The sequence below is a fragment of the Saimiri boliviensis genome, chromosome 6, assembly GCF_048565385.1.
Source record: "Saimiri boliviensis isolate mSaiBol1 chromosome 6, mSaiBol1.pri, whole genome shotgun sequence".
NCBI classification, from domain to species: domain Eukaryota; kingdom Metazoa; phylum Chordata; class Mammalia; order Primates; family Cebidae; genus Saimiri; species Saimiri boliviensis.
In genome coordinates this window covers 75,472,934-75,617,112 of record NC_133454.1, presented here as the reverse complement: position 1 = coordinate 75,617,112, position 144,179 = coordinate 75,472,934, and the positions used below count along the sequence as shown (strand labels likewise).

The 144,179-nt window shown below is 39.6% G+C and overlaps 6 protein-coding genes and 2 pseudogenes across 9 annotated transcripts; 2 read left to right on the top strand and 6 right to left on the bottom strand.

Moving 5' to 3' along the window:
• Positions 1-1,086: 1,086 nt before the first annotated feature.
• On the bottom strand, positions 1,087-2,076 carry LOC101031118 (olfactory receptor 52P1). Its single transcript, XM_003923354.1, has one exon. It carries the CDS (start codon positions 2,074-2,076, stop codon positions 1,087-1,089), a length of 990 nt encoding a protein of 329 aa, XP_003923403.1.
• Positions 2,077-14,099: 12,023 nt separating this feature from the next.
• On the top strand, positions 14,100-20,955 carry LOC101042751 (olfactory receptor 52P1-like). The gene is made up of 2 exons (XM_003923818.2): positions 14,100-15,038; positions 20,326-20,955. The coding sequence occupies exons 1-2, from the start codon at positions 14,100-14,102 to the stop codon at positions 20,953-20,955; spliced, it is 1,569 nt and encodes a 522-aa protein (XP_003923867.2).
• Positions 20,956-24,412: 3,457 nt separating this feature from the next.
• Positions 24,413-29,848, bottom strand: LOC101043065 (olfactory receptor 52P1-like). The gene is made up of 4 exons (XM_074401926.1): positions 29,312-29,848; positions 27,509-27,623; positions 26,123-26,184; positions 24,413-25,414 (listed from the first exon to the last, which is right to left on the bottom strand). Exons 1-4 carry the CDS (start codon positions 29,846-29,848, stop codon positions 24,413-24,415), a joined length of 1,716 nt encoding a protein of 571 aa, XP_074258027.1.
• A 2,096-nt stretch (positions 29,849-31,944) lies between these two features.
• Positions 31,945-32,884, bottom strand: LOC120364550 (olfactory receptor 52H1-like; annotated as a pseudogene).
• Positions 32,885-47,060: 14,176 nt separating this feature from the next.
• On the bottom strand, positions 47,061-48,321 carry LOC101031423 (olfactory receptor 52H1-like; annotated as a pseudogene).
• An 11,829-nt stretch (positions 48,322-60,150) lies between these two features.
• TRIM22 (tripartite motif containing 22) lies at positions 60,151-76,983 on the bottom strand. 3 transcript variants are annotated; one of them, XM_010334224.2, is made up of 8 exons: positions 76,824-76,983; positions 70,259-70,744; positions 68,963-69,058; positions 68,118-68,348; positions 64,148-64,170; positions 62,567-62,667; positions 62,210-62,236; positions 60,151-61,977 (listed from the first exon to the last, which is right to left on the bottom strand). In XM_010334224.2, exons 2-8 carry the CDS (start codon positions 70,676-70,678, stop codon positions 61,382-61,384), a joined length of 1,494 nt encoding a protein of 497 aa, XP_010332526.1. In that variant the 5' UTR covers positions 70,679-70,744; positions 76,824-76,983; the 3' UTR covers positions 60,151-61,381. The 3 variants fall into 3 exon arrangements, with proteins under 3 accessions (XP_010332526.1, XP_074257125.1, XP_003923405.1); XM_074401024.1 differs by having other exon boundaries at positions 62,567-62,664; positions 76,833-76,982; XM_003923356.3 differs by having other exon boundaries at positions 76,833-76,981.
• A 4,785-nt stretch (positions 76,984-81,768) lies between these two features.
• Positions 81,769-106,540, top strand: TRIM5 (tripartite motif containing 5). 2 transcript variants are annotated; one of them, XM_010334225.3, is made up of 8 exons: positions 81,769-81,838; positions 90,005-90,485; positions 91,093-91,188; positions 91,835-92,065; positions 102,183-102,205; positions 104,138-104,238; positions 104,538-104,564; positions 104,784-106,540. In XM_010334225.3, the coding sequence occupies exons 2-8, from the start codon at positions 90,066-90,068 to the stop codon at positions 105,368-105,370; spliced, it is 1,485 nt and encodes a 494-aa protein (XP_010332527.1). In that variant the 5' UTR covers positions 81,769-81,838; positions 90,005-90,065; the 3' UTR covers positions 105,371-106,540. The 2 variants fall into 2 exon arrangements, with proteins under 2 accessions (XP_010332527.1, XP_074257124.1); XM_074401023.1 differs by lacking the exon at positions 81,769-81,838 and adding an exon at positions 81,850-81,985.
• An 11,506-nt stretch (positions 106,541-118,046) lies between these two features.
• On the bottom strand, positions 118,047-134,600 carry TRIM34 (tripartite motif containing 34). The gene is made up of 8 exons (XM_074401022.1): positions 134,513-134,600; positions 126,348-126,839; positions 125,620-125,715; positions 124,722-124,952; positions 122,311-122,333; positions 120,203-120,303; positions 119,867-119,893; positions 118,047-119,537 (listed from the first exon to the last, which is right to left on the bottom strand). Exons 2-8 carry the CDS (start codon positions 126,765-126,767, stop codon positions 118,972-118,974), a joined length of 1,464 nt encoding a protein of 487 aa, XP_074257123.1. The 5' UTR covers positions 126,768-126,839; positions 134,513-134,600; the 3' UTR covers positions 118,047-118,971.
• Between the last annotated feature and the right edge of the window lie 9,579 nt (positions 134,601-144,179).

Genomic DNA, 144,179 nt, shown 5'->3' with positions numbered 1-144,179 from the left:
CCTCTACCTAACAGGGTAGGATGGCATGCTGAACAGTTGACAAGCAAAAAACGTGTACCATTAGTGAACTCAAAATTGAAAGTGCTAATTTGTCAAGAGAATGTGTTTGATAAATTGTCTGAAGCTATTTGGTGGGATGGACAGGGCTGGAGAGTGGACAGAAAGCTCAGTATGTATAGTAACTGGTTTCATACATAATGAATAATAGATGAATTCATACATAATGAATAATTTAATTGTTAAGAATTCCCATTCTGAGTGGTTTGGGTAAGTGACCATTTCTTACAGGTTCAAGGGATAAGTCAATGACTTCTGAAAGGTCCTCCCATTGCGTGTATGTATGTATAAGAATATTTGGAAACTGCTTGTGAGGGATGATATCCAAGGTCATTCAGACTTAGGCTGGTTCTCAAGAGGCTGGAGACAGAAGTGTATCTGTGAGTTAGATAGAAGATGTCTAGAAATGAAGCGTTATTCCTAACCTCTCTTGTGCCCTCATTCATAGAAGCCCTATTGTTTTATACTAAAGGATGCCAGTTTTCAAGCACCTGTTCTGCCACTAAGTAATATTGTGGATATTGGTGGATCTTTTTTCTCCTCTTGGTTTGAAGCTCTAGTGGAGAAATACAGGGTTTATGCAAAAGCACAATAAAACTTTGGCAGCTCTAACTTCTTTAACTGTGACTATATTGTCTTGTCTTCTGATGCTTTCAGCTGGTAAGATAGCTGCTGTATCATAAGGCACAAAATTAGAAATCCATGCCTAGAATATTGGGAAAGTGTCAGGAAGTGAGAAGAGATCCTATGGCTATGCAGGGACTCTTCTAAACTGCAGCAGGGTAGAAACCCACCAGAACATAGTGGGTTGTTTTCAATATCTGCATGCTACCCAGGTTCCAAGAATCTTCCCTGAAACGAAAGAAAGAATGCCCTTCTCTGTGATTCATCATTCTTGGAAATGATCTAGAAGGTTCTGCAGAAGACATTATCCCCCTCTTAAAAGCTCTTTCTGGTCTCACGTACTGAGGATTCTTTATCTTGAAAAGTTTCTTTTATTTTGGATTAAGTCTCTTCTATACTCCAGGGTCACTCAGATGCCTTGATGCTGCTTCCCTGCCCACTTTGAAACACTCTGACAACTCTTTCACGGATCTCTTTGGTCTTAACTCCATATACCACAGGATTAAGAGCAGGTGGGAAAAGCAGATAAACATTTGCCAAAAGAATGTGAATATGGAGTGGAATGTGATGGCCAAAGCGGTGTGCAAAAAAGGAGAAGAGGGCTGGTGTGTAAGAGATGAGGATGACACAGACATGGGAACCACAGGTCCCTAGGGCCTTGGACCGAGCTTCATGGGATGAGAGGCGACAAACAGCTTGTGCAATGAGGGAATAGGAAAGACCAATGCAGAACAAGTCTACCCCAATGACCAACAGTGCAGCTGTCAGCCCATACACACGGTTAGGTCTGGTGTCTCCACAGGCCAGCTTCACCACAGCCATGTGCTCACAGTATGTGTGTGGGATCACATGGCTTTGGCAAAAGTTTAAACGTCCAATGAGAAAAGGACATGGGAGCATGAGCAGGGACCCTCGTGCCACAGCTACCACCCCTATGAGGGCAATGATGGTGTCAGTGAGGATTGTGGCATAGTGGAGTGGGTGGCAGATGGCCACGTAACGATCAAAGGCCATGGCCAGCAGCACAGTGGACTCCATCATGCAGAAGGCATGAATGAAGAACATCTGTGCCAGGCAGGCAGAGGCAGATATATGTCCGGCTCCACACCAGAGGATGGCCAGTAGCTTGGGAATGGTGGAGACGGAAGCAGCCAAATCTATGGTTGAGAGCATGCACAGAAAAAGGTACACAGGCTTGTGCAAGACTGGTTCAGTGGCAACAACAACTAGAATAGCTATGTTTCCCACAATTGTGGCTGTGCCTAAGCAGCACACAGGGAGTGAGAGCCACAGGTGAAATTGTTCCAGACCTGGGATGCCCAGGAGGAAGAAGACAGAAGGGTCGACGTCAGTGTGATTAGGAGATTCCATGTTGTGCCCAAAAGTATGGGGCATTCTCTATGGTCAGAAACCTCCACATAGTATCACATTACCTGGAGGAACAAGATAGAAGAGACATAGGAATGAGACTACAGTAACACCTACTAGCTATATCACGTTTAGAAAGCTTCATCTAAAATAGCAATACTAATCATGTCTATTCCCCACAGACAAGAGAATTATAAGGGAAAATATTTCCAAAGATTTCCAAAGACCTTTGAATATATATAATGATATATAATGCTTATTAAATACAATGAATGTGAGAAAGGGCTCAAATAAGCCTTTAGACAAACTAGAATTTTCTTCTAGCAAAGGCTATAGGAATATACCTGAATACATACTCTCTCTCTCTCTCTCTCTCTCTCTCTCTCTCTCTCTCTCTTTTATGGAGTATAAGAAGAGATTAGGTGTGACTATCTGTTTAGTGACACAAACAACAAACACAGTTCACCGGGTAATCTTGGACATTTTTTTTCCTTGTCCTTTAAGTTGGAATAGGTTCTAATTTGGGACCCTGTGCTTGGTAATTATTTTTGAACTTAATATTACTCTAGTTTTTTCCAGTCCTTTTACTAAGCTATGAATATATTTTCACATTTCACATATATCTGCTCAATCTTCATCTGAAATTTCATAAGATACTTCAGCTATCCTTTCCCCAAAATGTGGATGGTAACTCTTTTGGATTTCATTCTATTTCTGAAACTGAAAATTCCAAGCTTTTTCAGCCCACTTCTTGGTCAATCCTTTATTCACATTCCATCTGCAGTACCTGGTGATTTCTAAGAAAGAGCATAGTCAAATCCCTCTCAATGTTACCATTCCACAATAGCAAGAAGTGATTTTACAAGAGTACTTTGACTTTACCTGGCAGTGATTACTAATGTCTTTTTATGGAAAAACCAAAAAAAAAGTATGCTATTCTCTAACTTATCTGACCTTTCCAGTACCCCAGCCCCTACGGAGAAGCAATCCACAGCAAGTGGCACTTAAACTACAAGGAATTATGCAGAGTATGTATGTGGGTTCATGGTGATGGGAATAAACAGAGGAGCAATCATTGGGATAAAAGTTGAGAAATCATTTTAGCTAAAGGTTTTCAAGATGGATATGAGAACTTCACTGCCTGGAAGTTTATATCCATGTGTCCAACCACAAATATTTAACATTTGTCTCACATATAACTCACCTTATTTTTAAAGCTGGAGATGCTGTGATGATCAATACAAAGAAGCCAGGAAATGTGGGGAGTTAGAATATAGTTATCAAACAAGAATCAACTCTTTGCCATATCTTTCTCTCTCTGGGTGTGTACATGTTAGGTGGGAGGAATGTTAAACTCTTCTGTTTCTTAACAGATCAGCTACTCTGCATAGTTAGTCACTGAGAACATAAATTTGAAGAGGCCTCTCCATTTTTTAACCACACAGATGTTCCCATTTTGGAATGTAAATGGATTTAAAAGATTAAACCACAGCAGAAAGCCCAAGTATGTTGGTGAACAAGATCAACTATTGTTTTTTTCTTTTCAGAGACTTAGGAACTAACTGAAGAAGAGGAGCTCGGTGACGGTGTTAATCTGATCACAGCTCAGAGTCAGTGAATGCTACAAGTTCCAGGAAATAGAGGGATAAACTCCTCAAAATGGGGGTGTGCATGATGGGTCTTGTATACACTGCTCTGTGAACTTATTCCTAGAAAGGCAGAGGCAGCAAAGATATAAGGTTCCAATCAATTTCAGCTAGAGGCTTATCTTTGCCAAAGAGAAATACTTTAAGGGGAAACTCAGGATGTGATCAGATGTGTGACCGTTACTGCTACAGTTTGCACTGTCCAGATCTTCACCTAATATTTAGGTAAGAATGTATGCCAGATCACATGACTGCCTTCATGTATTCTTTGAAGAGGCAGGCTATTTCAGAGGTATAAAATCTTTGGGATTTTAAAGCAGCAAAGCGTAGTGGTTAAAATAAATGTAGGCATTGGAACCCACGAAACTGAGAACCAATCTTTGTGTTAACCCTGTATTGTCAGTGTTGCTTTGAATGAGTCAATTTTCCTCTAGAACCTTACAGTTTTCTAATAAGCAAAAAGGAAATAACACTTTACAAGCTGGTGAGAATTTAAGTAAAGGTACCTACTACAATGTGTGGCCAACAGAAGGTGCTGAACAAGTGTCATTTATTATCATTACTTTCATTTTAATAGGAAAAAATATCATATCCAATGCCAAATCTTCACTACGGTTTTCTTAACCAGCTAGAATCTTGTCTTAACATACATATTTATATGAGTAACTAGTTTACATTCAATCTCATTTGCTCCATTATAGGGAAACCTTGTTGATAAACTATAAACACAAGTTCTTCATAATTTTTTTCTGTGTGACTTCTAGGGCTATGTAACAATCATTTGGACAACAGCTTTTCTGATTGCTTTCAGCTAAATTGAATGCACTCAGCTATGGTTTATAAATTTGATTTACAAGTGAATGTGGTCTCTGCTCAACTGATAGCTCAACACAGATAATGGATGTGAACTCATAATACAGAAGTAGAGGGGCCCCGCTCACTGTATCACCCCAACTCTTTAGTTTATGCTAGTGCTCCTACAGTTTTCCGTCTTCCTACAAATTCACTTACTCACAGCCAGGAGGCTTAATTTGATTATTTTTTGAGGTTCCTTTTGCATTTTAGGTCTCTGGCTCTGTACTTTATGACTTTTTTCCCTTGAAGAAATTAAACTGAGCACAGATGACCACATATTACTTGATTAGATTCACTCCTCATTTAATTGATGAAAGTGAACATTACTGGCAGTTCCTCTTGGCTCCTCTAGTCTTTTCTTTTTTAGGAACCCCCGACCTTTGCACATACCAGTCCTTCACACAGTCATGTGCTCTTATCCGTTCCCTCACTCCGACACTATTCCATCCAACTTGCAGATCTGTGGCCTCACATCTTTCCTTATATGAAATATTCCGTGACATTGATAAACTTTTGTGACCATTCTCACACATACCTCAGTTTGAACTTGTCCTCTGACCTAATCACAAGCCTGATGTTTACTGTGACATTAAAGCCAATATCTTCAGTAAGATAAAAACTCTAACATCACAACTGGGGGAAGGCCTGGGGTTGGAAAAAGTTTTCCATACCCTGAAGCTGTACCGGAAACCAAAGGCTGTAAACCTGTCTGCACAAGAGCATAGCTACACTTGGGCTGCCTCTGCCTGATGTCAGAATACTAGAGGGGGAAAGCTCAAGGAAATCTAAGCTTCTGCTAATTCCCTCTGCCTAGTTTCATGCTGTTCATCTTTATAGGGTCCGTCCATCTCACTAGGCACACAAATTCCCCCTTCCCCGCTCCATGAGAAATTATTTCTCGTTAGTAATTTCAGGAATATTATAGCAAATGCCATAAACTTTCTTCACAATGCCTCAGACATCTGCCATCTGGTTAACGTATCACTTGCTTCTTCTTTTCCAGGCAGTTCCCCACTGTGCTCCCCTTTCCAACTACTCAGCCTAATGCCAAACTATAATTCCTGTTTCAGGATGCCTGCTAACTAAAATTCCAAATGAGACTCTACAGAGGTGTTACTCAGGAAAATTTTCGTTCCTGGTCTTTAAATCTTATTCTCCATACTTTCAAGCAAACTTTCCATGACCAGTTTGCACAGAAAAACTTCTCTTAAGGGCTAAGAAATGCCTTTTTTAGAGTCTTTTTCTAGCCAAACTCACATGATTCCAGGAAAGCAGAAAAGAGAAGGCACCACAGTGTGGAAGCATCCTCAGAAGACTGCAAGAACATTACAAGTCTCTGCTCACCCTCAACTATCTGAAATATATTTCACAGCCCCCTGGGAATGTGGTGGCTTGCACTGAGTTTAAGGTTAAAGCCACCTAGGGGGCCTCTATGTTCCCTAGGAAACTGCATTCATGCTCTGCTCCTCTGAATGCAGTCCAGATCAGAATGTGAAGATGAAGCTCGAGGCTTTTGTTAAAGATTCAGGAAGATGTATTTGTAGTCTGTTCCCTAGGAACTCTTTTCCTGTTGTTTTAGTTTGGTTTTAACTTCCCGCATACCAGTACTGGCATTATTTCCATAAGGGTGCCTAACATTTTAGAATCATTGAGGATAGAAATACTGTGGTTACTTGAAGGCAACTCCACCAACCAAAGGATGCCAAGACATGATATCTTTTTCTTCTACTCTTTTCTAGGATTATCTCTGGGACATTCTGCTATACTTACTTTTTCTGAAGACTCTAATGTTATAGAGAATTTACTGTACATGTTCCCAGACTTGCTGACCAGCTTTGTGAAATGCTCTGCTGATTTTTTCATATTACCTGTGAATGATGCAGCAAAATGGTAATGAAGCTCAATAGGACTGTACCCATATGTGATATCTAGGAGACGTGACTTCTTAAGGGCAATTTTCTACCATGTAAAGTAATTATCTTATGAACTGAGCACACCAGAGAAGACATGCATGAAGCATTACCAGACGTACATCTTCTGGTGGCCTTTGCTGAGAACCTGTCCATTGTACTGATTTCAGTAAACTGTATTGTTAGAGAGTTCCTTTCCATTAAACCTACAACTTAATTTTTCTATGGACTAACTTACTCTTGGTACCAGTACTCTAATATTCAAATAATTTATTTGGTACAGTCTGACCGCTACTGTAATTTACTCCACCATGCATCCCAGACCTTTTTCAAGTTACAAGTGAGTGTCTTAAACCTCTCAGAAAAGTAGCTCCTGCCGTTATCTGGATTCCACATTATGCAGGGAGAGTTTGGAGAATTGTCAATGTAGAACTGTAGTCTTTTTTTTCAGAGTAGGACTCCTAATCGTTTTTACTTAATTTGGTCTCCTTATCATCATTCCAAAAGCTCCCCTGATTATTTTGTCCTCCAGCCACACCATATCTAAAGGGATCTGTCCTTACCAGGAACAGTCCCCACACCTAGACTGGATCTGAATTCTGGTGTTCATACTTTGATCTTAGCTCCTGAGAGACTCTCGAAGCCAGCATTTTGACAATGTTCTAGTACTTTAAAATTATTTACTGCTCCTGTTAGACACAGATTGCTAGTCCACAACACCAGAGTTTCTAATTCTGTGTTTGGAGCAAGACCTCAAAATTTCCTTTACTAACAAGTTTCCAATTAAAGGGAATGCTGTTGGTCAAGGGATCATACTTTAAAGAAATGAGGAGGAAAATAAAATCAGAGACAGAATTAAAATAGAATAAGTAATAGTTATCATTAGGATTAGGTCACTAAGAAAAATCATAGTAAGCAAAACTAAGTAACCCCTCCCAGCTTAGCCCCAACTAACTGCAGCTGCAAATTTATCTCACAGCCCACGTTCCAGGTTAGTAACAAGACCTGTATTTAGAGAAAACAGAAGTAAAGCAGACCTAGTACAACCCCCTCTCTACTTAGATAAGAGCACCAGAGCATATTTTTAGGTCTGCCGCCTGCACATACTTCTGCAATTCCTGTTTTTCTGGTCTCCTTGGGTGTCTTCCTCAATGTTATAGCCTCCTACCTCAGCTGCAAGGTTATAAAGTCCAATAACCACTAAGCCGAAGATTGCAAAATTTGATTAACTGTCTTTGTCCGAAACTTGTTTCCTGCCTTGTTTTCCTGCCTCAAGCTGTATAAAAGCAATTATGTTCTCTCTGATCAGGCCTGGCGGCCATTACGGGCAGTGAGGCCACTGTCAGCTGGAGCTCCAATAAAGAGATTCTCTTGTGTCTCTCAGTCTCTCTGTTCTCAGCTTGAATTTCCACAACAGAACCACCATACTAAAAAAACAAATTTTTAAAAAAGTTTTTTGATTGGCTTTTTCTCTCCAAACTGCTATATGGTCTGCACTCTTTGAGAATTCTGCTAAACAATGTGGATAAATAAGTCCTCTTAAAATCTAGAACAGAACAGGCTTGCAGCAACTTTCCTTTCATAGAATCTTGCCCTGAAAATTTTATCTTTCTAGAGCAAAAGATGCCTTCTAGAAGATTTCAACCCACCCCAATCTAATTAATTTAAAAAGAAATGAAAATTAAAAGGAAGAAAAAAATCTTTGGGAATTTCTTTGTTCACCACACAAAACAAGTCTGCCTCTCAACAACTTCTGGGAAATTTTGTGGTCAATGCAGTCCATGGAGAATATAATAGCCCTGTAGGATGTCAACTTGCATAACTGTATTTCCTGGAATTCACCTTCTGCTATCTTTTCAGATAAGTGGGCCATTAGAAATAATCTCTTATGAGACTTAATTTGGAAGAGAAATAACAACCATTGTATTGCACACACACACTACTCTCAGTAATTTAAACACGAATACAGGTGTTGCTGCAAAGTTATTGCAGAGATGCACTAGAATACTCTAATCAGTTGGCTTTAATTAGGTGAATTATCTGGGGTGGGCCTGACTTAATCAGTTAGAAGGCCTTAAAAGGGGGGCTTACACCTTCCTTGGAAAAAAATAAAAAGACTCATGCCTCTCGAAACCAGCTTCATCCCATACCTAGGTAGATTCCAGCATGCTTGCAATCTTTACATTCTGACTGCCCACTCCCTGAACTTTGAACTTGCCTAGACAGTCTATACAATTATGTAAGCCAATCCTTTGAATGTGTATGTTCATATATATATGTCTCCCCTAATGGTTTTGTATTTGGCTAATAAAGAAACCAATGTGTGTTCTCAATTTATTTTATTATGTTGTTATTGTATTCTGCAAGGAATTTGGGGTGTTTGCAATAAGCACTAGAAAGATCTAAATCAGACACTGCAAAAACGAAAGCATAATGTGATGTTACTACAAAAGCCAAATAAAAATAGGTATGTAATCTTACACTAACTACATTACTTTTTAAGAAAATATGAGACACAAGTAGATGAGATATTGGTGAACTAAAAAATTAGAATGTATAATAAGTTGTAAAGAGTTAGAAGCATTTTCAACTGCTTCTAAAGTAAGAATAAAAAGGAGTACCCAATCCCCCTGCTTCTTCCATATTGACTATTGTACTAAAGGCCACAGCCATGCAATAAGAAGAAAAGATAATTTTAAAAAATAGGAAGCATGAGTGATATTACAATTTGCATAGAAATGATAAGATAATCTACAGAGAATTTGTTAGTCGATATAGATTTCAACGAGATTGATACAAGATCAAAATAAAGAGATAAGCAAAAATTATGAAAAAGTATGGAATATTTCATTAATATTAAATGCATAATTAAAGAGAATACTACATCATAAAGCTGGATAAAAGACTCAATACCGTGAAGATATCTAATCTTTTCAAATGAATCTATACATTAGATAGAACTCTAATTAAAATAGTAGGAGGAAATCTTTAGAACTCAACAAATAATAAAATTAATATGAAAAAATAAAACTCTAAAAATAACCAAGTCTGAAGCACAAGATGGGGAGACTTGCCCTATTATACTTACAAATTATTTTAAAATGTAGAAGTTTGTGTCAAACTTTTGCTAGAATAACACTGGGATAAAAAGAATGAAAAGCCCAGAAATAGATTCCTAATTTTTTAACATATATGACATTACTAATTAGAAAAGATAGAATGTACTAATCAGTATTTGAAGTTAGATATTAATATACTTAATTATGTAATGAAATACGACCATGTAATGAGCCATAAAAACATAAATTCCAGATGAATTGAAAATAAATTCTTAATTTTATATTTATGCTATATAAAAATCCTTATTTTGCAGTAATAGAGTATTGAACACAAGAAAAATTAAGACAAAATGTAGAAATCACAAATGAAGCAATTGATATACTTCTTTTTATAATTTATGTTGGTATAAAATGAAACGATAGCATTTGAGGTAAATAGGTTAAGAAGAAAATTAGTGGAATATATATGTGACAGGATATTTATAATACAAACATGCAATAAAAATAACCTCAAATCAATGTCTAAGAAGAGTAACAGTACATGAGGAAATTAGGCAAAAATACATGAAAAGAAAGTTCATTTAATTAGCTAATAAGGCTAGCAGAAAAATACAAGTGCACACAATAGTGAGATGCCTTTTCACATGTATCAAAAGTAAGCCATATGAATTGCTATCAAGAATGTGGGAAGTGGGGAATTTCATATAGTGTATGGGTGTGTAAAATGACAGTAATATTTTGAAAAGAAACATAAAAATATGTATTAAAGGCGAGAGTATATATAACCTCAAGTAAAGAAACTTTTATTTGTATACACTATATTGTAAGATATTTCATCATTGTAATATAAAGTTGACAAAGATTTTTTGCTTTAACAAACTTTAGAGCAAATGGAAAGAAGTCCCATAACATCATTATTATATCATTACATGAAAACGGAAAAGAACAAAATTTCTTCTTTTCCTCTGAGAACTGCCTTGGGGTCATGCTGCCCTTTGAGTAAGAGGTCCAATGGGATACTCCAGTGAACCACTTCTTTCATTGTTCCTCTATCCTTGATCTCTGGAGAATCATGGCTGTGCCCAGATTACTTGGAAAATAAAATCACAGACTTCAAAAATCTCCCTTATGTAGTATGAGATAGGCTTGGCCTACTGTAACAAGAAAGCTTGCATGCTGGATCTCAGGAAAGAAGCACAGAGAGCCAGGGAAGACAAGGAGCTCCTTCTTAGGGGCTTTTTATTCCCAGCTCAGCAAAGATAGCGTTCCATGTAACATGATATGGGCAGATTTAAGTTGAGACTTCCAAATGGCAATGCTCTGGTAATCAGAAGAAAAGAATATGGTCGAAAGAATATAGTGTTCTAGGTAAGTTCTGATTTAAATAATTAAATAAATTAATACTGCCTCTCGTTTTTAAAATCAGATCGTTTTCTCTAAATTCCTTCTGTCTGGAGCTGTAATTAATTCTATCTACCTGGCATTTATTTCCTACAGCAACCCTCTATCCCAGACACCTGAAAGTACTGCCTCCCTTCTGAAAGTTGAGCAAGTTTACCAAAGATTTAAGGGGTGAATGAGTGTAAGATTCAAGAATCTAGGTCTTTAAAATAATTCAAACACATTATCAAGCATGACAAGGTGGAGTTGGTTTACAAATTCTGGCTCACAGTGCATATTTAATACATACTAGTTAATGAGAAGAATCATTTAAAGAAAAGAAATTTAATGCTTAAGTGTTAGGCAGTGGAGCACAGATGTGGGCAAAGCCATGATATTGGCAAGAGGAGGAAGGTGAGGATAAGATTGAGCTGAATATGAGTTTGTTAAGGAAAGAGGAATGTGATGTGAAAACAATTCTAGGCAAAAGAAGCTGTCAATCGCAAGTTCACCTCTGATCTTGTTTCCAGGACTCCATGTAGTTGACAGCAGGGTCACACTGAATTCCTCACCATTCCTTAAATATACCTACATTTTCCGATGTTGCCTTTCCCCCACTTACTGTTTTCTCTATTCAGAGTTCTTTCTCCCCACCTCTCTATCTGACTAACTCTTGTAGTTTTTTCAGGCTGTGATAAATCACACTTTCTTAAAATTTTCTTTGTCTCCTCTTCAAGGAAGAGTTCCTTTAAACTCCATAAATTATTTTACATCTCAGTTATAACATTTATTGAGTTGAGTTGTGACTGTCTGTTCATATTAAGTTAACCTACTAGACAAAGAATAATGAAGGAAGATGAGAAGCAAAGGGCCAGAAAGAACAAAGAAAAAGAGAAGAACTGAGTTTTGAGCACCCTTGAATCTACAGTTTCTGACTCAGCTCTTGGGCTGATCATTCAAAACATGGTTATGCGTGGAAAGACCCCCGCAAGCTCTGAAAAGAGTTTGTTTCTAGGGTCCAGTTTCATACATTCAGATTCAGTCCTTGGCACCTACATATCAGTAAGTTTTAAACTCTTCAGGTGTTTCAAAGATGCTGTCAGGACTTTGAATTACTTTTTGATTCCATCAAGTATAAAGGCATTTGTTTTTTAAAAAGATTGTTTTAAAAGCTGAAATGTTGTTTAATGTGACTAAAAGAGAAGTTTAAGATGAAATAGTATCTTCATAGACCCACATCAAAATAGAATAAGTCATGGGAAGATTTGTGGGAAGACGAAATAGCAAGGACAGGTTATCTTGAGGCAGGGACAAACTTATGCATAAAGAGGAGAAAAATAACCAAAAATAAAGTGAGCAAGTGGGAGAGTATAGAAGATGAAGTTGAAGAGGTAAGCTGAATCCAGGACAATCCTCATACATCATGAGGATCATGAGTATTTATGATCAGAGTATGTCACAGTGCCTTGCACATCGTGGCACAGATTTTTTATTTTGTTCTTTATATAACAGGAAGCCATTATGATGATATGATGATAAGCCATTATGATATCATGCTACTTATATTTTTTAAGATGTTAAAAATAAAATGGATGCTTTATGAACAATAAGCAGTACGTGAGCAAGAGAGAAGCAGAACTATCAGTAAAGAGTTCTATCAGTTGTCCAAGTAAAAACTAAGAACGTCCTGGCTACAGTGAGGATTGAGTAAGAGATTATGATCTATAATTCTTCTGTCTCGGTAATGGTGCATCCAATCTCTCTATTTATATTATCATTCACATTCTGTCTTTATGTCTTGTTAGCTTCAGAATCGATAAGGAAATTAGTCAATACCTCATCAATTAATATCTTGTCTGAAGGCTTAGACTAAACCTAGTCCAGTTGCTCTGTGAATGAAAATGAGTTTTAAGTATGTGGAAGAATCTGGCACTGAAATTCTGTATAATCATTTGTGGCAACTTTAACAAATACATTAGTTTTATAGATATTGAATTTTATAATTATATTTTTGTATTTTTTTTTTTGTGAGTACATAGTAAGTATATATATTTATGGGTTACATGAGATATTTTGATGCAGGTATACAATGTGTAATAATTACATGATGTCAAATAGGTCATCCATCACCCAAAGTACTTATCCTTGGAGTTTCAAAGCAATCAAATTACACTGTTTTAGTTATTTTAAAACATACAATTAAATTGTTTTTTTACTATAGTCACCGTGTTGTGCAAGCAAGTTCTAGGTCTTATATATTCTTCCTATTTTTGTACCCATTAACTATACCTTTTCTTCCCAACTATGCTTCCCACCCTCAAGTAACCATACTTCTTCTTTCTAGCTCCAACAGTTCAATTGTTTTAATTTTTAGCTTCCACAGGTAAGTGGGAACATGCAATGCTAGTATTTCTCTGTCTGGCTTATTTCACTTAACATGATGACCTCCAGCTCCATATATATTGCTGCAAATGACTGGATCTCATTCTTTTTTAAAAATGGCTCAATAGTACTCCACTGTATATGCACCACATATTCTTTATCTGTTCATCTGCTTATAGACACTTGAGTTGCTTCCAGATCTTAGCTGTTGTGAATAGTGCTACAATAAACATGGGAATGCAGGTATCTTTCATATTTTGTCCCCTCAAATCCAGAAAGCCCCAAGGGGAGAGAAGGAATCACCACCTAAACATGGATCTCTAAAAGAGGGGCAAAACTTGAAATCAAAGGAACTCAGTTCTTCCAACAGCTCAGCACTCCTGGAACAAGGTGGGGGGAAGTATATTTCCTTCATTTTTATATACTTTGGAGGCTTCTCAAGGGGAAAATTATAGCCCTTCTAGCAAGTTTTTCCATCTTTCTATCAAAGGTAAAATTTTATCCTATTTAGTCAGACTTCTTAAAATGTGGAATTGCTGAACTGGAAAAGGTAAGAATAAATGTTCACTACAATATCCTTTATAAAGAAAAGAAGCCAAAGCCCCATAATGAAATTATTGTGAAAGCAATATAGGTGCTTAGACATAGACTTGAAAGGAGATTGTGGATTTCATGATCCCAAAGATGCATTCTGCCGTCTTTCTCTAGGCTCTGTCTCAGCAAGACTTTAGAACCCAAACTCAGTAAAAACAACGCACCAGCCATGTCTCATTGACAGGTGTTTAAACTTTTTTAACAACCGCCAACTATTTTCTACTATGCTAATCCTCAACCATTCCAGCTTCGTGACCTTCACGCTGATGGGCATACCTGGCTTAGAGTCACAGCACTTGTGGCTATCTGTTCCTTTCTTCTCCATGTTTTTGACTATCCTCATTGGCAATGGCTCTATCCTTTTCCTGGTGGCCACAGAGCCCACACTTCATTCACAAATGTACCTGCTTCTGGCCCTACTGATGGTGGCTGACCTCATATCCACTCTGGCTGTGGTGCCCAAGCTCCTCTGCCTCTTCTGGTTCAATGATGGGGACATAGCTGTCAATGCCTGTTTCACTCAGATGTTTTTCATCCATGGATCATCTGTGATACGATCGGCCCTCCTTGTTTCAATGGCTTTTGACCGCTTTGTTGCCATATGTGAGCCCTTACGCTACAACATAATTCTGAGCCATTCTTTAGTTGGACTCCTGGGACTGCTGGCTCTTGCCAAGGGTGTGATCCTTGTCTTGCCCATGCCTCTTCTACTTCAAAGATTAACCTTCTGCCACACGGCCATTCCTCATACCTACTGTGATCACATGGCTGTGGTGAAGATGGCCTGTAACCACACCAGGCCCAATTGTGTCTATGGGCTCTTCGTGATCTTGCTTGTGGTGGGACTTGATCTGCTGCTCATTGGCTTCTCTTATGCCCTTATCCTTCAGACTGTGGTACGCCTCAGCTCTCGAGATGCCACCTGCAAAGCCCTCAACACCTGCTCAGCACACCTCTTTGTCATCCTTGTCACCTATGTGCCTGCACTCTTTTCCTCTATCACCCACCGCATTGGTCACAATATCCCACCACATGCACATGTTCTCCTTGCCAATCTCTACCTTCTCCTGCCCTCAATGCTCAACCCCATCATCTATGGTATAAAAATGAAGGAAATAAGGGGCAAGATGACCAAATGCCTGTACAGAAGAATGGCACAGAATGTGAGTCCCAGCAATAAACCTGTGAGAAAATGAATAATAAGGTTAACTGAAAATGCTTTTGCTCAACCAACCAATACCCAGTTGCATCTCCGTATCGGCTGCGGAAAAAATAAACCATGAATAAGTGATTTTCTTTTTCTTTTTTTTGGGAGAGGGGGCTGGTGGAATTTACAAGAAGGACCAGTATATTTGTAATTTCATTGAGTTATGGAGTACAGAAAGGAATGTCTAAGCTATCTCTTCCTATGCGTGTTTACCAGGGACACTGATGGCATGGGTCTCCTGATGACATTCACATCTGCGTTCATGTTCATCAAGTACACACAATATTGCTCTTCAAAGATCCAAGGTCATGTTTTCTTGTCTTGATAGAGACTTTATATTTGCTTCAGTTTTCTTTCTATTTTCTATTTCTCAAACTATCTGTGTTTGTTTCTAACTAGTACCTTTTGCTGAAAGGAACGTGGTGTACTTATTATCTTAGTACACCACCTTAACATGTAATAACTCTTCAGGCAATTGATCTTTTCATCAAGAATATTTTAAATGAAATAACAATGTGGTATGTTCACAGTGCTGACCAGATGATAGTGATGATAGGGATGTGATGACAACGATGAAGGAATTTGAGGATGATCTATGTAGACTGAATTCAGAGACTGCTGAGATACATACTTCAAAAAGTTTTATTGCAAAGGAAAACATGTATTTTTATACCTGATTCAAAAGACTTCAGTAACTCGGAAATTCATCTTCAAATAACCGTTATGTGAACATGAAGTCGCCTGTTCTTAAAGTGACATTCCACAGTGACTCAAGTCATGCACAAAGACTAACATATTGTTTTGATGAAGCATTGCTTTGTTGATATGTTTTGAATCATTGTAATGAGTGAAATTTCTATCTAATCATTTAAATACATACTTATCATTGGATCAATTGTACAACATAGTAAGACAAATACAAGATTGGATATTTAATCAGATAAAAGTTAAAATTAATAAATGTTAAGTTGAAACTGTGGAATACAAGAACTACTGAGACATAGTATTATCACAGCTTTAGCACAATCTAAACATATGTGATTATTGAGTTTAGAATCAGGAAAAAGGACCGGGTATTTCTAAACTCCTTTTCAATCTAAATCACTGAGTTTGAGATTCTTCAAAAGATAGACATGGACAATAAGTGTCATATATACTCTTTATCCATAGCCATGACTTCTAACGAATTCTTATCCCCTCTCTACTGTGGTGAGCTAAGCAATCTATAAATTCTAAAAACATCTTTAATTCCTGTGATCTAGAACAGAGAGGGTGCTCTCTACTGATCACTCCTTTCTGTTGGGTTTCACCTAGTCTTGCCTAGGAAGATGAGTAGGATGATGCCTACAAGCAGGAAAACATCCTATTATCTATGTAAGAGAGTAACAAAAATGTAACCAGTCAGTCCTGTTGTCAATTCTCTTAGACAAGAAATGGCCCAGTCTATTCTTAACTATGAAAGTGTTTCTATGGAGACTGTGATGGGGAAAGGTTGTCATAGGAGAAGGAAAAGAGGTAAAGCCAGGATATGGTTGGGCTCTGTGTCCCCACTCAATTCTCACATCGAATTGTAATTCCCAGTATTGGGGGAGAGACCTGGTGGGAGGTGATCAGATCATTTCAGCAGATTTCCTCTTTGCTGTTCTTGTGATGGAGTTCTCACAAGATCTGGTTGTTTGAGAATGTGTAGCACTTCCCCCTTCACTCTCTCTCTCTCTCTCTGTCTCCTGCTCTGCCACGGTAAGACACGCTTGCTTTCCTTGCGCCTTCTGCTATGATTGCAAGTGTTCTGAGGCCTCCTAGTCATGCTTTCTGTACAGCCTGCAGAACCATGAGCCAATTAAACCTCCTTTCTTCATATATTACCCAGTCTCAGTGTGAGAATGGAATAATATAGTCAGATCATTGTTTTATGTTAGACTCTTTGTACCTTTTTGTTCTTCATAAGCCAGAACTCCCACTGAAGGTTGGAGACTGAGAGAGGATTTATGTCTAACACCTTCATGATTAGCATGGCAAAGTTCAGAGAAAACTAAAGAAATAAAGTGTTAAATAGTCTGCTCTCATTAAAATATAATCCCAATGATGGAGAAGAATTATAGCATTCAAATATTGGAAAGCAGGTGAAGATACTGGATGATAGGAAACTCTAAGAAAATTCAGGGTAACTGCTAAGGTTGGGGTATTTCTGTCCTGGAAAAGGAACAAATAAAGGGTTCCACATTATTTTCCTCACATTCTATTAATTCCAGCAAAAATACCATCTCTTTAGGTGGCTCCATAATAGTTACTCTAGGTATTTATAAATATAATATCTCATTGAATTATTTTAAATTTAACTCAAGTTATTATATAATAATACCCATTTTGCAGATTAAGTTACAAAGACTCAATTTCTTTATGTAAGTTACACTTACTGGTAGTGAGTAGTTAACCTGGACTCTAACCCTAATATATCTAATCATAAGACATCTTTCCATTCTATTATGCTTATATTGTCTTTTTAAAGACAATCAAGAATATAGAATAAAGAAGTTGTGGAGTGGCCGGGTGCTGTGGCTCATGCCTGTAATCCCAACACTTTGGGAGGCTGAGGTGGGTGGATCACAAGTTCAGGAGCTCAATATCACCCTGGCTAACACAGTGAAACCCCATCTCCACTAAAATTCCAAAGGATTATAAATCGTTCTACTATAAGGACACATGCACATGAATGTTCATTGCAGCACTGGTTACAATAGCAAAGACCTGGAACCAACCCAAATGCCCATTGATGATAGACTGGTCAGGGAAAATGTGGTACGTATACACCATGGAATATTATGCAGCCATCAAAAACGATGAGTTCATGTCCTTTGTAGGGACATGGATGAACCTGGAAACCATCATTCTCAGCAAAATGACACAAGAGCAGAAAATCAAACACCGCATGTTCTCACTTATAGGCGGGTGTTGAACAATGAGAACACATGGACACGGGGAGCGGAGCACTACACACTGGGGTCTGTTGGGGGGAAATGGGGGAGGGAGGGGGTGGTGGGGAGGTGGGGAGAGATAGCATGAGGAGAAATGCCAGATATAGGTGACAGGGAGGAAGGCAGCAAATCATACTGCCATGTGTGTACCTATGCAGCAATCTTGCATGTTCTTCACATGCATCCCAAAACCTAAAATGCAATAAAAATAAACAAACAAAAAAATACAAAACATTAGCCAGAATATATACCTACATGACTGTTAACTGGAGGCCTTAGTTTCTTAGCACATAAATCTCTCCATGAGGCTACTAGAGTATGCCCATGGAAGCTGATTTTCCCAAGAGTTAGTAATCCAGGAAGAGAGAAAAAGATTCAAAACCTTTTATGACCTAGCCTCTGATATAATCTACTGTCATATCTGCCATTTTCTATTGACCATGCAGAATAACCCTGATACAATGTGTAACAGGACTAAAAAAGGCCTTGTGTACCAGGAAGCATGAGTCACTGGGTGACGTCATGGAATCTGGTTACTAAAGTGTCCGTGTTCAAATGTTTTATCTCTTCCAAGGCTCAATAATACACTAAGAGCTGTTTATCAAAAGGCAAGCAAGCCTCTGCAGTTGGCATGGCCTTACTCCCAAATCCCATGATTCTTCATTGTGATACTCCTACTGGAACTTGACATTAGTTCCATCCTGCATCTTGTCCCACAACTGATACCCAATAACAGGTTTGCCAGATCATGTGGCCCAAGCAGCAGAGATGATTGCACAATGGCCTGAGCCTGCTGCTCCTGGCCTCCAGTTAAAGTTACAGCCTCCTACGTCACCGAGTATTTGAACTTAAGCAATATTTTTACATGTGGGATGTGTCACTCAGATTCTAAAGGGTATTATCAAGCTCTGTGTTTCTTTCCTCATGGAGTTGGAGGAGAGTATGCAAAATACATCAACTTTACTTTTGCTCTTTAGGGGATATCTTGGTATTTCCCTGATCTCTGCACACTGAAAAACTTTACTAAAGTGGCAAGTGCTTGCATCTTCATAAGATTAGTCTCTTACCTCTGTAGTGCTTGTATTTGAGAAAGTCCTATAATAATATTTAGGCAGTATCACTCATCTTGCCAATTATTCGACATGATGTTGTCAATGTTATGGATCAACGTGATATTTTGTGGGATGTCAAGCAGTCTAGATCTCTGTGGACTCTGTCATAACATAGGGTGGGAGAGTTAACATAGTCTTGAAACAGAACTGTAAATGAATATTGCTTGTCCCATGTGAACACTGTTTGTGATTCACTTTTCTAATTCAATTTTCTAACTCACCCTTCCACTATAGGTGATAAAAGCCTCTTCATATACTGCCATTACTTTATATACTACCATTACTGAGGCTGTCTGATTCTTACAATTAGCTATTATTAGGAAAAGTACATTATACAAGTCAATGACTACATCCTATGTACATCAGGCCTTAAGTATGCTGATCTATCTGTGATACCACATCTGGCACAATAGTTGCAATCAGAGTTTCTATGTAAGTGTAAAGTAGTCCATAGTTATTCTTCAGGATTCATCTACATTCTGCATGGACCAGAATTAAACAAATATGTGATAGGCACCACAACCTTGGCATCTTTTAAGTCTTTAATAGGGATGCTAATTTTTAACGTTCTATTTCTGAGAAGGTAAGTTAATTTTTGTTCATCTAGCCTTTATGTTCTAGCACTTTCAATCAAGCATCTTCAAAATCCAAAACCAAGGGTTGCCTTTGGCTCCTGCCAGTACATGCCAGCTAGTTCTTGTAATTCTTTAGATATATAGCTCTTTTATTCTCTGATGAGATCTAGAGTGTACCTAGCTGTGTTATGCAGTAATAAAGTCTTAGTTATAAGCCTGGCAGCCAGGAGAAGGGGAGGAAGCACGTTGTAAGTGTCTGTTGTCTTTTGGAGCATAAGTTTCTGTAGCAACATCTAGCACAGAAGTAATAACAGACTGCTGCAGAGATCTCTGCATGTCTAGAAGGTCCAGCAAACATTATTGAGTATCCACTCAATAATGAAGTGAGAATTTTGGGCAGAGAACTTGGACTTCCAGAAGAGTTAGTTTCCAGGCATCCATTTCCAGGTCCTGGCCTGGCAATCAGAGTAATATGTGCTGAAGAACCTTACATTTGTAAAGACTTTCCTGAAACCAACAATATTTTGAAAATAGTAGCTGATTTTTCTGCAAGTGTTAAAAAGCCACATACCCTATTACAGAGAGTCAAAGCCTGCACAACAGAAGAGGATCAGGAGAAGCTGATGCAAATTACAAGTCTGCATTCACGGAATGCCTTCTTGCTGCCAATTAAAACTGTAGGTGTGCAGGGTGACTGTCGTTCCTACAGTTACGTGTGTGGAATCTCCAGTAAAGATGAACCTGACTGGGAATCTCTTATTTTTCTGGCGAGGCTTATACCTCGCATGTGTCACAATGTTAACAGAGTTGTTTATATATTTGGCCCACCAGTTAAAGAACCTCCTACAGATGTTACTCCCACTTTCTTGACAACAGGTGTGCTCAGTACTTTACGCCAAGCTGATTTTGAGGCCCATAACATTCTCAGGGAGTCTGGGTATGCTGGGAAAATCAGCCAGATGCCGGTGATTTTGACACCATTACATTTTGATTGGGACCCACTTCAAAAGCAGCCTTCATGCCAGAGATCTGTAGTTATTCGAACCTTTATCACTAGTGATTTCATGACTGGTATACCTGCAACACCTGGCAATGAGATCCCTGTAGAGGTGGTGTTAAAGATGGTCACTGAGATTAAGAAGATTCCTGGTATTTCTCGAATTATGTATGACTTAACATCAAAGCCCCCAGGAACTACTGAGTGGGAGTAATAAACTTCTTGTTCTATTAAAAAAAAAATGCTTTCTTCAGAAGCACCCATCTGGATAATAATGATTCTGTCCCAGTTTTCAAAATTCTAGCTTTTCTTTACCAACATATTGACCTACACATAACAGAACCACTTTAGTTGAATGTTTAGACTTCACTGGACCCCTGTAAGTCTCCCAAGTAAGTGTTCAGCCTGCCATTGACTGTGTATTCCCTTCTGCTATAAGTGATAAAAGCCTCTTCATAAACTACCACCACTGAGGCTCTCTGGTTCTTACAATGAGCTATTACTAGTGGCTCTGAGACTTTCATCTTTCAAAACAACATCAAAATAAGTCACCAGTAATCAGTAAACTCTATTATTTTTGTAGGCAATTCTTCCTCCATATATTTCAAATGGCTATATCATTGCACTTACCACCTTTACTTCCACTGGTGAAATAGCAACTGAACTACCACCTCTTCTCAGATACCATCCTGCCCCACCTACCAATCAAGAGAGCATCCTCTGCCTGCCAGACAGAAAGTCCCAGTTTCTTATCTACTCGTACCACTGTCAATGTTACTAGTATTACTATGATTCTTGAGCAAAGCAGATGCCAAGATAGGATTTACCATATAAGAATTTTAGTCAAAGAAACACCGTGTAAAAGCAAATAAGGAAGCAAATCATCATAGATTGGGACAGCAGCCACATCATAACATAAGTTCAATCCCAAGTTAAAAAGAAAGAAAGAGATGTTTTGGTCAAAGTATCTTAGACTGATGCAAAGCCAAAGTCAGCTTACCAAGGAGCCTACCAACATGTCCCACATTCCCCAGTAATGGGTTTCCTTCAGCATCCTCGCCACACTCAGTCATAGTGGAGAGTAGCTAGTGGGAGGCATCACCTGGGTTCAGATTCAATGATAGATTTCAAATTGCAGGAGTTAGGTCCTTCAGTCAATTAGGCTCCCTATAGTAGGAGGCCTCTGCAACACATTCATATGACCATCATAGGACACTAAAAGGAATTTGGAGGGCAAGAGAAGAGGGAACTGTGAGTAATTATTCCCCACACTCTCTTTGTCTCTGGCTCCTTTATTCCTTTAATTTTTCTGTGAAGTTTCAGAGAATAAACATGTTTTGCTTTGAAGGTGATATGGTTTTTGTCACAACTAATCAGCATTTCCACTCTAGTGCAAAAGCAGCCATAAATTATACTGTAAGTAAATGAGTCTGGCTGTATTCCAATAAAACTTTATTTATAAAAACAGGCAGCAGACCAAACTTAAACCACATATCACAGTTTTCTAATCCCTGCTCTATAGACATGGTATTGTTTATACAAATGAAGAAATGGAGTCAATGCACATGTCTACTAATACAGGATTGGTTAAAAAAATACTATAAGATAATTTTTAAAGAGCTGTAAATTTATATATACACAATCATGGGTTGATGCCAAACAATGTTAGGTTAAACAATAAATTTCAAAATACCATGTGTAAATATGTTTCCATTTTATAGTGACAATACTTGAAGATTTTTGTTTACAGAAGAAAAAGGTATGAACAGATACATGTTGGATTGGGTTGAATGGTGACATAAGTTTTATAAAAATTATGAGGAAAGAAAGAAAGAGAGAGAGAGAAAGAAAGAAAGAAAAAGAAAGAAAGAAAGAAGAAAGGAGGGAGGGAGGGAGGGAGGGAGGGAGGAAGGGACTGACCGACAGAGGGAGGGAGGGAGGAAGGAAGGGAAAGAAAGAGAGAGAGAGAGATACCTTAATATCATATAGCATTTGAACTCTCTGCTGTTGTCCCTCAATCCTATTCCAACCAGAGTAAACAAACGAACAAGCAAATTCACTCTAAGATTTAAACAAAAAGGAAGTTCAGTGCTGCCACAGCGTCAAGCTAATGATTCCCTCAGGCTGCTTTAAATTCTTAACCATAACATTTTGCTGATGACTTTTTTTTCTTTGTAGGTTTAAATATCTACTTAATACTTATTTCAGATAAGCAGTACTCTGTTCCTCAGCCATTAATGCTCCTGCAAATTTTCCTTGATCTCTGGTCTTGCATTTATAGAAAAGGCACTTCCTAGTCAATTCTCTTTTTTTTTCCCTCTTGAAGGTTGGAACTTTTATTTTAAGCTCTGAATATCCCACCTTTCTCAGCTTACGGTATTAATTTTTTTGTTTATTTGAAGCCTTAATTATTAGTATAACTAGAACAACATTCTGGAGAAGTTTCATTTATTTTCCTGCCATTTTAAGAGTTTCATTTAAATAGTGGTCATGTGGCTTTTGAAGTAAGTATCTTTTTCATTGAATTCTGCCTTTATGTATTAGCTGTACAATATGAGGACAATCTCTAAAATATTTCGGGCCACAAACTTTATGTGTCTTAAAATGTTTAACACTATACTCCAAATCAATGTCTAGAAGTGATGAACAATATCTCCTGAACTTAATGTGTTCACATATCTTGGCACACGATCTGAACTCTACACACCACCCCAAGTGCTTGTTCATGATTTCTTCCTGGATTTCCAGAGAAATGGCCTGGCAGAGTTATATAACCAAGATTTCTAATATAAAACTGACTTTTATAACCATGACCCTTTAGAGAACATCCTCAGAATTTTCTCTTTGCTAGAGATTCTTGTCATATGCTGGAATTAGTTGAGACAAACAGAACAGTTGACTCTAGGAACTGTTACAAATAAAAATTTGTGAGAATGCATATCCACCTTTTAAGAGGAATAGTTTCCCATTTTCCCCTTTTCCTTTGAAATTTCTCTGGGAATTTCAGATTATGTTTTCTGTACATATTCCCTAGGCTTATAAGGAAGCAACAAGTTCTGCTGCTCAAGTGTAAGTTTTCTGCAGTAAGGATAACATAGTGACTAAATTCCATTTTGCACTTTCATTATCCCTTTTTACTCCCCCAAACAATCTTCTCCATTTTACCTTCTTGAACACACAGATGCACACACACACACACACACACACACACCTGCACACACAGCTCAACCTTATCTTGGCAAAGTAAGTAGCATTCTACAACTTATTGATTTGAAGGTGGGCAAGTTACTGATTGCTCATATGTTCTCACCACATGGAAACATTCTATCTCATTTTACATGTGTTCAGTGTGTGTATGTGTGTGTTGTGTGTGTGTGTATATGTGTGTGTGTGTGTATGTGTGTTGTTCAAAGTGCTTTTACAGACATTATAACATGAAATTTGTCCAACCCCTGTGTCAGGTATAGAGAGCAAATGTCATTTCACAGTGGGGATAATTTCCTTGCTTTGGAGTTACTGAGACCAAAAGGGCTCCTATGCCTTAGCCTCTCTGACCAACAACAAACATCTTGGCAGCTAAATCTGCCAATATAACACATTTCTATCACTAGCTGATTTCCTCAGGAACTGCATCTACTTAACATTCCTTCCTCAAGCTCACAGATGCTGGATTAGCAGACAAGTTTCTGACCATGGGCAGTGGTTGCGGGCACTTTTCTCCAGCAACCATATTTGGTCACTTTGTCCCGGAACTCCTTAGTTTTCACTCCATAAATTATAGGATTGAGCATTGGAGGTACAAGGAAGTAGAGGTTGCCAAGAATGGTATGGACATGGGGTGGAATGCCTGGGCCAAAGCGATGAGTGAGAAAAGAGAAAAGTGAGGGAGTATAAGAAATAAGCATGACACAGATGTGTGTGGTGCAGGTGTTGACTGCTTTGTGGTGGGCTTCCTTAGAAGAGAGACGCAAAATAGCCTGGATGATTAGCACATAAGATGAAGCAATAGCTGAGAGGTCTAGCCCAGCTACCAACAAGGCCACCACCAGGCCATAAATCCGGTTGAGTGTAGTATCTACACAAACCATCTTCACCACAGCCATGTGCTCACAGTAGGTGGTGGGAATGACATGATTGGCATGATAGGGCATTTGCTGAAGGAGGATGGGCATGGGGAGAATAAAGAGGATAGCTCTCACCAAACTCACTAGACCAATGAGTCCAATGCGGCTATTGGAAAGGACAGTGGCATAGTGCAAGGGCTTGCAGATGGCCACGTAGCGGTCAAAGGCCATGGTCATCAGGACTGCTGATTGCATGGCTGAGATGGAGTGGATGAAGAACAGCTGAACCAGGCAGCCTTCATAGCTGATCTCACTCTGGCCAAACCAGAAAATGCACAGCACCTTGGGAACAGTGGTTGTAGACATGCCCAGGTCTGTGAGGGCCAACAGGCAGAGGAGCAGAAACATGGGTTTGTGCAGGGAGCGCTCTGTGGAAATGGTGAGGAGAATGGTGCAGTTCCCAAGCACAGTAATGAAATACATGGAGGAGAAGGGGATAGCTATCCATTTGTGTTTGTCCTCCATGCCAGGAATGCCTTGGAGAATGAAGAAAGAAGGGTGGCCCTGTGAGGCATTGCAAGCAATCATGGTGGCACCCTGCTGAAGTACCTATGAAGAACAATAAAGAGGCTACATGAGCTTCAATTTTAAAAAGAACTTCAAAGTGGAAAACAGAGATTGAAATGTTATACACAAAAATGTTTCTGAAATCATGTTATAGATCACAAAGTACAGTTGTAATAGTACAGTAGCAATAATGAGGTATAACTGCATTAATATTCAAGAGGATATATTCTATGCTAAATGTTTTTATTAAAGACAAAATGGTTCTAATTAAATAAATATCTCATTAAATATATTTTAATATTAAGAAATAAACGTATCAACATAAAGAATAGAACTTGAGATATGTGCAACAAAAATGCATGGAATAGAAAGAGAAGCTGACTAAATGCAATATAGCCCTCTCAGAAACCAAAAGATGAAATGTATTCAACAAAACTGATTTTTTTTAAATTAAGGTAACTTAAAAGCTCATAATAGAATCCTGCATCCAAAAATAAAGGAATCCACATTTTCAGCAGATACAGGATATGAGGAAGTGGGAACATTATTGATGAGAATGGTGCATTGACAATGAAGAATGAAGTAGGTAATGGGGTGCTGGACAGTTGAAACCAGAATGTGAATATAAAGCCCACCCTCATCTAGAACCACTTACCTGAAAGGGAGGCAATGAGAGGGTAGGCAGCTGGTCCAGACACCTTCTGCAAATGTATGTGTGAGTGTGTACATATGTATGAAGGTATACCTTACCAAACACCCATATGGCTCTTGGAGAGCACACTCATAGCCCTGCATCTCTCCACACTTCACTTCTGGGTGCCCAAAATAAATGGTGTGGCCCTTTAAGTAACTTAAGTAAAGCTCCTCAGGGTGCCCAGCATTAGCTCTTCCTCTCCCCAACACACAAGGCACAACTATTATTATGTATAAAACGGACCCTGGAGGTTGCCCGAGCTCCCAAGAGATGAGAGTAATTAATCTGAGGAATTCAGGAAATGTTCCAGTCTTTGCCACTCTTGGAGGAGTTTGAGGAGAGAGGGGGTGATGTTAAAACTGAATCAATGGATAAATAAATAAACTGTGGTGTATATGTACAATGAAATATTATTCAGGCTTAAAAAAGGAGGATATCCTGTCATTTGACATAACATAGATATACCTGGAGAAGATTATACTAAATTAAATAAGCCCATCCCAGAGAAACAAATACCACATGATCTCACTTACATGTGAAATTTGGAAACAGGAGATGTCTAAAACATATAGAGGATAAAATGATTACCAGGGTTCGGGCCACAGAGAGGAAATAGAGATATTAGCTACAAAATAGAAAACATGTAGAATGAACAAGTTAAAATACCTAATATGCAACATGGGCAATATCATTAATAACAGTATATTGTATCCAGGATTTTTGTTGAATGAGTAGATTGTAGCTGCTTTTGCTACAAGGGGAAAAATAGATAACTATGTGAGACAATGAATATGTTAATGTGTTCCACAATAGTGGAACATGCTTATACTACAGATATAGGTATCTTATAACATCATGTTGTATACCTTAAATATATACAATAAAATTTATTTTTTTAAAAAAAGTTGAATCTGCCGGGCGCGGTGGCTCAAGCCTGTAATCCCAGCACTTTGGGAGGCCGAGGCGGGTGGATCACAAGGTCGAGAGATCGAGACCAACCTGGTCAACATGGTGAAACCCCGTCTCTACTAAAAATACAAAAAATTAGCTGGGCATGGTGGCACGTGCCTATAATCCCAGCTACTCAGGAGGCTGAGGCAGGAGAATTGCCTGAACCCAGGAGGCGGAGGTTGCGGTGAGCCGAGATCGTGCCATTGCACTCCAGCCTGGGTAACAAGAGCGAAACTCCGTCTCAAAAAAAAAAAAAAAAAAAAAAGTTGAATCTGTCACTAGATTGGGGACTAGGCATTTGGGCATCCTAAAGGCCCTCATCCCCAAGTATGTGTAGGTGTGGGAGGCAGGGAGATGTTTATTGTGTGGCTGGAGTAATTATGCCAATTAAGGCATCAGACGTATAACTTCTGTTGATGGATACACTGGCAAAATAGTGTTAGCAGCCTCATATTCTATCTCTGGCCTTTTTCTGGTTTTTAGTTTCTCACCTTCGTCCCAGGCCAATGGCTTTGCTGTAGGCATTCCTTGGGGCATCTTCAGCAATCCTTTGCATTCCAGAAATATTTCCAAGGAATTAAGTAGATGGGGCACAGTGATCAAGACCTTTGGAAGAAAGATCAGTGTACTAAGAATCAAATTATTCTAGTCAACTATTGTTGCACAACAAACCACTCCCAAACAATGATTTTAAAACAATATATTATTATCCCTTATGATGCTATAGGTTTTTCTGAGGTCATTTGGGCATTTCTCACTTGGGATATCTGTCTAATGTGGCTATAATCAGAAGTACTAGTCAAGCCTAGCACTGGTCCTGTTGACTAGGAGCTCAGCTAAAGCTGTCAACCACATGACCTTTCCATATGGTTTTAGATTATCACAGCATGATGTTTGTGTTCTATAGCGCCCAAAAAGTACGTATTCAAAAACATCAATGACAAAGCTGTAAGATGTCTTATAATCTTGCCTCAAATATCCCCAAATGTCACATCTACTTTTCAAAAACATTGCTAAGGGCAGACAAGAAAAATCGGGAGACAAATTAGACTTTACCTATTAGAAGAGTGGTGAGGCGATATTGCAGAAAAATGTATGTGATGCAAAATATTGTTTTGTCATTTTTGAAAAATAAAACCAACAACATTGTACCCTCTGGTCACAATACACAAATCTTCATATATGCAAAATACATTTGTCTCTTCTTGAAGACCCCAAAGTCTCCTTCTCATTATGGGATCAGTTTGAACCCCAGAAGCTCAGCCTCAAAATCAGGATAAAGTGTGAAGACCCTTTGAATTCAGTTCCTTTTATACAGCACCATGAGTACAGCTTCTTTCGGTTTGAAGAGCTGTGAAGTAAATTAAATAAGTTATTTGCATCCTACACAGCCAATATACAATTGTGATACAGAGATAGAACAACTGCAATAGATACTTGTATGTGAAATAGTGGAAAAGGTATGTAACCCCACTTGTCTATTATAATTCTAAAGTACAGCCAGAAATATATCACCAGTTTCCTAATACGGACCCAATCCTGCTCCCTGGGAATAATTATCCATGGCTTGGCTACAACCACAGGGAAATTGACTCTATATTCTACTCATCTCACTTTTGTAGCAAAAAAAAAAAAAAAAAAAGAAAGAAAATGACCTATATTTACATATGAGTAGCTTTCTCAAATTTCTTCCTGCTTAATAAAGTTAAAAACCTAAAAACTTCTTTTATTTTGCAATGACTATGGCCTTTTCCGCCAAAGTTCATGGTACTTATATCTGTACATTTTTCTTAAAAACTGAGTTTGCTACAAAAATTTTAGAGTTTACTCTATTAGGCAAAAGTCATACCAACAAATACCTTTCAGATTTTTATCTTTCTGATTTTATCTGACAGTTACAGTACTCTGAAAAAATACTCTAAAGATTCTTAGAAGCTTCTTTGTCTAATTGAAAACCTCTATTTCTCTATCGTTAGCAAAGGATCTTACAGGTTTTTTCTGGAGATGATACTACACCCTGGGACCATTTTTCACTGTGAGAATATTTTGTCATTGGAGAAGCCGGTGGTGGAGACAGTTAATTTTTTCTTTGAACCCAGCCAGATCTGACACCTTTATATTTACTCTGAATGTTGTTTGAACATTAAACAATTTCATTTTTTACTTCATATTTCTTTATATGTCCTGTCGTGAACGGGAAAACAGTGCTGCTGTTGGGTAGAGAGAGCACGAGAGCAGAGTGAAAGTAAGTCTTGGAATTGTTGGGCAAGATTGGGTGGGAGGGTAAAAGTTACCGGTCCAGGAGTCCATTGAGGAGTATTGTCAGGAGCACGCGCTTCGTCCACAAGAACCTCTGTCAGAGTTTCAAAGTTATCCAAAGGTGGATATTCTACATGTGAGGAGTTAGACCCACATTCTGCCCACTCATGAGGATCAGGTGGAAGAGGGGGAGCCTCAGGAGGCGGTTGTATAACGGCGGGTGGTGTGGCAGCACCAGAGGGCAGGGGAGAGACAGAAGTGTAGGGAGGGGCAGAAGGAGGAAGACTTTTAGAAGGACAAACACATTCTCGTAGTTTAGGCCAAACAGAAAGCAAAACTTCACATTGAGGCAAAGACTTATTAAGAAAACAAAACTGATCGATTTTCTCTCCTATGACGTTCCATGTGGCTTCATCGAGAAAGCCACCTTCAGGGACCCATGGACACATTTCCCTAACAATGTGCACAAATTCTTCAACAGTTTTCATCTTAATATCATAACCATGCGACTTAATCATTGACTGTAAAAGCTGTACGAACATATTACATTCCTTAGACTCTAAATGCCCCATGTTTTACTCCAGACCGAAAACTTGAAAATCAACACTTGTATATACACGATTAAGAAAACACCTCAAAAACTTACTGCTGCAGCCTCACTCCTTAATTGATGTGCGTCACTGTAATCCCTCGTGTCCAGGCCCCGCGTCGTGGTCGCCAGATGTCGTGGACCGTCCGGGACGGGTAGGCACGTCTGCCCGGGGGTCTCTCGACCTGCAAGAGGGTCCCAATACCTGGAAGAGGGAGTGCGCCTGAGAAAATAATAAAGACAGAGAGAGAGAAAGCGAGGCGTCTGGAGGGCTGATAGGCTGTGCCTAAACAGCCAATTTTATTTTTCAAATGCCAGGAATAAATACACTTTCTTGGCTCTGGTTTACGTCATAGCAAGAGGAATGTAAATGTATGCCTCACATGGCCTATACAATAGAGAAATCAGATACACAATGGTTGCAAGAGGAAATGCAAATGTATACCTTACATGGCCTATACAATTGAAAAGTCTGATACACAATCAGTGGTTGTAAAAAGTAATAGAATTTCCTGTAATCACAAAGCTTGTTTGCATCCAGACATTATTCCTCCTGGCTGCAGGTATCTCCGGTTTGATCTTGTTTTAGAACTGAGATGTGAAAAGGTTTTCTGGTTTTGCTCATCAGAATATCTCTTTAACCGGATTCTCCTTTGTCTACTCCTAACTCAACTTAACTCAATTTCCCCATTCAGGAATCTCTGAGTCAGGAATCAAAGCCATCCCTTATGGTGGCATTTGCTTTGCAAATATCGACAGTTAAACCATTAGGCAGTCAGGTAAGTAAAGAAAAGGTTAAAACTTATTCTTAAAGAGAGAGTCATAAAAAGGTTAAAAAGCAGGAACTGGTTGCTGGTAGGGGGTCACTCGGTCTAGCAGCAACGCATAGTTTTAGGCCCAAACGATATTGTGGTTGATATTAGAAACTGATCAATCATCTTTCAGTTCCTATATTCCGGATAGCTCGACTGCCTCCAGTAGGAAACTGTGTTTGGGATCAAACTCACCGTATAGTGAGACTCACGCCTTTTAGGGGTCTCACACGGGAGTGTTCCCCACATGTCCTTTACCATATGTAGCATAAAAATTGTGTTGGTACTTCCAGTACTTTGCTTTGAAATCTCCTTAGCCAAATACATCTGTTTATTACGTATACTTTTCAATTTTTCATGTTATTGCTCCAGATGTCTGATATCTCAATTGGACTGAATGTCCAAGATGGCTTACTGACATAGATAACAGTTGTTGGCTGTTGGCTGGGATATCCACTGGGGCTACTCACCGGAATATTTAAATATGACTTCTCCATATTGCTTAGGACACTCGTAGTGCAGTAGTTTGGTTTCAAAGGGAGCCTACTAAGATTAAGCATTTTAAGAGACTGGGGTGGAAACTGCAAAGGCTATTATGACCTAACTTCAGAGGCTCCAGAATGTTACTTCTGGTAAATGCTATTTCAAGGAATTCCTAAGCCTAACTCAGATTCAAGAGAAAGGGGATTGGACTTTATTGATGCAGAAATGGCAAGAAGTTCACAATGCAAAAAAGCATGGAAGGTGGAAAATATTGCTATGGCCATCTTTGGATAATGCCATCTACCATATCAAATTATTAAAGTATCATCTATATAGACACTAAAATCATCAAAAATCATGACTAGAGGTGTGTGTGTGTGTGTGTGTGTGTGTGTGTGTGTGTGTGTGTGTGTTTGGGAGAAAATAACATTGTGCCAAAAGTCTTCAAAGAAAGAATGACCCAGTCTCAGAAAATAACTAGTTACATATGATCAACATGCTATCTTCTAAATCTTGGAAATCTTATCAGAATATGAGATATAAATTTCCCTCTGATCCTTTTATACAAGCATTCCTTCTTCAAATTTTATTTAGCTTCTCTTGACATCTACCTATTTATCTTGTCTCACTGCTTCCTGTAACACTTAGTGGATTTCCAGGATTTCATATACATTTAAGTCAATGTTGTAAGAATTCCAGCTTTTAAAAAACAAGAAATACTAAAAAATAAACATGATTACCTATTTTCTTTCCCATGCATCCAGCTTCTTGTCACTGGCTCCCTTTAGAGGAAAAAGAGGAGGATGATTTTGTCCCGAATCTGCTTGGTCTTCACTCTATAGATTATTGGATTGAGGGCAGTGGGGATGGCTACACAGAGGCTGGCAAATAGTATGTGGAAGGAGTGAGGAATATTGTGACCAAAATGGTGGGCAAGGACAGAGAATATGGCTGGTGTATAGAATATAAGAATAACACAAATATGAGACCACATGTGCTGAGGGTTTTCTGGCAGGCATCCCGGGATGGAAGGTTGAAGATAGCACAAAGGATAAGAATGTAGATGCCAGTGAAAATCAAGTCTGACATGACAGTCATCATAAGCACAGCAAAGCCATACCAGATCTTGATAGAGATCTCCACACAGGCAAGCTGGGCAATGCCTGTGTGCTTACAGTATGTGTGGGAAATGATGAGTGTTTTACAAAAAAGCAGTTGCCTTAATAGGAACACAAGTGGGGAGATGATACAAAAGCTCCTGCTGATGATACCCATCACAATCTTAGTGATAGTTTTATGAGTGACAACAGCGGTGTATCTTGGAAGCAAATCGCAACATAATGATCAAACGCCGTGGCCAGCAAGATGACAGAATCCATGGCAAAGTTTTTCCAGAGAAAAAAAACATCTGAGTAAGACATTCAGGAAAGGTGATTTCCTGAGGACCCAGCTAGAAGATGCTGAACATTTTTGGTAAACATGTTATTAGACAGCATGAGATCTGTAGCAGCCAGCATGAAAAGGAAAAAGAACATGGGTTCATGGAGGCTCTGCTCCATAGAAAGGAGGTAGAGAAGGACACTATTGCCTGCAAGGGCCACAAGGTAGGTAGTAAAAAAAGGAATCCTGATCCAGATGTGAAACTGCTCCAGCCCTGGAATTCCCAGTAGGATGAATGGGCCTGGATTGAAGTTGCTCAAGTTGAATGTCGCCATTATGGTCATCGATTATTTGTTCACATGAACTGAAAACAAAAGCTGTAGGACCGATTGTTACAGTGATCTGCAAAGATCTGCCCCTGATCAGAAGGCTCCTTCTCCAGTATTATCCCCTCACTTTCAGCTCTAGGAAATGATAAATTATCCTTCTTCTATTTACAATAAGATGTGTCAAACTTCGAGTTATAATTTTAAGCCATAATAAAAATGGTATTGCATTATTTCCTAAAAATACAAGACACATGACTTAAACCAGTCTTGCCTACCTCTCAGCAACCCAGCAAGTTTTCTAACAAAATATATGCATAAAATAACAGTAGGCAGAGAAACACTACTACTAGTCAGAGATTTGAAGCAAAAATTCATTGTGAAGTCTCCTGTTCTGGGGAACTGAAATAACAACTGTAGAGGATCACAAGAAGTTTAACAAAAGCAGGCTTGGTTTCTAAAACCTAAGTAGACAATGCTGTCTCTTTCTTCCTTGCTTCTCCCTCTAACCCCCTCACTAAAACATCTGCCTGGGTTGCCATTACTCTTATAGAAAAGCTCACGAACATAAAGAAGAAGTGGAGAACATTTCTCCATAAGGTGTAGGTGGTTTAATCTGCCCCTTCAGACATTCCTAGGTTGGAGAAATTTTCAAGAAAAGGCAGTCCCCAATAATTTACTGTGTCAATTTGTCTCATGAAAGGAAGGTAAAACCCTCCTCTTGTTCCACAAAGAAGGCATATACCAGCAGAGGAAGCCCACTCTCCTGGCAATACTGTACAATAGCTTTCTTATCCCTGCCTAAACCATTGAATGATTCATTTTTTGAGACTTCATGGAAACATTTGTATCCTTCTTCCAAAATCCTTTTCTTTCATGACATGATAAATGACTCTTTTCCTCCAACCTCAGTATTCACTCTTTTTTTTTTTCTATCTGTCCCTTGAGTGTTGGAATTCTGCAGTGCTCTACCCATGCGTCCATGCCTGCTGCTTTCTTCGTGTACAAAATGTACCTGGAAGATTTCCGCAGTGGCATGGCTTTAACTGTGACCCCTATGTTGAAGATTATAAAGTGTATAATTTTTTAAAATATTCCTCTCTTCTCAGTTTAAAAATTAGTTATCTTGGCCGGGTGCGGTGGCCCAAGCCTGTAATCCCAGCACTTTGGGAGGCCGAGACAGGTGGATCACGAGGTCGAGAGATCGAGACCGTCCTGGTCAACATGGTGAAACCCCGTCTCTACTAAAAATACAAAAAATTAACTGGGCATGGTGGCGCGTGCCTGCAATCCCAGCTACTCAGGAGGCTGAGGCAGGAGAATTGCCTGAACCCAAGAGGCAGAGGTTGCGGTGAGCCGAGACCACGCCATTGCACTCCAGCCTGGGTAACAAGAGTGAAACTCCGTCTCAAAAAAAAAAAAAAAATTAGTTATCTTATGCTTGTAATCTTCACTTAGAAATCCTACATGTGCATCCAAGTCAGTATGTTCCGAAGTATTCCATTTGTCTTTCTATTGCCCCAGACCTGTTTCTCCTATAATAGGTTCCAACTCAACAAATGGCAGTACAACACAATCAATATCTCAATCTAGAGACCTTGAAGCTATCTACATCAAATTTTTCTCACACGCAATCATAATCCTTATCTTTTAAATAATTATTGTATTATACATAAGTATTCAATTAGTAGGCATCCATGTTACATCCACTTATTGCTACTCCTACAATGACTGCTTTATCCTACATGCCACCATTTCTCATCAAGACCTCTGCATAGTTTTTCTAACATGAATGCATTCATTTTGCTTGAGCAATTGAAAGCTGATAAAGGAAATAAAATTATATACATATAATGAACACAATGTTTAAAAAATATGTCATATAGGGTGTATCCCAAATTAAGAGAAAAAGAAAGTGGCCGGGCGCGGTGGCTCAAGCCTGTAATCCCAGCACTTTGGGAGGCCGAGGCGGGTGGATCACGAGGTCAAGAGATCGAGACCATCCTGGTCAACATGGTGAAACCCCGTCTCTATTAAGAATACAAAAAAAAAAATAGCTGGGCATGGTGGCACGTGCCTGTAATCCCAGCTACTCAGGAGGCTGAGGCAGGAGAATTGCCTGAACCCGGGAGGCGGAGGTTGCGGTGAGCCGAGATCACGCCATTGCACTCCAGCCTGGGTAACAAGAGCGAAACTCCGTCTAAAAAAAAAAAAAAAAAAAAAAAGAAAGTGGAAATCCTATCACTTCCAGGTAGAAGAAAATGACAAAGCTGGCAGTCAGCAGCAGTGGATTCTATCTCGGCTAAAGTCTAGGTAAGGGTCATTTCATTACCAATAGAGAAAGTGTCTCTGTATGTTGCCCAGGCTAGTCTTGAACTCCTGTCCTCAAGCAATCCTTCCTCCTCAGCCTCCCAAACGGCTGAGATTACAGGTGTGAGCTACCATAGCCAGCTGGATCCTACTTCTGATGCCATGTACACCAAAGTCAAAATTGAAATGTAGAGATGGATCTCTAAATACAACACTTCTGGGGGTAAGGAAGACTTGAAGTCTGGGGCATACACGCCAACTGGGTGGTCTTTGTTATGTTTGAAGAACGAAGAAAAGGTTGGGATTTTTTAAAAAGCCCACGTCTAATAATGTAAAGGCCTAGAATGCAATTCCTTTTTCCCCCTAGAAGTGCCAAGTTCTCAAAGCCAAAGAAAGGAGTCTCAGGGATGATATCTGGGTGTTTCTAACACTAGCCATATTGGAATTTCCAGTGTTTAAATTGATGCTTTTGTTATTATTATTTTTTTTTGTAATTGTACTTTAGGTTCTGGGGTACATGTGCAGATCATGCAGGATTGTTACATAGGTACATACATGGCAAGGTGGTTTGCTGCCTTCCTCCCCCCATCACCTATATCTGGTATTTCTCCCCATGTTATCCCGTCCCCACCCCAACTGTCCCTCCCCTAGCACCCCCCAACTGACCGCAGTGTGTGATGCTCCCCTCCCTGTATCCACATGTTCTCCTTGTTCAACATCTGCCTATGAGTGATACCATGTGGTGTTTGATTTTCTGTTCTTGTGTCAGTTTGCTGAGATCGATGGTTTCCAGATTCTTCCATGTCCCTATGAAGGACATGAACTCATCATTTTTTATGGTTGCATAGTATTCCATGGTGTTTTTTTTGCCACATATTCTTTGTCCAGTCTATCATTGATGGACATTGGGGTTGGTTCCAGGTCTTTGCTATTGTAAACAGTGTCACAATGAATATAGATGTGCACGTGTCTTTATAATAGAACAATTTATAATTCTTTGGGTATATACCGAGTAATGGGATTACTGGGTCAAATTGTATTCCTATTTCTAGGTCCTTGAGGAATCGCCACACTGTCTTCCACAATGATTGCACTAATTTGCACTCCCCCAAACAGTGTAAAAGTGTTCCTATTTCTCCACATCGTCTCCAGCATCTGTTGTCTCCAGATTTTTTAATGATTGCCATTCTAACTGGTGTGAGATGGTATCTCAATGTGGTTTTGATTTGCATTTCTCTAATGATGATGTCATTAGAGATGACATTGTGAGTCATCTCTAGAGATGCTCACCAGTGATGATGAGCATTTTTTCATGTTTGTTGGCCTCATAGATGTCTACTTTTGTAAAGTGTCTGTTCATATCCTTCACTCATTTTTGGATGGGTTTGTTTGTTTTTTCTTGTAAATCTGTTTTAGTTCTTTGTAGATTCTGGATATTAGCCCTTTGTCAGATGGGTAGATTGCAAAAATTGTTTCCCATTCTGTTGGTTGCTGGTTCGCTCTAATGATTGATTCCTTTGCTGTACAGAAGCTCTGGAGTTTAATTAGATCCCATTTGTCTATTTTGGCTTTTGTTACCATTTCTTTCGGTGTTTTAGCCATGGAGTCCTTGCCTATGCCTATGTCTTGAATGGTTTTGCCTAGGTTTTCTTCTATGGTTTTTATGGTGTTAGGTTTTATGTGTAAGTCTTTCATCCATCTGGAGTTATTTTTAGTGTAAGGTGTCAGAAAGGGGTCCAGTTTCTGCTTTCTGCACATTGCTAGACAGTTTTCCCACCATTTATTAAACAGGGAATCCTTTCCCCATTGCTTGTTTTTCTCAGGTTTGTCAAAGATCAGATGATTGTAGATGTGTGGTGTTGCTGTTCAGGCAGCTTGCTGAGCCTTTTCAGCCCAGCAGTGAATTCCTGTTCTGTGGGTTGTAGAGGGATTGGGTGGAGAGCTGTATCTGAACCAAAGTCCCAGAGGGGGAGATAGAGGTTATTCTTAAGTATTTTGCTGTTAATCCTATTGTAAGTAGAATTTTTTAATGCTATTTTTGTTGTTTATTTCTTGTGTTCAGAAATACAACTGATTTTTATATTGACCTTGTATCCTGTTACTGTACTGAACTTATTCCTAATAATTTTTAATAAAGGTCTTATAATTTTCTGAACATAAGATCATATCAAGTGCAAATAAAATAATTCCACTTCTTTCTTTCAAACAAACAACATGGCCAGGTACAGTGGCTCACCCCTGTAATGCAAGCACTTTGGGAGGCCGAGGTAGATCCCTTGAGGTCAGGAGTTTGAGACCAGCCTGGCCAACACACAGAAACCCATCTCTACTAAAAATACAAAAAAAAATTAGCTGGGTGTGGTGACAGGTGCCTGTAGTTCTAGCTACTCGGGAGGCTGAAACAGGAGAATTGCTTGAACCCAGGAGGCAGCAGTTGCACTGAACTGAGAACACGCCACTGCACTCTAGCCTGGGGGACAAAGTGAGACTCCATCCAAAAAAAAAAAAAAAAGCCAACAAGTATGTGAAAAAAATCCTCAACATCACTAATTGAAAGATACGCAAATGAAAACTACTATGAGGTATCATCTTACCCTAGTTAGAATGGCTATTATCAAAAAGTCAAAAATAACTAATGCTGGTGAAGATGTTGGTAAGACTGTATAAATATAGCCATTATGGAAAACAGTGTGGAGGGTTTTCAAAAAACTAAAAGCAGTACCATCATATGATTGAGTAAACTCACTACTGTGTATTTATCCAAGGAAAGAAAATCAGCATAACCAAGAGACATTTGCACCCCCATGCTTATTGCAGCACTATGCATAATAGCCAAGATATGTAATCATCCTAAATGTCTAACCACAAACAGATTTTTTAAATGATATATATACAAAATGAAATACTATTCAACCATGAAAAATGAAATCTTGTCATTAGTGGCAACATGGGCGAATCTGAACATTACTATGTTACGTAAAATAAGTCAGGCATAAAAAGATAAATACTGCATGTTCTCATACACATAAGACAGCTAAACAAAAAGAGCTAACAGAAGCAGAGAGTAGAATTATGGTTATCAGAAACTGGGAAAGGTAGAGTAAAGGGAATGGAGAGAACGGTTAACAGTTACAAAATTACAGCTAGATAAAAGAAATAAATTCTAGAGTTCTACATCACTGTAGGGTGAATATATTAATAATAATTTATTATACAGTTCAAAAAGCTAGAAGAGTGGATTTTGAATGTTTCTTACACAAGTGAATTTTAAATATTTAAGGTTCTAGATACTCTAATTGCACTGATTACATTATTATACATTGTATCAAAATATTATTATCCTATACCCATCAATAGTATTATACAATTATTGTGCCAACTAAAAAATAAGAAAAAAATTATGTTGTACATCTTAAATATATACAATAAAAACATCATTACTCTAAATAAAGTGAATAAGAAACATTAGGTTATAATAGCAGATTCAATATAGAGAACCAAAAAAAAAAATTAGTCTACATGAAAATTTAGTAAGAAAAGCTAGAAGACGATTAAAGGTTATAGTACCCTAACACTATCAGAGAAAGAAATGAAAGCTACGTGTCCATTAAAGAAGGTAAAATGTGAAAAACAGAATAAATATACCCAAAGAGCAAAATATATAGCTCTAAAATTGGCTGTAATTTTTATCATACTATAGTGATTATAAAAATATAAAAGTACTGGATTATTCTACAAATAGCTTAGAAATAATTCACTATTGCTTATAGAAAAAAAGTAGCTAGATCTATAGTTTATGCTAACTACCATAGTATTCTTCATGAATCAAAAAAATGCATGTAAATCAAATCACAAGAAAATCTTCATATTGTATTAACAAAAGAGCCTCGGGCCGGGCGCGGTGGCTCACGCCTGTAATCCCAGCACTTTGGGAGGCTGAGGTAGGCGGATCGTGAGGTCAAGAGATCGAGACCATCCTGGCCAACATGGTGAAACCCGTCTCTACTAAAAATACAAAAAAAATTAGCCGGGCGTGGTGGCACGTGCCTGTGGTCCCAGCTACTCGGGAGGCTGAGGCAGAAGAATTGCTTGAACCTGGGAGGCATAGGTTGCAGTGAGCCAAGATTGTGCCACTGCACTCCAGCCTGGTGACAAAGCAAGACTCCGTCTCAAAAAAAAAAAAAAAAAAAAAGGGCATCTATCTGAAAGCCGTATGAGAATAAGATTTTTTAAGAAATATGTTTAGGTAAATAAATAAGCAACAAATGCTCATTTAAGTAGAAAGGCAAAACTGTAAATATAGATGGGAAGAAAAGCCTGAACGATGACACTAAATGACATAATTTCAAAAAGTAATAGAAGCTGCATAAGATGCAAGATTTTAATCTTAATCACATTATTGTATTAATAAGAAATAATATAAATATACTAAAAATCCAAAAATGGAAATTAATTGTTTTAAAAAAGAAAAAAGTGGCAAATGTAATTAGTGGAATTGAATCTCTAATGACACAAGTAAATTACATAAACATGATAACTGAAATTCAGATAATGAGATAAAAATAGAATTTCTAATAAAGAAAAAATATATTTTCTAATAATTATGGTATTTTACTAAGCAATTTTAATATTTTAACAATTGAATTAAAATTAGTGATATTAAGGAAACTTAAAAATAACAAATATAATTCATGAATAATCAGAAAACCTAAATAGACCAATATATGAAATAAAAAGAAAAACTTGTCAGAGACTATCTCCCTCTAAATGGTGTTTATGTGGGACAATTAAATCTATTATTAAACAATTATAACTTTTTTATTTTATTTTATTTTTGAAAGGAAGTCTCACTCTGTCATCCAGGCTGGAGTGCAATGACGCAATCCTGGCTCACCGCAACCCCTGCCTCTGAGATTCAAGTAATTCTCTGCCTCAGACTCCCAAGTAGCTGGGATTATAGGTGCCCACCACCACGCGTCGTTAATTTTTTTTTTGAGATGGAGATTCGCTCTTGTTACCCAGGCTGGAGTGCAATGGCGCGATCTCGGCTCACCGCAACCTCCGCCTCCTGGGTTCAGGCAATTCTCCTGCCTCAGCCTCCTGAATAGCTGGAATTACAGGCACACGCCACCATGCCCAGCTAATTTTTTGTATTTTTAGTAGAGATGGGGTTTCACCATGTTGACCAGGATGGTCTCGATCTCTTGACCTCGTGATCCACCCACCTCGGCCTCCCAAAGTGCTGAGATTACAGGCTTGAGCCACTGCTCAAAAAAAAAAAAAAAAAAAAAAAAAAAAAAAAAAAAAAAAGTTTTAATATGTGCCCAGATACAGCGAGGCACATATTAAGACTTAAGTCTTAATATCTGTAAGTGAGCAATGGAGTATAATAATTGCTGTAAGGAAGTAGATAATGGAAGCCTGAGTTAGTGTAAAAGCAGAGATTTAACAAATTGATTTCTAAAATAGAAGAAGGCAAAATTGGTAGAATATGCCAATTGATAAAGGGGTGATGAAAAGAGTCAAAGGTGTTGAAACAACAACAAATTATTTCATCTCCATAAACCAGGCATCCCCAAACTACGGCCGGCCCGCGGGCTGCATGCGGCCCCCTGAGGCCATTTATCCGGCCCCCCGCCGCACTTCAGGAAGGGGCACCTCTTTCATTGGTGGTCAGTGAGAGGAGCACAGTATGTGGCGGCCCTCCAACGGTCTGAGGGACAGTGAACTGGCCCCCTGTGTAAAAAGTTTGGGGACGCCTGCCATAAACTTTAAGCCAAGTGTTTTGGGGGTTTTGTTCATTGTTTTTTATTGGCTACCACTTTTCTTCTAATTTAAGAAAACAATTTTAAGTGTTACTTAAAATACGCCCATTTGTTTACTATCCACCAAGTTGAGCAAATAGGCATTAAATTAAAGACACATTACCTGAGTGTGTGTATCTACATTCTTAGGTGTCTTGCCGGCATTGTAGCTGGGGTACATACAACTGAAGAACATGCATATAAATTATGGTTTTTTACTTAATCAGATGTGTGGCATTACTGACATCATCACAGCCCTGTAGCTTCCACATAGCACTTTTAAAACCTTCAATAATTTTCTTTGTCCAGTCTAAAGCAAGTATTATATTAACTAATGCTACAGCTCAGATGCTAACATCAACATAGAAGAGTCCACACAGCCTCTCCCATGTCAAAAGTGAGATAACTTTAGTCCACCAGCTATGTCTCTGCCAATTCACCTTTCAGTTCTTGGGAATGATATTTTCCGAATTTCTTCTCCACTCACGTTTAATTGTGGATATTTCTTCAGCTTAGTCAATTTTCTCTCTTCCTCTAGATAACTCCCACTCATTTACTATCCCCAGTAAGTTTTCTGACCAATATTCAAATTAGACAATGTGCTATGGCATTCTGCATTATCTAATCAGATCTCTAACACAAATTATATGTAGGTCTAAAAATCACAGATATCCAACACAAGTACTTAGAAAAACTCTAAACACAGCCTTCCATAAGTCCAACAAGGAATCTAACTTCGAAGTCAAGTGGCAAAAAATCCAGAATTTATTCCTTGTTTTCCTCATTCCTTCATTTGTGCCATAGCAAAATTCTTAACTGTTTTGAAAACTAGTTTTTATATCTGTGAAAAAGAAAATTACTTGAAAATGCTTATGGACAAGGTTCAAGGAATATAAGTGGAATAAAAATTATCAACTTTCTATGAAGAAAATAAACTTTCCTCATTGACTCTTTAGAATTATCTTTCTGATAAGGCTGAGTTACAAATTCAGGCAGGTCGTTACCATGGAAAGCAGAGACTTCATGAATTAATTGAAACTCATTTGTTTCAACCCATTTATTCAGCAAGTATTTACTGAGCACTTATCTGTGCTAGAAACTTTACAGGTGATGAGAAAACAGTGATGAACAAGGCAGACGCTAAACTGGTCTTCAATGACCTAATGAAAAAGACAAACATTAAAAACAAAGAATATAAGTAATCACCTTATTCAAGTTGTGAATAGTCCTAAAATTAAAAAACTACATGCTGTCATGAAAATGTATGCAAGTGTTACTAATCTAGTGTGCAGGATTAAAGAAGGAATATCTGAGGAAGGAATTTTAATTGAAGCCTAAGCAGGAGTTGTCAAGCAAAGAATAGTAAAGAGAAGGAACAAGGAAAAATTCGGTTTATTTGAGGGGCTGAAACTAAGCAAGTATGACAACTCTACTATCGTAATTCACTTGCAGTAGTATCCGTTTGCCTTGTGGGGTCAACTTTGCCAAGTTCTCCAAAATACAGCTAACTTCATCAACATTCCAGGAATACTTTTTCAACTGAGTATGTAGGAGACAGTTGAGTTTAGGACATAAACAAGACAATGGCTCAATGCATTAGGGAATGTAACCTGGCTAGAGAAGGAAGAAAGAAAAAGTTAGGGCTGATAGCTTGAAGAAATATATTTCTGATGAAGTTTGAATATGCATGAAACATATTGAGAACATATGGTTTGGCAGGTATTTTCCTAGGACAGAGTGTAAGAAGGTACCTAAGACAAAATTTCTACCTTCAAGGAGTTCATGATGATGGCAGCAGGAGGCAGACAAATCCTGGGCAGACAGTGGTGGGTCCCTGGTGAAACCCAATCTTCAAACTAAAGACAGTTGAAAGCCTGAAACACAAGCTAAAAGTCTTGGGGAAATCCACAGACTGGATTGAGAACCTCTCTTCCCAAGTAGTGCACTTTCCTCTGATTGATCCTCACCCTTTTCCTGTTTTACATATACATACCCTTCCCTAATTGGTTTTTTACATTGTCATGCCCACCTTTAATGCTTTTGTTTTAGCCTTTTCTGCATACTCTCAGCCCAATCAGCATGCAATCCCCATTCTGAGCCCAAAAAAGCCCCAGATCCAGCCACACAGAGAGAGAAACCACCCAACTTCTGGTGGGGGCCCATCCTTATGTCCCCTCTTTGCTAAGAGCGATTTCGTTGCTCAGTAAAATTCTTCTCTTCCCTCCTCACCCATTGATTGTCAGTGTGATCTATTTTTGGACATGGAACAAGAACTTGGGACCCACCAAATGCAAGTATACTGAAGGCTGTAACAACTGTGGCCCTCAGCCCTCTGATGGCAGAGGGCAGTCACCCATGCAACAGGAAGCAGCAGTGGAGCCAACCCAGACCCAGAGTCATGAACTGGAGCAAGGCGAGGGGCTGACAGAGCTGTTAACTTGCTGCCATCCATCGGGCTCCAGACAGCAGGACTAAATGAGCTAATTAGCACACTATAACATACCCTCTGAGGCTCCTGGGTCATGGGCACCACTGCCTGGGTGCCACCACGTTGCTTTTGTCTCAATGCCAGAGTCCATCATAAGAGAAGCTTGAGACACTCCTGGTCCCTGGTTTAGCCACAAGCCCTGCACAGAGCCCCCTACAGTGCTGGCACTCAAAACAGCTGGCCAAATCCCACACTTTCTCACTCACACACCGTCTCCTGCCAGGGGCTAAGTGTGCAGTCACAGCTGCTGCAGCATTTGCACCAGAGGGCAGGCTGGGCACGGCCTGGCAGGCTGAATGTATGGGGCATCTTCTGCAGCAAAAAGGCCTGAGCAGCTGGGCACAGTGGCTCACGCCTGTAATCCCAACACCTTGGGAGGCCGAGGCGGGTGGATCACGAGGTCAAGAGATTGAGACCATCCTGGTCAACATGGTGAAACCCTGTCTCTACTAAAAATACAAAAATTAGCTGGGCATGGTGGTGCGTGCCTGTAATCCCAGCTACTCAGGAGGCTGAGGCAGGAGAATTGCCTGAACCCAGGAGGAGGAGGTTGCGGTGAGCCGAGATCACGCCATTGCACTCCAGCCTGGGTAACAAGAGCAAAACTCCATCTCAAAAAATAAATAAATAAATAAAAATTAAAAATTAAAAAAAAAAAAAGAGGCCGGGCACAGTGGCTCAAGCCTGTAATCCCAGCACTTTGGGAGGCCGAGGCGGGTGGATCACGAGGTCAAGAGATCAAGACCATGCTGGTCAACATGATGAAACCCCGTCTCTACTAAAAATACAAAAAAATTAGCTGGGCATGGTGGTGCGTGCCTGTAATCCCAGCTACTCAGGAGGCTGAGGCAGGAGAATTGCCTGAACCCAGGAGGCGGAGGTTGCGGTGAGCCGAGATCATGCCATTGCACTCCAGCCTGGGCAACAAGAGCAAAACTCTGTCTCAAAAAAAAAAAAAAAAAAAAAGGCCTGAGCAAGGCCTGGGCAGGGGTGTCACCAGCCAGACGTCTCTGGCTGGCAAAATTGGCTGAGAAAAATTCTGCACCAATAACATAGCTGTGGATAGATAAATGTATAAGCAAATAAATATGCCAATTTTTAGTAGTGGCATAAATAAAGCAGCCTCTGCATGTGTCTCTTCTGAATTGGCTGCAGGGCACTGCAGAGAGCAACGAAAATGTCAACATACACCACACACACACACCATACACTCACATACACACAGGTTCTTATCTCAGAATGCCAATTTTACTCTTTACTTCTTCCTCCCTGGTAATTTAATACGTTCATCTTGATTCAATGTATGTCTTCTTTTACAATGGAGATCTTAAGAAATAGGTGTGGTTACTCATGTTCTCACTCATAGGTGGGTGTTGAACAATGAGAACACACGGACACAGGGAGGGGATCAAGCATCACACACTGCGGTCTGTTGTGGGGGAATAGGGGAGGGACAGTTGGGGGTAGGGAGTTGGGGAGGGATAACATGGTGGGAAATGCCAGATATAGGTGATGGGGATGGAGGCAGCAAACCACATTGCCATGTATGTACCTATGCAACAATCCTGCATGTTCTTCACATGTACCCCAGAATCTAAAGTGCAATAAAAAATATATATATGTATATGTATATTTAAAAAAAGAAAGAAATAGGTGTTGTTATCTTGGGACAGTTTCCTAACAGGAGCATGAATAAATCCTACCCAACTCCACCCAACACACACACCACCCACACCAGGTTTTCTTGTATGTAAAATAAAACAAAAACAAAAACAGGACACTGAGTATGACAACATAAAAGAAAAACATCGCTTCTGGAATTATTGGCTCTAAGAGTCAGGGGAGTGCAAATAAAGTGTAAACAAACATAAAATATAAATAAATGTAAATAAAGTGTAAAGCTCTTAGTTTTACAGAAGGTCACTCTTTATATTTAAGTCTTGCATTCTCTACAATGACCCTAAGGAAGGACATACTTAGGCACGACCCTGAGGACAGTGGAAACATTGAAGAGTTTCAAGGTACAAAGTGTCATAATCATATGTGAATTGTAAAATGATCATTCTGGCTTTTATAGAGACAGTGGATTGGATAAACCAAGATTGGAACCACTTCAAAAAGATTTTGGAATACTCTCTGAGAGATGGATAATGGATTAGAGCCTAGTCAATCTCAACAGCCATAATAAAGGTAAGATTGTTATGTATCCATCCACTGGAATAATTTAGAAGCACTTCAAACTCAAATATTTAACTTAATGTTGACTTAATTTTCTTTGAGAGTAACTTAGAATAAATAAAGAGTAAATGATAGATTTCTTGCTTGGAAATTTGTTTTTCACAGTGCCATTTACCAATTAGGAAGACAAAAGAAATAGGTGTTTTTTTGTTTGTTTAATTTTTGAGAGAGAAGGGGCAGGGGGAAGTTTGTAAGTTTCTAGGTAAATTTTGGAAAAATTAACTTTAAGTAGCTTGTAAACCATTTGTGTGAGTAGATACCCAGAAAGTTATTGGCTAAGGAGTGTAGATTCTGAATCATTCAAATCTGGGCTAGATCCTAGATCTATTAATTATCTTTCTGCAATCTTTATAAGTTTTGGTTTCCTAATTTGTAAACCAAATTAACTAATATTACCCTCTCATAATTATTTTCTTAATTAAATATTCAAATACTTATAAAATACAGATCCAGGGTTATGGAAAAACCAAGTTTGGAATTTTCTTAGAGCATACAATTTTTTTTTTTTTTTTTTTTTTTCTGAGACGGAGTTTCGCTCTTGTTACTCAGGCTGGAGTGCAATGGCGCGATCTCGGCTCACCGCAACCTCCGCCTCCTGGGTTCAGGCAATTCTCCTGCCTCAGCCTCCTGAGTAGCTCGGATTACAGGCATATGCCACCATGCCCAGCTAATTTTTTGTATTTTTAGTAGAGACGGGGTTTCACCATATTGACCAGGATGGTCTCGATCTCTTGACCTCGTGATCCACCCGCCTCGGCCTCCCAAAGTGCTGGGATTACAGGCTTGAGCCACCGCGCCCGGCCGCGAGCATACAATTAAAGTAGGTACAAAATATAAGCAACTATAATGATAAGAGATGCATAAGGGAAAAAAGTAAAGGGCACAGAAGGAGGCATTAATAAGGTAGAGAATCTGGACTGAAGAAGTGTGAAGCCATATGTTTGAGAATTATAGTATAAAGGATTGATAACTACTTAATAAGGGAAGGCAAGAGGCTTTGCCTTTAATTCCTAAGCTGAGAAACACAGGGCTGAATTTGCATGTTAGGAAATAACCTATCCTTCAAATATATTGATTAGCATTAGGAAAAATATAAACTTTAGTTTTAGTGCTCTACTGTATTCATCATCAACTTCTTCACACAAGTGGTGAAAAAACTAAACCAAGAAAGTCCTCTATGTTCTAGATGTTTATAAGATTTTTCTTTCTTCCCTCTTCCTCTTGTCTATACTTTGCACACAGGTAAAAAGCAGAAATTTCAAATCAATGAGTTACAGCTTTATCTTTTTACCATCCTATGTTACATAAAATTTCACCAAATCCATTTTACGTACATTTCTCCTTCAGTGCCCACTTATTGTGACTTCTTCAAAGAGAAGAGGAGAATAAATTTATCCTGGATCTGCTTTGTTTTCACTCCATAAACAATAGGATTTAGAGCAGGTGGGATAGCCACATAGAGGTTGGCAAATAGGATAAGTACATTTCGAGGGACACTGTGTCCAAAGCGATGAGCAAGGATGGAGAAGAAGGCGGGGGTGTAAAACATCAGGATGACACAGACATGGGAGCCACAGGTGCTGAGGGCTTTTTGGCGGGCACCCTGGGATGAGAGTTGGAACACAGCACGAAGGATGAAGGCATAGGAAACAGCAATAAAGATCACATCTGGGCCGGGCGCGGTGGCTCAAGCCTGTAATCCCAGCACTTTGGGAGGCCGAGGCGGGTGGATCACGAGGTCGAGAGATCGAGACCATCCTGGTCAACAAGGTGAAACCCCGTCTCTACTAAAAATACAAAAAAAAGTTAGCTGGGCATGGTGGTGCGTGCCTGTAATCCCAGCTACTTAGGAGGCTGAGGCAGGAGAATTGCCTGAGCCCAGGAGGCAGAGGTTGCGGTGAGCCGAGATCGCGCCATTGCACTCCAGCCTGGGTAACGAGAGCGAAACTCCGTCTCAAAAAAAAAAAAAAAAAAAAAAAGATCACATCTGAGATAACAGTCATGAGAGGTACAGCAAACCCATACCAGATGTTGATAGAGATGTCTGCAGACGAAAGCCGAGCAACACCTATATGTTCACAGTATGTGTGTGGGATGGTATGTGTCCTGCAAAAGGGTAACCGTTTTAGCAGAAAAACATCTGGCAGGATGATGGAGAAGCTTCTCACAACAACGCTCACCATAAGCTTGACGATCACCTGAGGAGTCAGGATGGTGGTATATCTCAAGGGGAAGCAGATGGCAACATAGCGATCAAATGCCATGGCCAGCAGGATGGCTGAGTCCACCGCAAAGCTGAAGTGGAGGAAAAACATCTGAGTGAGACAACCAGAGAAGGTTATTTCTTGGGAGCCGAGCCAGAAGTTACTGAGCAGTTTGGGCACCGTGGCAGTGGACAGGAGGAGGTCTGTGGTGGCCAGCATAGAGAGGAAGAAAAACATGGGCTCATGGAGGCTGTGTTCGATTGCAATGAGGTAGAGAAGGATGCAATTGCCCACAACGGCCACAACATAGATGACACAAAAGGGAATCCCAATCCACATGTGGAACTTCTCCAGGCCAGGTATCCCAACAAGGATAAAGGAGCTGGGGTTGTAACAACTCAAGTTATACATGGTCTCTTCAGTCTGGGATCCACTGGTTCTTGAACACTGAAGACAAAACAACTGTAAGAATGGGCTGTGAAACCTATAGTTCCACCCAGGTGCTGAACATTGTTGAGGACTGCAACTGTCACACCCAGTGTAACCACCTGAAGCACCTCCTGTTCCAGGAAGAGCTGGCACCTGTAAAACTGACCCTTCTCTTGGCATCAGATCCTTCACTTGCCCCTTCTCTTTGGCATCAGACCCACCTCATTTCTTTATTTTGTTTAGATATTTCTTTAGATATTTATTGATTTAGATTTAGATTTCTTTAGATATTTACTAATAAGTCTATGAAATGGTTATTTTTGTAGGTCAGCAATTTCATATGATTAAACATAATTCACTGTTTTTCTTTTTCAATGCAGATTATTAAGGATAGACTCAGGTTTTAAAGACAGGAAAAACCAAGTATAAGAAGAAGGAATGGGCCGGGCGCGGTGGCTCAAGCCTGTAATCCCAGCACTTTGGGAGGCCGAGGCGGGTGGATCACGAGGTCGAGAGATCGAGACCATCCTGGTCAACAAGGTGAAACCCCGTCTCTACTAAAAATACAAAAAAGTTAGCTGGGCATGGTGGTGCGTGCCTGTAATCCCAGCTACTTAGGAGGCTGAGGCAGGAGAATTGCCTGAGCCCAGGAGGCGGAGGTTGCGGTGAGCCGAGATCGCGCCATTGCACTCCAGCCTGGGTAACAAGAGCGAAACTCCGTCTCAAAAAAAAAACAAAACAAAAAAAAAAAAAAAAAAAAAAAAAAAGAAGAAGGAGTAAGGAGACAGGGTAGGGAGTCAGAATAATAAAAATATTAAAAATAACCTGGATGACGATGAGCTGTGAGAAAAGGGGAGCAACTGACTTTTATAGAGCAAATACGTTTCAGACAATGGGTCTGATCAAATAAACTGAAGAATGTGGATAAAGCAAAATAAAAAAATAATAAAAATGAATAAAAAAGAAAAGGCAGGTTCCAGTGTTGTGTGTTTTGGTAGAGTTTCGTTTCATTGGGATTGAAATATGGTTCAGAGTGTGTGTTTACTGGAATTGTTAATATGAGAGAATGCATGTATCAGAAAACACACAGGGACAAGTGAACAGCATTACCCTGACTCAAGCAGAGAGCAGTGAGTTCAGAGGATAATTTATGACTTGAAGGTCAATGTCCTAAACTCTGGAGAATCTCTGATGTTAACAAAGGAGACAACTTTACCTCTCCATGAGTTTGAAAATGTCTACATAACAGAAAACACCAAGGACAATTAGTCCCAGGTAAAGTCAGCAGAGCAGATTCATATCTTCTAAAGATGAGATAAAGAATAATAAAAGAAGTTTTACCCCAATGTTTTCAGTTATGGCCTGCCAGTTCTTGGACTTCATCTGTGAGAAACTCCAGCTTTGTATTAAACAGAGCCCACTCTTGAAGGTAGCTTTTGCACTGAAAACATCCTTTGAGTTTTAACTTTGCTATTGTGACCTATTTTATAGAGTACTTTTGAAAAAGAAAGAAAATCAGGGGCATGATGCCAGGGAACCGCAACATTAGAGAGGCACCCCAGAACATGAGCCATGGTTTGGTTCTTATCTTCCCCAACAAATTTACAAAGTCCTTCAAAAAGCATTTAAGGAAAGAGTGGATTTTCTGTGCTATCACACCAACTCTGTATTATTATGTTTTGTGAGGATCTGTAGCCTTCTTCCTAAGGAAGAGTAGGTCAAGCCAAGTCGTTTTAGTGGCATCTGCCAAGTCCCTAGTCAAAGCTTTACATAGGTGAGCTTCCCTCCCTTAATTTTGTCACTGACAGTCATTAATTAGCTGAAGTGGGCATATTATATTTTACTAGGAGACATGTAACTAGTTCTCACTGCCCAAAGGCAACCTCTGAATGAAAATCTGTTCCAAGTTACATCTCCTGGTCTGATGCAGACTGAACTTTTACCAGCACTGAGCTTATGGGAATAACATATAGCAGCAGAGTCTTCATGAAGTCCTCCCTAAAATGGTGGTCACATGATCTCTTGTGGTCTAAAAGGGAGTAGACCAAAATGAACTATGAAAAAAAAAGGTCTCTATAATTTATGCTAAATTTCATTTCAACTTCTTGGAGCACATTTTGCCAGGGTTATAGGGAAAACATTTAAAGGCGAAAAAAATTAATAACTAATTATTAAAACTATGAAGGAAAGCCAAAGAAAACATCCAAACCGAGGTTTGTTGGTTCAGCCAAATCTTATTCTGATCTCATTTCTTCTACCCAAAGAGCTCTTTCAGCTCACTGCAGCCTCTGCCTCCCAGGCTCAAGCGATCCTCCTATCTCAGCCTCCTGAGTAGCTGGGGCTATAGGTATGTGTCACTATGCCTAGCTAATTGTTGTATTTTTTTTTTAAAGAGAGGGGGTCTCACTATGTTGTCCAGGCTGGTCTTAAACTCCTGAGCTAGAGCAATCCTCCCACCTCGACCTCCCAAAGTGCTGAGATTAAAGTCATGTACCACAGCACCTAGTCCCTCTTTCATTCTGAGTTTCATTTTGCACTACTGGTCACATAAGCTGGTCTACAAGTGAAGTCAGTATTCTCCCACCATTATTTATCTCCTTATTATAGAATCATTTGTGTCATAAAAACCTCTTTCTCCCAGGGTCGTGTCTTCCAGGACACAACCTCTATTTGAACATTGATTAAACTAAAGGCTCTGTTACTTGATAAAATCAAAGAGCCAGTGTAGGGTTTTTCTTCTCACTAGTTGACTGGAGTTTTTTACTTACCAAGCCCTCTTCTCTTCTGGGTCACAGAATTAGTAAGATGTATCTATTTAAAAGGATGCAAACAAAATTTTAGGCTGATGAAAATTCTACTAAGGGGTAAAATGAAAACATTTATGCTTTCTCATGTTCCCAGGAGATGACAGGTTGTCCTCTCCTGTATTTTCTAGTACCACATAACGGATGGGACTAACCATATTAACTATGTTCCCTTCAGATGGAATGTATCTTGGGATCTTAGTAGTAGCTTGTGGATATCAGATTCCTGGGAGATTCAGCCTAACACAAATCAAACTCAGTTCAGATAGAATTCTCAAAAGCATAAGAATTTTTCTGTATGTTCAGTATTCTTTAATTAGTGTATTTGTATAAAATTGCACCAATACTATACAAATACAATTGAGATTTTTCTACATACTTGATTTTAGAAGGCAAATCCTCCAATTATTTATTTATTTATTTATTTATTTTTACACTTAGCATTGCCAAGAAAATTTCATAAGCAGTTCTTAATTGGCACACACACACACACACACACACACACACACACACACACTTTTAGATTGCATTAAATCTTTTCTTATCACTAAAATATTTTAGGGAAATATTTGATATGTTTATAATACTGTATATTCATACTACCAATATTTTAAATATTATATATCTTCTCATTAATATAGCCTCTTTTGATTTCCTCAATAATGTATTAAAATGTCCATATGTTCTATATGTTCTTAAAACATGCAAATACCTCCCTTTTTTAGAAGCAGGATGTATCAGTGTCCTATACTCACTATAAAAAAATTATCACAAACTTCACAGCTTAAAATGACACAAATGTATTATGAACTATAGCTCTGTATTTCAGGAGTCTGGCATGAGTTTCACTGGACTAAAGCAAGGTGTATGAACAGCATGTCTTTTGGAATACACTAGAAGAAAATTTGATTCCTTGCTTTTTCCAGCCTCTAGAAGTTTTTCTTTCTTCTTCAAAACCAGTAATGTTACTTATATATTTCTGCCATAGTCATATTTTCCTCTTTCTCATTCTCACTTCCTCTTCTGCTTTTAAGAACTTTTATCATTGTATCTAAGCAATTCAGATAAACCAGAATAATCTATGGTTTAGCCATTAGTTTAAGGTTCATCAATTAGTTTCATCAGAATTTCATCTGATGATTCTCTTTTGCCATATAATCCAACATAATCACAGGTTCTAGAGTTTGGGATGAGAATTTCTACTGGAGGACATTATTCTGCATAGTTTCATCATTTGTAAATTAAATTTGCCACACATTACTCTGTTTTTTTAATTAAACTTTTATTTTAGATACAGGGGCACATGTGCAGGTTTGCTACTTGGTATATCGCACCCAGATGGGAGTATAGTACCCAACAGATAGTTTTTCAGCTCATATCTCTGTCCCTCCCTGCCCCCTTAGTAGTCCACAGAATCTATTGTTTTCATGTTTATGTCCATGTGTACTCAGTGGTTGCCTCCCACTTATAAGTGAGAACATGCAGCATTTAGTTTTCTGTTCTTGCATTAATTTGCTTATGATTATAGCCCCCAACTCATGTTGCTGCAAAGGACATGATATCATTGTTTCATATTGCTGCGTAGTATCCACATTTTCTTTATCTTTATCTAATCCACCATTGATAGACACCTAGGTTGACTCCATGTCTGCCATTATAAATAGCACAGCAATGAACATTTGAATACATGTGTCTATTTTCCCTTGAGTGTATACACAGTAATGGGTCCAATGGTAGCTCTGTTTTAAGTCCTTTGTCAAATTCCCAAACTGCTTTCCACAGTGGCTGAACTAAGTTACATTGCCACAAAAAGCATACAAGTGGGCCGGGCGCGGTGGCTCAAGCCTGTAATCCCAGCACTTTGGGAGGCCGAGGCGGGTGGATCACAAGGTCAAGAGATCGAGACCATCCTGGTCAACATGGTGAAACCCCGTCTCTACTAAAAATACAAAAAAATAGCTGGGCATGGTGGTGCGTGCCTGTAATCCCAGCTACTCAGGAGGCTGAGGCAGGAGAATTGCCTGAACCCAGGAGGCGGAGGTTGCGGTGAGCCGAGATCGCGCCATTGCACTCCAGCCTGGGTAACAAGAGCGAAACTCCGTCTCAAAAAAAAAAAAAAAAAAAAAAAAAAAAAAAAAGCATACAAGTGTTCTCTTTTCTCTGCAGCCTTGGTACATCCATTGGGTTTTGTTGTTTGTTTTGGACTTTTTAAGAATAGCCATTCAGATGACTGTGAGGTGGTATCTCATAGTGGTTTTGATATGCATTTCTCTGATAATTAGTGCTATTGAACATTTTTTTGTATGTTTGTTGGCTGCTTGTATGTATTCTTTTGAGAAGTGTCTGTGCATGTCTTTTGCCCATTTTTATTTTGGTTATTTGTTTTTTCTTTGTTGATTTGTTTAAATTTCTTATGGATTCTGGATACTAGACTTTTGTCAGATGCATAGTTTGTGAATATTTTCTCCCATTCTGTAGGTAGCCTGCTTACTCCATTGACAGTTTCTTTTGCTGTGCAGAAGCTCTTTATGTCCCACTCATCCATTTTTGTTTTTGTTAACAATTGTTTTGTGGGACTTAGCCAAAAATTATTTGCCAAGGCTGATGTCAACAGAGTATTTCCTTAGTTTTCTTCTGGGACATTTATAGTTTTAGATGTTACATTTAAATCTTTATACCTCTTTTTCTTGAGACAGGGTCTTGTTCTGTCACTAAGGCTAGAGTGCAATGCCACAATCACAGCTCACTGCAGCCTCAACCTCCCAGGCTTGAGTGATCCTCCTACCTCAGCCTCCCAAGTAACTTGAACTACAGGTGCAGGATACTGGATACCAAAGCCGACTAATTTTTTAATTGTTTTAAGAGGTGGGGTCTCCCTATGTTGCCCTGGCTGATCTGAAACTCTTGGACTCAAGCAATCCTCTTGTCTCAGCCTCCAAAAGTGCTGGGATTATAAGCAAGAGTAATGACACCCAGGCTTTAATCCATCTTGAATTATTTTTTATATGGTGAAAGCTAAGTGTCCAGTTTCATTCTCCTGCACATGGCTAACCAGTTATCCCAACACGTTATTGAATAGGGAGTTCTTTCTCATTGCCTGTTTTTTGTAAGCCCTGTTTGAAGATTAGATGGTTGTTGGTGTGCAGCCTTATTTCTGAGTTTTCTATTTGGTTCCATTGATCTATGTGTCCATTTTTTGTGCTAGTATCATGCTGCTTTGCTTACTGCAGCTTTATAATATAGTTTGAAGTCAGATTAAATGATGCCTCCAGCTTTATTATATTTGCTTAGAATTGCCTTGGCTATTCTGTGAAGAAAGATGTTGGTAGTTTGATGGGAATAGTATGAAATCTATAAATTTCTTCAGACAGTATGGCAATTTTAATAACATTATTCTTTCAATCCATGAGCATGGAATGTTTTTCCACTTATTTGTGTCGTCTTGTGAAATCTGCTGATTTCTTTCAGCAGTATTTTGTAGTTCTCCTTGTAGAGATCTTTCACATCTTTTCTTAGCTGTATTCCTAGGTGCTTTATTTTCTTTGTGGTTATTGTAAATAGGATTGTATCCTTAACATGACTCTCAACCTGGATATTATTGTTGTATAAAAATGCTACCAATTTTTGTGCATTGGTTTTGTAGCCTGAAACCTTGTTGAAATTGTCAGTTCTAGTAGCCTTTTGGCCAAGGGTTTAGGATTTTCTAAGTATAGAATCACATCATCAGTGAAGAGAGATAATTTGACTTCTTCTTTTTCTATTTGAATTCATTTTATTTCTTTATCTTGCCTGACTTCTCTGGCTAGGACTTCCAGTATTAATGTCAAATAGGAGTCCTGAAAGAAGGCATTTCTTTCTTCTTTCAGTTTTCAAGGGAAATGCTTCCAGCTTCTGCCCATTCAGTATAATGTTGGCTGTGGAGTTTCCACAGATGGTCCTTATTATTTTGAGGGTTTTTTAAATGCCTAATTTGTTGAGGATTTTTATCATAAAGGAATTGTGATATTAGACATTATTGAAAGCCTTTTCTGCATCTATGTAAATGATCATATAGTTTTTGCTTTTTAATTCTGGAGAGGAGAAAACATAGTTTGGTCTCCATGTTTGGTTGATAACTCTGGTCTACTGGTTAATGATGCTTTCTTATCAAGTGTAGAGATCTCTCTAGTGAGCATACACATGGGTAATAAAATTTATTAGGAAGAGAACGGATTTTATCCAAATTTACTTTCTCCCAAATACCCACTGAGGGGCTGGTTTTATATTCCAGCCCAAGAAGTACTAAAATGATCACATTGTTAGCTATAGCTCAGACTATGCCTGGCTACAGTCAGGTGGGTTTACAGTCTTACAACACGCCCTGGTAAAATGATATCCCTAACAGCAGCAATTCCCATTATGGCTTGGGGGTTAAGACTAGCAGATGTGTGCACACAGACAATGTGCTGGTACCAGTAATACATTCAGCAGCAGGAGCCATCGCAGTAAAGACTACAGGGACCTGAAGGTATCCACCCATAGTCAAGCTTGGGCAAATCTAGGTCGTGACAAATATTCTCTTCTTAACCATACTCCAGTTAGGCTCCTCTGAAATCTTTTCTCAACTGGGCCCTGACTTTTGAACTTTTGTGTTATTCTCTGTATCATCCAGTTTTGTGAAGAATCTGAGTCAGTTTAGTAAAAATCCTTCACCCTTGTTCTGACCCTCCTTGATATCTTACCACCCGGGACTGCCTTCAGCAAAAACTCTGTTAGGTCAGTTTAGCAAAAAATTACCCAACCTCTCAGTAGTTTATCCACTGATCCCCTACCCTACACCTTGGTTTATTGTGCAGTAAGCCCTCACTTAAGGTTGTTTATAGGTTCTTGGAAACTGCAAGTTTAAGTGAAATGACATCTAAGAAAACCAATTTTCCTTTTCTTATCAATGTTAGAACAAAACGTAGTTGAACAAAATGACATAGAGGACCTGTTTTATGTTGTTTCACTTAAAGTCACCATTTCCAAAAACCTATCAGTGACATTGAGGACTTAACTGTATTTAGAGGTGAGTCCAATCTCCTCTACTCTTTAAATAAAGTCTTTTTAACTGTACATCTTTAGTAAATATCATAAATAATTTTTTTCTTTAACAGTGGTGTTCACCTCAGACTCCAAACCAGCAAGGGTTATCTATTTTCCCTCACCTTGGTGTCAGGGATTTCAGGTATCTAAAATGCACCAGTGTCTAAAATGTCCAAGAAGTGCAATTTTCTTTTATCTGTTTATTGGATGTTAACCTCGGCAAAGAGCCTCTGGTCCCTCCTAGTAACAGAGGAACATCACCTTAAGCCCTAGTCTTATTTCTGAAAGCTGAGAAATCTGGGCAAAATAGGGCCCTCTAATTCACCCCCAGACACACAGAAAAAAGGTAGGGGGAAATCACCCTAGATGAGTCACAGAGGCTATCTATAAAGATTTAGACATGTTTTCTGGGGTGGAGAGAGGGATTAGAGAGCTGAGTGGAGCCGTGGCCCAGGTAGATGGCTGTTTTATGGACAGAACATCTGGGAAGCATGCAGTGATGACTGATTTGAGCTCAGCTCAGGTTTCCCACAGGCTTTCTGGCACTTCCCTGAAGGATGTGGCTGCTGCTGCTGCTGCTGTGTGCTTTCATCAAGGCAGCAGTTGCTGTCGGGGCACGCTGAAGAATGAGGCCTGGAATAAGTCACCCTATATTGTGCTATGTCTTGCTTACTAACTATAGAAAGATTACCGCTGGAGGGCATTTAAGTAAGTCTCTAAGGTCAGTTTAGGGCTGCTGGGCAAAGTGATCTCAAGGAGCTCTATACCCCGTTTCTTTCCTTTGAAGTTTCAACAACTTGCTGCATCACAAAATATTTATCAGGGCCAGAGACCTGAGTTGAGTTACTGTGGCCTGCAGAAGCTCACTGCTCATTCCCATTGACAGAGGGCCCTAAGCAATGGCTAGGGAACTGTTTCACTAGCTTTCTCCAAACCCCTCTGTAATGAACAGACACCCACTAATTTCCACCTCTTCATACTCATGCCTTTATGCAATTTCTTCCCTTTTAAAGTATGCAGAATTTCTGAATGCCTTATTACCAGTGGTACGTGGCAAAAGTGATGGGATGTTGCTACCATGATTGTCTTATATTACGTAAGTCCTTCTCACTAGAATAGTCTCCTTCTCCTGTTGGCCTTGAAGAGACAACAGCCATAGTGTGAACTGCCTATTGAGAGGTTCATGTAGCAAGAAACTTTGGGCAGTCTTTAGAATCAGAGGTCTTACTTTCTACATGTGCAAGGAACTGAATTCTACTAATAACCTAAGTTAGTATGGAAATAGATCCTTCCCTACTCTGACCTCCATATGAAAACTCATCCCAGCTGGCACTATGAGTTCATTATGGCGAGATTGTGAAGGAGAAAACCCATTTAAGCTGAGTCCAGACTTCTGATCCACAGACATTGTAAGATAACATTTGTTATCTTACATTTATCTTGCTACTAAACTTGCAATAGTCTATTTTTATGTAGCAAAGAAAGCTAATGCAACTTTTATCTGCATGGGTAGGATACTGTACAATAATATAACATTGATTTATAACTGAATTTTAAAATGTTAAGGACTGAGATCCTTTACTCAGATTATTCTATTTCTTAAATCAAAGTTAATTATTTCAAAACTAAATTAATATGCATTCTTAGAATTCTTTATCTCAAGTCAGAGAAAACAGTCCAAAAAAAAAAAAAAATAAGACATCACTCTGTGGCAGTGCATATGTGCCAGTAAATAGCAGAAGGTATTACAAATATACTATTATTTAATTCTCATATCACTGACAGGTAGGTCTTATTATTTTTATTCATTTTACAAATAAAAAATTTAATCTCATAGAAATTAGTTGATTTAATAAGGGCTACTAGGTGGCTATGTCATCATTACGTAAAATTCTATGTGTTTTCAGAATGATAATTTGGAACCATTCAATTATAATGTTCATCTTCTACACCAAGGGGAAAGAACATTTTCTTCAAGTCATCTGCAATAACAAATTTGTCATAAAGTGCTTCCATGTGCTTCTTCCTCATTTAAGGCTATATGTATTCAGAATATCAATTTACATTTGATAGCACCTAAAGTTTTTCTTAAAATGTACCAGCTTTCTCTTGCAGATCCAGCATTTTCTGGGCTCTCCCAATGGTCCTGTCTTTTTGGGAAATCGGCTGCTGCCTTTTCCGTGGTGGTGTGGTAAAGAGGAGTGAATACAGGTGCTTAGTAACACAGGCCCGGTACTAATCCTGCCTCTTTTACTCAATAGCTTTGGGACCATCAAGAAAACCCTTAGCAATTTATAAACTCTTTCACCCCCTTTATATAAATTTCTCCTTGGTTGGGCTCAGTGGTTCACACCTGTAATGCCAACATTTTGGATGGCCGAGGTGGGCAGCTCACCTGAGGTCAGGAGTTCAAGACCAGCCTGGCCAACATGGCAAAACCCCATCTTTACTAAAAATACAAAAAAGAGGCCGGGTGCGGTGGCTCGCACCTGTAATCCCAGCACTTTGGGAGGCCGAGGCAGGCGGATCACGAGGTCAGGAGATCAAGACCATCCTGGTCAACATGGTGAAACCCCGTCTCTACTAAAAATACAAAAAATTAGCTGGGCATGGTGGCGCATGCCTGTAATCCCAGCTACTCGGGAGGCTGAGGCAGGAGAATTGCCTGAACCCAGGAGGCGGAGGTTGCGGTGAGCCGAGATCGCGCCATTGCACTCCAGCCTGGGTAAAAAGAGCGAAACTCTGTCTCAAAAAAAAAAAAAAAAAAAAAAAAGAAAGAAAAAATTAGCCAGGCATAGTGGCAGACACCTGTAATCCCAGCTACTCGGGAGGCTGAGGCAGGAGAATCACTTGAACCCGGAGGCAAAGGTTGCAGTAAGCCGAGATTGCACCATAACACTCTGGCCTGGGCAACAAGAGCAAAACTTTGTCTCAGAAAAATAAATAAATAAATAAATTCTCCTTTTTATGAGATTTGTACAAATTATCTTGGATAATGTTCATGTGTGTATCTATATTTATACATATTATATGTATATATACCTATATGTATAGATATATGAATGTGTATACATGTCTATGTCAATCTCAAACCAGGTACTTTCACACTACTCCTCCTTCTTCAAAGTCATACAAAATTTTGATGTGAATTCTGTACAGTGGCATAACCTGCCCTAATTTATAATGCATACATGATGGTTAATTTTACACCCTAATTTGACTGGCCATAGAGTGCCTGGATTAAACATTATCTGTGGTTGTATTTGTAAGGGTGTTTCTGAAAAAGATTAGCATCTGTATAGTTGGACTCATAATGTCTATCTCCCCAAAGTTTGCCCTTCCCAAAGTTGTTGGACATCATCTAATGCATGAAGAACCTGAGTAGAAGAAAAGGTCAAGGAAGAAGAAATTTGCTCCTTTTCCTGCCTCAGTGCTTGAGCTGAAACATGTCACCTCATCTTTTTTTGCCTTTGTACTGGCATTTATATCGCCAGCTCCCTGGTTCTTAGGACTTCAGAGCCACAGTAACTTGTATTACCAACTTTGTGGGTCTCCTGTTTCCAAATGGCAGATAATGAGCAGTCTTAGCCTCCATAATCAAGTGAGCCAATTCCTCATAATAAATACATATCTCTTACTGTTCTGTTTCACTGGAGAGCCCTGATTAATACAATATATTTCTGTAAGAATGGCTTGTGTCTTTGCTATCCTAGGTATTTCTACTCCTCATCCTGTGTTTGAAAAACACTTAAAAAAAAAATAAAGAAAATTACATAGGGTGGTAAATGCAATGGTATACTCACATGTTTCATTATGAGAAAAAGATCTGAACAGCCATCTCTTGTCAAGAACAGCTGAGCCTAGACATGACTTTCTTTACTTGACATACGGAAATTCACATTATCTGTGGCAAGATTTTGTAAACTGAGGAGTGAGACTTCAGTAGAGCCAAGTATTATTTTATTGAAGCAAAAAGAAAACAGAACAAAAACAAAACAATTGTTTTCCAAGACGTTGAAATGGCTGACATTGTTTTCAGTAATTAGAAGAATATTTATTTTTATATTTAAAATTCATAGAAAATGCCTTACACTTAATAAAAGTTTGTTTCTCAAAGTAAGGAATTAGATTCAGTCTTAAACACCAATATTAGTTTTAGGAAAATACACCGATATACATTAAGTAAATTATTTAAGATTCTAGAACTTGTAAGTGAAGAGATAAAATTTGATCTCAGAAACTCAGAGCATTAAAAATCCACTATTAGTAAATAAATTACTATGGACTTCCTGCTTTGATTCTGTGATGACTATGGAGTGTCACTAGTAAACCAACACAATCTTAAAAATACATTATTTAGTAACAAATTCCTATGTATTTTACTAGATAACATGGATATGAGTTGACAAGTTTCTCCTCTCCAGTCTTTTAAGTGGCAGAGGAAATGAAGAAAAAAAGAGAGTTCAAAGGAATTACAGCAATACCGTTCTTTCTATAGGAGGGATTAGATGTGTTTCCCTAACAAATGCAAAAATAATAACAATAATAATATTTACTACTAGTGAAACCAAGATATTAGGAATAATATCTTTCTTGCAAGAGATTGCAAGCATCTCTTGCAAGAAAGAGTAAGACTGTTATGAGTTAAACTGTGACTTCCTCAAATTTATATGTTGGAGTTTTAATTCCCAATACCTCTGAATATTATCTTATTTGGAAATAAGGTCTTCGTAGAGAATACAAAATTAAAATGATTTCATTAAGTCATTAGCAGTGGACCCTGAGCCAGTATGACTGGTGTCTTAATAAAAAGCAAAACTTGGGCACAGAGATGTACATAAAGACCATATGAAGAGTCATAGCGACAAGATGGCATCTACAAGCCAAGGAGAGAGCCACGGAACACAGTCTTTCCTTGCAGACCTCAGAAAGAACCAATTCTGCGGGAACCTAGATTTTGGATTTCTAGCCTACAGTACGACAATACAATTACAGTTTAAGTCACCAGTCCATGATGCTTTGTTATGGAAGCCCTAGGAAATGAATACAGACATTCTAAGTAAAAGAAGGGAAAAGAAAGGAAGAGATGGTCATAGTGGAGATGAACTCAGGGAAGAATCTGAGTCTCAGCACAAGGGCTACTATGCAGAAGTGGGTAAGGGAAATGAGAACACTCAGGAGCTCGGTGGGCACAGGGTCATCGGGGCTGGGCAGTTCCAAGGATTGAAATACGGATAAGCAGGCTGAGAAAAGCGACATCTAGAGAACTTGTAGATGAGTGCTCCATGGTTTGTAACATTAAAAAATGAGACAATGCCTGCCTCATAGTCTAGGAAAATCCCAATACGACAGGGAGGCACAGCCATAAAGAGAGTCAAAACCTTGAGATCAGAAGAGGAGGAATCCTCAAAAGCATTATACTCAGATGTATCCTGTAATCCTATAACCCAGTAGCCACATTGAGGTCTGTATTTGGAGTAAATACTTGAATAATTTGTACTTGTGTCAAAAGTAAACCCAGAGCTCTTCCTTTTATTCGGATTACTTATTTTACTGTGTACACCCAGGATCCAGGCACTCTTTCCAGACACATCTACTTCCCAGTAGTATTTCCCTGAAGAGAAATGTTGGCAGCCCAAGACACCAAAAGCAGAAAAATCTCGTGGATTTGAATTCTTAAACGTGCTGGTGTGTACAGTTGCCACTTGTCTCTGATCCGCAGAAACAGCAACATTCAAAGTGGCACTGTCTGGATTCAGCATCACATCCACTGTAGAAAAAATTACAGAGTCAAGTGAAGAATATGGGGTAGATGTGTCTTGTGGCATTGAGAAGAGACATAATGAAAACAGAACTTGTGTTGATAAGTTAGAAGTTAGTAGGACACTTAAGAATTATAGGGTATAGGCAAGTTTGGGGAGGAACACATGGAACTCAGATTATGAGATCTAATAGTAACCACAATTCTGAAAGGAGGTGATTTGAGGTCCATATCATCTTACCCCAGTAGCACTGGACATCCGTCAGCTCTGAAATGACAAAAGTTTCAGTGATGTTGTCAGAAACAAATGAGTAAGCACCGACACCTGTCTCCTCCTGTAGAGCAGGGAAAGGAAAGGGGAATACTGGGATTCTATGCACTGGTGAATGAGAGGAGGAATCAGACACCTGGCCATTCCCCCTAAGATGGGACCACATCTACAGCACAGGATTTTCCTCCTTCTTTGGCCCACCTCCTCTCCTATACCCTAAGCTAAAAAAAAAACAAAAAAAAAAAAAACAAAACAAAAAAAAAACACCAGCTTCCCTGTCGAGCCCTGATACTAATAAGGGCTCAGCCTTCCCCTGAATCCCCTTACCTCTGAGAATCTGCAGCATTCCACTCAGATCTGGCATTTGGAATATACTCTTTAGTTTCTTGGAAACAGATTTTGGCTTCTTCAATATCCAAGTTTCACTACTAGTGATAAAAAAAATTGATGACCATTACACTTTTGCCCTATTTTCTCTCCATCCAAGACCACTGTCTCTTTCACCTTTCATCATACTGATGCACTTGGACCCTATTCCCTGAGGACAGTAGAGGCAAGACACCTAACACTGGAGCCCGGAGAAAGGTGCTCATGTCTACCTGTCTGCCCACTTCCTTTCTGTGTAACCTTGGAAAGGTCTTCACTTCAAAGATGTTCACTCTCTTCCTTTTAAAATAGAATAATTGCCCCGTGCTTTCTACCTCTTAAAAATGAATATAAAATTAGATAAAATAATAATGTTTTTTCTTTTCTTTTTGAGACAGAGTCTTGCTCTGTTGCCCAGACTGGAGTGTAGTGGCACGACCTCAGCTTGCTGCAACCTCCAACTCCTGGGTTCAAGCGATTCTCCTGCCTCACCCTCCCGAGTAGCTGAGATTACAGGTGTCTGCCACCATGCCTGGCTAATGTTGGTCAAGCTGGTCTGGAACTCCTGACCTCAAGTGATCCACCTGCCTCGACCTCCCAAAGTGTTAGAATTACAGGCGTGAGCCACCGCACCCGGCCAATAATGCTTTGAAATGATATTCGGTAGCTCTAAAAAACTTATTTCATATTTGGAAAAGTCATTGCCATCTCAGTGGGTCCTCCAGAAAGAGTCCAGAGATGTGGCTTCCCAGAGAGGTGGTCATTAAGGAGGCCACAGAATCTGTCGTCTACTGAGTGGTTGAGGGCTATCAAAATGGGGTCCTATGTTGAAAAGCTGAATGTTTTCCCAAATCTATTATCCCAATATGAGCCCTAGAGAATAACGTCTGAGGCTGCAAGCTCTCTGGGCAAAGAAGATTAAATTACAATGATTAAATTAATTAATAGTGGTCTGATTTTCATGTGTTTTAAAAAACTTTGATGCTGCTAAGTAGGTGGGCAACTTTAGACACAAGAATATATATTATTATTTCCTACAAGATGGTAAAGTATGTGAGCAAGAAAAGATTATATTGGCACCAGGACCAAAGTCACTATTCCTCAAGACTCGAATCTATTCTGCAGAAATCTAAAAAGCACCACCTAGAAAGTTACTGTTTATTTTATTCTCCAGGAGAAATGCAAATATAAAGGTATGGTGTTTGGAAAATTTGAGTCTGGCATAGAAAGAGGGCAGATCCTTGCTGCAATAAGACAGGCATCTATGCTGCATGGAAACAACAGACAGAGGTTTGAATATAGTGACTGAAGTCATGGGGTTCTGATATTGCAAACTCTTATTCCTAAGGTCTCCTAACTCTGTGGCCTCCCAACACCTAAATTTCTTACAATTGAAAACTTTAATCTGTGATTAGCAGTTTGGGACAACTTAATACACAAATTCCCAGCCTTGTAATTTTTTAAGTTGTTCTGACTGACGATATCTCAGGACTATAATCCTCTTTTCAGACAAATAAGACCATATCACTCTTCCATATATACCTTCTCATGACGTCAATCACATCCTGGGAAAAAGATAGAAAACATGTGTCAAATTAGGGTTGCAAGATTTAGAACATAAAAGTGGCTAGTTCAATTTCAATTTGGGTTAAACAATACTTTTTTGTGTGTTATATATATGACCCCTGCAATATTTAAGATACTTTTATACTAAACATATTGTTTACTTTATCTGAAATTAAACTTTAACTGAGCATCCTGTATTTCATCTAGCAATGCTCAGAAGAGTGATAGGCCCTCCTCTCTTACAAAAAGTTTTATCCACCTTCCTCCCCTCACTTTTATCATCCCTTGATACGGTGGGAATAAATAGATGGTCACAGACTGGGGACAAAGTGTGGAGATAAGATCCAGACTGACCACTACAGAGGACTCAGATGAGGGTGTTAGCAAGATGCTTCAAGTATCTCAAGAAGGAATATATTTAAAAGAGAGGGAGGAGCTCCACTATTTTTATGCACTTTTAATGAGATAACCTCATTAATTCATTGTGTTTTTATTTTATACATCAACAGACATAAAATGGTGAAATCTACTGTTTGACAGATATTTTTTCAGGTTTTAGGGATTCAGTTATGAAAAATGAATAATAACAGTACTTAAGAAGTGTACTTCTGCTGTTAGTAAAAGCAAGCAAACGTTTCAAGTAAAAGTTTGTCTGGCCTCCCTGTACTCACTCTACGTGCTGACTATACTCTACCATAGGTGATCTCATCCGTTTATCAGTATGAAACAAGCCACAGGAACAAGTAACTGAGTAGGTCTTAAATGTAACTTAGTAGTTCCCAACTACTTACACCCACTGTCTAGAATAGTGTTAATATCCACTTAGTTATCATCTTAGAAACTATAAAATTTTATCCTGGATTCCAACATTTTATTAACCTAGTCTAGTTTACATTTTAAATTGTTTTCAGCTATCTTTTCTTCCTCACCATAACCATTATTTCCTTTATTTTTTTGAACAAGTATGTACCAGTATATCTGGTCTCCCTCTGTCTGATCTGACCCCCTTTATACAAACTCCAGTTGACTTTACACCCTCAGAAATAGTTTTACTGTCTGTATTAGCTTTTTTTGTTGTTATAATATACGACAAAATCCAACTAAAACTGGTTTACATTTTTAGAAAACAAATTCAATGGATCAAGTATAATTTTACTCATAGCTAAGTTTTTAAGCTAAAATCTTGCCATCAGAATCTGGTTTTTCTTCTGCAAATTATATTTTATACCTATTATGTTGACTTTTTTCAGATTAATTATGGTATCAGCTTAAATCTCCTGGTTTAAATGATCATCCTTGATATAATATCCATCAGAAAAGACAACTTCTCTTTTTACTCATGACAGTAAAATACTAAGGCATGCAAACTGTCAACCTGAATTGGGTCAAGAATATATGTAAAAATAATACTGTAGGGTTGGTAAAAGGGAAGAATTGGATATAATGATTTGCCCAGAACTGAGTAACATATACATGCCTAATGCTACTAATTTTGTCAACCTTAACCAACTATCTGGAATGAGAAGGGTAGGGATGGTTCCTCAAAGAATTATTATGAAGAAACAAAAAGAAGGAACAGAGGTTGGACAGACAAACAAATATTGTCTACTATGGTCTATTCCTCAGCTGTCTGCCACCTCTTCACCCTTATTACAAAACTACTTCCAAAAAATGGCACAGTATAATGCAATGGCTACAATAACATTAAAAATGGATAACTTACACTATATAAACACTATAACTAAAAATGAATCAAAGACCTAAAGCTATAAAACTCCTAGAAAAAAGGGAGAAAATGCATGATATTGGATTTGATAGTGATTTGTTGGCTATGATATAAAAAGTAAAGGCAATGTGAGAAAAAAAAAATAGACCTTTACCAAAATTAAACTTAAAAAAATTACTCTTAAGTTATCAAGAACACTATGAAGAGAGTGAAAAGCCAATCCACAGAATGGGAAAGCATATTTACAAATCATATGTCTGATAAGGTATTAATAGCCAGAATCTATAAATGAGTCCTAAAATTCAGCAAGAAAATCAACATCTATTCAGATAAATCCTCTCAACAAACTGGTAATAAAAGAGAACATCCTTGGCCAGGCACGGTGGCTCATGCCTGTAATGCCAGCACTTTGGGAAGCAGAGGTGGGCGGATCACAAGGTCAAGAGATTGAGACCATCCTGGCCAACACGGTGAAACCCATCTCTACTGAAAAAAAAAAAATACAAAAATTAGCTGGTCATGGTGGCGTGTGCCTGTAATCCCAGCTACTCGGGAGGTGGCTCACATCTGTGATCCTAGTACTTTGAGAGGTCAAGGTGGGCAGATCTCCTGAGGTCAGGAGTTTGAGATGGCCAACACGGTGAAACCCCATCTCTACTAAAAACACACAAAATATATCACCTGGGCATGGTGGCACATGCCTGTAATCTCAGCTACTTGAGAGGCTGAGGCATGAGAATTGCTTGAACCCAGGAGGTGGAGTTTGCAGTGAGCAAGACTGTGCCACTACTCTCCAGCCTGGGTCACAAAACGAGACTAAAAAAAAAGAGGAAGTTTCTCAACTTCATTAAAAGTCTAAAAATAAAACAAAATAAAAGAGAGACTGCTATAGAGCTAACATCCTACTTAAGAGTAAGAGACTGAGTACTTTCCTCCTAAGGTCAAAAAAAAAGGAAAGGATATTATTCCCTCTCACCATGCCTATTGAACATTGTACTAGGAATCCTAGCTAGTGCAATAACAGAAGCAAAGACAAATGAAAAACTATACAAACTGCAAAGTATGAAATAAAACTTCATTCTCAGATGACATGATTTTCTATGTAGAAAATGCCAAAGAATTGATATTTTAAAAAAAAATATCTCCTATGACTAATAAGTTGCATAATTGACATTTTTTCTATGTGCTACACCTTTGCTATGTGCCAGCAATGAAGAATTGAAATTTTTTCAAAAATACAATAGCACCAAAAATTAAAAAAATAGGAAAAACTCTAAAGAAAGAAAAAGTATAGAATCTACATGTGTAAATAAGAAGCCTTTCAGCAGGATTAGTTATTAGGATAAAGCAAATACATTGAGATACCAATACATTTCCACTAGAAAGGCTGTAACAACAAAGGAAGCAGGCAGCATAAGTATTAGCAAGGATTTGAATAATCTAGAAACTTTTTATATTGCTTACAGGAATATAAAATGAGTAAAAACTTTGGCAAATAGTATAACTTAAAAATTATATATAAACTTAACATACAATACTCTTAAAATCTATTCAAGATAAATGAAAACATGTTCGTATGAGAACATGTAAGTGAATGCTTACTGTAGCATTATTCTTAACAGTACCTAACTGGAAAATATTCATATAGTCACCAACTACTGAATACATAAACGTAATATTATATATTCAGATAATGGAATAGCATTAGCAATAAGAAGGAGAAAAATGTTCATACATACCGCAATGTGAATAAACCTCAGAATACTATGCTAAGCGAAAGATGCCAGATGCAAAAGACTACATGTTGTATAATTCAATTTATATTGAAAGGTCCAGAGAAGCCAATTAATACAAACAAAACAGATTGTTACCAGGAAGTGGAGATAAAAACAGATATGGAGATAGAAACAGGCATGAGAAATATTTTTGAAGTGATTGGAAAGTTCTAAAACTGATTTGCTTATAGTACAAAGAATCTTCTCTCCAAGCTCAAATTTTTACACTGCCTATCATAAGTAAATAACAATGGTAATTTCCCTTGCTATTCATATATTTAACTATCTTCATGACCCTTGAAATGATTGGCATAAAAGAGGCACTGCTGGGCCAAAGGGATCATTTAATGTCACCTAGAAAACCTAGGGACTGGGAAGGAAAGGAAAATCAGCATCTGTGTTTTTCCCCTAATCTCATAAGTAGGTGCTCCATCCTAGGTCTTACCTGCAGCATCTCTACTGACGACCCCTTTATCCGCCGCTGGAGGTCCGAGATGAGCTTGCTGGCATACTGCCTCTGCTGGACCAGCTGGTCTTTAGCTTCTGCCAGGTTATCCAGCACATTCACCTCACCTTCCTCCAACTTTTGCAGTTCTCTCTGCTCCTCACTGTCCAAGATGACTCTCATTTCATTGAACCCTTTCAGAATCTTCTGTCTCTCAGTCTGGATATAACTCTTGGGAATGAGAAGAGAAAGAGACAGTCAATCTGGCTGGTTGAAGGCCTGCTTTGTAAGAGCCTGGGAGCCAGGATAAGAACTGTTTTCTTAGGGAGTTCTCAAAAGGAATAGGAGGCAAAAGCCAATAAGCAATTTCTAGTGAAGCCACGTTTTTCTACTTTTTAACCTGAGCTCCTCCAGAAGCAATATACTCAAGTCTGTTTTACTGAGGCCTAATCTGAGACAAAATGTGATGCCTGGGTGAGGCATGGATTGTAGACATCTGTCCTGGACAAACTTGCCTTTCTGTATCTTAAATCCCTCTATCCAAACCCCCTAAACAGGGAATCCTGGGTCTTTTCCCAGGGTGTTTACTGGAAGGATTGGGACCTCAATCCTGATGACACAAATGGGACACAGGATTCACAGGAAGCATTTTTATTTCCCTCCATGCTTTCACTTCCAAATACTGTGTTAATTTATCATATGTTTACTCTCCAAATGAGACCTAACGAAATGGCTTCTACACTCATTAATTCTAGAGTAGCAAAGAGGAAGGGGTTTCCTTGTGCTAGAGCCCAAGGTCCTGCCCAGATATGTGTCAATGATCCTTAGGAAGTGCCTCTTCCTGCCTTCCAGCTGGTTCTCTCTTGTTGAATGTCAACTTCCAGCTTCTCAGCTTCTTGATCCTCCTTTATCAGCCTCTGCAGGGCTGCCTGCAGCCTTTCCTGTGAGAAAGAAATTATAACAGAGTCAAGTTACGAGCTTTCTCAGCACCTGGATAGAGGATAGCAAGGAAGAAATCGGGTGGCTCTCAGAAGGGACTAGTTTACAGACAGTGAGGCTGGTGATTAGAGCCTATGACATGGGGGGACATCTGAGGAGATGAATGTGTTCTTTATTCCCGGATGATGGAAGTTGTAGGATACAGTAAATCCCTCCTCAAAGTTTAACCTGTTAACTTCCTTTAAAATTCAAGAGGGAGAAAAATTGTTAAGAACAATGAGTTCTAAATTCCTCTCTAAAGAACCAGTATGGCAGGTATGTTCAGCTTCCCTGTTCTTTGTTCTCCATTTTAAAGTTTAACTTATTTGTTCTTTACGCCTCCTTGCCCCTAGTTTCAGTAAACAACCCCCTCCTAGCTTCTATCACCTGTTCTGTCCTTAGGCATCCTTAGTCACCTGTTCTGTCCTTAGGCATCCTTAGTCACCTGTTCTGTAACCCTCTTTCCTGCCCAAACTACTCACCCTGCCCCTCTGGCTCGTATCCTTACACTCTTTAAAATAGCCAATCAGAATTAACTTAGACTGTGTGGTCCAACCCTAGCCAATAGGGGAAAGACATATCAGTAGGGACTAGCTGCATTAGGAATAAGACCCCCTTCCCCTCGCTTGTCCAGTATAGTCTTGCCATTGCTCCATCCATGAGATGCACCTTTCTATAGAAGTAAATTTGCCTTGCTGAGAAAACTTTTGCCTGAGTGCTATGTTCACATGGCAGCACCAAACATTTACTTCCAACAAAGTCACCATCCCCTTATCAAGAGTAGCCTCATTCTTTTCCTAGAGAAAAAGCAGACCCTGCAGTAAGGAAAGACTTCCTTTCATTGCCACTCTTCCCACATTTAACCAGACATGTTCCCCAAAACACCTTTCTGCTTAGAGTGCCATTTAGAGCTTATCTTACAAAGCAATTATCCATTCATTCAACATTTCTTTGCTAAAATTTGTATTTGTCTTTAAATAGAAACAATGTGTAGCAATGTCCTTCAAGCTTCAGAAATTAAGCAAAGAATATGGAAAGAGATCACATGGCTCTCAGTTCTATGGTGATAGGGGAATAAAAAAGGATTAAAAAGAAAAGTGGAGATTTCACATCAGGTACCATCTTTTGCTCTCTGATCTCTCTTCCTCTACCTTGGAACCTACCTGACATTCCTTGACCACCTCATGTATGAGGAATGTTTGATGACCTTGGTGTTCCTGAGACAGTTCACAAACCCAACAAATGACTTTTCCATCCTCCTTACAGAAGTACTGGAGTTTTTTTCCATGGTGCTCACAGACATCTCTCTTCTGCCCATCCTCTGGGCCCATCTTGACCTCCCTGACTCTCTGCACTATGTTGGCCAGATGCCGATTAGGTCGGAGGTTCCCAGGCTGGAATCTGGTCTGACACACAGGACAGCTGCTTTGCCCTCCTGAGATGATCACTGACTTGTTCTTTGCAGTGATGCAGGCATGGCAGAAGCTGTGGCCACAATCTATGCTCAGAGGATCTGTCAGGAGCTCCAAGCAGATGGGGCAGGTCACCTCCTTCCCTATGTCTACCTTTACTGATAATTCCATTGCACTGCTCCCTTGGCTTCTTTCTGTCTTGAGCCTCAAAGTTCTTGGTCACACACTCCTCCGGCGCTGGGAATATTGAAGAGAACAGGATAAGAAAAGAGGGAATAGAAAGAATACTGATTTTACCAAGATTTACAACACAACAAAACATTAATATTTAACAGAGAAAGGAGAAAAGAAAGACATGAAGAATAAACCAATGACAGAATAAAAAGGACCTTGTAGTAATTTCAAACACTTAATTCTTAATTTTTGTCTCAGGACAAATTTTATCCCATCAAAGCAACTATGGTTATTTTCTCTTTTTCTACTGGAGAGGAATGAGGCTCTTCTACCAAAAGCCTTGTGTAACCCATCATTTGCCCTGCCCTTTGTCCCCTAACCCAAAACATATTTTCCATGTTAAATGCACTAACACACTCCTGCCCCTGGCCTTGCACACATGCTTTTCTCTCTGAATGGCATGATTGTATCCCTAGTATGTGCATAATTCACTAGTTTTAAGCTATTGAGTTATATTTACATAGCATCAAACACATTCATTTTAAGTGTATAATTTCATAATTTCTGGTAAATTTGTGGAATCATATAATTATTAATGTAACCAATTTTAAACCATTTTTACCACCTGAAAAAAGAAAAACCCACAACCTAATGCCATCACTCCTTTTCTGATTCCAAGCACCAGGCAACCACTAAAATCTTTTGAGCTTTTAACCAATTCATAAAAACAGAATATATGGGGTCTTTGGTGTCTTAACTTATTATTTTACTTGCACTGTTAAGATTTATCTACTCTGCCTTTTTCCTCCATGTCAAAAACACCTCCTCAATTAAACTATCAAATCTATGACTGCCTCAACACTTTTGCACTTCCTCTTCTGTCTGCATAAAATGATCCTCCCCCTGATGTCAGCAAGAGCAAGACTCACTCTTACATTTAATTCAATCTCCTCTTACATGTCCTCTTCTTAGAAGGACATGCTATAACTTACTTACAGCAAAACCACCAACAATATCACTCACTGTACATTTGGTTCATCTTATTTTTAGATGTAATATATATCATTGTTATTTAAATGTCTACCTCTTCCTCCTGAAACATAATTCATGCATAGACCTGGCACAATTTTTGTTCATTGATACATCCTCTATACCTAGAAGAGTGAATCACATACAGAAATAAAATGCTAAACGAATATGTAAAGCTAGAATTTCCTTATCCCTCCATAAATGATTAGACCTTTTAATTAGATTTTTATCATCAGAAAAAATGTAGAAGAGTGAATCACATACAGAAATAAAATACTAAACGAATATATAAAGCTAGAACTTCTTTATCCCTCCATAGATGATTAGACCTTTTAATCAGATTTTTATCTTTTCTTTCCATTAATTAGCAGTTTCCCAATAGCTGAGCTTAGGGCCACGATTATGGTTTCCAGTGAAGAAGCATTTACGTCCTAATACATCTACCCATAGCAAGTCCTCCCAGGCCCTCACACTCACTCCCCACAAACATACACATATACACACCACCACCACCACCACTACCACTGCCACCATAAAGGGAAAATAACTTTATCATGAACAGTTTTATAAACAGTTACAATTTAGAAATCATTGTGACTTATATATTCTTCATACAAAATCCTTGAGAAATAAGAATATTCCCTTTCTGCGGGTGTGCCAATGGAATCAAATGACTTACAAAAATCACTCATTCTAATCTAATAGGTAAAGAGTGAATGTAGTGTCCCCAACGTCCTCCTCAGAGTTCTCTCCACTACTGCACAGATTTAAACAGATAACAAAGGTGAAGGCTACAAGAGCTGTATTGGTGCCCAACGCTATGGGGGTATAGGAATGAAGAGATCCAAACCTATGCAGTTCTGGGGCATGTTGTGGTTTTAAATGTTGAAATTTCACCTTGGCCTGGACATATGACAAGGATGATGATAGGAACTTAAAGGTGTATGTCTGTAGGAAAGAGGAAAAGAAGCTAAAATAGTTATGGTATCACGCACATGACATACACTCAATGAATACACATTTCAAAGAAACATCTGTTGGTCATGAGAGAAAAGTCTCAATTCATAAAGGAGGCCAAATATATTGAGAATATGTAATGAAGAGATAGTCTGTCCCATTTCAAACACAATGAATGCTACTATGGGATGGATTGTTTCTCCCCAAATGATGTTGAAGTCCTAATGTATGAATGTTCTCTTATTTGAAACTAGTATATTTAAATACTATTAGGTTATCATGTGATCGTCAGGGTAGACGCTTATCCAACACAACTGTGTCCTTATCAAAAAGGGAAATTTACACACAAAGAATATGCCAGGGTGAAGAAGAAAGTGGAGACCAGGGCCATGCACCCATAAGCCAAGGAATGCCAAAGGTTTCCAGGAAACTATTAGAAGCTAGAAGAGAGGCATGGAGTAGATGCCTCCTTCATAGCCTTCAGAAGGAACCAGCCCTGCCAACACGTTTCAACTTGGATGACTAGCCTCCAGAATGGTAAGACAATATATTTCTGCTATTTAAAACAACCACTTTTGGTATTTTTTCTATGGCAACTCTAGAAAACTAATACAAGTGCTTATTTTTCTTCATTTATTCATTCTTTCTCCTAACATTGAAGAAATGTTGCCCCATTGAAACTTTTCTAACCTAAGACAGATAGACAGACACATAAACAAAATGCATACTTCCCTTTGAAGGTGGTACAAATGTAATTTTTATGACATGGTTAAGGCTCACTAGGTCCATGGCTTCCTTATTTCAGAATATTCTAATTAACTACACAGAAGCTTTCTGTATCTGTACAATTTAGATTTTAAAACAAATGGGCTGGACATGATCGCTCACACCTGTAATCCCAGCACTTTGGGAGGCCGAGGCAGGCAGATCACAAGGTCAAGAGATGAAGAACATCCTGGCCAACATGGTGAAACCCCATCTCTACTAAAAAACCCAAAAAGAAAATTAGCCGGGCATAGTGGTACATGTTTGTAGTCCCAGCTACTCAGGAGACTGAGGCAGAAGAATCACTTAAACTGGGAAGCAGAGGTTGCAGTGAACCCAGATTGTGTGACTGCATTGCAGCCTGGTATCAGAGCAAGACTCCATCTCAAAAAAAAAAAAGTCTGGGAATGGTGGCTCAAGCCCCCAGCATTTTGGGAGGCCAAGGTGGGTGGATCACCTGAGGTCAGGAGTTTGAGACCAGCCTGGCCAATACGGTAAAACCCTGTCTCTACTAAAAAAATTCAAAACTTAGCCAGGCATGGTAGTGGGCACCTGTAGTCCCAACAACTCACTCGAGAGGCTGAGGCAGGAGAATTGCTTGAACTTGTGAGGCAAAGGTTGCCGTGAGCCAAGATCATGCCTGGGCAGCAAAGGGAGACTCTGTCTCAAAACAGAAAAATAAATAAATAAATGAAATGAAATTAAAGTGGCTATACCATAAGGAGAAAAACTATGAGGCGTTTAGCCACCAATCTCTCTTTTTTTTTTTTTTTTTTTGAGACAAGGTCTCATTATATTACCCAGGCTGATCTTGAACTCTTGAACTCAAGTGATTCTCTTATCTCAGCCTCCGAAAGTGCTGGGATTTTAGCTAGGCATAGGCACGAGCCACCATGCCTGGCCTAACCAACATCTTTTAAATTTCCCCATTCCTTGGGTCAGGAAGTACCAATGGAGAAAGTAGGCATGCAGAAACCTGGCAAACTCAGAAACATTGTTACCACTTCTTATTCCTCTAAACTCAGAGTTCCTTTTTCAAGGACCCATTAAAATGTCCAGGGTTTAGTTTTCCCCACATTAGTGACCCTTTTTCCAAGAGTTCTAACTTTCTGGTGGATCTGTTTCAGATAAGCCGTTTTGTAACAAAGGACAGTTTTCATAAAGCAACCCCAGTCTCATCCCTTTCTCTCACAGTTAGTTCATCACTTTTTTTTTTTTTTTTTTTTTTTTTTTTTTGAGACGGAGTTTCGCTCTTATTACCCAATAGCGCGATCTCGGCTCAAGGCAACCTCCGCCTCCTGGGTTCAGGCAATTCTCCTGCCTCAGCCTCCTAAGTAGCTGGGATTACAGGCATGCGCTACCATGCCCAGCTAATTTTTTGTATTTTTAGTAGAGATGGGGTTTTACCATGTTGACCAGGATGGTCTCGATCTCTTGACCTCGTGATCCACCCCCCTCGGCCTCCCAAAGTGCTGGGATTACAGGCTTGAGCCACTACGCCCGGCCAGTTCATCACTTCTTAAATCCATCCTTTTATTGAAGACTCTGCTCAAAATCACTTTCTCACAGTGAGACCTAATCTGAAATCTATTTAAAATTGCAAAGCCATTGACAAGAACACTACAAATACCCTATCCTATCGCAACCCTTTTGGTTTGCTGTTTTTGTTTTGCTGGTTTTACATCTATCCTGTAGTAGCTGCTACCTTTTTGCTACAATAAAACTGCTTGTTTACCTCCTTTTTTCAACTGCGTGTTTACTTCCTTTTCCCTAGAGTATAATCTCTTGCAGGTATTTAATATTTATTATGTATCAAATAGATGGCAATTTATTTTTACTATAGTTGTATGCTTTTGTTTTGTGAATTTAATCAAAAATATCTTAAGGCCGGGCATGGTGGCTCGCATCTGTAATCCTAGCACTTTAGGAGGCCTAGGCAAGCAGATTATGAGCTCAGGAGTTCGAGACCAGCCTAGCCAACAGGGTGAAACCTTGTCTCTACTAAAAATACAAAAGTTAGCCGGGTGTGGTGGTGGGCACCTCTAATCCCAGCTACCTGGGAGGCTGAGGCAGGAAAATTGTTTGAACCCAGGAGACGGAGGTTGCAGTGAGCCAAGATCGCGCCATTGCACTCCAGACTGGGCAACAAGAGTGAAACTCCATCTCAAAAAAAAATTAATTAATTAATTAAAAGTACATTTTTATTTATTGGGCCCTGTACTAGACTTGAGTAGACAATTAATAAATACTAGATATGGACCTTGACAAGATGTATGGCATAGACACATAAGTAGACATTTACCTGGACCTCTGAAAAATGAAAGAAAGAAAAGTACACATCAGAATATGGATGATGTCGGCATCAAGGCACAGAATGCTCAGAGATAAGATCAGGGTAAGACTCAGGAGAAATTACCAACTCCTTGCCTTAACTCTGTGCAAGGGAAAATTGAATAGGGTGTTGAGGTAACACACGATGAAAAGGTGCACTTAGACTAATAAAAAGCAACTTCTAAAGCAGAAGAGGACACCAGAGATTCATGAGGCACTACTGAGGTAAGAGTAAGCTGTGGGCACTCACGGTACAACAAGGTCCCTGTGGCTGGGCCTTCAGAGACAAGTGACCAAAGGGTATCTGCAAAGATGGGCAGCAGTCTGACAGTACCACAGCCTCTCTCATCAGACGAACCAAAGGGCTGCTAATTTATCAGGAAAGCTGTGGACAGCATCCAAGAAGTTACCAGAAGGCAAGTAAAAGGATACGCTTCCAAAGGGCCTTACTCCTGAAGAATGAGTAGCTAAGCCTCCTTCCCCCAACACCCAGGTCCAGATAAGGGCTCTCATCCCTGCTGAACCTCATCATGAGGTCTCTTTATGAAAAATAAAATCAGAGCTTCATTGCACAAGCTTCTTTGGGAGAAAAGAGGAAGAAACTTGCTGCCTCTGAATAAGAGAATATTCTGATCTATGTTGGCAATGTAGAAAAATCAAAATGACTGAAGAAGAAGGTGATAGGGGTACCTAGATTCAAGAAATGAATGGTTCCTCTAGGAAACGAGGCTTTTTGCTTCTGCAAACCTCTCTTCTTTAAAGGTACTCCTCTCCCAAATTCAGTGCTTTCTTCCTCTCCCATCTCAGCAGACAGATCACAAGCTGCCTCTTTTTGGTTATGCAGAGCAGCTTCAGAACCACAAATTAAACTAACTCAAACACAATCAATCTGTTCTTCTCAAAGCCTCCCATCTCGGAGGTTGCAGTGAGCCGAGACCGCGCCACAGCACTCCAGCCTGGCGCCTGGAGACGGAGCGAGACTCTGCCTCAAAAAAAAAAAAAAGCCTCCCATTCTATGCTCCCTCAACTAAGCCTCCCGTTCTATGCTCCCTCAACTCACCACACTCACCTTCAGTCCAAAGTGGAGGAGTCTTGAATCAAGGGAGAAGAGTGAGGGAAAGGCAGGAGAATGTGTGGATCAGATTCACTCATCAGCCAGAGGGCTGGTCTCCACAAACGCGTTTCCCCGCAGAAGCTGAGTGAGAAACGAAAGTTAAGTTCTCAAAAGTGAAAGAAAACAAAGGAAGCTGAACTGAGCTTACATAACAATAAACCCTGAGGAATAGTAATGCTTCAGTACTTTCTAGCTTCTGCTGTACCAGGAAGGCACTCAGTCACCACATTCTTATTCTTAATGCAGTTTACTCAAGCAAGAATAGTCTAATAAAAAGAATGTTAATTACAGTTGCACATTCTACAGCTTGCCTGAACACTTAGAATTCCAATGCAGTTCTATAATTATTGGTCAAATCTATCTTCTATTTAAGACCTATCAAGTAAAATAAAGATCCAGAGACTTGGGACGCAGCTTCTTGAAATGCAGTCTGATGGGGAAGATAGAAAGCTCAACAAATTTGGGCTGACAGGATGAGGATTAGCAGCTGTCATTGTGAATGGTAAAAATAAAATTATTTTTATAAATAAAAGGATCTTTAGTGTGAACCCACTGAAAAAAAATGTTCTCAAAATGTCATTGAATCTTAAAAGTCCATCGATTAATTACCACTTCCTGCTCCTAATCCAGACAGGCCAGATGAGGATGGATTCCAGAGAATAATAGAGTTTAAACTGTCAGTGCCGTGTTACCCTGCCACTGAGGCAGGTGAGGACCTGGAAGGTAATAGATGATGCTGTTTAATTATAATCATTCACTAAGTCACCCTCATGCCTTCATAATTTTTCACTTGTCCCTACTTTTCTTTTTTTCTTTTTCTTTTTTAATGAGATGGAGTCTTGCTCTGTCGCCAGGCTGGAGTGCGGTGGCGCAATCTCGGCTCACTGCAACCTCCGCCTCCTGGGTTCAAGCAATTCTTCCGTGTCAGCCTCCCGAGTAGCTGGGACCACAGGTGTGTGCCGCCACGCTCAGCTAATTTTTTGTATTTTTAGTAGAGACGGGGTTTCATCATGTTGGCCAGGATGGTCTCGATCTCTTGACCTCGTGATCCACCCGCCTTGGCCTCCCACAGTGCCGCGATTACAGGCATGAGTCACCGTGCCCAGCCACTTTTCCCTGAAGAGTTGTTCCTTTTCACACGATCAATTAAAAAGTAACACTGACACATGTTATATGTCATGCACATGCTTCTGTGCCCTGTTGTCTATTGTATTCTTGTTTAACTGCATGTGCCAAATAATGCCATCAAAAACTGATGGAGGCCCTTGGTGTCTCATGCCTGTAATCCCAGCACTCTGGGAGGCCCAGGTGGGTAGATTACTTGAGCCCAGGACTTCAACACCAGCCTGGGCAACATGGTGAAATCCCATCTCTAAGAAAAATACAATAAATAAATAAAAGGTTGGGTGTGGTGGTGTGCACCTGTAGTCCCAACTACTTGGGAAACTAAGATGGGAGGATGACTTGAGCCCAGGAGGTGAAGGTTGCATTGAGCCAAGATTGTGCCATTGCACCATAGCACTCCAGCCTGGGTGATATAGTGAGACCTTGTCGCTACAAAAAACAGGCAAACACAACACAACACACACACACACATGTAAACACCCCAAAATAAAAGAAAAAAAAAGCAACTCATGGAGCTCCCATAGCCTGTATCCCTGACTGACATTGCAGAGCATGGCAATCTTCAATCAATGATACACATGTAGGATGACTGAGAAATCAATGTTTATTATTTAAAGAATAGATATTTTGGTATTATTTGTTGCCCACAGAATAATAAGCTAATCATGGATATAAATGATTTCCTACTCACTTATATCTAAGAGGACCTTATTCAATGAGTTGAAAGCCTGAGTAGAAGAAAAAACTGACTTATCCCCCCAAGGAGGGAATACTACCAGCAGACAAACTTCAGGCTTGAGCTATAACATTGACTCCTTCTTGGATCCAGAGCCTCTTGGCTCACCTTGCAGACTTTGGATTTGTCAGTCTACAAAATCACAGGAGACATTTCTCAAGTCTCTTTCTATATAAATTCACAGCTTAGTGGTTCTGTTTCTATGGTGAACCCTGACTAATACAGGCATGAATGCAGAGAAATAAGCAAAAGTTGTAATTTTAGGTATATTCCATGTGTGAACAGAATATCTTATTGACATTTGCAGGGGAGTGAGGGCTCAGTGAGTGAATGTTTTTGTTCAGAGTGCACAGAGTGGAGTCCAAGTGTCAACCACAATGGACAACGTAAGTGAACTCATTTATCCACAGACCTTTTCTCTGCCCATTATTTCTTCCCTTCTTAGCACTTCCATAGATCTCATATCCATCCTTTTATTCCTCTCTGCCTTTGAACATCTGAACTGACCTTCCATCCTGGTCTGATTTATCTTATGAAGTATTAATTGCAGCTGAAAGAAAACAGTAGGAATATTACAGGTCCTGACGAGATACCAGGAAACCTGGGCCAGCAAGAAACCTGAATGTTCCATACACCTTTTATCACCAGAGTTGAGCATGTTGGCAGGCTCCATATTCCAACCTATGTTCTAAATTGCAGAAAAAATTAATTATTGTTGGGTCTCTGTGTTTTCTCTGCAAACCTTATGTATCCTGATCGAAGAGGAATCAAATGAAATATATCCACCGTTGGGTCCATGGATGTTTAACATTTTTCTCTTCAAGAAAAGGAGCAAAGTAACAGTAAATATGGTTAGACTCTGAATAATACTTAGAAAGAAAAGAGAGGATTTTTTAAAAAATCATTTAAAATTTATTTTAAAAAATTACATAATATTACTTCGTGTGTGTGTGTGTGTGTGTGTGTGTGTGTGTGTGAAACAGAGTCTCACTCTATTGCCCAGGCTGGAGTGCAGTGGTGCAATCTCAGCTCTCTTCAACCTCCACTTCCCAGGTTCATGCAATTCTCCTTCCTCAGCCTCCTGAGTAGCTGGGATTACAGGCGTCTGCCATTACAGCTGGCTAATTTTTGCATTTTTAGTAGAGATGGGATTTCAACATGTTGGTGAGGCTGGTCTCAAACTCCTGACCTCATGTGATTCACCTGCCTCAGCCTCCCAAAATTCTAGGATTACAGGCGTGAACCTCTGCACCCGACAACATAATTATTACTAATGCCAGAAGAATATTTGAATTAAACTACGTTGACACAGCAGTTATCTTTACAGCAAGAATAGAACAGAAATGTAACATCATCAAGATATTCAATTCAATTAAAACTATATTAATAGCTATATGCCTTCTTATCTCTCTTTAAATATTACTCCTTGTTTACACCGTATTCTAATGAATCTAAGACATTAAAGAACAAAGTGTAAAAGTACCATACCTGACTTCATGAAACTTAGAGCTGGGGGGTAGAGTGTGAAGGGGGGATGGGGTTACTGACGGTGGGAGTAAGTGATGACAGGCTGCCCGCTGCAGTGCTCCCCATTGCCTTCTCCTCATGAATTTTCATTTTCAAACTAAATTCTCCTGTCTACCAATGATCCTAATTCCAGTGTGGACTTCCTGAGATATCCCAGTGAGGGAAGGCTTAGAAGAGAAGCTATGGGCTGGGCGCGGTGGCTCACGCCTGTAATCCCAGCACTTTGGGAGGCCGAGGCAGGTGGATCACGAGGTCAAGAGATCAAGACCATCCTGGTCAACAAGGTGAAACCCCGTCTCTACTAAAAATACAAAAAAATTAGCTGGGCATGGTGGCGCGTGCCTGTAGTCCCAGCTACTCAGGAGGCTGAGGCAGGAGAATTGCCTGAACCCAGGAGGCAGAGGTTACGGTGAGCCAAGATCGCGCCATTGCACTCCAGCTTGGGTAACAAGAGCGAAACTCCGTCTCAAAAAAAAAAAAAAAAAAGAAGAGAAGCTATGGAATGGTACATGCACCACAGTTCAGCCTTCTGGACCAGTTCTGCATAGTAACCTGAAGAGAAGAAAGAGGAAGGCCTGGCCCTGCTCAGGGATCCAATAGATTCTTCAAAAAAAACAACAGAGGGTGGAGGGCAGGTACGGTGGCTCACAGCTGTAATCCCAGCACTTTGGGAGGTTGGCGGGCAGATCAGGAGGTCAAGAGTTTGAGACCAGCCTGACCAACATGGTGAAACCCTGTCTCTACTAAAAATACAAAAATTAGCCAAGTGTGGTGGTGGGCATTTGTAATCCCAGCTACTCAGGAGGCTGAGGCAGGAGAATGGCTTGAACCCAGGAGGCAGAGGTTGCAGTAAGCCGAGATTGTGCCTCCAGCCTGGGTGACAGAGTGAGATTCCGTTTCAAAACAAACAAACAAACAAACAAACAAAAATGGGGAAGATGGAGAGTTCTTTGAAAAGTTAATGGTTGAACTGCAGTCAGTGTGATAATGCAGTATTTCTTCATGGCTCTCCAGATAAATTCTAGCATCCTGTCCCCTCTCTGGGTTTGGGAGCCTTAATAATATGACATCTGTCCTATCTGCAGCTCCTTTTCTGTTCATAGGTCCTATAAGGTTTTTACGTCCAGACCAGAAACCTACTGCATTCTCTAAAAATCATTAACCTTGCTCTCCCTTCTCTTTGGGGCATATCTATTACCCAGAAGCAGAACCCAGATGTGAGATCAGGAACAAGAGGAGCACACAGGAAGAGTTTCGGTAAAGGGCACCTTTTCTAATTTTGAATACTTGGTTGGGTTAATCTGAACCAATGTCAAAAAGAAGGGGCATGATAACAAGATCCTGAGGCTCAAGAGAAAAGGGAGATAGAGTGGGGATGCCTCTGTTTTCCATGCCTCCTCCTGCGAATGGCCCAGCTACGCAGCAGGCTGACTCATTCAGAGGGTGGGACTCACCAGGCGAAATGCCATTGGCCCAGTATTTTATCTTTCACTTTCCTGCCCAGGATGTGAGCAAGAATTTCCTGCAGCTTCTCTTAGGAAGACTTCTTTGAGCAGATCAGGCCCCCGGATTGGTGAGTGAATCCTAACCATATCTTCCCTGGCCTGCCTTCACTCTTCTCCCCAGAATCACCACTTCTCTACTGGTGTCTGAAGGTGTATTGAGTGGTTTGTGGAGGGCAAAAGTAGGAAGTCTTTCGGACAAAACTGAATTTGCTTTGGTGAGTTTAACTTACCTAAAAGCTGTTCCGGGGTGGGGAAAAGACAGAGTTCACAGACTTTCTGCTGCCGGGGTTTACTAATGGGAACAGAGCTGTCTGGCACGTGGGCAGCTTTGAAAGAAGGAAGAACTTTTTTTCTTTTTTTTTTTTTTTTTTTGAGTCGGAGTTTCGCTCTTGTTACCCAGGCTGGAGTGCAATGGCGCGATCTCGGCTCACCGCAACCTCCGCCTCCTGGGTTCAGGCAATTCTCCTGCCTCAGCCTCCTGAGTAGCTGGGATTACAGGCACACGCCACCATGCCCAGCTAATTTTTTGTATTTTTAGTAGAGACGGGGTTTCACCATGTTGATCAGGATGGTCTGGATCTCTTGACCTCGTGATCCACCCGCCTCGGCCTCCCAAAGTGCTGGGATTACAGGCTTGAGCCACCACCACGCCCGGCCAGAAGGGAGAGCTTTAAAGTGAAAGGCTTTGTTTCCTGGAAGGCTGGTAATTTTTCGCAGCTGACTCTCTTATTAAGTAATCCTGTTTACTTCTTTTATGAATGTTTCCAGGGCCCTCTGAACCATCCAAAAAGCCAGGCATTAGAAAAGACAATTTTGAAGCTTGAAGTTTGATTTTGGCACGTCTGTTAAATGTTAGAGGTTTGAAACACTTGATGTTATAAAATTGACATACATTATCTTTTTTGCCAAATGATTCAAAAGGCAAAAGCCTTTCATTAACCTACACTATGACATGATAATCCTGTTTAAAGACAAATTTTACCCTTGCATTGATTTATTAAAGTTAGCCCCAATTTGTTTAAATGAAATCCTATAGATCATTTCATCTAATCTTAACCAATTTGAGCATGAGATGAAATCTTTACAAACCTTTTATAACCCTTTTACTAACGGGCAGATTATTCTCTTCAGAACTCCCTGCTGTGTGTTTATTTTGGTCCTCAATTTATGAAAAGACTATATAATACCATTTAGAGTTTAGTTAATGTTTACACATTTTTTTTTGCAAGATTATTTTTTACAATCTTTCTATAACTTTCTTAAATTTCTGGCTCTATCTTATCAAATTTAACATCCCTCATCCCAGGGCAAAATTTACATTTCTATACTTTCTTATACTTTCACTAAAAAACATATTTTACTGTTTTTATATGCTTTGCATGTAAAACTGTTTAGTGATCTCAAATACATGTTGCACTGTCAACTTTTAGCAACTTTTATTTTTCGTTAAGAAACCTGGTTAGTAAGCGATTTTAATCAGGTTGGTTCCTAGGACCCAGACGGAAGAGCAGATAAAGTCTGACTTTGCAGCATCTAGTTCCATGTGTCCTAGGACTTACCTATTTATAAAGCAGGCAATATATAACCTTGGAACAGTCAGCAAATCTAGTATCTAAGTTGTATGATTTAGACCACCTGTTTGCATTTTGACAGCACTTGCATTTTACCAATAATCCTTAAGACAGTTTTTATTTCTTTTTTCTTTTCTTTTTCTTTTTTTTTTTTTTTTGACACAGAGTTTCGCTCTTGTTACCCAGGCTGGAGTGCAATGGTGCGATCTCGGCTCACTGCAACCTCCGCCTTTGGGTTCAGGCGATTCTCCTGCCTCAGCCTCCCAAGTAGCTGGGATTACAGGCACGCGCCACCATGCCCAGCTAATTTTTTGTATTTTTAGTAGAGACGGGGTTTCACCATGTTGATCAGGATGGTCTGGATCTCTTGACCTCGTGATCCACCCGCCTCGGCCTCCCAAAGTGCTGGGATTACAGGCGTGAGCCACCGCACCCGGCCTAGTTTTTATTTCTTAAAGTTACATGAACTAAACAATATTTGATGTATGTGCTTAATTTTCCTTAAGCCAATTAATTAGAGCTCTGTTTATAGACATTGTACACAACACATACATAGGAACACAGACAGAACATTCAGCACTTGTAAGATTTTTTTATTTGCCAGTTTTTAATTGGATTACTGGCTTTAGGATGGAGCCCTTGGAGGAACAGGACCAGGTAGCATGCGTCTTTATGGCCTAATAAGCAGGCACAGCTGAAGGCAAAATCAGGCTTCTAAAATTAAGAGTGCCACTTTATACTGGATTTTGGGTCCCCAAAAGGAGGCAGATACTATGGGAAAAGACAGTGTTCTGCTTTTACTGTGTGTTTCATTACAAGGCAACACGAAGCCAGTCAGCTTATTTTGTGATTAGCCCACCCCACTATGGGAGTCTTATTTCTTAGTGAGGGGTGGGGATGTTTCCATATTTTTTAGGTGGCCAAGAGTATGCTTCTCTGATTTATAACTACTGTTAGGCATCCCTTACAGTGTGTTTCCTACCTAGTTGTTACACACCAAAGCTCTCATAATGTGAAGTAATTTGGTACCCCCAAAACTTAAAATGGTAGATAACACAATGCATAGCAGAACACAGCCTTTGATTTTGAGGGGGAACTGTCTGCTTTTAAATCTGGGGGTTTCATTAGGAAAACAGAGTTGTTTTGTTGTTGTTTTTTTTTCCCAAAAGGGGGTCTGTGGTGCCGCTTCTGTTTTTTCCCAAGGAGTCCCATGCTACCAGAAGTTATTTTAGGGCCTCTCATGCACGCATTAAGAGTGGTAAGACCAAAAAAACAAAACAAAACAAGAAAAGGAGAAAAATAATTCCGTCAACTGAGAAGAAAAAGAAACTTTTTCCAGAAAAACAAGATCCAAGAAGAGAAAAAGGCCTTTTAAATATACCTGTAACCTGAATATCCACTTATAATTAGGCTGAGAGCTCTTTAAGAAAATTCTTTTAAATCTCTTTACTTGACTTCAGCCATGCCACGCAGTTAAGATTTTTGGCTTTTGAACTTTATAGAAAATAACCTCACAGGTGAAAGCAACAAACCTTAGTTAGGTTGTGAATGAGCCACAAATGTACAAGGTATTTTCAAAGGGGTGATGGACAGCTTTTGAAACCGTCATTGCAAAACTGTGGCTGAGCCAGTGGAAGAGATCCAATCCAAACAACTCCATTTTCTTTCCAGCCCCCAAGGTATCCTTGCCCATCCCTTGAGCATAGGCTGAACCAACTTTGGGAGAAGCCTGCTTTACAGTTTATACTCTAAAACAAATAAGATAACAGCCCCTTCTTGAACTCCCAAGAGTTTCGCTCTTGTTACCCAGGCTGGAATGCAATGGCGCGATCTTGGCTCACCGCTACCTCCACCTCCTGGGTTCAGGCAATTCTCCTGCCTCAGCCTCCTGAGTAGCTGGGATTACAGGCACGCACCACCATGCCCAGCTAATTTTTTGTATTTTTAGTAGAGATGAGGTTTCACCATGTTGACCAGGATGGTCTCGATCTCTCGACCTTGTGATCCACCCGCCTCGGCCTCCCAAAGTGCTGGGATTACAGGCGTGAGCCACCACGCCCAGCCTGACAGCCCCTTCTTGCCTGGGGACGAGACCAAGAAACTAGCCAGAAGATTAGAAACCATGGTTTAGGAGTCATGCCGCTGGAGGCTATAAGATTTTGAGCCTTCCTAATCTGCTCTCAAGGTCATTGCTTAAGATATTTTGTAAACCCTGCCCTTGATGGATCAGCTGGCACCACTCTAGAAGGGTGCAAGCTGAAGACTGAAAAACTAGCTTATCTGATTTTGGGACCCTCATCCAGGAGCTGACTTAGCACAAGAAGACAGCCATCATTGTAAACTGATGGAGACTAAAACAAAGTATTGCCACGTGGTTATAGGTCACGTTTCTGAGGACAAGAAACAAGATGGAGGCCTGTAGCCAAGTTTGTTACTGACCATTTTGTTGGGCTGGCTCCAGCAACAGGCTTATGAGGTCCTGGGCCTGATGCTATTGTAAGATACCCTTTCTTTGACAGAACCATACAGAAAGACATGCAAAGCACATCAGATGGCCTACAGCCCAGGACCAACCTTACAAGTTCTTTTTCATTAATTGTAACTTTACAGAAAATATAAACAACAATTCTTATTATCCCTTTTACTGGTTTGCACAGGGAGAGAGAAGACAAAGACCTGACTAGAAAGAAAGTTTTACCCTTTTGCCGGCATATCAGGCTCTGGGTTCCTTCCCCTTAGCTCAACTCTAAGCCAAGCATTTTAAATTGGAAAACTAACTTTTCCAAGCTTGGAATAACATTATTTAAAAAGCCATTTTATACTGTGAAAGAAGGAAATACACCATACAAAGGAGTTCCGATTAGCGTTGTCAAGACACTGTGTTTCTTCCTGTTGAAATGGTGTTTCCCCTCTTGATTTCCCTTTCTTATTTCCTCCTCTCCCTTCTGGCCTACTATGAAACATGTTGCTTATCTCTAAAATTCTTTTCTTTTTGTAGAGCTGCCTGTTTTAGCTGTAGTTAGGGTTGGGCTTAGGAGCAGCATAACATTCCTCCATGAGAGGTCAAATACCTGAGTTAAAATTTTGGAAAGCTTCTAAATACCTATCAGCGTCATCAGAAAACTGGCCTATATCTTGCTTTACTTGCCTAAAGTCCTGCAACGAGAAAGGAAGTTGAAGAGGCCCCAGGTCAGACGGATTTTCAGACGGTTTCCCCGAAAATGACTTTTTTAATTTGGGGGAACTATTTTCCTTGGGCCTATTCGATATGATTTCTAAAAAAGCTGTGTTGATTTTACAATGCTTGAAAAGGCTTGGTAAAAACACCACACCCTGTGAAAAGAAAATGAGTTGCTTTCTTTAAAGTTCTGAGGCTAAGGAAGTTCCAGTGTTTCAGAGTATACTCCAGAAGGATGCAAGCGGAAGTTAGCTTATTACCCATTTAGAAAAAGAAACAAGAATAAAAGTATCCTGTTAGTCTCCTTCCTTTCCGTATGACCCAGAGTGGAGGAGAGGACAGGGAGCATCCTTCGAATGCTTCCCCTCCCAGGTTTCTGGATCCCAGCACTATGTTAAATGTGCCCTCCATGGTTATAGGTGTGGTCCTCCAAGCCATGGAACCAAATGAACTAAGTGATGGGGCTAACCATGCTTATCCACGCAGACTTAGTTTATCCACTTTGCGTGATTTCCCTCTGACTTGCTAGAACCCGTGTAATTTGCCTGGCTCCCTAAAAAACAGATGTCTGGAGAGACTGTCACCTTTGGGCAAGGATCCTTTAACAGAGGCAATGTGCTAGATTGCTTAATATTACAGCTGATGTTAACGCACTTACCCTTAAAAAAAAGTTCTGGTTAACTTCCAAACTTAAAATTCCCTTACTAATTGAGTACTATCTTAATATGAGACCAAATATGTGCCTTAAAAGAACATAGAAACGAATAGCCATTTTCCTACTGATAGGACAATATCGGAACTAAAATCTGGCTGCAGAAGACATTTTACTCCTAACTGTTAAGTACAGAAACTTCCCATTCCCAGAAGAGGCCTACCACTTGATTTCTAACAGTGTAAAAGGAAGCTGCTGTGTTATGGTGGAAAAAGAGGAAAAAGGTGTGCCTCATGTAGAGGATTTTTATTGCCATTAAGTGATGCTGTTGGCTTAGAAATATTATGTGCTTGCCCCCGGTGTGGTAGTTAAGTAACCTCACCAAAGGAGGAAGGGGAAAACTGTTCCTAGAGGCATTTTCCTGATCTTGCCCAGCAGGATTACTTTCCTAGGCTGTAAAAATCCCCGCACATTTCACACACAGAAAGAATAAGAGGTCACAGATAGAGAAGGAAGAATAGTTTTGCAACAGAATAGTTGAGGATTCTCTGCCAACACTCAGACTGGGCTGTCGGAGGCTGCGTGTGGTCCAGGGGCCTTTGATTCATGTCAGGGTGTGCCCTGGCCAGAAACTCTCAGTTACCTCAGAACTTTTCCCAGCCTCGCTTGATGGCAAGGTCTCCCCATGAAAAGAAGCTAGTTCAAAATGGCCAACATTTCCAGTACCCATGGGTATTGGGGGGTTCTCCATGTTCCCCTCAGCAAGCCTCACATCTGAGTTTTTAGTATGGCAGCCAAAGCTAAGCGTATGTACCAGGCTGACAGATGCCCATTGATTTATCTGGTTTCATTTTAATGTAGAGGCCAAGAGTGCCTTAGACTAATAGAACAGATTTAAACTTGCTCCCATACTTACCAGGCAGATAATAATTGTGTTCCCATCTCAACCTCCCTGACTGCTCTGCAGCCTTTGGGTCACTGCTTAGGTAGTGGTGGGGTTAGCCCCATGTGTGGAAACTCTGGCTCCTCTGCACATACCTCTTTCTGTGTCTGTTATGGCATCAGTTATTTTCACACTGGCCACTTGTAATCTCACATTAAACATAAATTTTACAAGCTCATGACAGACGGCTATCTCTATTCCCCCCTCCCATAGGCTCTTATGCATCTCAGCGCTGACGCAATTTTTAATAGATTAAAAGGTAAATGGATTCCTCACTCTCAGGTTTGGATTACAACTCGAGTCATAAACAAGGCTAGACATTATTGTATGATGCAAATCTCTGATCTTGCCATTTATCAGAGCCTGATATTGGCCAAAGCCACTGCAGCATAACACTATAAGTCCTTGGCCCATTTTCAGTATCCATAGCATCGGATGAATTGCTCCTCCACTCCACCTTCATGCAGCCTTGTTCTTTATGGCCTTCGTAGATTATGGGAGAGGTGGACAGTTTTTATAGGTCTGAATTTATCTTCATACAGCCTTTATAACATTTTCCTTCCTTTTTCAGAGCAAGGCAGAGACTCATCAGCTGTCTCATAGCAGAGATCTTTCTTTTACCATGAAACTTAGACAGCCAGCAACACATCAGTATTTATTAGGGTCTTCTCTTTCCTTGTTTTTAGCCTTACAGCTCCATTTACCCAGAATTCCTTACAGTCGAGGAACATAGACTGAGGCCACAGGGTCCTTACTGAAACCAGGTCTGTCAGTCAACAACTCTGAGCCATCACTCTGTGATACTTCCCTGACTGAACACCAGCAGCAGTTTCCAATCCGGTTTGCCATTTCTCTTATGGGAGGTAACAGCCCTAGCCTAGCCAGGCTCATGTAGTTCGGCCAGGGGGATGCAGGACAGGAGAACCATGTGGCACAGCTTCCCCAGGTGAGTTCTCAGTGAGAGTCCCTAGGGTAGTACAGGAGGCATTATTATCTCCATCATCGGAGTTTTTTGAGAAATGAGACTGGCTGGATGTGTGTGAAATGCTGTAGGTTAGATAAGCCTAGTGCCCCAAAGGACTCATTATCTTGTGTAAGCTCATGGGAACAGTTCTCAGAAACCTAAAAGAAACATATCTGGTTTTGTGGTGGAAAATGAGGCTGTTATCTTCGTTTGTCATTGATTAACCAGTAGTGTAGCAAAAAGGCTACTGGAAGAGGACCCTGAATACAGGGTCATCTCAGGTCACCGTATTGAAGATAAATAATTTTTGTAAATCACTTCCTATACCTATTTATACATTTGATGAAACACCATCATTCACTCTGTGCTGATAATAAGGGCAATCATTGCAAATGCACAGTGACTAGTGAGATTTGATATACTGCTCATAAGGTGGTGAGAGCAGGTATTTTTGATCATATAACCTGTAAGGAGATAATTTAATAAAATCATACTAACATCAGGGAAACATTTTATGCTGAGAGAAGAGCAAATGTGAATGCCCTGAGGCATAGGTGGTTTGGTGATTTTAATATTGAGGATGTGTTTTGGCATGAAAAAGAAAAGCCAGGAGAGATTATGGGTCACACAAAGATCTGGGTAGAAAAGACCTCAGTTTGTTTTCTATTCATTGAAAGTAAAGAAAAATGATAACCAATGCACAGATAAGAGCAGAATTTGTCATATGACATGAACTGAGAGTAAAGTATTTAAGGCAATTATTAAAAGCCCATATTACCAGGTAACCAAATACCATTTCTTATTTTCTCTCCTTTTTTTCCCTTAAATATTTTCATTTTGCCCATTTTCTAATTGTACACAATCAATATCCTTTCTATTTAGTCTGTTTCTTACTTAGTCACATTTTAACCTTCCCAATCATGCAGGGATCTGTGAGCAAGAGGAACCTCAGCTGCCAGGACAGGCAAGAGCAGTGGAGCAGCTACCATGGCTTCCAGAATCCTGGGGAGTATAAAGGAGGAGGTGACCTGCCCCATCTGCCTGGAACTCCTGACAGAACCTCTGAGCCTAGACTGTGGCCACAGCTTCTGCCAAGCATGCATCACTGCAAATCACAAAGAGTCTATGCTACACCAAGGAGAGAGAAGCTGCCCTTTGTGCCGGCTCCCTTACCAGTCTGAGAACCTGCGGCCTAATCGGCATTTGGCCAGCATCGTGGAGAGGCTCAGGGAGGTCATGCTGAGACCAGAGGAAAGGCAGAACGTTGATCACTGTGCACGCCATGGAGAGAAACTTCTACTCTTCTGTGAGCAGGATGGAAATATCATTTGCTGGCTTTGTGAGCGGTCTCAAGAACACCGTGGTCACAACACATTCCTCGTGGAGGAGGTTGCACAGAAATACCGAGTAAGAGACTGGGATGGAGGGAGGAGAGGGCAGAAAATTGATCTGATGGAAAATTTTCACTTTGCATTTAACTTTAATTGCCTTGTCTTCATAGGCCTGAGGCCTGGGATTTTTTTTTTTTTTTTTTTTTTTTTTCATCCTATGCTTAACTTCTGAGGCTTGAAGGACAGTTTTTTTGCATTCCACCCAATTACAAGAGAAAAATCCAAGAGTATGTCTTTCTGGCCAGAAATAAATATTTTGTACCTTGGGTTAGATGGGTAGAGAGTTGGTGTCCAAGAAAAGCTCTTATTACCCCTTTCAGCAGGAGAGTGGCTGGAGTGGGATGAGATATAAGTTCTTCTCTTGCTGCAGGATCAGTTTTTTCTTCTAGGACAAAAAGAATCAGTTTACTCCTGTTGACAAGATGGGGAGGTCTTTTACCTGAGATGTAGGGAGCACATTCACCAATGTAAGTTTTCTTCCAAGTCATGGGTTCTCATTGTCTTTCTCACTGTTTCTGTAAATTTGTTTCTTCTGAGATCAACCTGATTTCTTTCATGTTTATACTCTATCCAGGTGCCGGCAAAGCGCATAGCTTGACTGTGGTGTGATTCCTTTCTCACAGGAAAAGCTCCAGGTAGCTCTGGAGACAATGAGGCAGAAGCAGCAGGATGCTGAAAAGTTGGAAGCTGACGTCAGACAAGAGCAAGCTTCCTGGAAGGTAACATGACATGGTTCCTGAGGGAGTTAGCCAGAAATCTGGGCAGAACTGTGGGAAGGAGCTTTCTTCCTCTTTATTCCCTGATGCTTGTTAAGTCCAGAAGTCATCTGATTTGTCCTCTTTATCCTTTCCCTGATGGAGTCTGGTGGCTAGGGAGTGAATTTGTCACAGTGAGCACAGATATCTATAGGGAGCTATTTACATGAAGGTTCTCTCTGGTGAAGACAGTGAGTGAATCCTGCATTCCATTTTTGTGTTACTTTTTGAGTCTGTGACTCTACTTGGGGAAGACATTTGGCAGTGGCTCATGGTTCTGTCCTCAGTGTTCAACTTTTGGCAGGGAGTTTGAGTTTGAGCTGAGAAGTAATACAGGCACGCGTCAGTGTCCTGGATAGCTGTGTGAAAGCTAAGCTACATCCAGGTAACCCATTTTGACTCAGGTTGAACCTCAATATACCCATTCAAGATCATTGTTTTAAAATGTCATGAAGGAAAAAAAATAGTAAAAATTAACTTTTCTAAGACCTACTCTCCTGCTTCTATGTCCCCTCCTTGTGAGAACTCCCCAAAAGAAACAGTTATTTTTCTGACTATCAGCCTCTGCCTGGTAAACTAAGTGCCTCTTTCTCCCTTCTCATCTCTGAAGATTCAAATACAAAATGACAAAACCAACATCATGGCAGAGTTTAAGCAACTGAGAGACATCCTGGACTGTGAGGAGAGCAATGAGCTGCAAAACCTGGAGAAGGAGGAGAAAAACATTCTGAAAAGACTTGTACAGTCTGAAAATGACATGGTGCTGCAGACCCAGTCCGTGAGAGTGCTCATCTCAGATCTGGAGCGTCGCCTGCAGGGGTCAGTGGTGGAGCTGTTACAGGTAAGAAGTGGAAAGAAGCCTGAGCACTGAGATTAAGAAAAAGTGAAGGCTGTTTCCTTTTCTGTGTTACTGTGCTCTTTCTAATATTAACAACATTCCCTGCAGGACTGCTTTTTTGAATCAATTGCTGAAGTTACAGGAATAACTGAATGTAGAAGTGACAAGAGATAATCCAATTTTTATTAATTTATCCAGAGCAGTACAAAAATTTGGCATAGCAGAGATGATCAATTAGCTCTAGTGATGTTTGATATGTTCCTGTTCTCTGTATTCCAGTGTCATGCACTTATCAATGCAGCTTTTCATTGCTCAGCTTAGCCACAGGCAAACAAATGCACGTCAAAATACAAGATGCTTTTTATTTTTTCCCTTCATGGAATGAATTGAGAATTTTTTCCTTTTTTTTATTTGCTGAAAAAAATAAATAACTCTATTATTTCTTCTTTATATACACAATAGAATTCAATAGCAAAACCATTGTAGTCTGCTGTTCGTTTTGAAAAGGTATAAATTTTTTTTTACGTGTACTGGATTTATTTAGATTCTTTACATTTTTTGAATATGTTCTTGGTAATGTATATCTCTATAAGAATTTGTCCATTTCATCTAAGTGGTCAAATTTGTAAGTCCAAAGTTGGTCCTAAGAATTATTTATAACCCCCCTATTTTTTGTCATTTTTTTGTCTTTATTTAAATTGATAAATGAAAGTTTTAAGTATTCATTATGTAAAGCGTGCAGTTTATATATATATATATTTATTTATATATATATAGTGGAATGGCTAAATGGAGCTAATTACCACGTGAATTACCTCACATGCTTATCATTTTCTTGTAAAATAGAACATTTAAAACCTACTCTCTTCCCAATTTTCAAGAATACAATACAAGGCTGGGTGCGGTGGCTCAAGCTTGTAATCCCAGCACTTTGGGAGGCCGGGGCGGGTGGATCACGAGGTCAAGAGATCGAGACCATCCTGGTCAACATGGTGAAACCCCATCTCTACTAAAAATACAAAAAAATTCGCTGGGCATGGTGGCATGTGCCTGTAATCCCAGCTACTCAGGAGGCTGAGGCAGAAGAATTGCCTGAACCCAGGAGGCGGAGGTTGCGGTGAGCCGAGATCACGCTATTGCACTCCAGCCTGGACAAGAAGAGTGAAACTCGGTCTCAAAAAAAAAAAAAAAAAGAATACATTGTTAAGTGTAATTGCCACATTGTGCAATAGATTTCTTGAAGATAGTCTTGTTTTTATTCTGAAGTTGGTATCCTTTTACCAATATCTGCCTCAATTCTCCCTGCTTCCCAGTTCCTGGAAACTCCTCTTACACTCGCTAATTTTTCACATCTACATACTAAGTGATATTATACAGTATTTGTTTTTCTGTTCCTGGTTTGTTTTACTAAAAGTCTTCCAGGTTTATCTATGTTTTATGACAACAGAATTACTCTCTTTTTTAAGGCAGAATACTATTGCATTGTGGATACATATGTGTGTATGTGTGTGTATATACATATATATATACATATAGCACATATATACTGTGTGTGTGTGTATATATATATATATATATACTCACATTCAATCGTTGATGGATACAGACTGATTCCATTTCTTGGCTATTGTGAATAATGCTGCAATTAACATAGATGTGTAGATATCTCTTGGAAATGTTTATTTCATATCTTTTGGATATGTATTCAGTCATAGGACTGCTGAATCATATAGTAGTTCTATTTTTAATTTTTTGAGGAGCCTCTATACTATTTTTCACACGGGCTGTAATAATTTTCTTTTCTTTCTTTCTTTTTTTTTTTTTTTTAATAGATGGGGTTTCACCATGATGGCCAGGCTGGTCTTGAACTCCTGACCTCAGGTGATCCACCCACCTCGGCCTCCCAAAGTGCTAGGATTACAGGCGTGAGCCACCGTGCCCGTGGCCTGTAATAATTTTCATTCCTGCCAGCTGTGTGCAAGGGATCACTTTTTTTCCCATCATCTCCAACATATGTTCTTTTGTCTTTTTTATAATAGTCATTCTAAACAATGTGAGGTCATATCTCATTGTGGTTTTGATTTACATTTCTTTTATGATTAGGGATATTCTGCATTTTTTTTTTTTTTTTGAGACAGAGTTTCGCTCTTGTTACCCAGGCTGTAGTGCAATGGCACGATCTCGGCTCACCGCAACCTCCGCCTCCTGGGTTCAAGCAATTCTCCTGCCTCAGCCTCCTGAGTAGCTGGGACTACAGGCACGCGCCACCATGCCCAGCTAATTTTTTGTATTTTTAGTAGAGACGGGGTTTCACCACATTGACCAGGATGGTCTCGATCTCTCGACCTCGTGATCCACCCGCCTCAGCCTCCCAAAGTGCTGGGATTACAGGCTTGAGCCACCGCGCCCGGCTTATTCTGCATTTTTTTTATATACCTGTTGGCCATTTGTATGTCTTCTCTGAGAAATTTCTATTCAGTCTTTTTGCACATTTTTTGCTTGGGATATTTGTTTATCTGCTTTTGAGTTATATAAGTTCTTTATATATAAGGAATATTAACTCTCATCAAATATATGGTTCACAAATATTTTCCTCTGACCCACAGGCTACCTTTTAATTTTGTTGATTATTTCTTTGTAGTACAGAAAATTTCAGTACGATGTAATCCCTTTTGTCTATGTTCAGTTTTGTTGCCTGGATTTTGGGGTTTATAGCTAAAACAATCATTGGCCTGAATAATGTTTGCAGCTTTTCTCCTATGTCTTCTTCTAGTAGTTTTACTGTTTCAAGCCTTATATTTAAGTATTTAAGCCACTTTGAGATGATTTTTGTAACATCTCAAAGTGTGAGATAGAATATAATTTTAGTCTCCTGCATATGGCTATCCAATTGCTCCAACACAATATATTAAGGAGACTGTCCTTTCCTCAACAAGTGTTGATACCACGTCAAAAACTAATTAACCCTAATGGCATGCTTTTTTTTCTAGCTTACTATACTGTTCCATCGGTCTACACGTCTGTTTCTAATGCTAGCACTATACTGTTTGGATAACTGTAGCTTGTAATATAAGAAGTCAGGTGGTATGTTGCTTCCAGCATTGTTCTTTTTGTTCACGATTTTTCTGGTGATTTAAGGTCTTTTCTGGCCCCACACAAACTTGAGGGTTGTTTCATCTATTTTTGTAAGAAATGTCAGAATTTTAATAAGAATTGCATGGAATCTATAGATTACTTTGGGTAGCATGTACATTTAAGGATATTACAATGAGACTACAACCATATTGCAATTCATCATTACAGCAGCCCTAGAGCAGGCTTATAAGAGGTCTTAAAGGGAGTGCTGAACATGGAATAGAAAGAACAACAACTGATACCACTGAAACCCACTAAAGCACATACCATACAGACAATGTAAAACAACTACACAATCAAGTCTACCGAGTAGACAACTAACAGCAGAATGTCACATATCAATACTAATCCAGAATGTAAATGAGCTCAATGCCCTACTTAAAAGAGATAAAGTGGCAAAAGGAATAAAAAGACAAGACTCAACTGTCTGCTGTCTTCAAGAGACCCATCTCACATTTAATGACACCAGGCTCAAAGTAAGGGGTTGGAGAAAGACTTAATGGAAATAGAAAACAAAAAGGAGCAGAAGTAGCTATTCTTATATTGATAAAATGTACTTTAAACCAACGACAATTAAGAACAAAAAAGAGAAAACATGATAAAGGGTATAATTCAACAAGAAGACTTAACCATCTTAAATATATATGCACCATAGGTGAGAGCACCCAGATTAACAAAACAAGCTCTTCCTGACCTGAGAAACAACTAAGATGACCTCATAATAATACTGGGAGACATAACATTTAACCGAAAGCATTAGACAGATCATCAAGGGAGAAAACTAACAAAGAAACTCTGGACTTAAACATGTTGACTGACCAATTGGATCTAATTGACATCTGTAGACTACTTCACCAAACAACCACAGGAAATACATTTTTCTGGACCAGAACATATTCTATGATCAACCACATATTTGGTCATAAAGGAAGTCTCAATATATTTTTTAAAAAACTGAAATCATAACCAAGTATACTCACAAACCACAGTGCAATAAAAAATAGAAGTCAATATCAAGAAGACCTCTCAAAACTACACAAATACATAGAAGTTAAACAACTTGCTCCTTAATAACTCCTGAGTGAACCTTAAAACTAAGGCAGGAATCAAATATAATATTTGAAAACAATAAAAATAGGAACAAAACTTATAAAAATCTCTGGCATATAGCTAAAACAATGAAGAGGAAACTTATAGCATGAAGTACCTTCATTAAAAAGTTAGGAAGGTTTCAAATTAATAATCTAACTTTACACCTGGAAGAATAAGAAAGAAAAGAAAAAACTATTCCTCTAAGCTAGCAGCAGAAAATACATAACTAAAATTGGAGAAGAACTGAATGAAATTGAGACACAAAAACCCATACAAAAGGTTAATGAAGTTAACAGTTGGTTCTTCAAAAGAATAAACAAGATTGATAGACTTCTAGCTAGATTAATAAAGAAAGAAAAAATAATATTCATGTAACTGCAATCAGAAATGACAAAGATGACATGACATCTTAGCCTGCAAAAAAAGATACTCAGAGACTGTTACTGACAACTCTGTGAAAACAAGTTAGAAAATCTAGGGAAAATGGATAAACTCCCAGAAACACAAAATTTTTCAAGATTGAATCAGGAGGAAATTGAACCCCGAACAAACCAATATCAATTTCCAGAATTGAATCAATAATAACAAACCTATGAACCAAAAAAAGACATCAACCAAATGGATTCACAACTGAATTCTACTACATATTTAAAAAAATATATTACCAATATTACCGAAAGTATTTCAAAAAATGGACGAGTAGGGTCTCCTCTCTAACTAATTCTATGGAGCATCAATCCAATACCAAAACCCAGCAGAGGCACAGTGAAAGAGAAAAATCTCAAGCCAGTATTCTGATGAACATAAATGGAATAGTCCTTCACGAAATACTAGCAAACTCAATCAAACAGTGCAGCAAAAGTTAAATAGACCTTTTCCTGGCATGCGAGGCTGGTCTGACATACACAAATCAGTAAGTGTGATCCACAACATAAATAGAATTAAAAGCAAAAGCCATATTATTATTTCAATAGGTGCAGAAATGCTTTCAATAAAATCCAACAGCCCTTCATGATAAAAGTCCTAAACAGACCAGGCATCAAAGGAACATACCTCAAAATAATAAGAGCCATCTATGACAAACTCATAGCTAAAATCATATCGAGTGGGCGAAACCTGGAAACATTCCCCTTGAGACATAGATCAAGACAAGGATATGCACTCTGCCACTCCTATTCAATATAGTACAGTACTGTAAGTCCTAGTCAAAGAAATTATGTAAGCGAAAGAAGTTAAGACATCTAAATTGAAAAAAAGAAAGCAGTCAAACCATATCTCTTTTCTGGCAATATGATTTTATACAAAAATGTATATATTTCAATCCATGAACACAATTTTTTTTTCATTTTATCCTTGTCTTTTTAAATTTCTTTCATCAATATTTTATAGTGTTCAATGTACAGATCTTCCAACTCCTTGGTTAAATTTATTCCTATTTAACTTTGTACCTATTATATATGGGGTATTTTTCTTGATTTCTCATGAAAAAAAATTGTTAGTGTATACAAATTCTTTATTTTACATCCTGCAACTCTGTGAACTTATTAGTTCTAAGAGGTTTTTTTTGTAGTCTTAAAGATTTCAATGGTGAAATCACATTAAGTGCAAACCGTGGCAATTTAACTTCTTTTCCAGTTTGAATGTGTTTTATTTCTGTCACATGTGTGTTTGCTCTGGCAAGAACTTCCAGTACTTGGTCAAATAGGAGTAGTAAGTATGGGCATTCTTATGTTTTTCCAGAGCTTAGAAGAAATGCTCGTACCTTCTTTTGAGTGCATTTTGATGTTATATTTTATGTTATGTTATGTTATGTTATGTTATGTTATGTTATGTTATGTTATGAGGCTATGATGTTAGTATGATGTTAGCTGTGGGTTTGTCATCAATGGCCTTCATTATGTTGTGTTAATTTCCTTGTATAGCCAATTTTCTGAGAGTTTTTTTTTTATCATAAAAAATATTTAACATTGTCAAATGCGTTTTCTGCATGAATTGAGATGATCATATGGTTTTTGTCCATTATCCTCTTAAAGTATTTTAACACTTATATACGTTTGCCTATGTTGAACCCTCCTGTGCTCCTGAAACAAATCTCACTTTGTCATAGTGAATGATTCTTTTAATGTGATGTTCAACCTGAGTTACTAGTATTTTGTTGTTTACTTTCCATCTATGTTCTTCAGGTATATTGACTGACATTTATTTTTTCTTTAGTGTTCTTGTGTGGACTTGTCATCCTGGATTCATAAAATTAGTACAAATATTCCCTCTGTCAATTTCTTAGAATAGTTTGAGAAGGATTTTGGTTTATTTTTCTTTAAATGTTTGGTAGAATTCAGCCATGAAGCTATCATGTCCTGAGCTTTTATCTGATGAATTACTTTTTATTACTGATCCACTCTTCTTACTCATTGTTGGTCAGCTTGTATTTTCTGTTTCTTGGGGATATAGCCTTGGTAGGTTTAACGTGTCTAAGAATCTATCTCTTTCTTCTGTGTCATCTAGTATACTGGTATAAAATTTTATACCAATATATTAGATATATACTGAGTTTAGACTACCAATAGTAGTCTCTTATGATCTTTTGTGTATCAGTTGTAATGTCTTCCCTTTCATTTCTGGTTTTATTTATTTGAATCTTATCCCTTTTATTTTTAGTCTAGCTAAAGGTTTGTTGATTTTATTTATCTTTTCAAAAAACAAATCTTAGTTTTATTGATCTCTTCATTGGTTTTTCTAGTCGATTTCATTTGTCTGCTTGATTTTTATTATTTCCCTCCCTTGGGTAACATTAGCCTTGGTTTCTTCATCTAGGTCCCTGAAGTGTAGTGTTAGGTTGTTTATTGGAGATTTTTTCTTTCTTTTTTCATGTAAAACCACTTTTGCAAAAATTATATGAATGAGGAAATTATGACAGTGAAGGTGATATGATCTAACAAACCCATATTCCCTTTATAGCCTCCAAACTGCTCTTAGGCAATTAACTTGAGGAGAAATTTAGTTTATTGTTTAAATGATATTAGCCCTTCCCCTAAACTAAACCACCTTTGTAAGGCTAATGAAAGACCACCAAGTTAGGAGAATAAAAGGAGACAATTCAGACCAGTGATTATTTCAGATGTCCTAAGATTTGCAGCCTCCTCAGTTACTCCAATAGATAACATCACTATTATAGAACCTACAATTAGCTTTTTGAGATGTAATTTCAGGTTTTTGCATTTCTGATGATGAATGGCTCCACCTGGATCCACCAAGTGGCCTCATGTCCTTACCCCACAGTAGAGTCAGTAGAGTCAGTCAAAGAGCATTTTCCCCACCCCTATGGTTATACCCTTGGCCAGTCAGCACTCCCCGTTCTCTGGTCCTCAGCCTGTCAAACTATCCTTGAAACACCTTAGCCTCCAAATTTCAAGGAGGCTGATTTGAGTAATAATGAAACTCCAGTCTCCCATTCAACTGGCTATGTGTGAATTAAACTCTATTTCTATTGCAATTTTCTTGTCCTGACACATTGGTTCTATCGGACAAATGAACTCTTGGGTTTTTACACATGTGGACATTTATTGCCATAAAATTCCTTCTTAGACTTGCTTAGGCAACAGCCCATAAGTTTTGGTTGTTGGATTTCTATTTTCATATGACTCATGATATTTAAATGCTCTTAAGGTGGGCATCTGATCCAACATAGACAGATGCTATGCAAGCCTAAAAGTGTTTTATGTTAAAACTTAGAAGAGAAGTTCTCCTTTCTGCTGGGGCTTATATCAGGAGATTTACATTTCCTTCATGTACAGAGAATAAACTCAATGCAGAAGAATAAGTAGAATTTGGAGAAGGACATTGATCACATTTTTGTTTTTTGTTTTCAGATGGAGTCTCGCTCTGTTGCCCAGGCTGAAGTGCAGTGGCATGATTTTGGCTCACTGAAACCTCCACCTCCTGGGTTCAAACAATTCTTGTGCCTCAGCCTCCCGCGTAGCTGGGATTATAGGCGTGCATATTTTTGGAAGAGACAGGGTTATACCAGATTGGCCAGGCTGGTCTTGAACTCCTGACCTCAAGTGATCTGCTCACCTTAGCCTCCCAAAGTGCTGGGAACATAGGTGTGAGTCACTGCTCCTGGCCCATAGACCAGATCTTGATGTGACAAGGTTTGAGCTTCAAACTTCAGTATGACTGAAGTTGTAATTAACCTTTCGAAAATCCTTTTCACCACTTAATCCAGTTTTATTTGATTTATGTTACTTAATCCAGTTTTATTTGATTTATGTTACCTACAACATAAAAGTCCTCATACAAAAAACAAAACTATTTGATTGTATGTGTAGATCCAGCCATTGGTCTTGTTCTTGAAAAGAAATCTATGTGGAAAAATTATGTCTGGCATAAAGGAGACCAAAGACATTGCATCGGTACATATCTGCTCAAACAAATAAACCAATATTTGTGGTGATGAAGAGGAACAGACGACCTCAACCCATTAAGAATGTAGACTGAACTGTCCTGGTAGAGGCTATAGAGTTCAGAGTAAATGTAGTTTTTAGGGCAATAACTGAGTAGATACTAGTAATATTATGAACAATGTGGTATAAGAGAGAAGACAGTATGGTTTGTGTTACATAATAAAAATTATTAGTTGTTGGTCCTTGTTGCTCCTTCACTACTGAATGTACTAAACTGTATTTAAGTGACAAATCTAAGTAAAAATAGAGAACTGGAAATGAACTGCACATATGTGTGTGTCAAACTTAAGGAAGTGAATGAAGTCAATTACCGTTCATGTCTAAAATGAAAAGTGAGCAACCTTAAGAAAAACTTAGTCCAGGCGTGGTGGCTCACGCCTGTAATCCCAGCGCTTTGGGAGGCCAAGACGCGTGGATCGCTTGAGGTCAGGAGTTCAAGACCAGCGTGATCAATGTTGGTCTTCTACTTCTACTACAAATATAAAAATTAGCTGGGCATTGTGGTGGGCACCTGTAATCCCAGCTACTTGGGAGGCTGAGGCAGGAGAATGGCTGGAACCCGGGAGGCAGAGGTTGCAGTCAGCTGAGATTGTGCCACTTCACTCCAGTCTGGGCAACAGAGTGAGACTCCATAAAAAAAAAAAAAAAAAAAAAAGAAAAGAAAAAGAAAGAAAGAAAAGAAAAGAAAAGAAAAGAAAAGAAATACCTATACTTGTTTCATACACTTGTTTGTTATACCCTCAGCAAAAGCCACATAAACTTCTTGAGCACTATTATTCATTCATCTTTGATTTTTCAAAAAGTGGCCTGGAGAACAAGTTTATTTATATGTTTTATTGTTTATTTTTGTGTGTGTTTTTGTTTTGTTTTGTTTTAGAGATGGGGTCTTACTCTGTCACCCAGGGTGATGTGCAGTAGTATGATCCTAGTTCAATGCAGCTTTGATCAAACTTCCGGGCTCAAGCAATTCTCCCACCTCAGCTTCCCAAGTAGCTGAGACTAGAGGCTCATGTCACCATGCCTGGCTAATTTGTTTTATTTTTTGTAGAGGTGGGGTCTTGCTGTGTTGCCTAGGCTGTATGTCTGTTTAATAAATCAAAGAAGCACTAAGTATTTAAATCATTTCATGGAGAGCCATATATATTTGGAGACAAACAAATTGTCAGTCTCTTCTTTTCCTTCTGAAAATGTCCTATCTGCAGACACCAGAAGCCTCTTCCACAAGGATGAAAACTGTTTCTACTTTTAAGAAAACTGGAAAACCTCGCATGAGTCTTCTGGGATGATTGCCTTAAGTCTTTGCTTTTTTATCTTTCACACTGGCACCATCTCCATTCTCAGTACACTAGGGACTGGGAGAAATGTAACGAAGCTTTATAAGTGAGGAGAGACTATTCTTTCTTAATTTATGTTTTCTCTCTTCTTCCTAGGATGTGGATGGTGTCATAAAAAGGTATGTGTGGGAGGACAGAGATAGTCTTTTTCCGAAGTGAGGAAAGATTTATAGCCATTCATATGGGTTCAGTTAGAATAAAACATCTCCCAAGGCAGAAAAATTTAGTTTTTTTAAATCATAAATTTCTGAAATTTCTGGTCATAAATCAGTATTTGAATGTTTGATAACTATTGTTCGTTTGTTGTTGTTGTTAGTTTTTTTTTTTTTTTTTTTTTTTTTTTTTTTTTTGAGATGGAATCTTGTTCTGTCACCAGGATGGAGCGCAGTGGTGCAATCTCAGCTCACTGCAACCTCCGCCTCCTGGAATCACGCGATTCACGTGCCTCAGCCTCCCAAGTAGCTGGGACTACAGGTGTATGCCATAACGCTTGGCTAATATTTTGTATTTTGTTGGCCAGGCTGATATCTCCTGACCTCGTGATCCACCCTCCTCAGCCTCCCTAATTGCTGGGATTACAAGTATGAGCCACCTTGCACAGCCAAATGTTCTGTAACTATTAAGAATAGATCAGATTTGGCCAGGTGTGGTGGCTGACGCCTATAATCCCAGCACTTCGGGAGGCCAAACCAGGCAGATCACCTGAAGTCAGGAGTTCAAGACCAGCCTGGCCAATCTGGCAAAATCCCATCTCTACAAAAAAATACAAAAATTAGGGGGGCATGGTGGCACATGCCTGTAATCCCAGCTACTAGGGAGGCTGAGGCATGAGAATTGCTTGAATCTGGGAGGCAGAGGTTGCAGTGAGCTAAGACTGCACCACAGCATTCCAGTCTGGGTGACAAAGTGAGATTCTGTCTTGGAAAAATCAAATCAAATAAAATTAAAAATTTTAAAAAATAGACCAAATTCTACGGTAGAAAATTTGGGTGGTGGAGACTCAGTGTGTGGTTCAGCAGTGATATTATGGATAAGGTGTTGCAGTATCAGACCCCTGCATCATCACCATTTTATTACCTACATCCAGCTTTTTTCTGTATTTAATAGATACTTGATTTATTTTGAAAGAGCCATGTCTTCTTTTTCTGCCATATACTCATAATTGTCCACTGGGACAATTCCCTCATATTTATATTTTCCTCCTGGAAAAAAAACAGTTCCTTCTTTACTTCTAATTAGATTTCCAAAATCAGATGTTTATTTCTGGAATAATATTTCAAAATAACATTCTGGATAGTATGTGGTCATGCTACAAAGAATTGATCCACCTCAGTTGCATTATTTAAAAGAGTATAAAAAGGTGTTATTTCTGTCTAAAATTGTATACCTTTCTGGTGGTATCAAGTTCTTTCTAACGACATAAAATTCAGACCAGTATTGGTTTGGTTCATACATAATATCTCATTTGCCAAGTGTTTGTGATTTTTCCCGGAAATCTGAAACCTCAGATGTTATCTGAGTACCTCCCTATTGGAAATAGCTTTGAAGGTCTTATGCCTCTCCAAACAGGATTCTTCTCTTGAGATGTCTCAAACCCCCAGGATCCAGGTTCTGCAACCTCACTTTCTAGCCATCTCCCTGGGAACTCATGTACATAGTGATGATGTTTCCACCCATTGAATGTTAGAGTTTCTTTTGTAAGGCACCAAAGTTTTGTTTTGTTTTAAAATCCACCCCCCCCCCCTTTTAATGTCCTATGAGTTTAAGAAGGTAGACATGGAAAGGTTAATTATTTCATTTTGGAAGACAGAAAGTGTACTTCTGAGAGGTTAAGATCTTCCCATGTTCTCACAGAAAGTAAGTGGGAAGGCAAATGAGAACATTTTGTTTGGCTCCAGAGTCAAAGAGTTTGCACTCTCTCTTCTCAGGACCCCCAAGAAGAGAGTTCAAGTGCATCGATGGGCTGAAATGATAGGAAGTCAGGGGTGTTCCAGGGACATAAGATCAGAGATTTGGAAGGGAAGGCATTTTTTTTGTTGTTTAATTTTTAGGATTGAGAAAGTGACTTTGCAGAAGCCAAAAACCTTCCTTAATGAAAAAAGGAGAGTATTTCGAGCTCCTGATCTGAAAAGAATGCTCCAAGTGTTAAAAGGTGAGGAGAGCTGGCTCAACTGCGGGGTTGTGGAATTCAAGTTGTGTCGGGGTGCTAAATGGAGAAGAGGGTGTGGTTTCCAAACATGGATAGAAGGGATAGGGGAAGATGGATATTATCTGCTGCTGATGGGATTATATTTAATGGGAAATGGCTAGGTGGCTGTTTCACCCTGTCATTCACCAGTTTACTGCCCTACCATAGGGTATGCCTACTCTTTCCCTAATCTGGAGAGAAAATGAATTTCAGTGCTGACTCCTTTTACTTGTATTCAGTATTATGCATTTTTATCATTTCAGAACTGACAGAAGTCCAACGCTACTGGGGTAAGGAGAAATCACATTATTGTAAGCCACCCAGTGCCTACTCATTATTATTATGTTTATCTTTTAAGAATTTTATGTTTTATTCTATTAGGTCTCATGTTTTAAGATTTATATTTCTTCTTCTGACACACACATAACCTACCCCTCCTAAAGTTACATTATATATAATGTAACAAAGTTACGTTATATCCTTTACCTGACCTGTTAATTTTTCTACAGCTCATGTGACACTGGTTCCAAGTCACCCTTCATATACTATCATTTCTGAAGATGGGAGACAAGTGAGATATCAGAAACCTATACGTCACCTACTTGTGAAAGTCCAGTATTTTTATGGCGTCCTGGGCTCCCCAAGTATCACATCAGGGAAACATTACTGGGAGGTAGACGTGTCCAATAAAAGGGCTTGGACCCTGGGGGTATGTGTTAGCTTGAAATGTACTGCAAATCAGAGTGTTTCAGGAACTGAAAATTATCAACCTAAAAATGGCTACTGGGTTATAGGGTTACGGAATGCAGGTAACTATAGGGCTTTCCAGAGTTCATTTGAATTTCGTGATTTCCTGGCTGGTTCCCGCCTTACTCTTTCTCCTCCTTTGATCGTGCCCCTCTTTATGACTATTTGTCCTAATCGGGTCGGAGTTTTCCTAGACTATGAGGCTCGCACTATCTCATTCTTCAATGTCACAAGCAATGGATTTCTCATCTACAAGTTTTCTGACTGTCATTTTTCTTATCCTGTATTTCCATATTTCAATCCTATGACGTGTGAATTACCCATGACTCTGTGCTCACCAAGGTCTTGAACCATCTTACACACTCAGCCGCTTCTGTACAGCACCTCTTACCCAGGGGCATCTCATACACCTGAACTCATTTGCACCATATTAACCATCTTCTTCTTCTTGTCTCCCTTCTCCCTTTTTAAAAATTTTATTCCGTAAATGTAGTAATTGCTTTGTGTCATATTCTACCCAATATTTTATTGACATTTGATAGCAATTTTTTTCATCATTTTCCATACTGCCAAGGAAAACTGACCTATACTTCATAAAATGAGACCACTATTTAGGTATTACTTCTGCCAAATATTTACCACCCAATTGCCTCTGACACTGGCTAAGAAGACAAAGAAAAGCTTTTCAACAGCCTTTCTATATCATCTTGTAGTATTTGCTCACCAAAGAATGAGTCCTTAGCCCTGTGTCAGTTTACACTCTTACTCGTCAAAGAGTTAAAGAAAAAATATCATAAAAGGTATACTCTAAGTGTAGAGGTTTTGTAACTACAGTATCTGAGTTTGACTCCTGTCTCTCCATCAGCAGTGTAACTGTGAATAACATACTTAAATAGCTATGCTTCTTTTCTTTTCTTTCTTTCTTTCTTTTTTTTTTTTTTCTGATGGAATTTCACTCTTGTTGATGGGCTGGAGTGCAAAGGCGCAATCTCAGCTCACTGCAACCTCTGCCTCCCAGGTTCAAGCAGTTCTCCTGCCTCAGCCTCCCAAGTAGCTCGGATTACAGGCACCTGCCACCACACCTGGCTAATTTTGTATTTTTAGTAGAGACGGGGTTTCACCCTGTTGGTCAGGTGGTCTCAAACTCCTCACTTCAGGTGATCCACCCGCCTCAGCCTCCCAAAGCACCGGGATTAGAGGTGTGAGCCGACATGCCCAGTCTGTACTTATTTTCTTAAAATAACTTTTGTATTAAAAACTTTACCTTAAATAAGTTCTAATGTTCTATTGCATAGTAGTATAAGTAGAGTTAACGAGAACATATTTTGAAGTAGCTATAAGAGAAAATTTTTAAAATTCTCATCACAAAGAAATGACATATTTGAGGTGATGGAATGCTAATTACTCTGGTTTGATTATTATACAATGTATACATGTATCAAAACTTCACACTGTACCACATAAATATGTACATTTATTATTTGTCAATTAAAAGCAAAATAAAACAAACTTCATCTAATACTTTGGATCATTGTGAAAAAATAAATTCCTGAAGTATAAAGCATCTATCTAAGTATTTCAACCTAGTAAGTATTGGTTCTACAAATTACTGAAAAACATAAGCTCTGTTAATGTCACATGGAACAGGTTGTACCTTCCAGGAAACTAGGATTGGATTTACTGAATCTCATTTTTTAGGTCTCATATACCTCTGTCAAAATTCTGTTTCAATTCTGCCTTCGATATTTAATACACACACATATTTATGATTTTATTATAATTCTAGTATTGCTACATATTAGTTTTTATCAAACTGAATTATGCGGGGTTCAGTTTATTTGTAAAAAATTATAATAATGAAAATTAGCTGATGTGGTTTTCAGAAAATTAAACAACTGAGTACTTTTAATAACTTCACTTATTTCTAGTACATAAGTGGCAATCCATTATGGTGTCTTTTTCTTGTTTTGTTTTTGATACAGGGTCTGTCTCTGTCACCCAAGCTGAGTGTAATGGCACAATCTCAGCTCACTGCAATCTCCACCTCCAGGGTTCATCCTCCCATCTCAGCCTCCCAAGTAGCTGGGACTACAGGTGCACACCACCAAGCCCTCGGAATTTTTTGTATTTTTGGTAAAGACAGGGTTTCGTTATGTTGCCCAGTCTGGTCTTGAACCGCTGGGCTCAAGCGATCTGCCCACTTCACCTTCCAAAGTGCTAGGATTACAGGTGTGAAAAGGCCATTCCCAGCCTCATTATGGTGTCTATTAATTTTTGATTCCCTTTCATTGTGACTGAAATCAATGATTTTTAAGAATATGTAATAGTTTATTTTCAAAGTTCTTATTCTCACTTTGTTTTAAGAAATAGAATAACTAAATTAAGAATCAGGTTTTACTTATAGAAAGTTTTATATTTTATTTTATTTATTTTTTTTATTTTTGAGACAGAGTTTCACTCTTGTTACACACGCTGGAGTGCAGTGGCACGATCTTGGCTCACTGAAACCTCCGCCTCCTGGGTTAAAGCAATCCTCCTGCCTCAGCCTCCGGAGTAGCTGGGACTACAGGTGTGCGCCACCATGCCCAGCTAATTTTTGTACTTTGAGTAGAGACGGTGTTTCACCATGTTTACCAGGATGGTCTCGATCTCTTGAGCTCGTGATCCACCCACCTCGGCCTCCCAAAGTGCTGGGATTATAGGCGTGAGCCACCTTGCTCAGCCTATAGAAAGTTTTAAAATAAGTGTCTATAAATGGGAAAAAGATCTTTCTTCATCACTTCATAGCTGCCTAAATTGTTTCTTGTATTTCTGAGTGCTCTAATTTTAAATTTTTTCTTTTTGCTGAGTTTTAAAAATGCATTATGCACAGTGATGCGTATAATGTCAGAAGTACATGTGGCATTTCTCAACAGTGGTATCCATAAGTGAAGTGTGAGCACAGGTCAGCCTCACTCTTTTTATTAAGGTAAAAGGGCATGGTAATTTTCATAAATGAAGAAAAACATACTTGCTCTCCTTGTTCAGTGGGGAGAATTATTTTTGCCGTGGATGTTTATGAAGGGCATGGTAGGATCCCTGTGTCTATTGGCATTTTTATTTCCAACTCTTTCCCAAGTTTTTAGACGAATTTTTTTTTCTTTAATGGGCTGTCTCATCAAATTGTCTCTGCTCTTGACCCTGCTTGGTCACAGAAATGTTAAGGTCTTTGTGGTAACTTTAGTCAGAGGAGGGATTCCCAGGTGAATATTTTCAGTGATTTTGTATGTGTATGCATATACGCCTGCCTCAGCACCATCCAGGAAAACTGAGGAGATTGAAGCTATACATTTTCCCTTTGACCTCTGCCTTCCTGTCACCCAGTGCTCTGAAGATGGAGGCTTTCACTCATTAGAAACAGTCTGGACTAACTTGAATTATTGACAAGTGATTCTCCCAGGACACTAATGCCTTTTTGTTTCCTGGAAAACCAAGTCCCACAGTTCAGGATGAAGTACTCAATTACAAAACAATAAAGACTTGAATTTGTATATTCAACAGAAAAGATCTGCACACTGAAGGATTCTTTTAAACAGATGTTCCTGGCCCTAGTAATGAATCTCTCAGCTGAAAATAATATGAGGTTTATGAATTACTCCGAGCTATACTCCCTCGTCTCAGTAAAGGGCTGGAGAAGGCAACCAGTGCTCAAAAAGGCTAATGGACATCAACTGTGGATTTTCTCTCTGTCTGTGTACCAGTTCTAGGGTGTTCCCCTCTCCGTGACTTCCAAACCTCTGAGTAGCAATTATGTCATCTATTCTGAGACCTCAGGTCTATGATGGACTATTAATTAGGCATATTCATGTTCTCAGTGTGAGGTGAGTTCTCTCTCAGGAGAATCTCAAGGCACAAGGAGCTTTCAGATGATAGGATTATTCAGACAATGTGTAGGCATTGTCTGAATAAAATAAAGTCATCACCAAACGAGGATCAGAAATTGTAGACATGGGAGCAAGAAATCCTCACTGGAGTAGACACAGGATCTATACTCTTTGGTATGGTACTCCAGGGACCTTTCATTTTGGCTGAGGATGACGCTTGTCAACGTCTTCATCCATGTTCTCCAGTGCAGGGTCTGTTTGTAATCTCAGACTCATGGTTGCTACTATGCTCTGTTGTCCCTCTTTCCAAGCTATGTACCCTCCAACTCAAGTGACTCATTTGTCTCTCTGACGTGGGAAGTAGGACATTGCTTTTCTTATCAGTGTAACTTTGCCACTGAGAACCACTGAATACATGGTACATTCCTAGACCCTGTATTAGCCAAAGGATCTCCAGAGACACCATATATCTATATCTAAAATGAAAGAGAGAAAAAGAGATTGAATGATTTTTAAAAAATTGTCTCATGCAAATGTGGAAGTTATCGAGTAAAAAAAAAACAAAACTGCAGGATAGACTCATGGAAGAGTTGATCATTTTAGGTCCAGTTTGAGAGCAGTCTGGAAGCAGAATTCCCTGTTTTGGGGGAGCACCTCTGTATTTTTTGCTCTTAAGGTTTTTAGCTGATTGAATAGGGTCCACTCATTTTAAGGATAATCTGCTTTACTCATAGTCTACTGATTTAGATGTAAATCTCATCTAAATATATTCTGATGGTAACATTTAATCTAGGGTTTGATCAACTATTTGGGCACCTCATGGTTCCTAGGCTCTCAATCAGTTTCTAAATTTGAGCCAGTTTCTGGACTCGGAACCTCACCAGTGAAGAAAAGCTTCAGTCCTCCAGAGGAAGAACCCCACTACATTGCCAAAAATTGACACTGTTAATCTTTCTCTCAGCCTTCCCCAAAGGGAACTATGACTTTTCACTAGAGTCATTGTGCATTGGGAAAAATATTAAATAAACCTTTGGGGGGCTTATTAGACCCTGGTTCTGAACAGATACTAATTCCAGGAAACTCAAAATGTCACTGTGTCTCACCAAACAAACTAGGCACTCATGGAGGTCAAGTAAACGACAAAGTTTTAGCACCGTTTCACCTCACCAGAGGTCCAGTGGGTCTCAAATCCATTCTATGGTAATGTCCCCAGTCCCCAGAATGCCTAACTGGAATAGATATATTCAGCAAATGGCAGAATTTTCACATTAGTTCTCTGACCTGTGGAGTGAGAGCTTTGTGGTTGAAAAGGCCAAGTGGAAGTCGCTAGAACTGCCTCTACCTAGAAAAATAGTAAGCAAAAAGCCATAGCATATTTCAGAAGCGATTGCAGAGATTAGTGCCACAATCAAGGTCTTAAAGCAACCAGAGGTGGTGACTCCCACCATATCCCCATTTAACTTGCCTTTTTGTCCTCTGCAAAAGACCAGTTCATATTGGATAATAATGGGAATATTGTAAGCTTAGCCAGGTGATGAATTTAATTGCAGCTTTTATACCAGATGTGCTATGATTGCTTGAACAAATTAACACATCCCCTGGTACTTGATAGGCACTGTTAAACTGGCAAATACTTATTTTTTACATATCTTACGGTAAAGATCACCATAAGCAGTTTGCTTTCAGATGGCAAAGCCAGATATAGGATGTACCTAAGAGGTATATTAATTCATCAGGACTACGGCATAATTTAGTTCACAGGGATCTTGATCTTTTTTTTCTTTTTTTTTTTTTTTGAGGAAGAGTCTGGCTCTGTTGCTCAGGCTGGAGTGTAATGGCACCATCTTGGCTCAGGGTAACCTCTGCCTCCCGGGTTCAAGCGATTCTCCTGCACTAATCTCCCAAGCAGCTGAGATTACAGGCACCCGCTGCCACATCTGGCTAATTTTTTGTATTTTTAGTAGAGACAGGGTTTCACTGTGTTGGCCAGGCTTGTCTTGAACTCCTGACCTTGTGATCTGCCTGCCTCGTCTTCCCAAAGTGCTGGGATTACAGGCGTGACCTACCATGCCTGGCCCTTGATCATCTTTTCCTTCTGTCACATATCACACTGATCCATTACATTAAAGACATTACGCTGATTAGATCTAGTAAGCAAGAAGTAGCAGCTACTCTAAACTTATCGAGAAGACACTGTGTCTCAGAGGGTGAAAAATAAGTTAAGCAAAACTGCATAGGCCAGCAGTCCCACTTCTGTGTAAACTCGGCTGGAGGGCACAGCTTTTTCTTGTCCTGGGAAATATTATCCCATTCGACCCCCTACCCCCATGCCACTGGTAGTCAGGCAGGCAATACTTGCTAGACCTTGCAACCCAGTGGTCCCGCATCCATGTGAACTCAGCCAGTGGTTGTTGTCCCAGGGAGCACCTGACTGCAGGGTGGGAAACCCCATCCATGCCTGCTGCTAATAACCAGGCAAGCAACACATGATAGAGCTTCCAGGCTAGTGGTCTTGCTTCTGTGGGAACTCAGCTAGTGAGCACAGCCTCCTACTGTCTCAGGAAGCACCCGGATGGCACAGCAGGTGACCCCCACCCACCCTCACCACTGGTAGCCAGGCAAAACATGCCTGCTAGAACTCTAGCCCACTGGTCCTACTTCTGACTGAATTTGCTAAGGAGGGCAGCCTCCTCTTCCCTTAGAAACACCCACCTGGAAGGGATGGCAACTCCACCCACCCTCACCTCACATAGCCAAATGGGCCACACCCACTATCACTTCCAGGCCAGTGGTCCCACTTCTGCCTGAACTCTGCAGGCAGACACATTTCCACGATTCCCTAGGAAGCACGTGAACAGCAGATTAGGACTGACAAAACAAGAAGGCAGCTTGTCTGCCAACTGTAGACAAATTCCTATCAAACTACCAAAGACATTCTTCACAGGCTAGAAAAAACTATTCTAAAATTCATATGAAATCAAAAAAGAATCCAAATAGCCAAGGAATTTGGATGCAAAAAGGACAAAGCTGGCGGCATCACATTACCTGACTTCAAACCATATTACAAGACTATAGTAACCCAAACAGGATGGCACTGGTTTAAAAGCAGACATATAGACCAAGACCAATGGAACAGAATAGAGACCAAAATAATGCCACAACCCTACAACCATCTGATCTTCAACCAAGTCGACAAAAGAAAGAAATGGAGAAAGGACCGCCTATTCAATAAATGGGGCTGAGGTAACTAGCTTGCCATATGCAGAAGATTGAAACTGGACCCCTTCCTTATATCATATACAAAAGTCAACTCAAGATAGATTAAATAATTAAATATAAAACCTAAAACATAAAAACCCAGAAAGATTATACCATATACAATTCTTGGTAATACCCCATTCTGGACACAGGCCCTGGCAAAGATTTCATGACAAAGACTCCAAAAGTAATTGCAACGAAAACAAATGTTGATAAATAGTTTCTAATTAAACTTAAGAGCCTCTGCACAGCAAAAGAAATTACCAACAGAGAAAATAGACCACCTACAAAATGAGAGAAAATATTTGCAAATGATGCACCTGACATATGGTTAACATATAGGTTTTATAAGTAACTTTTACAAGCAAAAATCAACCCCATTAAAAAGTGGGGACAGAACATGAACAGACACTTCTCAAAAGAAGACATACACGTGGCCAACAAGCATGTGAAAAAAATGTTCAACATCACTAATAATTAGAGAAATGAAAATCAAAACTACAGTGAGATACCATCTCCCACCAGTCCAAATGGTGTTTACTAAAACGTCAAAAAATAATAGATGCTGGTGAGGTGCAGAGAAAAGATAATGCTTATACACTACTGGTGGGTATGTAAATTAGTTCAGCCACTCTTAAAAGCAGTTTGACAATTTCTCAAAGTACTCAAAGCTGAATTCTCATCAGACCCAGGAAACCCATTATTGGGTATACACACAAAGGAATATAAATATTCCTACCATAAAGACACATGCACATGTATATTCATCACAGCACTATTCACAATAACAAAAACATGGAAACAAACTAAATACCCATCAATGATAGACTGGATGAAGGAACTGTGGTACAGATATATCGTGGAAGGCTTGATGTTCTCACTTATATGTGGAAGCAAAACATTGAATACATATGGATACAAAGAAGGGAACAACAGATATCGGGGCCTACTTGAGGGTGGAGGCCTGGAGGAGGGTGAGTATTGAAAAACTACCTATTGGGTAATATGCTTATTATCCAGGTGATGAGGCAATCTGTACACTAAACCCGCAAAACACACAATTTACTTATAAAACAAATCTACACACATACCCCTGAACATAAAATAAAATTAAGAAAAAACTGCAGGGATCTTCTTAGTGAAATTTCTAGGGATCCAGTGCTGTGAGGTATATGGAAATATCCCTTTTAAAATGAAAAGGAAATTGTTGTATCTGGCCATGCCTACAACCAAAAGAGAGGTACAATACCTAGTGAGCCTCTTTGGATGATGGAGGCAATATGTTCCTCATTTTGAGGTGTCACTCCTGTCCATTTGCTAAGGTACTTGAAAAGAGTAAGATTTGAGTGGAAACTGGAATAAGATAATGCTCTGCAGTTGGTACAGGCTGTTGCCAAATCTGCTCTGCCACTGGGACCACATGATCAAGCAGATACAACGGTGCTTGAAATGTCAGTGGCAGATAAGGAAGATTTTGAAGTATTTGGCAGGACCCTATAGGTGTTATCTTCTGCTCATTAACTACTGTCTTATTCAAGAAACAGCTTTTGGCTTTCTATTGGGCCTTGGTGGAGACTGAACACTGAACTAGGGCCACCAAGTTACTAAGTGACCTATCTGGCCATCATGAACTAGTTATTAGCTGATCCATCAAACAACAAATTTGGATGTGCACAGCAGCACTCCAACACAAAATGGAAGTGTTATCTATGTGAGTAGCCATGAGCAAGCCCTAAAACTAAATTTAAGTCACACAAAGGAGTGGCTCAAATGCCCTTAGTCTTCACTTCTGCTACCCTATCTGCTCTCACCCAGCCTTCAGCTATGGCCTCATGGAAAGTTATCTGCAATCAGTTGATGAAGAAAGAAAAAACTCAGATCCGGTTTGCAGATGGTTCTTTATGATATAAAGGCATCACCTGGAGGTAGACAGCTATAACACTAAAGCTTTTTTCAGGGATATTCTTGAAGTACCATGGTGAAGGAAAGCCCTCCCAATGGGCAGAACTTTAAAAAGTAGTGCAACCTATTGTTCATATTGCTTAGAAAGGGAAACAGTCAGACGCATGATTATATACTGAATCATGGGCAACGGCCAATGGTTTGAATAGATGGTGAAGGAGTTGGAAGGCTACCTAGTTGCACATTGACTACATACTGCTTCCATCATGGTAGACGCAGCATTTTCTCCTCACTGGCATAGACATTTACTCTGGCAGAGATTCACCTTCCATACACATGACGTTTCTCCAAGAACTACCGTCCTCAGACTTATAGAATGCCTTATTTACCACCATGGTTTTCCACACAGCATTGACTCCAGTCAAGGAACTCACTTCATAGGAAATAAGGTGTAGCAAAGGGCCCATGTTTATGCAATTTACTAAACTTGCTATGTTCCCCATCACCCCGAGCAGCTGGCTTGATAGAAAAGTGGCCCTTACAAGACAAACTAAAAGCACCACTTAAGTGGCAATATCTTCCAGGATTGGAGCAAAGTTCTTTAGGAGGCCATATATCCTCAAAATCAGTGACCAATATATAGTGCTACTTTTTCCATAACTAGGATTCACAGGTCTATAAATCAAGAAAGGGGTGGAAAGGGGTGATATACCACTCACTTCCATTCCTAGTGCCTTGCTAGCAAAATTTCGCCTTCTACTTCTGTAATATTATGCTCTGCTGGCTTAGCGATCTTAGTTCCTAAGGGAAGAATACTTCCACCAGTAGACATGACAATGATTTCATTGAACTAGAAGTTAAGACAGCCAGCCAGTCACTTTGGGTTAAACACCTCCTTTTTTTTTTTTCTTTTTCCTGAGATGGAGTCTCGCTCTGTCCTCAGGCTGGAGTGCGGTGACATGATCTCAGCCCACTGCAATTTCCACCTCCCAGGTTCAAGCAATTCTCCTGCCTCAGCCTTCTGAGTAACTAGGATTACAGGTGTACGCCACCATGTCTGACTAATTTTTGTATTTTTAGTAGAGACGGGGTTTCACCATATTGACTGGGCTGGTCTCAAACTCCTTATCTCATGATCTGCCTGCCTTGGCCTCCCAAAGTGCTGGGATTACAAGCGTGAGCCACTGTGCCCAGCCTACCCAGCCACTTTGGATGCTCATGCCTCTCAACCAACAGGCAAAAAGAATAGTTACTGTGCTCACTAGTTAATTAATCCTGGCTATCTAGGATACTTAGAACAACTACTCCACAACAGAGGTTAAGAAAAAGTGTGTCTGGAGTACAGGAGATCCCATAGGATACCTCTTAGTATTATTGTGCCCTGTGATTAAAGATTCAGCTCAGGCAAGATGACAAATGGCCAAGGGCCTTCAGAAATGAAAGTTTGGGTCACTCCATCAGGTAAAAATAGCTATCACTCGAGGTCATTGCTGAGAGCAAAGAGAATACAAAATGGCCAGTGGAAGAAGGTATCCTATGAATAGATATTGGTAACATTTTATAGATAATGTGCTGTAAGAAAACAGTGTGGCTGGTGTTACATAATAGACATCCTGAATTGCTGGTCCTTGTGGCTACCTCTCCTGATATGTCTCAAACACCCAGGAGCCAGGTCTTGCAACCTCACTTTCTAACCATCTTTCTGGTAACCCACATCTATAGCAATAATGTTTCCACACATTAAATCTCTTTCTAAGCCACCAAAGTTTAGCTTTGTTTTAAAATCCATTATTTCTTCATGTCCTATGAGCTTAAGAAGGTAGAGAGGGAAAGATTATTTTATTTTGGAAGAAAGAAACTGTGCTTCTGAGAGGTTAAGTCTGTCCCATGGTCACACAGAGAGTAAGGGGGAAAGGAACATGAGTACGTTTTGTCTGGTTCTAGGGTCAAGAGTCTGCCCTCTCCCATCTCAGGGAAGAGAGTTCAAGTGCATCAATGGGGTGAAATTATAGGACATCAGTGGTGTCTGAGGGTTACAAAGTCAGAGGTTTGGGAGTTACTTTTTTTCATTCCTAGGAGTGAGAACTTGATTTAAAGAAGCTAAAAATGTTTCCCAAAGAATAAAGGGAAGTGTGTTGAGCTTCTCATCTAAGAGGAATGCTTCAAATGTGTAAAGGTGAGAAGAGCTCGAACAACTAGATCTGCAGAAGTCTAGTGGTGGCAGGTGCTAAATAGGGAAGAGAGCAGTTTCCAGGAGCAGGTAGAAGAGGTGAGGATGGATATTGTGTGCTGATGATATGATCATATTTGATGGGGAATAGCCAAGAGACTGTTTCATGCTATTACTCACAAATTCATTGTCCTACTACAGTCCCCTCCTCTTCCTCTATTCTGGAGAAAAAACACACGTCAGTGCTGACTCCATTGCATGTAGTCAACATTATGAACTTTTATCATTTCAGAGTGGACAGACATTCAGTGCTTCTGTGGTAAGACATTTCCAGATAAGATATGCCTGTGGATGGAATTCTGGGAAGAAACATGAGGGTGGTTGGTGTATTTGGGGATATATGTGTTTGTGTATATATATGTATATTTACATGTGCATGATATACATTTATATGTATTCTACATATATAATCTAATACTTTATATGTATTACACATATGTATGCATTTGTATTATCTATGTAATTATAAATTACACATTATAAATATACACACATATTAATATATATATGCAGTGTGTGTGTGTGTGTATATATATATATGTACTTTCATAAGACTAGATTTGATGAAGAGAGTAGTTGTCAGATCTGGGTAAAAGTCCTATCATCAAGGCAAAGAACAATGAGAATGTATCTAGAGAATCAATATGCAGTGAGTAAAAGTGAAGCTTTTCCCAGACTTTACCTTTGTCGAGCCTTCTCTGTCCCCACTCTCTTCTGAAGAAGGAAAGGTAGGGCTCTCTTTTTTCCTCCCTGATTGTTGAACTGACACAGAATATTAGACTTTCAAAAGTACTCTTATTCTATGCAATGGAACACATATAATTGTATAATTTTTACATAATTATTGTGGTTCTATGAAATTTTCTGCTTCTTTCTGATTGTAAGGTTGTTAATTTTAACTCATTCATTTTACAGATTTAAAACTTAGCATTGAATTGTGTAACAACATTTCATAACTTTTAAGTGATCTATAACAAACCACTTTTTTCACACTTTTTTTTTTTGAAAGCAAGTCTTGCTCTTGTCGTCCAGAATTGAGTGCAGTGGCACAATCTTGACTCACTGCAGCTTCCACCTCCTGGGTTCAAGCGATTCTCATGTCTCAGCCTCCCAAGTAGCTGGGATTACAGGGGCACACCACCACGTCCAACTAATTTTGTATTTTTAGTAGAGATGGGGTTTTGCCATTTTGGCCAGGCTGGTCTTGAACCTCTGACCTTATGTAATCTGCCATCTTGGCCTCCCAAACTGCTGCTGTGAGTCACAGCACCCAGCCTATCACACTTTTTTATTGTTGTACTAAGTTAAAATTTTTTTGACAAAATTTTTATTCCAACATTAGCAGGAGCAGGAATATCACTGGCAAGAGTGGGAACAAAAGAGAGAGGGGAGAAAGTGCTACACCCTTAAATAACCAAATCTTTCATGAACTCACAGCAAGAATGTATTCATTACCATGGGGATGGTACTAGGCCATCCATGAGGCCCCCATGATCCAACCACCTCCCCCTAGGCCCCATCTCCAACACTGGGGATTACATTTCAACATGAGATTTGGGCAGAACAAAAATCCCAACCATATCAAGGATTATAGTTAATATTGTATTGTATATTGGGAATTTGCTAAGAAAGTAGATTTTATATGAACTTATCACCTGCTTCCCCCAACACAAACTATATGATATAATGGATGTATTAATTTACTTGGCTGTAGTAATCACTTTACCATGTAAATATATATCAAAACATCATAACATATATCTTAAATATGTACAGGAAAAATAAGAAAAAAAAAAGCCCTATTCTCAGTATAAAAAGTTCTACAAAACAAAACTAGAAGTGGAATGGTCTTGACAGCGGAGTCTGGGAACCTGAAAAATAAGACTTCAATAAAATCAACTACTATTCCTCCGTAGGGCACAAAACTATTGCACAGGACATTACCACAGCTTATACTTTTTAGTAATCATGAGAGCAAATATTTATTATGTTCCAGACACTAAATTGGTGCATTACATTTAGAGACATCTAGTTTTACACAATGATCTTAATAGTTAGGTTCAGTCTTTTTTTTCTTTTCTTTCTTTTTTCATCCAGCCCAAAATGTCAGGTGCAGGCTTAAATCACAATTTGTATTTCAGATAAAAAAATGAGAAAGTATTCAACATGATTAGAAAACAAGAGATGGGGTTTGAGCTCAAATACTCTGGACATAAAAAATCTCTCTGAATACACATATTGATTAGATTTTTCTCTACTGATTCCTTGATGTACCTGGGATATCCTGAGCAACACACTGACATACTCTGCAAGAACCTTCAGTTGATGCTGGTGGTCGTCATGGGGTGGTTCCTATGAACCACCTAGGTAGCATGTATGGTGGCTAACAGGCTCTGGGCCTCTTCACATCAGTGATAAAGCAAAACACAGAGAAATGAGAAGGCAAGGATATTATATCAATACTGCTGTGCCTTTAAGAGGGATTAGGTAACTTTCTCTGAAAATATGAAAAAGAGTCAATGAATAAATAAGCATCTCTCATAACTCAAGCCAAATATACTGTACATCTCAAGGATGAGTGAAAGTTCTAAAGTAAGGAAGGGAGACCACAAGGAAGCAATGGTCTGAATGTTACAGATAAGTCAGATACAGGAGATGAGTCAAGACAGAGGGTTGTAGGTGAAGAAATGAGAAAATTCAAGAGCTTGGTGGGCACAGAGTCATGGGAGCTGGACACTTCCAAGGATTGAAATATGGATATACAGGCTGAGAAAAGCAACATTTAGAGAACTTATAAATGAGGGAGCCATGGCTTGTGACATTGAAAAAGGAGACAATACCTGCATCATAGTCTAGGAAAACCCCAACACGGCAGGGAGGCACAGCCATGGAGAGAGTCAAAACCTCAGAATCAGAGGACAAAGACTGCTCAAAGGCCCTATACTTACATTTATTCTCTAACCCTATAACCCAGTAGCCAAATAGAGGCCTATATTTGAAGTAAACATTTTGATGATTTGCACGTCTTCTAATGACATACTTTATATTGCGGGAACGTGTTCTACAATATACCCCCAGGATCCAGGCAGTTTTCTTGGACACATCCACTTCCCAGTAATGTTTCCCTGAGGAGAAATATTGGGATCCCAAGATACCAAAATTATCACACTTAAAAGGCCAAATTGGCACAGATATCACTTGTCTCTGATCTTCTGAAAGGACAAGATTCAAATTCAGGTTGACTGGATTCATTGTGACATCCACTGCAAGAAAAAAAAAAAAAATATATATATATATATATATATGTGTGTATTATATACGTATATGAATATAATAATCTATGTGATATATATGATTAGATGACAGATATGGAGTAAGTTTATCCTATGAAGGAACTTGGGAATTGACTGAAAAACGTGCATTGATGAATTATGGGAGGAGTAAAACACTGGAGAAACGTATTATGCAAATATTTTGGGAGGCGCTGAGAGTGAATGAGGCTAAGATTAGAGGATATCACTGAAACCACAAACCACAAACTTCTGAAAGGTAACTGGAACACAGTTATTTAAAGACTGGAATGTTTTCTTACCCCAGTAGCATCGGACAGCTGTCAGTTCTGAAATAATAAAAGATTCGGTGATGCTGATTAGAAACAAAAGAGTAAGCACTGATACCTACCTATTGTTTAAAGTAGGGACAGGGGAAGGGAATACCGTGAAGCTTTGAGCTAGTGAATTAAAAGATAAACCAGAGACCTAGCCATTTTCTTTTACATATAAACACATCCTCTTTATCACAGAATATTCCTTATTCTCTGACCTCCCTCATCTCTTCTGTCCTCAATTTTAAGTCATCCCACCTAGACAGTTTATTACCTGACACCACAACAATCCCACATCCACGGTCTTTATCTGCTTCTCCTCACCTCTAAACATTTGCAGCATCCTACTCAGATCTGGAGCATGGAATACAGTCTTCAGTTTCTGGGAAAGAGTTTTTGGCTTTCTCAGCCTCCAGATGTCACTCCTAGGGATGACAAAAATTTTTTAACCCCCACATCTCTCAACCTGTGTCCATCACTCCCACACCACTGGTTTCATCTACTTCACATCACTGATGCACTTGAACCCTCCTTCCTGAGTCTGAGGAGGACAGAAGAAAGAGCCTGACCCTGGAGCTAGAAGAAACATGTTTGTGCCTACTCTCTCTCTTATCCTCTGGGTGACCTTAAGAAGGTCTTCATTTCTTGAAAGCAGTTTCTTACTTAAAAAAATGAAATAATTAAATGCTCCTTTGATGTCTAATGGAAACAGTAAAAAATTGGATAAAATAATGCATAGGAAAAGACTTTGCTACCTTTAGAAACGGTATGTGATATGCGGAAAACTCACTGCATCTCAGTGGATCTTCTGGCAGGGGCCGGAGATGTGGGTTTCTGGGCAAATCAAGAGTGACGCTGCAGATCCTGACTGTGATATGGGGTTCTGCAGGGAAAGCCTGTGAGCCTGTGCCCTAGTTCAAAGCCTGAACTCCAGTGGTATGGACACATTTGAGATTTCAGATTCTCTAGGACACAGAAACACTTGGCAAAGGAGAAGTTATGATTACCTAACTAAAGATGCCTAGAATTTTATGTGTTTGTAAGAAACTTGATGTTTTCAAGTGGGTTGGCAACTTTAGACACAAGGACTAAATTTTTCCATAGGAGCTTCTAAAGTGTGTAAACAGGTGGAGATCAATTATTGTCACCAGAGTCAAAGTCACCATCCTGAGGCTCGAGTCTGTTTTTCAAAATCTAAAGAAAACCTTGTGAGGTCGGGCACAGTGGCTCACGCCGGTAATCCTAACACTTTGGGAGGCTGAGGTGGGTGGATCACCTGAGGTCAGGAGTTCAAGACCAGCCTGGCCATCATGGTGAAACCCCATCTTAAAAAAAAAAAAAAAGAAAACCTTAGGGCCGGACATGGTGGCTCACGCCTGTAATCCCAGCACTTTGGGAGGCCGAGGAGGGTGGATCACAAGGTCAAGAGATCGAGACCATCCTGGTCAACATGGTGAAACCCCATCTCTACTAAAAATACAAAAAAAGGCCGGGCGTGGTGGCTCAAGCCTGTAATCCCAGCACTTTGGGAGGCCGAGGCGGGTGGATCACGAGGTCGAGAGATCGAGACCATCCTGGTAAACAAGGTGAAACCCCGTCTCTACTAAAAAAAAAAATACAAAAAATTAGCTGGGCATGGTGGCGCGTGCCTGTAATCCCAGCTACTCAGGAGGCTGAGGCAGGAGAATTGCCTGAACCCAGGAGGCGGAGGTTGCGGTGAGCCGAGATCGCGCCATTGCACTCCAGCCTGGGTAACAAGAGCGAAACTCCGTCTCAAAAAAAAAAAAAAAAAAAAAAACCAAAAAAATTAGCCGGACGTGGTGGCACATGCCTGTAATACCAGCTACTTGGGAGACTGAGACAGGAGAATTGCTTGAACCCAGGAGGCAGAGGTTGCGGTGAGCCGAGAATGCGCCATTGCACTCCAGCCTGGGCAACAAGAGCGAAACTCCGTCTCAAAAAAAAAAAAAAGAAAGAAAAAAAGAAAACCTTGCATAATGATATGGTACCTTCTTTTCCTGAGTAAGCAAAGTAAATATAAAGGAGCTATCTCCATGCCCTATTTTAGGATTTGACAAGGTGCTCCATGTGATATGACAAACATATATAAAACAAAAAATCCAGGGCTGGATACAGGACAGAGGATGAATGAAACGAGTCAAGTCACAAGAGTCTGACAGTAAAAGCTCTCATCCTTAATATCCTTTCTGGCTCTAGCTCTCAACTTCAACCACTGAATTTACTACTATAGGATTGAATCTATTCTTAATACTTATGGAAAACTCAAATTTTCATCTGGAACCAGCAATTTAAGGTAATACTACATCCAAATTTTACTACTCTGGAAGATTTCTTTCTTCTGATTGACTACCTAATATTTACAAACACTTCTTTATAACTCACAAGCACCACTCTTGACCACCCATACTCACCATTTCACGATTCCACTCATGTCCTAGAAAGAAAAGAGAAAACATGAGTCAAAGTGTGTAAAGACTAGCATAAGACAAATGAAAGAAAGAAGAACAATAGAAAAAAATGGAAAAATCAGAAGTAAGTTATACAAAAGTGTCAACAAAATTGGCAAAAATTTACCTAGACATACCAAGAAAAAGAAATCAGGAATGAAAGATGAGATATTACCATTGACCTCACAGAAATTAAAAGGATTATAAAAATGATGAACAACTATATGCTAACAAATTAGATAATCTAAATGAAATAAACAAATTCCTAGAAATATAGAAACTATCAATACTGATTAAAGAAAACATAGAAAATATGAATAGGCCTAAAACATGTTAAGAGATTAAATTGGAAATCAAAGACTTCCTACAGAGAAAAGACCTTACCCAGATGGCTTCACTGGTGAATTCTGCTAAAGGTTTAGAAAGAAGTAATATCAAAACTTCATAAACTATTTCAAAAATATAGAAGAGCAGGAAACACTACCTAATTCATTACATAAGACTTATTCTACCCTGATAAAATAACCCTAATAAAAGAACTAAAGACATCACAAGAAAAGAAAAACATAGGCCACTATCTCTTATGAATATAAATACAAAATTCTCCAACAAAAATACAAGAAAATCAAATCCAGCAATCCAGCAAAAAGATTATAACTAAGGCCCAAGTAGAACATATCCCAGAAATGCCAGGTTGGTTCAACATTAAAAAAAAATCCATTTGCCATTCTTTGAAGTTAACATCTAGATGTGAAATGTTAAACCTACAGCATTTATAATTTTTGATATTTCAATATTTTTTTAAGTTCCAAGTGACCAAAATAGCAACTAAGACTGACTTAAATAGGACAAATGCCTAGACAAACGACATAAACACAGTGTTCTTTTGTGAAGGTGGCGCTTCAAAGGGTTCTGAAGAGCTTAGGGAAGAACTATAAAAAAGGGCCTACAGAATCTTTTTGCTTTTGTTTTTACTGAAATGTAGTTCGAATACCACAAAATTTGCATTTTATAGTACATAATTTAACAGGTTTTAATATAATCACAATATTGTGTAACCATCATTGCATAGAAAACTCCAGATCATTTTCATCACTATAAATAGAAATTGTGCACTAATTAGCAATTACTTCCTATTTATTCTTCCCCAGAGCCCTGACAACCACTAATCTAATTTCTGTATTATGGATTTGCTACGTATAGACTTTCATATAAATGGAATCATACAAAAAGAACTTTGTGTCTGTCTTCTTTCAGTTATAATGTTTTCAAGGTGCATTCATGTCAGCATGTATTATTACTTCATTATTTTTCATAGCTAAACAATATTACATTGTTTGAATATAACACATTTTCCTTATCCATTCCTTAGTTAAGGAGATTTGAGTTGTTTTTATTTTTGAACAATACTGCTGTGAACTTTCATATATAAGTTTACGCAGAGATATATGTATTCAGTTCTTCTAGGTATGTATGTAGGAATGGATGGCTAGGCCACATGAGAATTCCCTTTAAGTTTCTGAGCAACTGCCAAGCAGTTTTTCTAAGTAGCTTTACTATATTTTACATCTATACTAGCAATTCAAGAAGATTTCAATTTCTTCATATCTTCCCCAATACTTGGTATTGTCCATCTTTTTTGATTATAGCCATCCTAATGAGTGCAAAATATGTTTAGGAACCTCTGTTCCAGAGTAATCTTAAATTTAAACAAAAAGAAGAAGACAAAAGGAAAAAGGAAGAAAAGAAATCTGGAATATAAGCACCGGAGACAAAGGAAACAATTCAACAAATGAAAATCAGTTACTCTCCTCCTTCATTCCAAAACTTAAAAAGGAAATATTTAGAAATTTATCAAAGAAAGGGAAGCACTGTCTGTCCAGATATTTGTCCATCTCTCTCGCCAAAAGGCTCAATATCCCATCACTTCACATTTAAAAAGAATTAACAGGGAACATCTGCAATAACAAATAAGTATATTTTAAACTTAAATAGAACACATTTCTTATATGTGTTTGCTCTTAAACCTGAAAATGCATCATGTGTTTACCTGTGACTAATCTGAGTAAATAGAAGTCTGACAAAAGCCTGACACTAGATCACATATAACAGGGGCCTAGTGACTATAACTAGATATTATGGCTCTTCTCTGCAAGGTTAAGTGTATTCCTTTACTTCATAAATTAACAATAATGTAACATTGCCCTAGAATGCCTATATTCATTCATATCCACGACATCTAGAATGGATGATAAATGGGCACTGCAAGGCCAAAGAAACCCCTTAGTGTCACCACCAGAATGAGAACCCCAGGACACAGAAAAAAAGGTAACAAACTGTGTTTCCAGAATCTCAGATTGAGCGATCCTTCTTACCTGCAGCAGCTCCACTGTTGACCACTGACTCCGACACTCCACATCTGAGATGAGCTCTCTCACCAACTGCTTCTGCTGAACTAGATCGTCTTCAGCCTCTGCCAAGTTATCCAGCGTCTTCTTTTCCTCGTCTTCCAATCTTTTCAGCTCTCTCTGCTCCTCACTATCTAGGATTCTTCTAAGCTGATCAAATTCTGTTTGTATCCTTTGTTTCTCAGTTTGTATCTGATACTGCAAGGATGGACAAGAGAGAGATGTAATAAGTTTGTCGGGCTGAGGGCCTACTGTGTAAGGGATGAGAAGCCAGTAGGGAGTTCAAACCAGCAAGGTAGTGAAAGGAAGCAATAGTAGTATTTGGGGGAAGCTGTTTTTTCCTACTATTTTTTTTTAGTACCTACCAAAGCAATGATCTCAAACTGTCTTATCTAGGCCAACGCTGAGACAAAATGTAAAACATAGTAAGTCTTAGCTTCTAGACAGCTTTCCTGGATATTCATGACTGCCTCCCTTACCATACTCCTAATTTGAATCTTGAGGAAAACCTTAGTCCTTAATCTAGTGTCTTCCACCAGAAGTAGCAGAGCCTCATTGGAAAAGAGCAATGGAACACAGTATTTGCTAGCCTTTCTCATCACAGAGTCTATCTTTGTGCTCAGTACTATTTGCTAGCCTTTCTCATCACAGAGTCTATCTTGGTGCTCAGTACTAGGTATGTGTGTGTAAACTGTAACATGTCCACTGTCCAGCCTCCACCCCAAGCAGGGACAGGACAGAGAAGAGAACTAATCAAATGGCTGCAGGACTCATGCAATGTCAAGGAACCAAAAGAATGAGGCCTCCTTGGACTAAGGTCCTGTCAAGATTCCTGTCTCAGAAATCCTTCAGAATCTCCTCTTGCCTTCCAGGAAGTTTTCTTTTCTCTGATGTCAGCTTCCAGCTTCTCAGCTTCCTCTTCCTCCTTCCTCAGCCTCTTGAGGATTGCATGGAGTTTCTCCTATGAGAAAGGAATCACATCAGAGTCAAGCTATAAGCTTTCTCAGTATCTGGATAGAGGACAAAGAGGAAAGAAATCAAGTTGAGATGAGAAAAGAGCAATTTATCATAACTGTAAAGCTGGTGATTAGAATCTATGACATGTGGGAAAATTTGAAGAGATGAATGTACTGTTTATTCATTGGTGATGAAAGTCACTACCCCTTCAAGAGGAGTAGCCTGATTCTCTCTTTCCTAAGAGTAAGTATTTATCCTGCCAAAAGGAAAGTCCTTTCCTCTTATCAATGTTCTTTCCTCATTCAATCCACAATGTTCCTCAGAAATTATCCTGCTTAGAGAAGCAAGAAAGCTAACTTTGGGAAGGAATTTATCACTCATATAATGAAAAAGGAAAAAACAAAAGTCTCTCACTCTTGGCTAAGAGACTGTACTCCAGGATCATCTGGTATGTAAATAAAAGGAATAGCAGAAATGTACCCCAGGCATTGGAAGCTGAGCATAGGGTGAAAGATGTACATGGAGAAGATCACGGGACTCAGGACTATGGTGCCACAAGGGGTAAAGAAGGATGGAAAGGTGAGACTTCCACCAGCTACCATCTTCTGCCCCATGTCCCTCCATCTAGGGCCCTACCTGACATTCCTGGACTACTTCCTCCATGAGGAATGTGTGGTGACCACGGTGTTCCTGAGACCGTTCACAAAGCCAGCAAATGACCTTCCTATCCTCCTTACAGAAGAGTAGAAGTTTCTCTCCATGACGATCACAGAGATCTTTCTTCCCATTGTCTTGACTCAACTTGACTTCCCTGAGTCTCTCCACTATGCTGACCAGATGCTGATTAACCTGTAGATTTTCAAATGAGTAGCTGATACCACACACAGGACAGCTGTTTTTTCCTCCCGGGCTGGTCACTGCCTCCTTGTTGTTCACAGTGATGCAGGCTTGGCAGAGGCTGTGGCCACAGCCTAGACTCAAGGGTTCTGTCAAAAGTTTCAGGCAGATGGGACAGGTCACCTCCTCTTGCAGGTTAAGCAAGATTTTTGAAGCCATTGCACTGCTTCCCTGGCTTCTCTGGTTCTAACTCCTGAGGTTCTCTCTTCTTGCTTGAAGACCCCTGGATGGCTGAGAAGATTGAAAGGGGAGGTATAAGAATAGTACAAATAAAAAGCATTATAAGTGCACACACATCAAAGACTGGCCAAGACTGCACTACCGAAAAACAAAAAAAGATGAGGAAGAGAAACCAAAAATGTCTGAAAGTCATCTGGGCAAGCTATTAACGCCTCAAGGCTTTTGCACTTTTTCATTGCTAGAATTATCCTCCTGTTGCTATTTGCATGACTTCCGTTTACACTTTTTTTTTCAGCTTTTCCTGACATGTGCCTTTATCAGAAGGGTCTGCTAAGACAAACAACTATAGCACCACCACAAACTCATCATTCAGTGTACATTTGCATCTTTTATTATCACCATCTATCTTTAAATGTCTACCTCTTCTTTCTAAAATACAATCCACACATAAATTTGGCACTTTTGGTTTTTTTTTTTTTTTTTTTTTTATTGCATTAGCTCCAGTGTTTAGAACACAGTGAAGTACAATGTTTGATAAATATATTAAAAACTTTCCCATCTCTCCATAGATGACTAAAACCTTCTTATCGGTGTTTCATTTTTTTTTTAATTCCATTATTTGAAAATTCCTCAATAGCTGGACTGTGGAATCCCAGACGTGGTTTTCAGTGAAGAAGTGCTCGCCTCCTAACACACCTACCCACACAGAGTCCTGCCATACACTCACACACTTCCCAGAGATACCCACAGACAGCAATGACTGCAATATGGAGATTTAATTACCAGTTCAATTTAGAAATGACTTTGGCCTATTCATTCCTCCTCCAAAAATTCTTGAGAAATAAGAGTACTCCAGAGGCAGGGTGTTCTGGCTCACATCTGTAATCCCAGCACTTTGGGAGGCCAAGGTGGGTGGATCACCTGAGGTCAGGAGTTTGAGACCAGCCTAGCCAACATAGTGAAACTAAAAATACAATATTAGCCGGGTGATGTGGCACGCGCCTGTAATCCCAGCTACTCGGGAGGCAGAGACAGGAGAACTGCTTGAACCCGGGAGCCAGAGGCTGCAATGAGCTGAGATCACGCCACTGTACTCCAGCCTGGGTGAGACAGAGCAAGACTCCATCTCAAAAAAGAAAAAGTGAGAGTACTCCCTTTCTTTCAGATGAATAAATAAAATTAAATGACTTACATAGATTATTCAATTTAATAGGTAGAATTGGATTGAACATAATAATCTCAGGGTTCTCTTTCAGAGGTCTCCATGTTACTTCACTTATTTAAACAAAGAAAAGCAGAGGTAAAGCCTGAAAGAAGTAGATTGAGATCCAGTGTGATGAGTATAGAAATAGAGGAAACCAGGTAAGTTAGGAATTTCTGGGGGGTCTTGTGTTTGCAGATGGTGTGGTTGATTTTATCTTGGCCTGAAAGCATGTTATAATAGGAACCCAAAGGTGTGTATTTGTTGGGAGTTACACATAGATCACAGATTCATATCAATGTCAGATCACTGAGGAATAAAAAAAAAAATGAGATGGCTGTTGGTCATGGGAGAGATATCCCAACATACAAGGGGAGACCACATTTTGGAGCAATGAAGTCCTGTCTGTGTTAAATCCACATCCACTAACTGAATACCAATTATTCATTTGTTTATTTAGGAAATTCTCACTGAAGACACATTATCTTCAGTGATTAAAATCCAGGAAATGGATTAAAATCCAAAGTTGAGTATGAACAGATGGTATTAGCCAGAATAAAGTAAATAATCACCTAAAGAAGACAGAAGCTAATTATATAATCATTCATAAAGTGTAAAATGGTAGGTGTAAAAAATACCATCATACAGAGGTATATGTTTTTGGAAAATCAGATAATTTGCCAAATAGAGGACTATCCAAGATATCTTGCTTAGATAAATAAGAGTTTAAATGAAAGCTGAATTATGAGAAAGGAATACAGAATGAGAAAGAAAAAAATATTTTAGGTAGAAGGAATCATGTAAGTGAATGCCCCATTCAAGGAGGACAAATCATCATACCATCTTCAAAAGTTTTTGAATGTGTGGCTAGGATGCAAAAAGCCCTAAACCCTTGGCATCACATGGACCTGGAAGAACCTGGATATGTGACACTTCCTAAATGAAGTAAAAGCGCCAGTCTCTTTACAACAAATGGGAGGTAAGGGCAGGGACGGGAGGTTGCAGGATGAGTTAACAGAGGAAACAGAGAAAAGCAGATGAGGGTGAGAAATAGAGTGAGGTAGAGGAAATAAGACTGGAAGCCAGACTAGACATGTGGGGAAAAAAGGTTATCATTAGGCTTAAGTACTTTCTTTCCGTAAAAAAGACATAGCCATCACCTTCCCCTGGTATATTATATTATATTATTTGTTTTGTTTTGTTTTGGTAAGCATAGACCCCAGCTTTCACAAGAGGGTTGAGAATCTTGTAACAAAACATTCTCTGTAGGGCCCTGGAAGCTATGCTTATGGTCTTTACAAGGGACTCAGTCTGTTGATGTAAGGTTTACCTAAGCTATGTTAGTTTCACACACATCCACTTGGTCTTGTACCACCATAAGATTCCTCACTGAGAGCTCACCTGAAGCGGCCCTGCCTGCCTGCATGCTGTGTCTCCTGTCTTGTATTCCCCCTGAGGAGTTAAATTGCGTGAGTCCAAGTAGCAAAACAAACCTACAATTATTGCTTGTGGTCAGTCAGAGGGTAATACCACAGTGTGGTGGCATGGTGGTACAATGCCAGTTCTCAGAACCTGAAGTTGGTTTAGACGAGAAACCATGAGGCAAAGGGAAAAAGGGTCGATCTCAGTAGATAGTAACATTTTGATACTTACTCTAGTAGACCGAATTATACCCTCCACAAAAATACGTTCACTTATGTGAATGTGACCTTATTTGTAAATCACATCCTTGCAGATGTAATCAAGTTCAAGTTAAGATGAGGTGATACTGGATAAAGACAGGTCCTAAATTTAATGATCTATATTCTTATAAGGAGAGCAGAGGACATACAGACACACAGGAAAGAAAGCCATGTGACAATAGAAGCAGAGATGGGAGCAGCACAGATATAAGCCAAAGATGCCAAAGTTGGCTAGAAACCACCAGAAGCTAGGTGCGAGGAATTGAACCGATTCTCACATAGTATCTTCTGAAAAAATCAAGTTTGCTACTATCTTGGTTTTGGACTTCTGGACCCCTGAGCTGTGATAAAAATCCCTGTTGTTTTAAGTCATCTAGTTGGAGATAATTGGTCACAACAGTGCTAGGAAACGAATACAACTGAAAAGGTTTGATAGTGAAAGAATGAAAGATCTGTGAAGTGTGACAACTCAGGAATCTTCCCCACGCTTGGCAAAAGGATGGGGTATGATGAAAGCTGTATGGAGATAAATCTAGGCCTTGAGACCTGTCTACTCCTCTAAGGTCAAAAGACCTTAAAGAGGAAAAAAGCCTGAAAGTTAGCTGGCGAGTGTAATCCAGCCAACAGTATAGGTACTAAAAATCACACAAAAGCAATATGGTGGTAGCCCCCTGGCTACAATGACCATAAGTCAGACCAGGCTCTGATGACTAGCGATTCCAGGAGTTTACATGATATAAGATTTGCCCTTGTTTATGGCTAAAACTATGAGCCAAGCACAGATGTGGGTTTTTTTGTTATCTTTTATTCCAATTCGTATCCAACCAATAGAGAGAAATACCAGGGGGCTCCAGGAGAGGAAGTAGTAGAACATGCATTCTACCAAGGCTGCGACTTCATGTTCACAGTGAGGCTGCATGTATGCCAAAGCTGTTGCCACCATAGTGGCAAAACAATGAGAAAAGTGCAGAGCAGTCAGGGTCCCACATGTGAGAAATGACTCCACCACTTCTCATTGGGGCCCAAGCCCAGCAGCCGTCAGGGAGGTAGAGAAGGGAACGTGAGTGTCCTCGGCCTAACGGAACTCCCAGGTTGCCTGGTTACCACAGCTGCCAGACGACTGCGCCCTTCATTTGAGTCTTCTCCTAAAATCTGATTCCTAACACCTGGATATGATAATGCAGACTCTAAGTCTCTGCAGATTAGATAGTAAAATTAGAGTGTCTCTAAGAGTGACTTTTAGGGGAGGATGTCTTTTCAAGTTTCTAGACAATAACCTAGACAATTCTTCTGGTTCCTTAGTCAGAAACTGCCAATAAGGAAAGTAGAGCCTGTTTTGACATTCAGAGGCCGGGAGATCTCAGAAACATCACAACATCTCCTCCCCATTCTATAAACAGAGTTCTTGCTTCAGCTATTCCTTAAAATCCAGGGCTCAATCTGTACTACAATAACGACTCTCTCCCCAAGAGCTGACGCATTCTGGTCAATAGATTTCCAAAAAGTTATCTTTTAACACAGAATCATTTTTATTAATCAACCTGTAATCTTATCTTTTTCTGTCTGTTACTTCATGAGAATATGCTGAGTTTTTTTCAAATTAGTTCCAACCACCTCAACTCTCACCACTCCAACAGAAATCACCTGAATTCAGGAAATTGTTCTCCCACTAGTCTTGCTGATCCTATCATTGCCCTTCTTCTTCTTCTTCTTCTTTTTTTTTTTTTGAGATGGAGTTTCACTCTTTTTACCCAGGTTGGAGTGTAGTGGCACGATCTCCGCTCACTGAAACTTCGGCCTCCTGGAATCAAGTGATTTTCTGCCTCAGCCTCCCAAGTAGCTGGGATTACAGCTACATGCCATCATGCTTAGCTAAGTTTTGTATTTTTAGTAGAGACAGGGTTTCACCATATTGGCCAGGCTGGTCTTAAAGTCCCGACTTCTGGTGATCCACCTGCCTCAGCCTCCCAAAGTGCTGGGATTATAGGCGTGAGCTACGGCACCTGGCCATCATTGCTCTTCTTCACTCTACTCCCATCTCTGTTCTTACATCAGTAGACAGAGTGATCACCTTAAAGTGACATGATTGACATCATGTCACTCTTCTGTTCAAACCCATGCCATCCAGAGTGAGGCCAGACTTCATAATGGTCCACATCACACAGCCCTTCCCACTGCCTCAATCCTCAGAGCTCATCTTTTATTCCTCTCTCTTCACACTCCCATCTCAATCTTCCATATCTACACTGTTCTCTGTTTAAGCCCACGGAAAAACCACTAAGGCCTTTAATTTCTTCACATTCTTAAGATTCTATTCAAATGTAGTCTCCTTACAATGAAATCTATTTAACACTTTCATAAAAACTATTTAAAGCTGGCCGGGCACGGTGGCTCAAGCCTGTAATCCCAGCACTTTCGGAGGCCGAGGTGGGTGGATCACGAGGTCAAGAGATCGCATGCCTGTAATCCCAGCTACTCAGGAGGCTGAGGCAGGAGAATTGCCTGAACCCAGGAGGCGGAGGTTGCGGTGAGCCGAGATCGCGCCATTGCACTCCAGCCTGGGTAACAAGAGCGAGACTCCGTCTCAAAACAAACAAACAAACAAACAAACAAAAACCAACTATTTAAAGCTGCAAGGACTTTATGAGGTCTATACAGAGTCCTTACCCTAATTTAACTTCTTAAAGATGTTACTCCGGCGGGCGCGGTGGCTCAAGCCTGTAATCCCAGCACTTTGGGAGGCCGAGGTGGGTGGATCACGAGGTCAAGAGATCCAGACCAACCTGGTCAACATGGTGAAACCCCGACTCTACTAAAAATACAAAAAATTAGCTGGGCATGGTGGCTCGTGCCTGTAGTCCCAGCTACTCAGGAGGCTGAGACAGGAGAATTGCCTGAACCCAGGAGGCGGAGGTTGCGGTGAGCCAAGATCGTGCCATTGCACTCCAGCCTGGGTAACAAGAGCGAAACTCCTTCTCAAAAAAAAAAAAAAAAAAAAAGATGTTACTCCATAGTATTAGTCATCTTCCTGGGTACGCTATCATTTATTGATATGGTCTATGATTGCTTTCTAATTAAAATGTAGACCTCCATGTATATTTCATATTTATTTATTGAATGGTGGATGGATGTTAACTGCACATTTTCACACCAGCAGCCTGCTTTGTAATCAGTTTTATCCCATATGTTGGGCCTTGTGCCTGACTAGATGCATCTGGGAGACAGGAAGTAGGCAGACATGAATTCTACCCAGGAGTATGGCAGAGACACAGAAAGGCAGTTACAGTGAACTCTGAAGGGTGAGAGCAGAGGCCAGAACGGCATGTGTCAGAATATCTGCAACGTATCAATCAAGGTACAAATTGCTTACAAATGAGCTTAAGATAGGACATACTCTATGTCAAATTCTTAACAAGAAGATTAAATCTGTGGGTGCCTTCTGAGCCCACACTAAACAACTTCTGTTAAGCAGTTCTGAGCAAAGAAAAACAGTTAAGAAACTGAGGTTACAAATCAATGCAAAAATGTGTCTAAAAGGAAGAATGATGAGGAGCAAGTTCTAAGACAGGTGAAGACGCTGGTGGCATGTGGGTTACTGAAGTAAGCAGGTGTTGTAAGGCCGTTTGCCTCACCAGGAGCTCGGACACACCCTCCACTCTCGGCGCCCCAAACCAACGTCACATCTCTGCTCCCGGTACCAGGCTCTGCACTCAGTACCTAGCTCCCCCACCGTGGCAACACACCCACCTCTGCACTCAGCACCAGGGTCTGCACTCAGCACCAGGCTCTGCACTCAGCACCTAGCTCTGCACCCAGCCCCAGACTCTGCACTCCACACCTAGCCCTGCCTCGTCGCCCCCGCGACCCGCCAGCCAATGGCGGCAAACGCCGTTTGAATCTCGCTCCCCATAACCAATCAGAGCACCCTGCTCCTCCCTCGCTATAGCTATATAAACCCTAGGCCTTAGGAAGTGAGCCCTACTTCTCTGGCCCCTTTCCGCGAGAGCATGGAACGTCGCAGGGAGCTGAATAAACTGGCATTTAATTTTCTTCTACTGGCCTCTGTTTCCTCATTTTAAACTCAGCAATGACCCTTGCAGGTATGTTCAGGGACGTGCAAAGAGAGCCCTGAGACGGGCTGCAGAATGACGCAGGGTAAGAGGGAACAGAGTGGTGTGCAGCAGTCAGATAACTCAAGCTGCTGCTGTCTGGCAGGCCAAGGACTGAGGATATGTGAGGATGGCTACAGAAAGCGCCTTAGTGGTTGCCAGGAGGGCAGCGAAAAAACCCGCTTCAGTATTTCCCGTGGTCATGCCATTCTGATTCCATTCTATGTAAAGCTGCATACTAGGAGCTCAGACCTGCACAGGCTTGGAAAACAGACCTCCTCTCACCACCTTCTCTTTTGAGAGAGAAAGGGGTGGGAAAGAAGAGATCTGTTCATCTCTTTTTTTTTGTTTTTGTTTTGTTGTTGATCTCTTTAAGACAGAGAAAGAGAGAGGAGAGAATTCAGTTTCCTTTGCAAGGTAGAAAATCAAGACTATAGAATAGGAAGGGAATGGAAACAGATTCAGCCTGGAGGGAAAAAAAAAAAGAACTCACTCCAGAAAACAAAGGAGGCCTTCTGCCTAACACTCCTTTCAAGGCTGTCCCTCCCCAGACTCTTGGCTGCGATCAGAGATCAGATCAGCCTGCGCTCAAAGCAGGAAGCTTGCAAGCCAGCCTTTGCTCCCAACACCGCAGGGTAGCCTCGGGGCCACAAATCAAATTCCCCTAACTTCATTCAGAACTTTTCTCCTAGAGTCGCATACCCTGTACCCCCCACAAACCTCCCCACACACCTTCAGGCCAACAGAAATCTCGGGTCCTGGTTGAAGAGGTGAAGAAAAGCCAGGGTGGGTGTGGTCAGGATCCATTTAACAAATGAAGTTCCTCCCCTTGAGAAGTCCCTCCCTCCTGAGCAGGAACTGGCTGAGAAATGAAAGTGAAATTTTTAGGGCTGTCAGTAAGAGAGAAGGGCGAGGAGCGTCCAGGTGAACTGGGCTGCGTAGTCCTGTAGAAGCTCTGGACAGAAGGGCATGCTCTCTTAATCCAGTGATTCTCAAGGGCGGAATGGAGGCTCTGCACTAGAGGGCACATTTGGCAATGTCTGAAGAGATATTTGGTCGTTACAACTGTAACCGGCTCTGTTTTAACCCTTACTGCCTCCCAGGTCAGCTACAGCACCCAAATCCTCTTTTACCACTTTCATGGTTGCATATGGTTCCTAGAATCAGTTTACCAACTTGACTCATCCTTCAACGATCCACTTGCCTGCCTCCTACTAAAATGCCACGTCACCCCCTAGGACAGGCGTCCCTAAACTTGCGGCCCCCTGAGGCCATTTATCCGGCCCCCCGCCGCACTTCAGGAAGGGGCACCTCTTTCACTGGTGGTCAGTGAGAGGAGCACAGTATGTGGCGGCCCTCCAACGGTCTGAGGGACAGTGAACTGGCCCCCTGTGTAAAACGTTTGGGGACGCCTGCCCTAGGAGATGGAGGGTGGGTGGCGGAGAGGAGAGGTGGATGATGGTGAGAACAGTTGGGTACAAAGGAACTGGGGAACTTTGCGGAGTGTTGGAAATGTTCTAAATCTCCATTGTGTGGTAGCTGCACAGGTGTAAAACATTTTCAAAACGCATCAAACTGTCCACTGTAAATGGGTGCATATTATTTCACGTGACATACACATCAGTAACATTATATAAAAATGAAAAGTCTTCCAGGTAAGGTATATGTGAATCTGAAGCTGAGAACCACTCGTTGTTAAGTATTAAATCAGGAGTTTTGGGCCCTGGAAAGAAAGGGCTGCTTTGAAACTGAGGTAACCTTGAAATCAAACCTAATGAGGAGGAACCTTGAACAAGTAACCTTGCCACTCTTTGGGTCACAGGATGACTCCACATTTGTGCCTGAAAACAGAATGCTCTGTTTTCATGAGGAATATAAGTTGATAGATTCATTTTCTGTGCTGTATGCATCAAAACAATCCTAGTCTTCTACGTCCTGTAGAGCATGTTACATATCAAAAGATGCCAGCTTTGGAAACTGCCTGACAAGGTACAATTTTCCCTTTTGGCTTCCTAATCTGACTCATGCATAGCGATCAAGGACAATTTCCAGGCGGGACAATTATAAACTTGTTGGAAGTTTAACAGCTTTCCCATAGAAAGTATTCACATCCAATACCTATGGAATATGCTTTGACCACTTTTAAGAGAGTCAATTATTGTTAGGTTGGTGCAAAAGTAATCACGGCTTTTGCCATTAAAAGTCTTATAATGGGCCGGGCTCGGTGGCTCAAGCCTGTAATCCCAGCACTTTGGGAGGCCGAGGCGGGTGGATCACAAGGTCAAGAGATCGAGACCATCCTGGTCAACATGGTGAAACCCCGTCTCTACTAAAAATACAAAAAAAATTAGCTGGGCATGGTGGTGCGTGCCTGTAATCCCAGCAACTCAGGAGGCTGAGGCAGGAGAATTGCCTGAACCCAGGAGACGGAGGTTGTGGTGAGCCGAGATCGCGCCATTGCACTCCAGCCTGGGTAACAAGAGCGAAACTCCGTCTCAAAAAAAAAAAAAAAAAAAAAAAAAAAAAAAAAAAAAGTCTTATAATGGTGAGAACTGTGATTACTTTTGTCCAACCTAATACTTTCAGATTTCTTTTCCTTATTTCAATATTGGTAACTAATACATTTAGATAGTGTGAAAGGGAAAAAAATCTCGGGACACAAAAATTACTAAACCTAAAAAAAAAAAAAAAAAGGCAGGTTGGGAATCGTTTAGGGTAAACCTGCCTCCTATTCTATTCCAGAAAAAGACAGCTACTAAGATTAAGCTACATACTTCCAGACAGAACTTGAAGTCATCCCTCGGCTCAGGTGAGACAAATGAATATCTGGTTTACTTTGCCTTGTTATTTAATGCAACCTGTTTGTCTTTTATCAACTATGACCTGAAGTCCCCTCCCTGCATCAGTTGTCCTGCCTTTATAGACTGCACCAATGTACATTTACTTATATTGACTGATGTCTCATGTCTCCCTGAAATGTATAAAGCCAAGCTGTGCCCTCACCACCTTGGGCAGATATTGTCAGGACCTCCTGAAGCTGTGTCATGGGTGCATCCTTAACCTTAGCAAAATGAATTCCCTAAATTGATTGAGGGTTTTCTCAGATACTCTTTCATTTACAATAGTAAAGCATTAGACAGATTTGTTAAAGCATGAGTTGAGATGTGTAGATTACCTTAGCCCATCAGTTCTGTGTGCATAACATTCATTTTTTTCATGATTTATTTTGTTCACTTGAGTTTTTTTCCTTTTTAAAAACTTATTTCTCTGAGTTCAATGGAAATGCAACTATGTTGTGTCTTTAATCTCTTTTTGTTATTTTCTTAACAACTGTCTAGTGTGAGCCCCAAAAATCTGAGACAGAGCTCAGATAATTTGGAAAGTTTATTTTGCCAAGGTTGAAGACATGTGTCCCCATCAGAGATCCTGATGACATGTACCTGAGGTGGTCAGAGCACAGCTTGGTTTTACACATTTTAGAGAGACATGAGACACCAATCTGTAATATATGTGAGCTGTAAATCGATTCTGTCTGAAATGGTGGAACAACTCAAGCAGGGAGGGGACTTTCAGGTCACAGGTTGGTGAGAGACAATCTGCTGCATTCTTTTGAGTTTCTGATTAGCCTTTCCAAAGGAGTCAGTCAGATAGGCATATGTATCAGTGAGCACAGGGATGACTTTGAATAGAATGGAAGGCAGGTTTGCCCTAAGCATTTCCCAGCTTGACTTTTCTCTTAGCCTAGTGATTTCCAAGCTCCAAGATTTGTTTTTTTCACACTACCAACACATAATATATTAATGGTAGAAAAATCACCACTTTTGGAAAATCTTAGGCATTCTTCTGGTGCCTCTGTCTCAAGTGAGCTGTGCTTCTGGGTGGCAGAAAGGACCCGGATAGAAAAATGAGCAAGTTTAGTGCATTCAAGAATATGTAAATATTTCCATGGGAGTGTACTTAGAGCTCTATGTAAACAGAGAAGGGGATAACAAAGGTGGGGAAGGGTCATATTCTCGAGGCTTGTTTACACAGGCAGAGAGAGTCAGCTGGGAAATTATTTACAGACCCCAGTGCAGGAGTAAAGTATCTGTCTTCTCAGATCCCTCTGGCTTTACACACACAGTTCTCCCAGGTCCCCAAGCCCTCCCTGAGCAAGGCACAGCAGGGCTGTCTTCTCTGCAAAACAAGCATCAATACTTGGAAAGCATCAATATGTGGAAAATAATTTTGCATATCTTCTAATGTTTTTCTTGTGAAATGTTTCCGCCTTTTGGTGAACGTTAGACATTTTTATTTTTCAAATATTTTATACAGATTCTACAGCTTATTATCATAGAACTGTGTACTTTAAAAAATACTTTAATGACCAATAATGATCAATTTTAATTTGCAATTTTATTGGTTGGTTATGCTACCTTTTGCCTTGCAAAAGGATATGTGTAAAATGTTCACTTACTTTGTCTACTAAAATTTATTTAATGTGTTCTATTCATTATTATAGTCTCTCAAAGAGCAAGTCTCTCCTGTATGAGAAGACAGAACAACTTGGAGACAGAAAAGGCTGGGATAACTTCCCCAGTCTGAAATCCTGCAGTTGCCTCCACCTGTGAAACTAGCTGGTGGTAGTCTGAGAACGAATGGCTCAGAGAAGGGCAGGCTCAGGGCAGAGGAAATGCTGATAGGGTTAATAGTGCAACAGAGCTTGGACTTTCAGACCTCAGTCCTACAGATGTAGCTCCAACCCATCAACCAGTGAAGATCTTTTGAATCTTTTGTACTCAGCAGTGCAGAGCAGCACATTTACTGAATGAGGAAAAAAAAATCTGAAGCCTCTGAGAACCTCTGAGGGCCACAGATGCCAACCGTGAGGTGTCACCTGTTAACTTTAGCTTTCCTACAATCCATTATAAACAATAAAAATGTACTCACAGCCTAAATCTACTTACCTAAAGTAGAAGTTGCATGAATCAGGCTGGTGCAGTGGCTCACCCCTGTAATCCCAGCACTTTGGGAGGCCAAGGCAGGTGGATCACTTGAGGTCAGGAGTTCAAGACCAGCCTGCCCAATATGGTGAAACCCTGTCTTTATTTTTGTACAAAAATACAAAAATTAGCCTGTCATGGTGGTGGGTGCCTGTAATCCCAGCTACTTGGGAGGCTGAGACAGGAGGATCGCTTGAACCCAGGAGACAGAGGCTGTAGTGAGCCAAGATCACACCCCTGCACTCTAGCCTGGGCAACAGAGTGAGAGACTCAGTGACAAAAAATAAAAATAAAAAAATTTTTAAAAAAGTCATTGCATGAGACACATACTAGTAGGAACACTTAAATAGTAGTTCTGACAAATTGCCAGAGGCTAAGTATGTACTAGTTTGAGAGAGAGAAACTCCTAGCACCATAGACTTAGGGCAACCCGACCCCACCCCACTTTCTTGAAATTTACCACCAAAAACCAAATTGAGTTCCCATAGTGGAAAGCAAAGAAAAAGATCCTTTGTTTTCTGGCAGAGAGAGAGAGAGTGTGTAAGAACCATTCTGAAACAGTTCAGAGCATCCCCTATAACAAAGGCCTACTCTCCACTGGAAAAGATTTGAAAGCAGAATGTTTTCTTGAAGTAAGGACAAAGAACTGAAGAAGGTTGTTTATGGGAAACTACGAGAATGATAACATTTACAAATAAGGAAAAGAGATAGGCTGTAAGCTGGGAGATGCCTGGACATGTTCAGACATGTCTCAGCAGGCTATAGGACAGAACAATTAAGTTGGTTAAAGTACAAGGACATAGAATGTTCTTACTCCCTTACTAGATTTAATAGCTGCATGGGGCTTAACAAGGAGTTGTTAGCAAAAAGCAAGGAAACTTGAAGGAAGTCTGTTGTTGTTGTTTTTTAAAGAAGCTATTATTTCTAACACTTATTATTTATTCTTTAACAAAAAGGGAAACTTTGAAGAGGAACTTTTTACTTTTCACATTAGCGTGTATCATTTATGGGCAATACAGTTATAGGAGTATTCCTTCATTAGGTCTGAGAATACATTTTGAGAATTTTACATTACTTTGACTATTTTTGTTTGTTTGTTTGTTTGTTTTGTTTTTGAGACGGAGTCTCACTCTGTTGCTCAGGCTGGAGTGCAGTGGTGCGATCTCAGCTCACGGCAACCTTTGCCTCCCGGGTTCAAGTGATTCTCCTGCTGCCTCAGCCTCCTGAGTAGCCGGGATTACAGGTGTGTGCCACCACACCCGGCTAATTTTAACAGAGACAGGGTTTCACCATATTGGCCAGGCTGGTCTCGAACTCCTTACCTCAGGTGATGCACCTGCCTCAGCCTCCCAAAGTGCTGGAATTACAGGTGTAAGCCACTGCACCCAGCATCCTTTAACTATCTTATATATAATATTTACATTCCAAGTGGTTCTCTGACCTGTTTTGAAATGCCCATAGTTGGTCCAAACTAATAGAGAATAGTCTTTGCATAGTGATTGACAGATAAGGGCTCAAATATTCAGTGGCCTTAGATACCAAAAAGTACATTTCTTCAAGACTACATATGTTCATTAGCAGCTCACAAAGTTCGAAGTTCCTTTTGTGCTGCCACCTCATAGCCATTGATACAAATTCTAATTATCACCTTCCATATGTTTTCAACATATAAGTCCCAGGGAGTTGGATTTATTCCAGGATCCTAAAGGCAGAGCCATCTGAACACTGTGCTGCAGCATGAGGAGTACTCCCGTTGCTCTGGAGGCCACTGAAATTGAGCATGTTTCTTACTTGATATTTAGTAGCCACCATTGGGGAAGTAAGGAAAATGTTGCTTCTACAAATCAAATGTACCTACTAACTGTTGCTTGCAGGCTTTACAAAATACAACTGTTCCCTCACCATACTAGGCGTATCCACGTCCCACTCATTCCTGGTATTCAGGGGAATTTTACCGTTTGAGCAGAACCTTGTCATGATTTTGGATATATATTCCTGTCCATGCAGCATTATCAACTATATCACTATTACTGAAATATTTTGTGCTTAGTTTCAGGCTATCAGAACATCAGGCATAAGATGACATAGAGAAAGGAAAGTCTATCAGGAATTTTACCTAGTAGATTATAATAGTAAACAGGAGACTCTAAATAATATTGGAGTAAGACTGTAAAGTTATATTGCATTTTGTACCAAGTGGAGACAAACTGGTCTTGTCTGGCATTACTAATAGGTACACAAACACAACAGCATTAGCCACATCAAATGCAAAACAACCCCTTTTGTTTTACAGGATCATTTTATCAAACATGCAGCACAACAGGTGCTAATTTGTTGATGATTCAATTGATTGTCTTAAGTTTTTTTAGTTCATGGTCAAAATTCAAAATTTATTTATGGGTCATATAGATGACTTAATGGGGAGATAATTTTGAACACCTCAGTTCTCTGTAGTCCTTAGTATATTGTGTAGTTTCCTTTATGCCTTGTGATAATCTGTATTGTTTTATCTGTACAACTCATTTTGCTTTGGTCATGCCAACAGGGCAATATGCAAAATGTTCTGTAACAATGCACATGGACTAATGATCACAATTACCCTAATTTAGAAACTAACACTGACTTTGTTAGAGCAGTTCATTGATCCAGGACTACAGGAGAAAAATGGCCATCATTTAATATGTGTGGATATAGCTCACCGTGCCCGGCCCTTCCTTAGTAAGTTTTAACAAAACTTGTTATTGTCACATTTTTATATCAAGAATAGCTCTTGGTATTACCTCCTATAATGATAGCTTCACCAGTTGTGATTTTGTCTTCCTTCGTGCCATCATTTTATTGTTATTGGTAAAAAAAGAAAAAAAGACTCCATACTCCTTCTTATAATAATTATACTATCAATAACTTAAAAGGCAGAGGAAGCTTGGCCTGTCACTCGTATTGTTTCAATAATCATTTCAGTAGTTTATTAATATTCAGCTTCTTGCAATTATTTAACATTTACTTCTTATCCTTTAACTTCATGATTAAACATACATTTCTTTTCTTTTTGAGATGGAGTCTCGCTCGGTAACCCAGGCTGGAATGCAATGGTGCAATCTCGGCTCACTGCAGCCTCCACCGCCCAGGTCCCAGTTTAAGCAATTCTCCTGCCTCAGCCTCCCAAGTAGCTGGGATTACAAGCATGTGCCACCATGACCAACTACCTTTTTTTATTTTTAGTAGAGACAGGGTTTTACCATGTTGGCCAGGCTGCTCTTGAACTCCTGACCTCATGATCTGCATGCCTTGGCCTCCCAAAGTTCTCGGATTACAGGCGTGAGCCACCACGCCCGGCCTTGTATGTCTAGTTGCTATTTAAGCAAATTACTTTGCTATCCATCTGTTTCTTCCTCCCTGGTCTCTTCTTGAGTATTACGTGTTTTTACATATCTTCACAGCTCCAACCCCCTTTGCTCAGCTCTCTTTAGTACTTCAGTCTTAGTCTTAGACTTCACTGGTAGTTGCAAGATAAGGTGCAGAATACATTTACCTCTGACGTCAGCCTAATCGGATCACAGAGTATTTGTTTAATGCTTGGTTGTTTCATTCCTTTTTCAGTCTCCCAAAATACTCTCCTCCAGTTCCACTCATCTTGTTCTCTCTCTTTCTGCAGACCTGATGTCTGGCAAGGTCTCCCTCACTCTAACCATAACTCCAACATCTTGAGTGACATAGTGAAACATAGGTGTGTGTTAGAGGGATATAATATAGCTTGATTTAATTTGTAGTCTCCTTTCCACTGTCTCTCCATATTTCCCTCTCTATGCTTGAGTCTCCGCTCTAAGTCAGGGCCTCTTTCTCATGTATTCTTTGATTATTGTTGTACCTGTGGCTCATCCCTGAATCAGCACAAAGCAGTAGAGAGTAAGTGATCAGCAATTTTTTTTTGGTAAAATGTCAAATAGTAAATATTTTAGGATTTGCAGGTCAAGCAGTCTCTGTTGCAACCAGTCAGCACTGCTGTTGTAACCTGAAAGCAGTCACAGACGATACATAAATGAGCATGGGTATATTCCAATAAAAAACATTTACCAAAATAGGTATCAGGTAGGATTTGGCTCACACACTGACCTTTTCAGATTCCTAACAGAGAGAAATGGATAAAAATGTTGCCTCTAAATTTTGCTGCCCTGTTTTGAAGGCCTATTCTGCCACTTCTTACTTGTCCAACTTTGAGCAAATTCTTTCATCTCACTGTGCCTCCATTTGCTTTTTTTTTTTTTTTTTTTAAAAAAAAGGGAAAATGACAGTAAAGGGATAATCCAGAACTTTGTCTCAGCCTCCCGAAGTGCTGGATTAGCTGAGACAGGCAATAATACCAGAAATTTGCAGTTCTATCTCCACGTCTCTTCTAACATTTCTCCTCGGCTTTTTCAGAGATTCCAAAATAGACTCAATTTCCCTAACTGTTTTTTGTATTTTAATTGTTTGCCTTCTAGTATATTTTCAAGATGAATCAAAATGAATCAAAATTTTATTTCTTAGTTGATTCCTTATTTGACATGCGTCTGTACCTAAGCTTGCATTTATTAAATAAATAAATAAATAAAAAGAGTCGGGCGCGGTGGCTCACGCAGGGGCAGAGGTTGCAGTGAGCTGAGACTGCCCCGCTGCACTCTAGCCTGGGTGACAAGAGGGAGACTGTTTCAAAAAAAAAAAAAAAGAGGTTATTCTCGGCCTCAAACATCAACCCCATGTAAACCTGAGAACTAGCCTTTCACTAATCAAATATAATGTTTCAAATCTTGGAACCCTAGGACCCCAAATTTGTCTATCTTCTAAAAGATGGTTGAAATAAACCTTGCACAGAACATGCCTTTGTTTTATGACCTAATTGACTGAGTCTCTGTGAAGACAACAAAGGGCTAGATTGTATGCACAAAGCAGTTATACAGCAAATGTTTAAACAAACAAACAAACAAAAAACAAAAAAAAGAAAAAAAAGATTTAAAAACGTAAAGCTACTGGAATAGTAAAAACGAGATTACCCACAAAGGAATGAGAATCAAATTTATCTCAGACTTCTCACCAACAATACAAATGCAAGAAGGCCACTGAGGAACAGCTGCAGAGATAGTTGGGAATGTGATTATAGAGGCAGATAAGCTTGCATTCAAATGAGCAAGCAAAATAAAGATGTGTTATGCAATGCAAGGACCTAGAAAATTGCTATCAATAGTCCCTACCTGAAAGAATTACTAGTGGAGGTATTTTGGTGAAAAGAGAAGCAAATCCAAGAGGAAGTCAGGGAATTGAGGAAGTAGAAGTGAGAACTGTCTGCTATAAAGGGTGAATTTTACTGAATAGAAATTATAGCTCAAAATACTTAACCCAAAAAGAACAAGAAGGAGGAGGAGGAGGAAGAGGAGTTATCA

Bases quoted from the DNA above. Each gene is read 5' to 3' on its own strand.
- LOC101043065 (XM_074401926.1), bottom strand. From the start codon at position 29,848: ATGGGGCATTTAGAGTCTAAGGAATGTAATATGTTCGTACAGCTTTTA. The intron at 26,185-27,508 runs GTGAGAAACTAA...TTGGGCACCCAG, and splicing joins GCCATTGGCCTGGGACGAAG to AAGTGAAGTGTGGAGAGATG. The intron at 25,415-26,122 runs GTAAGGTATACC...TGTTCTTCATAG, and splicing joins AAGAGCCATATGGGTGTTTG to GTACTTCAGCAGGGTGCCAC.
- LOC101042751 (XM_003923818.2), top strand. From the start codon at position 14,100: ATGCTAATCCTCAACCATTCCAGCTTCGTGACCTTCACGCTGATGGGC. The intron at 15,039-20,325 runs GTGAGTCCCAGC...ACCCTATTACAG, and splicing joins ACAGAAGAATGGCACAGAAT to AGAGTCAAAGCCTGCACAAC.
- TRIM34 (XM_074401022.1), bottom strand. From the start codon at position 126,767: ATGGCTTCAAAAATCTTGCTTAACCTGCAAGAGGAGGTGACCTGTCCC. The intron at 124,953-125,619 runs GCAAGAGGAGAT...CCATCCTTGCAG, and splicing joins AAAAGAAAACTTCCTGGAAG to TATCAGATACAAACTGAGAA. The intron at 122,334-124,721 runs GTAAGAAGGATC...TTTTCTTTCTAG, and splicing joins CAACAGTGGAGCTGCTGCAG to GACATGAGTGGAATCGTGAA.
- TRIM5 (XM_010334225.3), top strand. From the start codon at position 90,066: ATGGCTTCCAGAATCCTGGGGAGTATAAAGGAGGAGGTGACCTGCCCC. The intron at 91,189-91,834 runs GTAACATGACAT...TCATCTCTGAAG, and splicing joins AAGAGCAAGCTTCCTGGAAG to ATTCAAATACAAAATGACAA. The intron at 92,066-102,182 runs GTAAGAAGTGGA...TCTTCTTCCTAG, and splicing joins CAGTGGTGGAGCTGTTACAG to GATGTGGATGGTGTCATAAA.
- TRIM22 (XM_010334224.2), bottom strand. From the start codon at position 70,678: ATGGAATTATCAGTAAAGGTAGACATAGGGAAGGAGGTGACCTGCCCC. The intron at 69,059-70,258 runs GTAGGTTCCAAG...TCTTTCTCACAG, and splicing joins AGGTGGTCAAGGAATGTCAG to GAAAGGCTGCAGGCAGCCCT. The intron at 61,978-62,209 runs GTAAGATGATAT...TTTTTTCTACAG, and splicing joins GGATGTCCAGTGCTACTGGG to TGGATGTGATGCTGAATCCA.
- LOC101031118 (XM_003923354.1), bottom strand. From the start codon at position 2,076: ATGCCCCATACTTTTGGGCACAACATGGAATCTCCTAATCACACTGAC.